At 41.3% G+C, this 144179-nt stretch overlaps 1 protein-coding gene across 3 annotated transcripts; it reads left to right on the top strand.

Moving 5' to 3' along the window:
• The first annotated feature begins 53022 nt into the window (after positions 1-53022).
• Positions 53023-122784, top strand: LOC148031722 (uncharacterized). 3 transcript variants are annotated; one of them, XM_087685299.1, is made up of 10 exons: positions 53320-53451; positions 53559-53829; positions 53989-54151; positions 54330-54569; positions 119867-120112; positions 120733-120883; positions 120981-121058; positions 121171-121339; positions 121514-122134; positions 122277-122784. In XM_087685299.1, the coding sequence occupies exons 1-9, from the start codon at positions 53407-53409 to the stop codon at positions 121894-121896; spliced, it is 1746 nt and encodes a 581-aa protein (XP_087541425.1). In that variant the 5' UTR covers positions 53320-53406; the 3' UTR covers positions 121897-122134; positions 122277-122784. The 3 variants fall into 3 exon arrangements, with proteins under 3 accessions (XP_087541423.1, XP_087541424.1, XP_087541425.1); XM_087685297.1 differs by having other exon boundaries at positions 53023-53829; XM_087685298.1 differs by having other exon boundaries at positions 53024-53829; positions 54333-54569.
• Positions 122785-144179: the final 21395 nt, after the last annotated feature.

The following is a 144179-nucleotide window of genomic DNA, read 5'->3' as shown; positions in this document are numbered from 1 at the left end:
AAGATGCTAATCTATGTAGAAAATGGGGATTATCAACTGAGGATATTCACTCTATTCAAGCTACCTTCAAAGTTAAGGACATTGGCTTCATGAATGTTCTTTTTAAGCTCTTGGAGAAGTATACTAGAGAAAGCTAGATGGAGCAAGGTGGATGGGAAACTATGTTCTCATGAGAATGTGTTTTGGTCATGGCATCACTCACCTCCCTTAATTTTTGTTATGGGAAGGAGGGGGATACTCCTACCTAAAATGGTCCTCGGTAATTTCAAAGACTACCTCACTCCTAAGTTGAACTTCGAGGCATTTCAACAAGTCAAATAGGAAACAAATCTTCCCTTGTCTTACAAATCATTCTAGGATACTATTGCTAAGAGGCTAACTTGCTCAGGCTCAGGTATTAGTTCATGGCTCCAAACATAAGCAATCTAAATCTTGGTGGCAAGAAGATTGTAGCAACATTGAACACTAAATTTACCTTTAATCTTCTAATGAAGGTGTATCATATGGCAATGTGAACAATAATCCATGGGGCATTAGTCTTTCAAAAGAAGAATTCAAACAACTTGGTCACTAGGGTTTCCCAAAGTATTCCTTTGAAAATTTATGGTGGGTGAAACATTCACATGCAAAAATTTGAAGAAAAGAGGCATCATCATTGATCATAACTGTGATTGTGGTAATCTAGAATCATTGCAACATTTGTCATGGGATGGAATGTCAAGCAAGCTTCACTTGGTCTCACAAATTTGAACACGTGAGAATGGAAGAAATAAAAAATTTTAAACTTGACATCTTTGGCATTATTAGAATAAATATTTTGGTCAAGTGCTTAGCATTACATTTGGTCATACTATTTTCTCTACATACCATATGTGAAGCTTTTAACCTAGTTTTTGAAGGAAGGAGATCTTTGACAATGTGGACTAATATTATTCACAAAGCTTCTTAGTTTTGGAAAATTTCTTATAAGCTTGGGAAAATGAGTAAGAATGGGGTGGCTAAGATCAAAAGGGCGCTTAATTAGCCTAGATCAATCCTTTTTTTATTATGGGAATCTCTCTAATATTTGGCTATTCCATTATTATTTAATACAAACAATATATCTCTTCACCTATAAACTTATCATTTTTCTATTTTTATTAAAATTGAGGCTCTACATGTGCAGCTTAAGGATTTTTTTAAATAATGTGGTTATGTACTAATAATATGAATATTTACATTAGCCTATTCAATGATACAACATAGCATGGCTATAATTTCTTTAGGGCTTTACATACATCCTTGAAAAGTGAGTATTTTCTACCTAATCCTTTGAAGCCTAAAAGCACTTCTTCCTTACATTTCTCAAAACTCATTGAAATAAACCTTCAGCAACTACCAAAAACTAGTGAGTTTCTATGCTTCCACAACGATTTGATCATGATTGCACTACTGACATTACATATTTTCAAGGAACCCTTGGTGAGGTATGGATCAGATCCAAATAGCATGCTCTTGTCATTGAATTTGGTGTGGAAGCTCGAGGTCTCAATCCATTACTCCATATTCTTCCATATATTTTTACTTCTCTACACTCCCAATTTGTGTGAGCAAACGCTTCCTCTTCTCTCAAGATTAATGTTGAGCAAATGTTAAAAGGCAATAACTATTTTAACAATTGATCCATCGCCTTTTTGGGCTAATGTACATACCTTTACATTAATATTAACTTTGCATTATTTAAAAAAATATTTACTCTTCTCTCTAACAAATGTGACAGAAAGGGGATAGTTCTAGACTCTTATGTAACCTCTCCTTAGTCGAGTACTGTTTAGTTAGGACTTTATCCTTGTTTTTAGGCATTTCTTCTAATAGTCCATTGTTGTGATTAAAATTCTTCCTTAGTAGCTTTGAAAGTCACTCCTCCTCCTAGAAAAAGCATCTTCCCCATCTCTAATTGCAGGCATTTAGAAGGGGAACTTCTTTCATGACGTGTGCTATCAGCCCTGGTGCGCAGATCAAATGTTGCCTGCGTGCGTAGTGAATGCCGAAAGGTTCCCAATACCAAAGAACCTACAAATCTTCATAATTTCAAGTACAAAGCAAAAGAAAATTTTCCCAACATGAGACAAAAGAGACCAATTGCCCGTGCCTTTTGTGAGCACTTCACAAGGCATGTATTTATAGATTTATTTAACTTCAAGCTCAAAAATAGCCCACTTTACCAATAGTATGCTTTTGCTTTTTGGCATTTGCATTTTGCCCAAATATAAAGTAAAGCATTTGGGCGTCCAAAATTCGGGCTGTGCCCAAATACAAATATCAAATAATGAAATATTTAACCAAACGCCTATGTGCACACAAGATAATAAATGTTTTGTCAATTGCTTTAATGAATAAGCATGCTTAAATAAATATTGGCACCATGCCTTTAGTGATAAGATGCACACCCATCAAAAATAGTAATTCTTCTAGGCATTTGGATTCACGCTATCGCTCGGTGCTACCCAATGCCACTACCACCTACTCTACACATCAATTCAAGCATTCATAATTGTTAGAAAATAATTAAATAAAACCCAACAAAAGTGAATACCTAGCAGTCTTTAGCTACAAAATAATTAAATAGGTTGAAACTTTGTCCTAACCTTAATTTAATTCAAGTGTGCACTTTAAAATCATAAACATCCATTAATTCAATATGTATTTTACGAAATCACCCGCTATGGAATCACCCACGTGCATATAAAATTAATTTGGCACCCAAAAGGATAGGCATCTCTGTAAACTTCTCACACAAGGAATCCTCCTTGTGTACGAGGCCCAGTAAATAAATAGTTTTACAGAATCCATCATGAAATATGCCTCCAAGCATCCTTTCAAGTGTAGATTAATTTAATGTGCACATGGGTGATTCCATAGCGAGTGATTCTATAAAATACATATTAAATTAATGGACTTTTTTAGTTTAGAGTGCGCACTCAAATTAAATTAAGATTAGGATGACAGAGTTCCAACCTATTTAATTATTTTGTAACTGAAGATTGCTAGGTATTCACTTTTGTTGCATTTTATTTAATTATTTTCTAATAATTATGAATGCTTCAATTGATGTTAGAGTGGCGGTGGTGGCATTGGGTAGCACAGGCAATAGTGTGAATCCAAATGCTTAGAAGAATTACTATTTTTGATGGGTGCATGCCTTATCACTAAAGGCGTGGTGCCAATATTTATTTAAGTATGCTTATTTATTAAAGCGTTTGACAAAAAATTTATTATCTTATATGCACATATACGCTCGATTAAATATTTCATTATTTGATATTTGTATTTGGGCATAGCCTAACTTTTGGACACCCAAAAGCTAACTTTATATTTGGAAAAAACTCAATGCCAAAAAGCAAAAGCATGCTATTTGTAAAATGGGCTATTTTTTAGCTTGAAGACAAATAAATCTATAAATACATGCCTTGTGAAGTGCTCACAAAAGGCATGGGGGGAGATTGCACCCAATTGGTCTCTTTTGTCTCATGTCGGGCAAATTTTCTTTTGCTTTGTACTTCAAATCATGAAGATTTGTAGAGTTCTTTGTTCTTGGGGACCTTCCGACATTCACTATGCACGCATCCAACATCCAATCTGCGCACCAAGCCCAGAGGTCATTTTTCTTCTCTAATAGGGTAAGAAATTTGTTCGTGCACTACATGTGTAAAGACTCACAAGGTGCTCTGCACCTAGGACCCTTGCAAGTGCCATCTTATGGGTGCATGTCGAGCGCCAGCATGGAACCCCCTCTCTACACTTGACCCCCCTCCCCCTTCCAAAAAAGAAAACATATTTCCTGCTAGGTATGATCTAGACCCTAAACCTATTTACTACAATCTAAAAAGAACATAGCACCCTCTCTTTTTTTTTAAATAGCAACAATACAATGCATGTGTGCAATAGGACTTTGAAAATAAAAAAAATCTTTTTTGATTGTCTACACATGAAGGCAACATTCTACAAATGTCTAGAGATTCAAGCTTATAACTTGCTTTTTGTAAGATTGTATAGCACATCATGCTAGTATCACTTAAGCAACATGTAAAGGCGTTTGCAGAGCAATGATGTACACACACACACACACTCTCTCTCTCTCTCTCTCTCTCTCTCTCTCTCTCTCTCTCTCTCTCTCTCTCTCTCTCTCTCTCTCTCTCTCTCTCTCTCTCTCTCTCTCTCTCTCTCTCTCTCTCTCTCTCTCTCTCTCTCATCACATGGACATAAAAGCACATATACACTATTTTAGTCTTGTTAACTAGTGCATTATCTATGTTCAAAGCCCTTAGAAAGGTCAGCCCAATCCTCAAGATTGCTTACAAACACCTTTGTAGGGCACAAGTTGTAGGGCACAAGTAGGTGTGGCATCCTCTCAATGCTATTCTTGAATGAATGGATGTTAGTAATGAAAAAGAATAGAATTTATAATAAAAAGAATGATAATTTATATCAAAAACTATGCCAAGCCTTATCGAGTTCTTTGTTACTACACATAGTCTCCTAAGAAGATTGTAGTCAAAAGATCTTACCGAGTACTTTGTTACTACACATAGTCTCTTGATCAGATTGTAGTCAAAAGATCTTGATAAAGCATGATGATCTCACATTTCATTCTAGTCTTGATAGGCTTTATAAGAGAGATGATGACCCCCTAGACTTCCTCTAGTATCATGGGAGTCTTAACAAATTATCACAACTTAGTTAACACACGAAGTAAATCATTCCCAACACAACAATCACCTCCTCTTCTACTTTTTTATAGAATTATACACTTAGAAAACACACACACACATGCACATAGAGGGGGAGAGAGAGAGAGAGAGAGAGAGAGAGAGAGAGAGAGAGAGAGAGAGCACATGTGCACTCATAATTATACATGGATTAATGCACAATGTAGAAGCTAAATCAAATCTTTGCAAAGGCTAAGAGCATGAGCCTACACTTGCATACACAAACATACCATTTATTGCATTGTTTGTCCAACCTCTCTATCTTGCCCATCTTACACTAGGTGTGAGATGTAGACTACTTGATGCCTTCCGTGAAGTTGCGAGCAATATTTCTTCCACAGTCCACATTTTAAATTTTGTTGAGCCAGTTCGAGATGGCATCCTTGAGGTTGAACACATTGTCCTCCATGATCATGTTGGACACAAAAAATGAATGGATACTACCATGGACACTTGCTCAAGCTCACGACACCTACTCCAATGCTTGGCTATCACCTCAATCTTAGTTGTCTTTAAGTAGATCCAATTCTACAATATAGTGGGGCTTAGGAGTGCGGCTCAAGGAAGGTCTAAAGGAAAGACGTGTGTAGGCCGCATGGGTCTCCAAGGTAGATTCCCTCATTGGCTCAACAATGCCTTAATCGATACCGTGTGCATTGAGCATTAATTGATAATATGTGGGAAGAGAAAGAGAGAGATGTGTGAGACTGGCAAAGAAAGCTTTTTAACTAGGCTACCACATGCATCCATTTATTCCCAATCAAGGGTCCTTGGATGTGGATGTTCTACTATTATGACATATTTTTGGATCATTAGATTCTAAATTATGTTAAAAGTGAACACATCATTCATAGTAGATTTTATCAAGTTAAGTTTGGTGGATGCATGAGCAAGTAGTGCATCATTCCAAGACACCAAAGGGTGGTCAAGAATCAATTGTTGATCAATGTTTTGTTTGCAATTGTTCTTATTGTTTTGGAGATTGAGATCGACACATTGATGATACTCATAAGTTATTGTTGTAATGGTTAAGCATGTAAAGAATCCTTTTTATGTGGACTGGCAAAATAAGATTGTTCCAATCTTTGTTTGCATGACATGGTCCATATTTTGTTATTATGATGTCAACCCTATGTTGTTGTCTTAATTTATATGCGTTAAAAAATCACAAAATAAAGTATACATTACATAAACAATGCTAACAAGTTTTTGGAGATAATCAGATTTGGTTAAAAACTATTCGTACAACTTGACATGTTCTATTGATGAAAAGAACCTTGCAAAACATAAAATAAAAAACTAGAAATTTGATCGACCAATGTCTAAGATTTGGTGGTTTTTAAGTTTCACCTATTTAGGAAAACATTCAACATATCAAAGAGCTAGCACAAGTCTCTTTATTGTTTTATAATTATCATGGGGGAATGTACCATTCCCTCGTCTTTTGAGAAGGTGTGGACTTCTCTTTGTGTTTCTTTACTTTTCTTTACTGTTGATGGTAACAAAGGACAAAATGTAGAATCTAACATTATCAAAGATTGTACATATGAAGATTGTAGTTGCCTTTGCTATACTGAATGAAGCCTACAATGATTAAATAGAAGATTGTAGTTGCCCTTGCTATACTGAAGCCTACAATGATTAAATAGAAGTAAATGAGAAAACTACATTAGTTCCAAGTAAAAAATTTACTAGTTTCATGTTGGGAAATAACAACAATATAACTACTAAAACTACTAGTAAATATACCTTATTAGTTCCAAGTAAAACAATTACTAGTTTCATGTTGGGAAATAACAACAATATACTACTAAAACTACTAATAAATATTAGCTTAGTGTTTAAATTCATTTTTAGTTTTAGTTTAAAAGTAATTACTACTTCAAATCCCTTATGCCTCAACCCTCCTCCTTGCCAATGCCCTTATAACTGAAGTCGTTCAATTAAAGCTAACATTAGCTATCTTAGCCACTAACTACGCCTCTTCTCTTTTAAAAAAGTAAAACTAACTGCATATACATTGACTGCAATAACACCTAACTAACTCCCTTATTTAAAACTAACATTATTGTTTCAAAATTATTTTTATTTTGAATTGACACCTACCATATTACTAAATACCCATCAATGTGAATTTCAAAATTAAATTAACCACTTAAAACTAACACCTAACAAATCCCCATATAACCAAATTAGTTTAATTAAAAGTAACCCTTAGAGTCGCAAGTATATTAAGATTAATGAATTACTTAGGGAATCAAACTATTCATAAGGAATTAAACTAGCCAACTAATAATTAATAATAAATTAAACTAACTAATTGAGCATTAATCTAAATTAATCAATGAATTAGCTAGCAATAAGGAATTAAACTAATTAACTAATTAAGTATTAAACAAGGTTAGTTAATGAATTACTTAGTAATAAGGATTGAATTAGTTAGTTTCATATAACAATTTACCAAACTATACCTAGGCATTAAACTAAGTTAAATAATAAATTAATTAGTTAATGAATTAATTAGTTTATACTAATAAGCTAATGAATTGGTTACGTTAAAATAACATAGTTAGACTAAGTTAGTGAATTAGTTAGTTTACCCGAATGAAATTACAAGTTAGTTAGTTTAAACTAAGTTAATGAATTAGTTAGTATACTAATTATTTAGTTGATGAAAACTAACGAATTAGTTAATGTAAACTAACTTGGTTAATTAAAATTTTATTTATTTTATTACTTATTAAATTATTAAATTAATTCATATGAATTAGTTAGTTTACTAATTACTTGGTTATACTATCAAAATACTAGAACATAGTTAGTAGTTTACTATATCTTAGTTAAGTAACAAAGAATGAGAATAGTTACTTACCTAACCACGGATTGCCAACATCGACAACATGGACCAGATTAGATGGTGACCACATAGCCGGGACCATCCTAGCACCATGCATCAAATACCACACATGCAGCCTCACCGAACACCAAATGCCCACATGCAACCAACCACAGCACCACATGGTGACTAGGCTGACTGGCAAGGTGGCACAATGGCTCATGACTGGCATGGCATGCTCTGCACATGGCACTTATGGTCAAACTACTTTTTTTAGATTAGAGTCAAACTTTGCTTTCTATGAGGACATTTGCTATTGTTGTGCATGATAGGGTAAAAGCACCAATAAGCGGGCAAGGGCCAAAAAAGAGTTATTTTCAAAGGTCACAAGTAGTCTTTTTAAAAAAAGCATGTGAGTGTCAAACACAACTATGGACCATAAGAGGACTAGAAAAGAGATGGGTCTATCTCTACTGCAACCACTTTAGCCAAGCTCTATCTTTATCCATCATTGTTAACCCCAAGTCAAGAAGGCGGAAAAATGAATGAAAAAGCGAAAAAGGATGGAAAAAGAGCAAAGACACGCAAGCGGCCTCTAAAGCTAAGCTGGGGCCAAAAGCGTAATTTTAAATGAAAGGCGTCTCAAAAAACTCCAAAAGCTCATGTAAAAGAGCGCCAGGCTCCCTCCTGTGCCAATTGTAAAGTATTAGACGGGTGTAGGCTAGAGGCATAAGGCTAGAAGAGGGAAATAGAGAAAGGACCTTGCCACAATGGCCAATCATGTAAAAAAAGGAATGGGTGCCCATGGGATTTTAGGGCTTGTATATAAAGTTCAAAAAGTGAATGAAAGCTCATTCTTTGGTGTGTGGCTAATAAGAGATGTTCTTCTCTTATTAGCCACACACCAAAGAATGAGCTTTCATTCACTTTTTGAACTTTATAGACCCTAAAAAGCCATGGGCACCCATTCCCTTTTTTACATGATTCATGTGGCAAGGTCCTTTCTCTATTTCCCTCTCTTAGCCTTATGCTCTAGCCTACACCCGTCTAATACTTTACAATTGGCAGCAAATTTAAAATTACAAGGATGCTTGAGCTAGCATCTAGGATCGTGGAGCTACCAGTGTGTGTGAGAGAGAAGGCAACTCATATGGGCATCAAGGTAAGCTCACTACACTCATAGGATCGACGACGCATCGGCTATGTGAGAGGTAGCCATTAGTGCTCGGCTTGGAACGCTTGAAACAATAAGCGGTCCGTAGGTCTTGGTGGCGGTTGAGCGTGAGCTCCCACATTTTTATGTGCACGTGACCAAATGAAAAGTATGTCGTCAAAGCTCCACCTCCACTATCTATCTAACTAATCATTGTATCATCACAAATCCAATCAAACGGTGTCCTCTACCAATCCCTTAATGTTATGCTCCCTATGCCTATGCCCTACTTCTGTTAACACCATTTGCTAATCCTGTTTGCCTTGCCCCAACCAGCCAATCAAAGGCCTTGGATAGGAGATCAAGGATGATGATCCTTTTGCCTTGGAGCTAGAAGGCCTAAATCAACCAATGCTTACTTTCTCCACATGTAAATCTTCTCTCTCTCTCTCTCTCTCTCTCTCTCTCTCTCTCTCTCTCTCTCTCTCTCTCTCTCTCTCTCTCTCTCTCTCTCTCTCTCTCTCTCTCTCTCTCTCTCTCTCTCTCTCTCTCTCTCTCTCTCTCTCTAGCCCCTTCAAGTCAAGCGGCTCAACCTCTTGCTATTTCCTACCTTCTCCCCCCTTAAGTTGCCCATGCAACCTACCGTTGCCTCAACCTATTACCATGTCCACACACCCCACTTCATATTGTGATTGTGTAGGTTGCTTGCTATTACAACATCCCCAACTAAACATCTTGTGCACTTATTTGCTATTAGACAAGTGTGAGTACATAGTGTGCAAAGGTGCAAGCATGCATGTGAAGCCTACCAACCTCTGCACCCTCAAGCCAACTACTTTCTTAACTAGGCACCCCTCAAGTGTTACGACAATCAATATGCAAAAGTGAAGGATGTTGTATCCCCTTTCCAATACACCTAGTTGTCCCTCCCCTTACAGCCAAATGATGAGTAGCCTTAAACCAAGGTACTGAAGTTCTTAGTCAAGAATTATGAGAACCTATTGAAGGAGTTTTGAGTCTTCAATCATTGGTCAAAGCTCTAAGGTGAGTTGCTATAACTGTATATAATAATAGTCTATGTTCTCTTTCAGTTGTGACCATTAACATTGCCAAATTGGCTTCCCTATAGTTTAAGGTTGTGCATAGTTTGTCCTTGTGATTTCGACATCCCCCCCTACACTATTCAGTTGTGTTTTTTGAAAAAAGTTTTCATTTCTAATTGTGTTTCTAAACACTAATTTCATATTCCCAACTATGTACCTTTGAATAACAAAGATATCTAAGAGAGGTGCCCAAAGGTCCAACTCAGCAATGCATTGTGCCAAGCCCATCATCGTTGCAAGCTGCATGATCAAGGATCAAGTTGTCTGAGGCAATAAGCATTGTGGTCACAACTGAGGTTTTGGAAGAGGCGCAAGCTCCTTCATAGCACTCCGTGAGGCCATGAAGACTCTTTCTCAATTTGCACACTAGGTGCTCCCTTCCAGGTTCTACAAAGCCCTTAGACTGCTCTATGTAAAGCTCATCATGCAAGTCCCCATGAAGAAAAGTCGTATTGACATCCATCTGATAAAGATCCAAGTCAAGCTAAGCAACCAAAGCCAATACCAAACATAGGGTAGTCATATTCACAACATGAGAAAAGACTTCATAAAATTCCACACCATACTCCTACTTGAAACCCTTAGCAACCAATCTGGCCTTGTAGCCAACTTGGGTTTCCAAGGGTACTTTTCAACTTATACACCCACTTGCATGGCAAAGCATACTCTTCACTAGGTAAAGGAATAAAATACTACATATTATTTTTTTGTAGTGAGTCGTCATACTGACTGCATGGCCCTCTCTTAAGAGTGACTATCACCTCTATTGCATGGCCTCATCATAGGTAAGAGGCTCACCAGCATATGTCACCATAACATAATCCATAGAGGGCTTACCCGCACACATTGTCATCTATCTCTGGTAGATTGCCTCAAAACAACCTAGGGGACTTGGACATCCTATGGATCATCAGGGACCTAGGCCATTGAGGCATCAATTGCTGCAGTAGGCTATTTAGTTGGTGGTACAGTAGTGGGAGACTCCTCCTAAAATATCACATGTATACCTCAATGACATGCTCATGCCGCTTATGCATTCTCTCCTCATGGAAAACACCATCATGCCTATGGATAACCTTTCAAGTATGCTAATTCCATAGGCAATAGCCCATCTCACCTACATCTCCATAACTAAGAAAGATGCGTTTTCTAGATTTAGGATCTACCTTATTGCACTTGTCCTTGGGTACATGGTAGAAAGCCTCACAACACAGACATGCAAATGAGCATATGAGGGAGGTTTTCTAGACCATACCTCCTCTGTAACCTGATACTCAAGAGCAGTACATGGAGACCAATTTATCAAGTGTACGGCAATAGTAACTGCCTCAGCCCAAAAATGCAGTGGTGAGGCTTCCTGGCTAAGCACATTGTGAACTCGCTCTTGAATTGTCCTATTCATATGCTCAACCATACCATTTTGGGGTGGGGTATATGGGGTGGTCAACTAATGCTTAATACCCCTCTTGTCACAAAACTACTCAAAGGATTTAGACATACTCACCCCAATTATTTGATCTTAGGCATTTCAGCCTATACCTAGACTGGTTCTTAACACTAAAATGTAGCGAAGACTTCCAAATTTTACTTAATAGGATATGCCCAGACCTTATACATATAGTCATCAATGAATGTAATGAAATACTTCGTGCCACTTAATGACTTGCAGGGCATATGACCACATACATCCAAGTGAACGAGAGCAAATGGCTTACCCATGCGTGTCATACCATACTTTTTTATGTGTATTACGTGTCTACCTACCATATAAACAATGATCACAAGACTAAAAGCACTTATAGTCAAGGGTGGCGAAAGATACTGCAAACGAGCAAGCATTTTGATTCCTTTCAAGGACATGAGTCTAAGGTGAGAATGCCAAAGAGATACATGTGGAACTGCATTCACTACCAAAACATGGTTAATTGACCCAGATATAAGCAAGGGGTAGAGAGTACTTGACTTAGCACCACGTGCAATGACAAGATTCCCATGGTAATCTTCCATAAGGAATCACCAAAAGAAACTACATAACCCACATCATCCAAAATACCAACAAAGATAAGGCTCTTTGTGAGAGCCAATACATGATATACATCATGGAGAGTACATTACCCAAACAGACAAATCCAGTCACACTGGGATAGGACTGAAACCACTCTTTATGAGGGGTCACATGGAAGGAAGCCCCTAAATCTATCAACCAACACTAGGTATACCCTAACAAAGCATTAGTCAATTATGAAGTATCAAAAGAAGAAGCTGCAATTATGAAATTATTATCAGAATTAGTCTGTAGGACATTAATCTCTTCAATATGAATACTTGGCTTGCTAGGGACAATACTGGGATCATCATTTTTGTCATGTACTTTACCTTTTCCCTTTCCTTGCACTTGTCCTTGCTAATTTTATGGCAATGTGACCAAATATGTCGTGCTTTCCCACAGTAATGACAAGTCAAGGAGAACTTACAACCATAGGACTTACTATGAGACTGTCTAGGTGATTGAGAATAAGATTGCTAAGATTCTCTCCCACAGTGGTCATTACCGTGCCTACCATTATTGTCTCTAATTGTCAAAGCAAGAGAGATGTAGGAAGCATCGACATTCTTTCTATTAACCTCTTCATTCAAGAGTGTACCCTTGATACCCTGTAAGTCTAGCCCATTAGTAGGCATGTTTACATACATACCAGTAGAAAATGTATCCCATAATTCAAGCTGTGTAACCAAGAGAAACAAAGGGGGAAGATTTCCTTTGAATTCAATTCCCTATGAAGACAAGTGGATGAGAATTGAATGAAACTCATTTACATAGACTTACATGGAAGTGCCCTTCTTCATACGAAGGTACATGAGTTGCTTTAGCTAAAATATTTGAGAAGCGAGGCTCTGCTTGTCATAGACATTGCGAATCTTTTTCCATAAGTCCCATGCAGACTACCCATCAAAGACAATATTATAGAACGCCTGCTTTTAGAGAGGGACAATATGAGGGTGGACTTACATAGCTCATCTAATTCAACCCAATCCTCTACATCAATATGTTCTGACTTGACACCCTCATATTTCAAAGGCTTAACCTGCATTTTTTGCACTGAAACTTGCCAGATTTGGCCTTCCAATAGCTATAGTTGGTGCCATCCCACTTGTCAGTATTAAAAATAGCACTACCATTGGAACCACCAAACCAAATTCTACCATTACATTTTGCTATAAATAAAGTATAGTACTGAGAAAACCAAGCCAAAATTGAGCTATCACTAATACATGACAGGTGAGAACTTCCAAGTGATATCTTGCATCATGCGGGGTATGTAAGAAAATCTAGCAACTAGAATACATAAGACAAGCACCCAAAACTATCAACTACATTCTGTCAATGTGGAATACATCAATTGGCATACCAATCATGCATGTATCAGGTCTTGGTATAAGAGAAGAGGCCAACCAAAGGCACGATTGATTGAGCAAGAGTAAGAGAAGCTCAATAAATTTCCAAGACATGTGTATGCATCATTGACAATGACGTGATTGAGGTCAGTGCAAGTCCAAGACAATATCAAATCAGATCAATCCTCAAGGCATAAGTTGCAGACATATAGCATGTAAAGAGAGCATGTACATGCCAATATCCCACTATGTCAAAAGTCAAGCTGAGCTGCATAACCAAAAGCTCTATGGTAGCATCAAGTGTAAATGAAGCTACTCCCACTTGAAGAAAAGTCAGATGCAAAATGAGCAAGCAAAGCTCTGATACATCAAGTACATAGCATCCGACATCCAAGATCCAATGGCATACATCCAAAGCATCCAAGTCATAGTCGGCAAGGCATCCACTATAGCATCCAAGTAGGTGACTGACAGCCAAAGTCAAGAGTCCAATGCTCAAGAGTAACCCAAGTGCAAGTTACTGACGAAGCCCAATGTCCATTAAGCATATCCAAGACATATAGCATCCATAGCAAACATAAACATCCAAGAGGATTGCCCAAGTATCATTCAATGGTAATATGCATAAACTGTCTCAAAGAATGCTTGTTGTAAGCAAATGACAAACAGTGTCAATCAAAATGAGCTTCAACCACTACTCAAAGGCATTCTAGAACCATGACGTAGCATGTGACATCAAGCATAAGCATCAGTATATTACCTCGAATTGTCGGTGAGAACGCGAGAAGCAATAGGCATGTACTCCATTGACCAAATAAGTTTTAGCCTTACTTATTATAGCAACCAAATCATTATCAAACTAAGCGAGAATAGTGCTTAGATCAGCTCCAAAATGATCTCAAAGCATAGGCATATCATTCCCAAACATAATAGCACCATATATGCATGAATAAGCATCACCAAGCATAACCGTTAGCATTAATTATCTGGGACAAGAAGAATGTGTTGTTATTACAGCTTGTAAACTATATAAGCATAGTCAATAGTTGAAGGATAACACTCCAATGGACTGCTCAAGTAGTAAAGGTCAATGCCACGAGGTATTCCCAAGGTATACAGAACCACCTAAATGTTAGAGGGGCTATCAATGATGAAGGAAGCTATAGATGATGAGAATGATTGCTTTTAGGACCTGTCCATAGCCAACACAGACATGAGATGAAGGGTTGCTCCACGTTTTGCATGATAATGCTAGTTGGGGAGGGGTAGGAAGGCATTAAGGGGTGCTGAAGAAGCCTTCAAGCAAGCTCAAGCAAGATGGGAAGCAAGCCAAGCTTCAATGAGAAGCTATAGGTATGGCTATCTTGTTTTTCAAACTGTCTAATGTGACCGAGCTGAAATGTGGCTCAAGATCAAGCTTAAGAGAGGCTCGTTGAAGCCCTGTAGCATGGCCAAATAAGTGGGGATTAGGGGAGGGTCACAAATCGTACCTCTTCAAGTTGAGTTATGGCTGCCATATGAAAGGAATTGTTGTAGGTGTTTCAAAGAGAGTTGAAGCAATGCCGATTCAGGTCGAGCTTCACAATCGAGATGGCTCTAATACCAATTGAAGGGAGTGAGCCCTAAAGTAGAAGCATAGAGTGAAAGCAAGAGCTCTATGGTGGAGAGAGAGAGAGAGAGAGAGAGAGAGAGAGAGAGAGAGAGAAGATGTGGGAACTTCAACAGTCACAATGTGTGATTAGTCTTCCCTTTATTCAAATGGCAGTGAAAGAATAAAGAATAAAGTGACAATGATGGGCAGCCGTCACCACCTATAGTGTACAAGTGTGTGGGCAACCAATACACGATGTGGGTACTGTCAATGTAAGTAATAATGTGTGGCTAGGCACAGACATCTTTACCTCCAACAAGACGCTTGTCTTTACTTGGCAGAGCTTGGTTCTTTGAGACAATGGGATTCTTGGTTCATATCTATTCTCTCTTATATACTATTGGACGTAGTTATATTTGCTTGTGGGCTGATTTGATTATGTATGCTTTGGACACTTGCACTTACTTCTATCAGTAGTTTATGAGTGATGTATATGCTTATGGGATGTAGGACTTACTGACAACTTGAGTTTGTGACAATCTTTGGTATTGGTGGTCCATGCTTAGTCGCTCTACTAGTTGCATTCTTTGTGATAAGCAAAGTCTTGCTTCACATATTTATTGGTTAAAACAGCTCAAGGACCTTCTCATGAAGGAAGGGACTAGTTTGTCTGCACATTCAAATGAGTTTCACTCGATTTTCAACTAGTTGACTTCTCATGGCATTGAGTTTTAAGGATAATCTTCCTCCCTTGTTCTTGCTTATGACACTTCTTGAGTCATGGAACACTTTTTGTACTGCTATGTGTGCTAATATGCTGAAGGATGGTTTGATACTCTAGGATATTGAGGGTGCCTTACTCACAGAGGAGATAAATGAAAAGAAAGAAAGAAAATGATAAAGTGTAGAATAAGTGTGATGATCACAACATTGTTTTTAGTAAGTCCGACATGAAAATTGAGGAGATAAATGCCTTGGAGGCCTAAGTGTGATAATGATCACATCTTGGTAGCTTCTTCTCTTGATACTAGATACCTCTTCTACTTTTTCTCATAGGTTCTATGAGGCTAGGAAATTATTTGGCATTAATGATGTTAGATTGTAGTTTTACTTCATGTAGCACTTTTGTTTTGCATGATGTACACCATATTCCAACCTTGACCAAAAGCCTACTATCAGTTGGATAGTTGGATGATGTAGAGTATCACATATCTTTTGGTGATTTCGTGTGGAATATTACCAGTGAAAATCTTGTATTTGCTCGAGGTGCCAAAGTTGGCAACCTCTATTTTTTGCTTGTATGTAGGTCTATTGTCCATGTTTTGGCACTAGTTGATCTATTACGTGTATCTTTATGGCATCGTCACCTTGGGCACATGTCCTTAAAAGAACGAAAACACTTTCTCTTTTGCAATATCTTTCGTCCCTTTACTAAAAATGTTTTGATACATACAATCATTATCTTTATGGCATGCAAACACAGTTCTCATAAAAAGTCTTGCATTACATACATAGATGAGGCTCTAGCTCTTATTCATTCTAGTGTATGTGGTCCCATGCCATGTCAATCAGTAGGTGGCATGAAGCACTTTGTGATTTTCATTGATGATTATTTACATAAGGTCTAGGCATATCCCATAAAGTAGAAATTGGATGTATTGGCTACCTTTCAATGTTGTCTTGCTCTTGTTGAGAACTAGTCTAGGTATAGATTGAGATACCTAAGGTCGGATAATGGGGGGATGAATATTTCTCTAAAGTATTTGAGTTTTTTTGTGAAAAGTGGGTATTAAGCATCAATTGACTGCCCCTTACACCCCACCCCAAAATGGTGTTGCAGAGCATATGGATAGGACAATTCAAGAGAAAGTCCATAGTATGCTTAGCAAGATAAGCTTATCACAAATTTTTGGGCTGAGATAGTTACTAATGTTGTACGGATGTGAGGCTTTTTGTCATGTTTCCAAGGACAAATGTAATAAGTTAGATCCTAAACGAGTGAAATGCATCTTTCTTGGTTATGGGGATGTAAGTGAGATGAGCAATGGGATTGGCATGCTAGGAAGATCATCCATAGTCATGATGTTGTTTTCCATGAGGAGAAGATACGTAAGCAGCCTGAGCAGGTAGTTGAGGTATGCAAAGTGATATTTCAAGAGCAGTCTCCTATTATCATACAAATAGCTAGACAGCCTACAATTGATATTTCAGTGGCCTATGATCATGATGTTGGACAGGATGTACATACCCCACAACGTATTTTGCAATGGTCTATCAGATATAAATGTTAGCTTGATTGGTTTGCACCCTCCATAAACTATGTTTTGGTGACAAATGCTAGTGAGCCTCTTACCTATGATGAGGCCATGTGCAAAGGTGATAGTCACTCTCGTGAGAGGACCATGCAGTCATAGTATAACTCATTGTAGACAAATCATACATGGGATTTGGTTACTTTGCCTAGTGAAAAGTGTACTTTGCCATGCTAGTGGGAGTACAAGTTGAAGAGTACCCTTGGACATCCCAAGCTAGCATATAATGCTAGATTGGTTGCAAAGGGTCTTAAGTAGGAGCATGTTGTTGACTTTGATGAGATATTCTCTCCTATGGTCAAGATGACTACCTTACGCTTAGTATTGGCTTTGGTTGCGCAATTGGATTTGGACCTTTATTAGATGGATGTAAAGACAAATTTCTTACATGGGGACCTGCATGATGATGTTTATATACAGCAACCTAAGTGCTTTGAGAGAAAAGGCAGGGAACACCTAGTGTGCAAGTTGAGAAATAGCCTTTATGGCCTTAAGCAAGCACCTAGGGAATGGTACCACAAGTTTGATGCTTTAATGCATTCATAAGGATATACACATAGTAATATGAATCCATGTCTCTACAGGAAGAAGCCTTGTGATGGGAGTGTTATTATTTTGGTACTTTATGTGGATGATATGTTGATTTGCTGGGAGAGCTTATGACGAGCCAGATGCCTTGAAAAGTCAGCTTAAGAAGAGCTTAGAGATGAAGGATATGGGACAAAGGCCTCACATATTCTCTAGGTATATCTTCACTTTTGTTGGGGGTATGATTTCTTAGATGTCTAAGGTGTAGATATGCATGCTTTATCTGCTACTGAGGTAGAGTATGTTGTAGCCCTGCTAAGGCTTCTAAGGAGGCTCTATGGTTAAGGCCATATTGTGATAGACTTTGGTATTACTATTACCTTGGTTAAGGCCATCTTAGATGTCCAAGGTGTAGAAATGCATGCTTTATCTATTACTGAGGTAGATTATGTTGCAGACCCGCTAAGGCTTGTAAGGAGGTTCTATGGTTAAGGCCATCTTGTGATAGACCTTGGTATTACTATTACTCCTACATTGCATTCAAATTTTACAAGTGATATTCAGTTGATAGATCCCGAGTGGAAGCACACAAGCAGAAGCAAGAGCTATAATGAATGGAATAAAAGAGAGAGAGAGAGAGAGAGAGAGAGAGAGAGAGAGAGAGAGAGAGAGAGAGAGAGAGAGAGAGAGATCATATGTGAAAATTCCCATAGTCACAATGTGTGATCGGCCTTCCCTTATTCAATAGTCACTAAAAGAAAAAAGAATAAATTGATAGTGATAGGCACTGGTCACTTTCAATATGCAAATATGCAATCAATGGCCATCGAAAGTAGAGGGCACGATCGAAATTCATAATGTGATGGGCAAGTAATCCCCAATTCACAACGTGATGGATCCGATTCATGTTCTTGCTATTGCATGGATGCAAAGGGATTTCATGTATTGGTTTACGAGTTGCAATCACTGATTGTAGTTGTCATAATCATGCATGGGAAAGATTATTGGAAATGAAGATAAAGCTGCTTTGTTTTACAACAACAAGTAGCAACAAAAACATTTTTGGATCATGCTATTGTCCTTCACAAGGGTTGTAGTTTAACATTAGGGATTAGCACATAGAAGGGGATGCAGTCTTCAATCCAATGGCCTTGTGACACCCATATTCATACTTGGGCTCATTTGAGCCTTGGGCCTTTCATTCTATGCAAATGGACAAAGCTAGAATAGTGAATCCACCCCTCCTCATTTGGAAGATGCATTGACATAGATCAATAGAATTGATCGTGAGAATTTAAATATAGCAGTATAAGAGAAGGAAATGACAATACTACCTAGCATATGGTGTGCCACAATGGAGAAGGAAGGAGAGAATGTCAACAAGAAACAGTCTAGCAATTCAAGAAACATAAGCCATGGAGGAAGCGATTGATGCATGAACTAGAGAACGAATGACAAGAGGGAAAAAAAGTTTATTTTACTTTTCTTCCTCAAAGAAAGAAGTTGAGTGTTGGGCCAAACGCCTCTAAGGTAGGTTGGACAACAATCGAGGCAGAGGAGATGACGATCAAATTAATTGCCATTGGAGCCATGCATGAACCCTAATCAATGTATAGGAAGAGGGGGAGAGGAGCACGAGTGTGCCTTGACATGCATGTACAGGTCCCTAAACCTGACTACTACTATTGAGCCTCTACGTGGAGATCTGGACCTTCCATGACTATTTGTTTTTTAATTATTACCTTTTTGGTTGACCCCCATAGACCAACTTGCCATGTGGTAGAGGGGCCGAGCCCAAATTATTATGGTAAAGACACGTGGAGGAGGTTGGCCATGCACCCACATCATGTCCACGAGCGCTACCCCATGTGGAAATGAGTGGTCATGTTAAGTGACCCCAAAGTGGCACGTCTAGGGTAAGGGGGCAAGTTATTGAATGGCCGCTAGTAATGGCACAAAACCTTGACCCTACTGGGGCCTAGTGATAGCACATTTTTAGCCTACTTAAAAAAGAAAAGCTTATCTTTTTTGACACAATTTGTTACACAATCAAAATGTTCTATTTTCGGTTTCTATTTGTGCCTTTTATAGGCTTCTTCCTACACATTATGTTCGTCTTCTCGAACTCCTTTGTCACTTTATTGCGCCCCACACTAGCCAGGACTACTTCATACTTGCAAAACCCACAAAATCCAATGTGTCAATACTCAACTACCCTATCTTGCAACTAATACTACCTGCATAGCATCATGATAATAGGACATCCACCTATACCTTAAACTATTCAGGTTCTGTTAAATCAAACAATTCAAATTCTACCCAATTGATTTGGCCAATCATAGAACATGTCATGGATTGGCACTAAGCAATGTAACAAAAGTAGATGGTCATGATAGCAACACTTACAACAAACTTCTGTTCTATCTCCTCTTACTCTCCCTTTGTTCCATGCTCCATAGCAAGCATGCTTGCTCTCCCTATGTACTGTTGTTACCTGCATTTTCTTCACTACCTATTCTTGAAGGCTTCTACTGATGAAACCAATGATTAGTATTTCAAATTCTCACAACAAGCCAAGTGTTTAGTATTCAAGATTCTCATAGCAAGCCAGCCACAGTATTCCAAATTCTCACAGCAAGCCAGCCATAGTATTCCAGATTCTCACAGCAAGTCGCTACATATTTTTCCAATTCCCCTCCATAACCAGTGATTCACTACTAGGCTACGTAAATTTGTATTGGCCAATCACATAGTGAGCAATTTAGATTCTACTTGCAATTCTCTTCCAATTCTCTTTGCCAATGTTTGATTAAATCCAATATCTTCTATTGGTCCCCCTTGCAAATGCAAAAAATGTGTTTCTGAAAGAATACCTATCATTGACCAATTCTTATGCACCAATAATCTCTTGGAGAGGAACAATGAGCATGTTTGTTGTTGTGGTGGAATTCACATCAAACTCATTGCATTTTCCAAGATTCCAAAATACCCATCCAAGCTATGTATCCAACCCATTCCCCCTTGTGCACTCTCTTCAGCATTCTCCATACTTGTTGCAAAGCATCTCTCTACCTCTAAGAGGTAGCCTTTGTTTATAGACAACAAGACATAGCCACCCAAGAAGAAATTCTCTATGAAGGATTATTCATCTCTTTTAAAGAATGTGCTATACTTGTCACTCTCTGCCTTACAAGGTACATATTCTAATAAGGTTGGTCTATAGTTATGGATATATTTTCCATGCTAGAATGTAGCAACTCATGTGTCTTGTGTTAGTATATCTCTTGTAGATGACAAAGTCTACTATTCGAAGCAGTAGGTGCCTAAAGGGGAGATTCAATCCCACCCAACGATCCCAAGTCTCTTCTCCACAAGTCCAACACACAAAATCTCACTCCAAAGGAGCTCAATAGAAACCCCTCTCATCAACACTTCCTCAATCAGCCCCATTGAACCAGCAATAGAGGTATGAAGAAAGAAAGTGGTCAAGTAATGGACTATTGAAGACATGGCTCGGGCAATTGTTGTGTAACATCCCGTCCTAACGAATGCCCCCCCTTTTTTATAAAGAAATTAACGATTTTTTAATCGTTTTCCCCCTGCTGCTGACAGGTGGCCGGGGGGGGGGGGGGAGTAGTAGTAGATGTGGCGGGTGGGGAAACGACAAAGAGGAGGATGAAGTCAAAGGGAATCAGCACGACGACGACAAGGGAGGGCAACTCTCGACGTGGAGAAGATGGAGACAACGACGACTGAGGGAGAGGGGATGCAAATGGGGAATTGCAAAAGAAGGCCATGTGGCCTACATTCCTCCCTCCCTTAACTTGTGAGGAGTCTGCCATGAATGCAAACAAGTGGTGGATGGGAGGAAGACACCACCACCACCACTTCACTACACCACCCCCCAAAATAATACCACTCCCCCTCCTATAACCCCCCCCCATCGTCAAGGGAAGGAGAAGGACCTTGCAGGGCTCGATCCTGCGTAGGTAGCGTAGGTAGGGAGATAAGCATGTAAGGAGAGACCACTTCTCCCCCCCCCCCCCCCTTCTGCCATTGAGAGAGGGAGAGAAAGAATGAGGAGAAGAAGAGAAAGGGAGAGAGAGAAAAGAAGAAGAAGAAGAAGAAGAGAGATAGAGAGAGAGAGAAATAAAGAGAGGAGGGGAGAACCTTTTGGAAGGTTCCACCCTCTTCCCCTCCTTAGAGGAGGGTGGCCACACGTGTTTCCTCTTGCTTCTTCCTCGAGTTTTATTACCTTTCCTGCAAACTTAATCCCTATCCTGTGAGTTTTATTTCCCCTCTTCTACTCAAGAGGCTGCTGAAAATTCCTGCATAAATTACACCTAAAGCAAGGAAGATTAGAATTGGCACCTAAGCGAAGAATGTCAATGCGAGTGGCAGTCCCACAAACCGCAACGAAGCCTCAAGCAAGGACATCACTGCCCATCCAATCGCAGTACCGGTCATAAGTAATGTATTTCCCGTTTGATGAATGCTTGCTTTGAGTCCCGCATGAGATACATTAGATCCATCCAAGAATAGAACATTAGGAAGGACAAACTACATCACAAGTATTCGAAAGACTAAATTCCCCAAATGCACGTATCAAGAGAAGACCATTGTATTTAAATGCTATATGATGAATTCATAAATAAATAAGAAGCATTGTCAGCTTCCCATCCTCGCAATAGTAGGTGCATTTAGTCGTCACATCAAAGGTATATGTCACAACTTGCATGTCTAATAGATTACATGGCAAGCAACTGATTCTAGAAGAGAACCATTTTCGAAGCTCCAGACCTCTGCCAAACTCTCGCTAATATCTCATGCCATTAGATTGGGAATCTTGACATTGTGCTTAACTAGTACAAACAATGATCATAAGGATTAGAGGCTAAGTTACCTTGTGATCCACCAATAAACACTATGTTTATCAATCCAAATTTGGGGATTGGGCTAGATATAGACAACTCTGGGTCTCAAAGGCAGATAGAGAGCTCAAGGGGTTAGGGAAACCCGAGGCAAAGGAAAGGCCGATGCTTTCGTAGGGTTAGGTTATTGATCAATATAAGTGCTCAATAGAATTTACATTCTTGCATAGTTGTATAAGACCTTGGCATGTGTCTTAGCCAAAGTATTGGGTAATTTTTTGTGTGGAATCGCTTAGATCCCAAGGGGGAGAGCAGATACACGATGGAAGGTTATCGCGACTATTTCTGCAATATTTGGAAAAAGATACCATTGTTTTGTTGATTGATCAAATAACGTCTTGGATGCTTTTGCATTAAATTAAATGCTAGATGTGATTTGGATGATAGTTTTAAGTGCTTATATTTGATGGGAAATGCATGGCAGGGGTTTTAATGACAAGTTGTCATGGAATAAATGAATGTTATCTTGGAAGATGATAATAGGGCTGATTACCTTGATTATCTTTGATTCTTAATTGGATTAATTAAGGAAAGATATTTTGTGCAGGTGGTTCATCTCCAAGATCGCACCACGAATTACCCCAAGAGGACATTGCTTGATTCATGGGCCAAAGATCGAGTGGTGAAAAGACCAACCACGGAAAGTATGTCTCACTCCTAGGTCGCTTGGGGTCAATGGAGCTCTAGACACCCCTTGTCGAGTCCGGAATGGAGCTGTAGACTATCAACATCTAGGTCATTGGAAGATCCTATTCTAGATAAAGGATGGAAATATTGGTGTCATGTGATTTGGACCGCGGGTACTTCTGTTGGACAAAAGGGATACATAATTTCTCCTGTATGGGCAAGAGACAAAGATTAACTTGAAGATAAGTTAAGAAACTTGTTTGTCAAAAGGCCTCCTTGTTTTATTTTCGTGTCAGTGCTATAAATTACGCAAATGAACCATGTTCCCTAAAAGGCCTAATTAAGGGAGCTGATTTTGAATGTCACACATAAATGTGATAGGACCTAATTAGAAAACTAAAGCTATCAAGGGAAGGGGGTGGGCGAACCCTAACGGGTCTGTCCTACGGTAGGGTGGTCCCAGAGAACTAGGAGGCTTCTCATAATATTTTACCGTTCGATCTTTAGATATTGTTGATTTAGAACCAAATTCATGCCATTTGCCCTATGAGCAGAGAGGTTGAGCGGCTTATCCCTCTCATTTTCCATTCTCTTTGAACCAAGTGCAGTATGGATCCGCTTCGAATTGGGTACCTCTACGTAAAGTAGGATGTCCAAAACTTGATGCTAGAATGCTGTTAGGAGACCTTGACAACTAAGAACCTAGATTCAAGTTGATCCTAGTGGGTTCGACTGCGAACGTTCCGTTGCGAGGGGACTCGACAAACCCTGAAATGTTCCATGAGAGTGTCGGGTGGTGACACTTAGATTCGTTTCTCAATGGACCGCTAAAACGTGCTTGGGCAGCCAATAGGCATGCACATTATAGTTAGTATTAGAGCGAAACTTCGTAATGTTGTGTGACTAATTAATGTATGGTTCGTATACATATCCTAAACAGAATAACCTAAGTAGTATGGCTTGATTGCCAAGCACCTTCTGCACCCACGAATGCTGACATGCAAGAGAAGAAATTCCTTGTCAAGCAAATTAAGGCACCCGAGTTTGATGGAGAAGGGATAGACGTCGCAGCAAAGGCAGAGATATGGATTGATTCGATGGATGATTATTTCTCTGCTTCAAGAATTGCCTCTACCAATCAAGCAATGATAGTCAAACTCAAGTTAGTTGGCCAAGCTCGGATATGGTGGAAGCAACGGTGCAAAGACAAAGGTATTTCTAAAGTCATTGTTACTTGGGCTTAGCTGAAAGATGTTGTACGCGAATGATACCTTCCACCAACCTATGAGACTTTGAGGATGAATGAATTTTTCAAGCTCAAGTAGCTGGAATTAACCTTGGAAGCTTACCACTCAAAGTTTGTAACCCTACAAAAATATGCATCGCCTATGGATTTTGCGCAGCAAGTATCCAAGTTTTGCCATGACCTGAATACTCCTCTAAACCACCATCTTGAAGCAATGCATCCAATGGACTTGCAAGATGCGTTACTTCAAGCAAAGCCAATCATCCAAGAACTTGGACCGGGCAAAGATGTTTCCCGAGATCAGGACAAGAGATACCACACGTGCAAAGAGATACGGCACATCCGTAGGAGATGTCCCAACTGTCAATGTTTCCACTGCAATGAGCTAGGGCACGTCCAAGTAGACTGCCCTGACTTAAGTCCAAAATATATGGAGCCTCCAAGGAAACGAAGCTACACAAGTGTAGTCTATGGATAAATAGAGAAATTAGATGAAGATCGAGATGAAGACCTAGTCTAACCCACTACACCTCTTTAGGATGATTAGAAATCCTAGAAATTTTGTCGACATGAAATACAACTTGTATTGGAATAAAATTTACTCTTGTAACTACAATTAACTTGAGTAATATGAGTTGCATCTATTTCGAGCCTAGAAATTACAAATGATTAGAGATACTCAGCAAGGAATGACAGTTATAACTTGCAATGAATTTCTCTTAAGTCGTTTCTTCTCAACTAATATGGATTGGGTCTTACAAGAATGTCGAAGCTTGGAAGTATTCTTTAGTATTACAAGCAAAGCCGATTGTCCATGAAGATCAGTCCCAAACTAAGAAGAGGACAATCTGGGAACATAGTTTCTGAGATAAAGGACCACTTCGATCTGCTAAAAGGATCCTAGGACAACTTGGTTTAAAGAAGAAACTCATGCCAAGGACAACCAATAACCTTGTGAGCCCAAGTGATAAAGCTCCACGCTATTTCTACTACAAGGAGTTAGGTCATTTCAAAAGGGTATGTCCAAGAGCACCCTAAACACCGATGCTCCAAGTGCCACAACATTGGACATAACTATGTCAAGTATCCCAATAGAACTCAAAGAGAACTTGAACTTACAAAGAATGAAAGTGTATGTGGGAGCTTACACAACCGCCAAGACCTACGAACCGCTTATTGTTTCAAGCATTCCAAGCGAGCTCTAATGGCTACCTCTCACATAGCCGACGCGCCATCGATCCTACGAGTGTAGTGAGCTTACCTTGATGCCGATATAAGTTGCCTTCTCTCTCGCGCACTCCGCTAGCTCCATGATCCTAGATGCTAGCTCAAGCATCCTCAAGCCTCCTCCATCTCCAAGCTCCATCCACCATAGCCGCATGCGCAAGAGAAGAAAAGAGAAGAGAAGAGAAGAGAAGAGAAGAGGAGATGGTAAAGAGCTTCGCCCTCTTGATCCCTCACTCCCACTCACTCACTCCCTCACACTCTCACACTCCCTCTCTCAAGAGCACACACAAGCAAGAAGAGGAGAAGAAGAGAAGAAGAGAAGAGCTCTTGTTGGGCACACACCAAAGAATGAGCTTCCATTCACTTTTTGAACTTTATATATGCAAACCCTAAAACCCCATGGGCACCCATCCCTTTTTACATGACCAGCCATTGTAGAGCAAGGTCCTATTTTCTAATTCCCTCTTTTTACTTCATGCCCTAGGCCTATATTCGACTATTCTTTTACAAATGGCACAGGAGGGAGCATGGCGCTCTTTTACCAGAGTTTTTGGAGTTTTTGAGGCACCTTTTATTTAAAACTACACTTTTGGCCCCGGCTTAGCTTTAGAGGACGCCTGCGTGTCTTTGCTCCTTTTCCATTCTTCTTTCCGTTTTTTCGTTCATCGTTCCATCTTCTCGGCTTGGGGTTAACATTACCCCCCTTCGAGACGGGTGCTAGTCCCATGGCACTCTTATCGACTGTGGGTGTTTAAGAGGCAGTTGGCGAAGCAGTCATGTGAGGGCAGGGCAACATGTAAACTCGGGTGCTCGTGGAAGTGTGGTAGTAATGTTGGTTGGAGAAGTCAAACGGATAGCAAGTGGTTGACGGGGGCCTCCGAAGTCAGTGGTTGGTCGCCTTGGTGATGCTTGGAAGGACAGGGTGCAGTGCTCCACCTAAGGAGGGGGGTGTCTATCTTATTGTGTAGTGCATTGTGCCCGTGCTGGTGGAATGGGGAGTCGGGTCTAACCACAGGGTAGCATGGGTGATATCCCACGCTTAGGGGCCCCATTCGTGCCAGAGATGCAGTGCGAGTAGCTTAGGGTGATAGGTCTAACCATAGGCGAGTGGACCTCTGTAGGTATATCCTGTCCTTGATGGGCCCTAAGCGTGAACTAGGGGAGCAAAAGGGCTAGGGGGTTAGGAGCAAAGCCGGCCGATCGAAGCCACCGGGCACGCCTAACTTGAGAACCCCTAGGTGCAGTGATTGTGCTTTATGTGGTGCTAAGTGCTTGTGTAAGTGAGTTGTTTTGGTTATTCCATCAGTAATGTTTCACTTGCTCTTCCTTCGTTGGTTTTTTTTTTTGTATTACACTAGTAGAACAACAGTCTGTACCTAATCTTCCTTGTCTGATTGAGGCGAAGAAGGGGGTTGGATGGATTTGCTCAAAAATTGATGGCTTTGCATGTACCATTTGAGGTTCATGCAGACGTGGAGGGAGGTGGTGGAGAGGAAGGGATAGTTGTACCTAGTGAACTGGCTGTCGTTCATATCCTCAAGGAGAGCTAGGCAAAAGGAGGGAAGAAGGCTAGCTCTCATCATTAAACGCGCCATGGCATAGCTGTCAATGGTGTTAGGGTCAAAAAAGAGGAGAGGCAAGCCACGCTCTTGTGGGGTAGGGTCCTACTTAAGTAGTAGCTTAAGTAGCCTACGATAATTACAGGTAGTTATAAAGGCTGGATTGGGGCATGAAGAGAAGTCTGCGAGAAAGTGCGTCATGGAATCATTTAGGCTTCCCAAGTCAAAAAGAAGGGCATGCTTGAAGGAGGCGGCATTGGAGTTGTAGATGATGGGAAAATCATGACACCCACGAAGGGTGGCAATAAAATCCACACCTACCCTACGAGGATATGCCATGAATGTGGGGTCGTTCCTCTCATAGGGTAGGGTGTTACAAAACGCCATCCAGGCGAGCATGCTAATATCGCACACTCACCTCCTCCATAGGGGTTGGCAGTTGTAGCCCTGTACAGTATGTGGTATTTCAAACACATTGTCTTGCCAAAACTCTGCTTTCTCCATGCTCCACAGAGTGGGGGTCTTCTCCCTTTCTTCCAACCATTTTTGTCCCAATCAGCCATCAGTCTCACGATCACCTCCTCCGTTACCTTGATCGGTAGGACCCTCCGCAGGCTGTTAGGCATGAGGAAGCTGAAGGTGAAAGGGTCCATTTCGTTTTCTTGCCATTCCCAAATCACCAGCTCCACGTGGAATCCAACAAGGAGGTCATTGGGGCACGGTGGGAGGGCACAATGGCCGCAGGACTAGTTTGGCTCTTAATTGCCTCCTGGTTTCTTCAAGTAATTTTCTCCGTCTCTCCCTCCCTTAGCGCGGTTTGTTTTTCCGAGGGCGGATCAATCTGTTGTTGTTCTTGAACATGCATCGAGGGGGGTTGTGGGATTATCTCTTCACTGGTTCTCCTCGTGACGAATTCAAGGTCAGCCTCCTCCCCTTGCCGATCTTCTAGTTGCTCTCCTTCCTCAAAGCCCCGTGCATCCAACTCCTGGGGGTTAGGCCGTCTAGTAGTAGGTACTTCCATTACTCTTCTAAGCTCAATCTAACCTCCGCAGATTGGGGTGGCATCTATAGCCCTGCATGCAGGGCCCTGCGTGCGATGCTTAGTTTTTTCTGCACCACCTCCAACACTCCTTTCCCTCTAGTCAAGTCGTGTCCAGTAATGTGTTGAGGAAGGCTATCTGGGCGGTGTCTGCTTTACTTTCTGCAATGATTTTTTCTTTCTCCACCAAAGTGAGGCACAGTGCCAGTGTCTTCACCCATTTCTCATTCTGCATGGCCCATTCCTCTACTCATTTGTTCATTCCTTCCATGCTCTCCCCCTGCTTCTATGCTAGGGTTACGAGCTTCTGCTCCTGGGCTTTGAGTTCTCTGCTCATATTCTCATGCTCTTTCCTTCCCAAGTGCAGTTGGTCAGACTTGATCTCCTTTTGCTGCTGCTCCCTCTCTTGCTTTCTCTCCTCCTCTTTGGCATTTAGTTCCTCCATCATTTGCTCAATGTTGGTAGTTTTCGCCTCCAATTCCCCATGTTGCATCAAGAGGAGCTTGTATTCCCACTGCATCTGCACCAGTTCTTGATTTTCATCCTCGAGCTGTTGTTTGTAGCTTTCTTCTATGTCTTCCTTGGCCTTTAATTCCTGCTTGAGGTCAAAGATCTGTCATTGTTGCATGGCTATTGTGTGGGTTTTCTTAAGCTGGAAGGTGGCTACTGACTCCTTTTCTGCCACCAACTCAGCCACAACCATCCTCTTTTCCTCCTTCGCCCTCTCCAATTGGGAGAGCAACTCGGTGATGTACTCATCGTAACTAGCTGGTGGCGTCATTGTTGTGTGGGTTGGGGTGGTCAAGGATTCCACTCTTAGACGCTTTTGGTCCTGTCTCAACTCAACATCTGCGGCTAGTCTCTTTTGCCCCATGGTCATGGTTTCTGTGCTCTTTCCCTGGGCCATTTCTTTACTGATAAAATATTGCATCCAGGCCACGAAGTTGGAAACCTCCATGCTGGTGGGGATGCTAGGGGTGAGGATGGTTGATTCGGTGGAGGGTGCCATGAGGGTGGGGATAGGATGGAGGAGGGCCTTGCCTTTGCCTTCCAGGACAACGGGCAGCGCGACTTCTGGTATATGCATGCTAGAGCTAGGCCCTTCTTCCCTCAGCTGGATCCAAGCTCCCGAATCATCAACCCTGCACTGCTGCTCAATGGACCGGCATGTGGCTTCGGCCAAGTCCTCCTCCTCCTTCCTTCTTAGTTCCTCTTCTTCCTCCACAGCTCTTCTTTGCCTTTCTTTTTCAGCTTTCTTGTACTCTTCTTCCAGTTTCTCCTTTTATTCGTGCTCTTCTCTTTTTCTCTTCTCAACCTCCTATTTTGACGCCTTTTTAGCCCTCTTAACTTGTTTTTTTGTTTCTTCTTCTTCATGTTTCTTCTTCTTCTCCCTCTCCTCTGCCTCCTTGAGGAATTGTCTTTTTGCCTTTTCCAAATCCTCTTTCTTCTTCCTGTGGCCTTCATCCGACTTCTTTTTCTTCTGCGATGTCTTCTTCTTGGTTTCCTTGACCTACTTTTTGCTTGATTGCTCTTCTTGCCCCTGCCCTTCCTTCTTAGTCTCGGTCCTATCGCTGGACCTCTCTTGGTCCTGATGAGGGGGTGACCTGTCGGGCATTTCTCCTTCCCCTTCTTCTACATCCTGCGTCTCTTTCACTACCTCTTGGATGAGTGCAGTCAAAATGCTTCCATAGGCAATGAATGAGGCCTTGGATGAGGTCTTCTTTCTTTTTGTGGCCCTAGAAGTTGGAGACTCTCCTCCTGCAGGTGTGCTTCCTAAAGCCAGTGCTTTATCCGCCTGGTCGATAGTTTCGCACACATAGCCATTCCAGTCGACTTCATGCACGGTGTGAGCCGCTACGTTCTCCAGCACAGGCACACTAATTCTGTGCATCAAGGCGTTGTAGCGCTGTGGCTGGAGAAGAGTGCGTGTACTAGTTTTGCCTGCAATCTGGTTTCTGCATCAGGGATGTCCTGGATGCTGATGCCGTCATTTGTCAGCACGTCCTCCTTTCTCATCTTCAGCATGGCGTACACATCCCTCTTCTACTTCTTCTCTATTTTTGGCTCCAGTCCCAACGCCTTCTCCACCAAGGTAGGGGCTAAGCGAACCTGCACCTGTTTGGCGTTTTATCCCCTTCCTATTATGATGATGCCACACTCATTGTCAGGGTCGTAAGACTTGAGAAACTCCACACACTTTGTGTGGTCAAGTTCTTATGCAAAATTTTCAAGGTACTTGGTGAAGTTACATTTTTCAACGACTCTCCTGGCCGCTTCCTCCTTGGCCACCAAACCTTCTACATTGTGAATGGTTCGGAACTTTAATTGGTTGTAGGCGCGGCTCTCCAGAGTGATGCTGTATTGTGCGCTCTTTCCTCTTCCGTGAACGGAAGTCGGTGGGCACGGTCTTGCTGTGACATCTTTTGTTTCTATCATAAACCCCAGTTTCCATTGATGCTTTCAAATTAACAATTCGCAAGAAAAGTCATAGACTAAAGAGAAAAGACTCTATGTGTTTATTGAATGAAAGCATTAAAATCCTATCCAATGTGGAGTCTTCCCTTTCATCTTAACTTTTTGCCCTTTATTTCAAAGTTCTCTTGACATTTTCCTACCTCGATCATTGTCTACATGCTTATGCATTTTGCTTGATTTTCATTGGTTTTAATTGATCTCTTGATTCACCTCACTCCCCTTCCCTTCCCAGCTTGAGAAGAATTTTTACTAGGATTGAAGGTTTTGGAGGTTGAGGACCTTCGGCAATGGGTCTTAGGAGTTACCGGTGTAGGAACCAAGTGTAAAAATCGGGGTTCTACTCTAACTGAGCTGCGTGATTGAGATCAAAAGGGCGAGTGCCAATGTGTGTTATGTAAGTGAGAACATCTGTTAGGAAGTCACCGGAGGCACCGCGGCTAGCAATGTGTAGCTCCTCCTCAATCAATAGACAATCAAGGTAAGGGTGTCCCTTGATGTGCTCTTCCAAGGGGCGGTCGCAAAGAGTGGTTAACACTCTATACGAGGTTGGCGCAATATAAGTGGGGTCGTACTCCGCTGTTTTGATTGCGCGGCGCTGCTCCGTGTTGGTCATGACTCGGCATCCCTCTACTTCCCATTGCAACCTAAGAGTGTACCAATGCTGCAAGAATGGGGATTCAGTCTCAACAAGTTGGGATAATTCTGCAATTTCTTGGTCGGTGATGGCAGAAGTGGTTCGATAATCGTATGACGTTATGAGGCACTGTTTGAGGGCTTGCTCTTTAGAGACCTCGCTATTGAGCAATACATCAGGGAGTTTGCTACCTTTGCGAAGGCAAGTTCAAACATTTCCCAAGAACAAGGCATCGTGCAAATTTCGGTTGCAAAAGGGTCGGGCAACAAGCCTAAGTCCAAGTAGTCATAGCTCAGAGCTAGCTCTCTGAAGGTGGCATCAAGCCGTCTAATGCAATCAACCATGTCATCCCTTGTATCTTCGGCTAGATCTGAGGCCAGTGTCAAAAATGATTTCTGCTCATAGGAGGGTTTAAGACGTGCTGGTGGTTGGGCTTTGATAGCACTAGAGCCTTTGACAATGGATAGTTGTGGTTGCGGTTGTGCCTTAGGTTGCAGTTGGGCTTTGATAGCACTACAGCCTTTGACAGTGGATAGTTGTGGTTGTGGGTGTGCCTTAGGTTGCGGTTGGTCTTCTTGGCTTATGGCTGGGGAAGCAACATCTATTTCTGATGGACTGTTGCCTTTAGAGTGGATCATTGTAGTCGGATGGACTCTAGTGGGTGATGGGTCATGCGACGATGTCTGTTGTTTGGGCCGGTAGGCTTGTTCGACTCTCTCGAGCGTATGTGTGAATGGGCTTGATGGATGTGGGCCTGGGGAGCGTTGCGGCTTATGGTTTTGAGGTTTGATGGGGTTGGGGGTGATCAAGCTTGGGGGTAGCATACGAGTGGTGGACTTGGCCATGTGAGCTTTAGGGATCCATAACCAGGCATTCCCCTCATAGTAGTCTTGCACGTGCAGGAGGGCTTTAGGGACCCACCTTCGCCTGATCATGCATTGATTTCTGTAACTGCGCCCTAGTGTCCTAGGTTTAGAGCTTTGGGTCTTATGAGGTCGTGTGTAACGACTCCTAGGCGGCAGTTGCAGCTATTTAGGCCTCCATTGGAAACTGGGCTATTGAGCCTTAGCTTTTGTTACCATGAGCAATGGTTCTTGAGAGGTGGTGGGTGGTGGCTGAGCACTACCCTTCTCCTTAGATTCGGATGCTAATAGTTCTATCGGTGGCCATGCAGATTGTTCCATCACACAACCCTTGCTGAAAGGTGTATCAATGGGGATGTTGCCTATGGCGAGGTGAATGCACTGCAACTCATAATTGACGTAGCAACAAGTTTGCTTCTTGAAGGTTCGCCCTAGCAGCGTCTCTGTGCCTACGTCTTTGGTGTTTGGCAGCACGTAGAATATCATTGGTACAGTTTCAGTCTCGATAGAAACGGCGACCCTGCACTTATCGAGGAGTGCATAGAAGCGGCCCCCATATGGATTTAATCAGGCGTTAGTGGGTTGTAGTGGCAGTTTGCCAAGGTGGGTCCAATGATCGTGAGTCAAGGCATTGAAGTCTGCTCCCTCGTCAATTAAGACATTGAAGACGCATGTTCTCTTGGTAGTGACTATGATGTGCAGGTATGTAGGTTCCACGATTTCCTCATCCTCGTCATTGATTTCGGTGATGATGGCTACTCGAACGTTGACTGGTGGTTTTAACATTGGTGGTTCATGCCAAGGATGCATGGGGGGAGAGTATTTCTTGACACAGCTGCCATCATTGAAGAAGCCTATTCCTTCGCCGGCTAGAGTCTCGAGCTTGATGTTTCCCGTTCGGCTGATCACACGGACTCCAGAAGGTCCAAGGCCCCGAAATTTCATTTTTTGCTTGTGCCCCTTAACTAAGTATAGGAGCACTAGGTCGCCTTATTCGAAGTCGCATTGCTCGACATGCTCGTCAAACCAGCTCTTGCGTTGTGCCTTCTCACATATGAGTGCATGAGTGGATAGAAGGCGAGTCTCTGAGAGGCGTTTGAGCTCTACTAGGCATTGCGTCCATGCCTCCTTTCCTTCCCATTGCTCCTAAAGTGCAATTCATAGGCTAGGCACGAAGAATTGTACGGGGAGAATTGCTTCGGTTCCGTAGGTCAACCTAAAGGGGGTCTGTCTGACGACCGTTTTGTAAGCTGTGCGGTAAGCCCACAAGGCCACCATTAGCTTGTTATCCCAGTCGTTGTGTGAGGCCGAGACTACCTTGGTTAGGACGTTGACAAGAATCTTATTTGTGGATTCTGCTTGGCCTTTTGCTTGAGGGTAGTATGGAGAGGATTTTCGATGGATAATCAGGAAGGTGGATAGGAGATGAGTTATCACTTCATTGATGAAGTGTGTCCCTTGGTCACTGACTAGTTCGATGGGGCATCTGAATCATGAGATCACCTGCTCCCACAAGAACTTGGCAGTCATTCGAGCATTGTTCTTTCAGGTTGCTCTTGCCTCTACCCACTTCATTAGGTAGTTTGTGGCCACAATGATGTACTTGGCCTGAGAATACTATGCAGCGGGGCTGATGGGTCCCATGAAGTCAATTCCCCATTTTTCAAAGGGTTGTTGTGCAATGATTGGGGTCAACTCCATTTGATCCTTGCAAATCACAATGCTTAACAAATCGTGCGACATCACAAAACAACGTTGGCCACCATAGTTGAGACTGCAACACCTTGCAGGCCGTTGTGTCTCCGCTAAAGTGTCCACCAGCAATCCCATTGTGTGCCTCTGAGATCACGTCATGCATCTCATGTTTGCACACACATCTGCACATCAATTCATCTTGCCCTAAGCGATATAGCTGGCCTGCTATCAACTGGTAGGGTTGGATTTTGAGAATAAGTCGCCTCAGTCTTGCCTTCTCTATTGGTCATTCAGGCAGTCCATGCTCAAGCAATTGGACTATGTCATCTGCCCAATATGGCGTTAGATCAGCCTTGAATAAATCCCTCCCGCTGGAGAGGTTAAAAAGGTGGGCATCTGGCAATTCATCAGTAATGCCTTCTCCAGTGGATTCTCCTGTGGAGATGCGTGACATATGATCAGCCATGTAGTGTTGTTTTCCCTTCCGTACAACCACGGAGAAGTCAAAATCCAAAAGCAGAAGGAGCCACCGAGCTATGTGTCCTGTAGCGCAAGGTTTGTTCACTAGGTATAGCAAGGCTTGATGGTCTACAAAGAAGGTAAAGGGTGTAGCCAATAGATAATGTCAGAACTTCTTCATAGCAAACACCATGGCCAAGCCCTCTCTTTCCATCGTCGAGTAATTTGTTTTCATCTCCGTGAGTTATCTGCTAGCAAAGCTCACTGGATAATCTAGGTTGAGCTCACCAGGTAGGCACAACACTGCCCCCACAGCAATTTTAAAAGCATTGTTATGCACGTGGAAGGTTATGGTCCAATCCGAGGCTCGTAGAATTGGTGTTGTGGTTAGAGCCCTCTTCAACTCTTCATATGCTCATTGGCATGCTTCAGTCCATTCAAAGACAATCAGCAGCTTGTATAAAGGTCTAGCTATCAATGCGTAATTCAACACAAACCGTCGATAGTATCCCGTATGGCCTAAGAAGCATTGAACTCCCTTGTAGTTGGTTGGGGGTGGAAGGTCGACAATAGCCGTGACCTTTGAGAAGTCAGTGGCAATGCTGTTCTTTGACACCACATGGCCGAGGATGCATCCATGCTTCACCCAAAATTGGCATTTCAAGGGGTTCAAGGAGAGACGATATAGGCGACACCAATCAAAGATTGCTTGGAGTTTGTTCAAGTATTCTATCTAGGTCAAGTGAACGCAGAGGTCATCGACAAAGACTTCTAACTCCTTGTGAAGCATGTCTTTAAATTTGGTGCACATGAGACGTTGAAAGGTGGCAAGGGCATTAGTCAACCCGAAAGACATGACTATGTACGCAAAGACGCCCCACTCGGTGTGGCAAAGGTAGTCTTATACCTGTCGGCAAGATGCACTTGCACCTGATTGTATCCTGAGAAGCCGCCCAGAAAATTGTAGGCCTCCTTTCCTGCCACTCTTTCAAGCATGTGCTCAGTGTATGGCAATGGATAATTATCCCTTTTAGTAGCATCGTTCACCTTCTTGTAATTGACGCACACTCTAATTTTTTCGTTTTTCTTCATCACAATGACTATGGGTGATAGCCAATCTATGTGCTCAATTTTGTAACTGAATCCTGCTTTCATCAGCTTATCAATCTCTTCCTTGACAGCATGAGCATGCTTAGGATTCATTGGGTACGATCGTTGCTTCACCGGCATTGCATCTGGTATCATGGGTATGTTATGAGTCACTACACTCGTATCTACCCCTTTAAGCTCTTCCAAGGACCATGCAAATACGTCTACATACTCTCGCAAGAGAGCGACACGACTCGCTTTCTCTTCCTGAGCCAAGTCATCGGCAATGAAGACTGGTCGGGGTGTCTCCCCTTCCCGAGCTAAGTTTACCTCTTTCACCCTGGCTGGTCCCTCGATTGGTTTGCTTGTTTGCCCTTGCCATTTGGCACCATCAAGATCACTATCCTATCTCCTTTCTTGAATTTCGTAAATCATTTAGGAAGGTCCCCTGGTTTTCATTGTTCGTCTGTTCGGGTGTCGCTGGGTTGGTTCGCCCTTCCTTGCTTCAATCATCTGCGCCTCAGGTGGACAGGTAAGTCCCCGGTTGTGCGTCGGGTCTTGGGTAGCCTAGGTATTTCTGGGTCACTATCCGAGCTCACCACCGACTCAGAGTCAAACTCGTCGTCTTCGCTAGAAGAGGAGGTCTCCCTTGGTGGTCGCAATTTAGATGGTGATTCTGCCCTAAGCACTGGTGTCGCTCCTGGTTGAGCTAGGCCTGCTTGCTCAAGGTCTATGGCTCCTACATGTTCTAACTAGGCGCGATCACAATTTATGTGCATGAGTCCTTGCTCTGTCTTATAGGCACTTCTTTTTTGCGGCTTGGAATCCGCCCATATTTGTTCTATTTCATATCCCTCAGTGTCGTATTCTACCGAATCCATCTCACCCTCACTTCTATCACTGAAGGGTTGGCAGTCTTCGTACTCGTTGTCAGAGTCCTTTGTGCCAGACCATTCATCGTCTCGTAGGGCTTGGTACATCTCTTGTTGTCGATCCGGGACTAAGGTCTAGTTGTACATAAGGTTCAAGTCATGCACCCTGGTCCATTACCACTTGGATTCACCTAAGAGATCCTGGAGTGGTTTGAAGTTTGCTGCAGAATTGTTAGCCAGCTTGTCTGTTAAGTATTCCAAGACCTCCTGGAGTTCTCTTTTGTTGCCTGGCACTTTGAAGGTGACGGACTTAGGTCTCCCAATAAGGGTTCCTTCCATCATGCACATTGGTATAGAGGGCGTACCGTCGATCGTGCCCATCATCTTAATGGCTTGCTCATGTGCCTCTTGATCCGAGAATGGCAGGTCGACTGTAGCAAGGACATGCATCCAATCCCGCTCATCCTCTGGGCATGGGATATACTTGGTCAAGGGCCCATAAGACTTCTTGACCTGACTGTCACCCTTGAGCATCGAGGAGATGGCATCCAAGTTGACTGGTGAGGTCTTCCAAGTGTCCATCTCTACCCTCACAGCTTCCGTCCTATTGCCTAAGAATATCAAGCCGTTACCCCAATCTTCAATAACTCTGGCATTGCGCATCCAGGGCCGGCCTAACAGGACATCGTAGTCCACCCCTTTCATGACTATAAAGTTGACAAAGAACTGGACACCTGCGATTTTCACTAGCCAGTTTTTAAGTACCCCGAATGGCCTCACCCTCATGCTGCTTGCTAATGTGACATTAAACCGAGCGGTCTCAATAGGTGGGTTTCCCCAGGTCTGCAGTACTCCGTGGCTTAGCACACTAACCCTGGCTCCTGTGTCTACGATCCCCTTTCTTATTGTGTATCCTAAGGCTAGGACTGGTAACACTGCATGCATCTCGGTGCCTTCCCAAAAAGCATTAACGTGCAAGGATTTTGGCACAGTGTAGCGTTAGACTTGGTATTTATGTTTCTGTGTCCTAATCCTACAGATTTTCCACATGTTCTCTTGATTCCTCGACCCACTGCTTGAGATCTTGCCATAGGTGGGATGCTGCTTAAGCAGGTCTCCTAGGCTTAACGTCAATGGGGTGGTTACTAGCGTGGTAAGGAGGCTGTCGGCTACTCGTCCCTCTCCTACGCTGAATTGTCCTGGCCAACGGCCATGACTGATTTGTGGGCTTGTAGCATCAAGGCTTGCCCTAAGGGATACTGTCTGCACTGTGATTGCATCTCCTAACTTTAGTCAAGTGGGTGAGACTGCCATGCTCATGCTGATGAGATCCTCGCTCTCGTCCTCTACGATGGGCTCAGTGTCCCTTAAGTGCTATTGGGCCTCTCTTACCCAGTCCTTCACTTTCTCTATGGCCTTGAGTTGGCGCTTCGGATACGGGTACTCCCCTACCTTGGCACTTCCCTTTTCGGCCATCTTGGGGGCTGAAGTTTTTGTCTCTGTGTCCTCGACTTTCTTTCCAACGAGCAGAGTTGTATCACTCTCAGCTTTCAGTGTGATCTTAGCCTCCGGCCTCCTCTTCCTTCGCTTGTGGCTCTTCTTCCCCGTCGAGGCTGCATTGAGGTTGCTGGGCCTCGGTAGTGATATGCCAGCCTGCTTTGTCTGGGCACGGGTCATGACCCGCAACGAGATGGGTGTGGCCTCCCCATCAAGGTTCTCGACACCAAATAGCCCCAATGGGACAGATGGTACTTCGATTGAATTTGCAAAAGGTTTCCGATTTGGGCAATCGATGAAGAGATGGGTGATTCCACACTCAACATACCTTAGGTCAGCTTTGTCTTTGTTCTGCTACTCCCTCTTAGAGCAACATGATGAGACATGGCTTGGGTGACCACAAGTCCAATAGATGATTGGATCTTGCATCTGCCCTCCTAGGCCTCTACCTCGTCCTCTCCCTAACGCCATCACTGGTACTGGTCGATAGTCCATAAGGACGGCGTTGCCTTCGTCGTCATGAGAGACATAAGGATATAAGTAAGTCTCTTCCTCATTTGGCTCTTCCACGTAGTGGATTGCAGCGTCACTCGATGGATGGGTCACATAGGGACCGGGTAGCCTAGGTATACCTGTAGGGTTTATGTCCATCCTGGGGACATCCGGCTTAATGTCATTAGGCGCAAGAAGGGCCAATAGGACTCCCCTTCCGAAAAGTGGCTGATATCTGTTTGCTAGGTAAGGCTGATCGTATGGTTGGGAGTACGGAAGTCTCCTGGGCAATCTGCAGTGCATAATGTCGTGACCAAACTTGCCGCAATTAGCGCAAGGTCTCGACCGAGGGTCTTGACACTCGATCGGTAAATGATTTTCGCCACAGTGCACACATTGGATGTGTGTTCGCATTGGTCGTCTCCACAGGTCTTGCAGCTTAACTATCTCCATCTTGACATCAGCCAAGTCGTGGTTCGTCTCAGTGGCCTTCCCCTTATCTTGGGATGATGGGGCTGGTCACTCACAAGAGGTTGATGCTCTTTCCAAACCTCGCGAGATGGTTTCTTCTGAGTTGGAGCTCCCGGAGCTCCTCTCTTTCAATTGATCGTCAACTCTGATAGCTTCCTCAAAAACCCTAGCTAATATGTCTCGCTGCAAGCTCGAGTTGGCTACCAAAGCCTTATACAGTTCCTCGTTTCGAATTTTGCTGATGAACACAGTTGAAACTTCTCTTTTAGTCGGTTGTTCACTTGTAGGGTTTCTCTTGAAGAGGCTCCTTACGTGGGTTCCATAATCGCGAATATCCTCCTTCTCTCTCTGCTTGACATTCATCAGTCGTACTAGCAGATTGTCGGAGTATCCAGGCTCGGCAAATCTCTTAATGAAGAGATTCTTGAGGTTATTGAAGTTTGCCCACTCTGTGGTGTCTAACCTTGTATACCAAGTCTTGCCCTTGTCACCTAAGCAAAGCCCAAATGCTTGAGAATGCTGAGTTAGGTCGCTGAGGTCGTTGGCTTTGCAGACTTGCTCGAACTAATCTACAAAGCTGTATGGATCGTCATGGGGTTGGTACTTGTCGAGCTGCTTTACAATTATTGGGATTTTAGACTGGCTCTTAGAGCCTTGGGTTGCTCCTAATCCTGTCAGCAATGAGGTTGCCAATATATGCAGCACTTTGCTCTGCTGCGGTGTTGTCTAACAATCGCTTCATAAGAAGTTCACTCATCAACGTTAAGTCTCCTTCTAGGGCTCTCGCATGATTCGTTCAATTTCTACCGGCTAAGTTCAGCACTCACTATACCTCACGCAACTCTATGCTTTGGCTTTGACTCCTGGCCTGCTGGTCTCTATTGTATGCGGCTATGCCTTGCAACGCCTTATGGACTAGCTTCCTCTCTTCTTCTAAGTCTGCCATGATAGCATATGTTGTCCGACCGCAGTGCTCATACTGGGTGTGTGCATCGTAGCTGCTGACCAGTTTGCTGAATAGCCTCTGGAAAGACGTCCAAGTCGAGTTCCTCGTTAGACCTGCAGGCCAAGCTTTCCTCTGTCATAGTCGAGTTCTCGTGCTTCGCTAAGCTATTGATCGAGTTGAGTGGGTTTGTCAAATCCCCTCCGTTTGCGTCGCTTGCTTGATCCTACTTTGCATGTTGATGGTTTGTCTCTGTCTATGGGTTCTCTCCTATTCGTGGGTTTCTTTAGTGGCTTATCTGAGTGAGTTCCTTGACTTATTAAATACAGTCCTCAAGTTATCTCCACTCCGTGCGTGTGTTCTTTCTGGTGCACTTGTGTTCAATCAAGCTTTTAGTTTTTCTTAAGTGCATTTCAAGTGCGGAAATTCAAGGTGAGTGCGGCAAACAGCCTCTAAGCGTCTCATGCACCCTCAGGCCTAATAGGCTTTGTAGATCAGTTCTCTGGCTATCTAGACGGGATTTAGGGCCTTTCGGTTATGTTGCCTTGCATTTTTGGGCTCGATCAGGGTTTTATGGCTCAGCGGGTTGCCTCTAGGTCTCTGGGTTTCTAAGTATCACAACAACCCACTCAAACTGTTAAGCAGCTATGCCTTACAATTTTGTCTACTCGGTATGCCAGAATCAGGCTCTAAACATTAGGAGGGCTTACAACAGGTTGCACTGTTGAGCTCCAGTTGGGTTAGGTCATATTTTTGAGAGACTGAGTTAGACATACACTCGGCCCAACTGGTCCAAATTGTAGGGGCCGAGCAAGTGATTCGAACGGGCCTAATCACACTTGTCCGAGTGCAAAAAGTTTTTCACAGGCCGAGGGTTGAGTGGAGTCACTCGGACGGGCAGAGTCAAATGTTGGGTCGAGGGTCGAGTTGGGTCTTGGGCCGAGTGTCGATTTGGTCAAAGAGCCGAGTGGTGTAACTCGGACGGGGGCCGAGTCGAATGTTGGGCCAAGGGCCAATTACGGTTTTCGGGTCGAAGTCTGAATGGGCAGGTCCGAGGACCGAGTTTGGGACTCGACCTAACAAGGGCCGTTCGGACGGGCCGAACGCGGCACGACGAATGCCGCGCGATGATGATTTCGATGAAATCTCCCGAGTCAGGCAATCATCCCAAGCACAAACTTTCAGATCCTGGCTAAGGCACCAAGGGAAGTGATTGGTATACCTAGGGTGAGCTGTAGGCTCTCCGATGACAAGATTGAATCGAATCTTTGCGGGGGTCTCTCTCTCTCTCTCTCTCTCTCTCTCTCTCTCTCTCTCTCTGTGTGTAACGGTTTTGCAAATGAGCTCTTCCTTGGCCTCCTGGCTCTTAAACCCCTTCCCGGGCAAGGCTTTGACACTCTCAATCACTCACTTGCTGATTAAGCATACCAAGCCAGCTTTTTGCCATTTTTTACATAATTTATGTCATGTTTTGCCTTATTTGCAACAGTAAACCCTACCCTTTCCCGATTCAATTTACTAATCCTATCCTATACTAAATACAATGAGAATCGAAAGCAACAAACTGAAATGATTTCTCCCTGTTTTCCAATCATCAAACAAACTAACTAACCCAAAATACTTACTTGTTTTGAAGATAAAAAAAACCCAACCTTCCTACCTACCTCAAGCTCCGTTTTGGGGGAGAATCCCTTACTTCGATGCTCAATATGGGGTGCACAAGTGCTCAAGCTTGAATCCGTTGGTCCCGGCAAAATAGAACCAAAATGTGGGAGCTCACGCTCAACCACCAAGACCCAAGGACCGCTTATTGTTTCAAGCATTCCAAGCGAGCTCTAATGGCTACCTCTCACATAGTCGACGCGTCATCGATCCTACGAGTGTAGCAAGCTTACCTTGATGCCGATATGAGTTGCCTTCTCTCTCGTGCACTCTGGTAGCTCCACGATCCTAGATACTAGCTCAAGCATCCTCAAGCCTCCTCCATCTCCAAGCTCCATCCACCATAGCCGCGCTCGCAAGAGAAGAAAATAGAAGAGAAGAGGAGAGAAGAGGAGAGGAGATGGTGAAGAGCTTCACCCTCTTGATCCCTCACTCCCACTCACTCACTCCCTCACACTCTCACACTCCCTCTCTCAAGAGCACACACAAGCAAGAAGAGGAGAAGAAGAGAAGAAGAAAAGAGCTCTTGTTGGGCACACACCAAAGAATGAGCTTCCATTCACTTTTTTAACTTTATATATACAAACCCTAAAACCCCATGGGCACCCATCCCTTTTTACATGACCGGCCATTGTAGCAAGGTCCATTTTTATAATTCCCTCTTTTTGCTTCATGCCCTAGGCCTATATTCGACTATTCTTTTACAAGTAGCACAGGAGGGAGCTAGCGCTCTTTTACAAGAGTTTTTGGAGTTTTTGAGGCGCTTTTTACTTAAAACTACGCTTTTGGCCCCAGCTTAGCTTTAGAGGCTGCCTGCATGTCTTTGCTCCTTTTTCATCTTCTTTCCACTTTTTCATTCATCCTTCCGCCTTCTCGGCTTGGAGTTAACAGTGTACAAGTTCCAGTGATCCAGAATATACTAGATACTTAGGAAAACTTAGAAGATATCCATGAGATGTGACTACAATAAACTCTTCTCTTTTAATCCAAACTCGAATATATCAAATACAATAAGTTGTTATTTCAAAAGACCACTGTCATGTAGGAAATTTTGCCCTCCTATTTTGCCTTTATAAATACCTTTATGAATTAGGACATACATGTGTAAAGAAACCTTAATTAGGGTTAGCTAGGGATTAGCAAGGGTTTACCTATAAAATGGCAACCAGCCAAGTGTAGCATTATCTATTGATCATTTGAAGACATCTTGTTCTAGGTAACTTTCTCTCTTGTATTCCATTTTTAAAGCTATGGCAGCTTGCCATGTTAATGAAGGTTAGTCTCTTTCCATTTTCAATTTATCTTGTTGATTTCCTTTTTCTTTATCCATGGTCGGACATGGAGCTAGGCCAGTTTAGGCTAGTTAGGTTAGCTTTTTTACATTGGTATCAGAGCCTTGCTTTGATCCAAGGCAGGCTTTAATTCCATCATTTTCATGATTATGACCTTGCTAGGGAGGTCATTGTCCATGTACAATTTGGCTATAGCATGTACAATTTGATTACAATATGGTTTGGTTTGGTTATAACCATGGATTTTTGTGTCTAGTTGACTGGGGGTGACTTGCATAGTAAACAGTGGTTGGAATTGAAGAAACTATCATTAATCTTGGTCAAGAAGGAGGTTCTTGGCATGATCTTGGTCAAGATGGAGGTTCTTGGCATGATCCAGTGGATAATGGTGGACTCCAGCTGACTTTGTCAAGTCGTGGTCCATTTTGAGGCCTTTTTGGAGGTCTTTTGACAAAAAGAAGGCTACAGACATTTGGAAAAGGGTAAAACCTTCACTACTTTTTGGAACATACACGTTTCTTTCTCTCTCTTCAAGCTTCCATTGAAGCTCTTGTGCAAGAAATCTTCTTCCAGTTCACTACCTTGGCTCTTCGCTTGACTCCAATGGTTTCCATGGTACCTTGCGCTTGAATCTATAGCTTATAAGCTCTCTATGGAGCCCCATTTTAACCATGATTGATCTCATTTTTCTTCAGTAGTAAGGCAAGCTGATTCTGCATTGTTTGCACCTAAAGATCCCTTCTCCCTTCTGTTAGGGTTTCTTCTCAGACAGCAAGAGTATATCTCGGCCATGCTGTCTGCCAAGGCTCACCTCTTTTCCGAGGTTTCTCGTACTAGTGAAAAATGGGTGATGCTGATGATGTGCAACCTCTTGTATGTGATAATGGATCGGGTACGGTTAAGATTGGTTTCGCCGAAGATGATGCACCTCTAGCAGTAATTTCCAAGCATCTGTTTCAATCCAGCTAGTAATCTCTTGCGAGGAGGAAGACAAGCGCTCTGAGCTGCCAAGCAGCCTCGACCGACTCAGTCAAAGCGATAGAAGACTGTGGACAATAACACCGTAAGCAACTGCCTCATCAGGCTTGATGCTCTTGCAGAGCTCTTTCCCATTGAAGAAATCCCGAAGCAGTTGCTGCACTTTGGGAATCTTGAGGAGGTCTTGCACCTTCTAATTCCCCTCACCATTGAGAATTGTAGCCTGGACAGCAGCATCGTAAGCAACTGCCTCATCAGGCTTGATGCTCTTACAGAGCTCTTTCCCATTGAAGAAATCCTGAAGCAGTTGCTGCACTTTGGGAATCCTAGTAGAACCTCCTATCAAAACCATGTCGTGAATGCTGCTCTTGTCCATCTTTGTATCCCTCAAGCACTTCTCCACTGGCTCCATACATTTCCTGAACAAATCCATGTTGAGCTTCTCAAATCTGGCTCGAGTAATGGTGGAATAGAAATCAATACCCTCATATAGAGAGTCAATCTCAATAGTTGTTTGAGAATTAGATGAGAGGGTTCTCTTTGTTCTCTCACATGCAGTTCTTAGCCTGTGTAATGCCCTTGCATTACTATTGATATCTTTCTTGTACTTCCTCTTAAATTGAATATGGTTCTGTTGAAGGCTCCTTAATGCACTCCAGCATCTTCAAAAGGATTGGAGGCTCCAACTTGTTAAGCATTTTTTTCAAGAGCTCTCGAGGATTTGAATGAGCAGAAATCAAGGGTTAACAGGAAGCTCACCGAAGGCATCAACTAGCCAGTATTCCTTTGTAGAGGCTCCCAAAGGCTTCAAAGGGTTGTATGACAGCCATCAGGGGTTGTATCTCTATGTCAATCATGACTTTGAGTCGCTTATGTGACCAGGAAAGTTGCGTGCATGTTCAGATCTATGTGTGAATACTTAGGCTCATGTCTATTGTTCGATGGCGATTGAAGACTTGACTAACCACTATATCGGTTCATGTCTGTGTATGAGCAGAGAGTGCGGCTTCAAGAAAGAACTCATTCGTTCTGTGCGTGATCATAGTGAACACAAGTTTAATATTATCTTCTAGAGCTTGACATATCTAATTCTACATTGATATGAATAGACAGTCAACACAGGCTTAAGCTTCTACATCAGTGGCCCTCAAGAATTTAGCTCAAACGTAATCTGTGCTGCTTTTAAAAAAAAGACCATTAAATCTACATGTTTTGGAGAGCTGATCCTCATCTTTGGAAGACCAGCAAGCTAATCACAAGGACCAGAACCCGGTTCATCATTCAAATGTAGCATAACCAAAGAAGACACAGAGCAAGGGGGATTTCAGAATTTTGACAGTCTCAGTACCTAACTGGCATTGAACCAATGCATCAAATCTTGGCTCAATCTGGTATCAGCTTGCTACAATGGTCTAAGGTAGAAACAGTTCTACCAAATCCGGTGATGAAGCCCTCATATTTGTAAGTTCAAACACTGCAACAAATAGAGCAAAATTATGCTTGCAATATGAGAGGATTCATGAAGGGGAAAAAAAAAAAAAGAGAAGAACCAAAGGAAGAGAGTGATAAAGACATGGGGTTTAGCTTGTTTGATTAGACAATTCTCTTTGATTCTGCGGTCTCTGATTCAGCTTGTTTGATTAGACAATTCTCTTTGGTTCTGCGGTCTCTGATTCAGGTCTTGATCAAGGAGGTAACATGGTGTTAGATCACTGCTTTATATGTTGGATCTTGAATGTGAATCATAAAGAAGTATAGGGTTTTGGGGCAATTCAAGAATTTGGTCACACTCATTGTCTAGAGCAGATCACAACTGGTTGATGAATTTGGAAGAGATCATTTCCCCTGCTTTGGCTACTTGTGCAACTGAAAATGAATAGCATTAAAACACCATTTTTCTATGCATTTGGAGCAGCTATGCAAGAACAAGTGCACTATGCAAACCAATAGCATGCTTATCATGAAGATTATGAAGAGTACGCAAGGTATAGACATCAATCACATGATCAAAAACATTATGAACCACAATCTTCTTGTCATTGATATTATGAACAACAGTATGACTATGATTGGAAGTTGTATTATGACAATGAGTACAACGAGCATTGGTGTGTCCAACAACATGCATATGACAGTGATGAGAACACTATTGAGTTGCAGCATAGAAATAATGATCATAATATTTTTGGACAGCAACAACATGTCAATCATTATGTTTATGATCAGCCCCAAAAGCAAGGACACCCTTGCAATCATTTTGGACACTCTTCCATGAATGAGAATCATGTGGGAAGGCCATAAGGAATTGAGAAAGGTTTCAAATCTTTTGATATGCGTTCAAATAGACAGTTGTACATGAATAGGCAGAAACATGTATATGATCATGATTTTGGTTATGAGCTGCTACAATCAAATGCTCCTACAGAAATTCAGCCTTATGCAATAAACCATGGACAGCAAGCTCGTGGTTATGGTTATCATTTGATAGATGGGGAAAATGTCCGTCAATTTTCTTTCAGTGGTGTACATGGCATCTACTTGTCAAGTCATAGCTTGGACAACATAACTTCCAAGGGCCTATGTTACAAATGCAAGGAGAAGAGCACTCTTGGGCATGACAATGTATGCAAGGCAAAGCATATTAACGTATCGGTTGTTCTTGAGTTCCATACTCCTCATGGCATTGGAAGAAAGCTTATTCCTCATCAACAACTGATGGAAATGCAAAGGCAGCTAATATGCTACAAGAGTAATGAGCATTGGTTACCTCATCATGAGGGTTATTGCAGGAATAAACATTTTGCTATAGCCCTTGACTTGGAAGACCCAATGGAAGATGTATATGTTGGGCAAGGACATAACAGTCATGGGCAGCAAGAAGATGATGCCTATGCTGAAAATCAAGCTAAAGATGTGACTGGGCAGCAAGGGCAAATTGCTCTAAATGCCATACATGTAACACATGTAGTTAATGAGCAATCATGTATAGAAGAACAAGAAGAAGAGAATGTTTTTAGTGACCAAGATGAAGAACCAAGAGATGTAGTTGTAAATGAAGAACAAGAGCATGTAAATGTTAGTGATGATCAAGAGGACTGTGCAGTCAACCAAGATGATGCATATGACAATGAATCTAATGCTGAAGATGAAAGGACTGAAGAAGATTCAATTGACCAAACAAGCATTGAGGATATGAAATCATTACATGATGATTTTCAGTAGCTCATACCTCATGTAGATGATGACTTTTAGCATCCTATTGATTATGATAATGATTCATCAGGCTTTCTTCATCATTATGGAGGTGTTAACGATAATGCTGATGATCTTTCATTCCCATATGATCCATGGATTTACATGAATGCATCTATGGATTATGGACGCGATTTATCACATCCTTTTGATCCTGGAGGTGATAATAACTTTTATGCAGAATACCTTACTTATGAAAGCTTTGATTATGGTTTTTTCATTTTATTCAGACACAGCTTGTTGTATAGAAATTCTATGATGAATTAAATTGCCCTGACGCAATCAATATATGGGTTTGAGGGTATAGGTTGATGCCTTGGGTTACGTATTTTGTATCTACACCTCAAACACTGAATTTGGACACTTCAGTCAGAAGTTATGGGCATTTTACTTCAGCTACCTTATTCAGCCCTGCTCTCTGTTTCATGACAGTTACTCCTATCCTATGAAGACCATTTATTGAAGATCCGCTTTTGGAGTTTATCATGGATTATGCAGCCTCTACTCTACCTTCTTACATGTTTCCATCCTTGTAATCAATGCAATTTCAGCTTTGAGGACAAAGCTTCTTCAGGAGGGGATGGTTTGTCATGTAGGAATTTTTGCCCTTCTATTTTGCCTTTGTAAATACCTTTATGAATTAGGGCATACATGTGTAAAGAAACCTTCATTAGGGTTAGCTAGGAATTAGCTAGGGTTTACCTATAAAATGGCAGCCAGCCAAATGTAGCATTATCTCTTGATCATTTGAAGACATCTTGTCCTAAGTAACTTTCTTTCTTGTATTCCATTGTTTTAGCTATGGCAGCTTGCCATGTTAATGAAGGTTAGTCTCTTTCCATTTTCAGTTTTTCTTGTTGATTTCTCGTTTCTTTATCCATGGTTGGACATGGAGGCTAGGTCAGTTTAGGCTAGTTAGGTTAGCTTTATTACAACCACGTGCTTATGAGTAATCAGAATGTCACAACGAATGTGTGATGGATCCCTACCCCACAGGTTCGAGAAGGAAATCCCCAGTTCTTGCGAGATGAGGACATCTCGAGTTCTCTAAGGGGGAGAAAATGTAACGTGCCGTCCTAACAAATGCCCCCCTCTTTTTTACAATGAAATTAACGATTTTTTTTTGTTTTCCCCCCTATCGTCGCCTGGCAGGTGGCAAGGGGGGGGAATGTAGTAGTTGACGTCGCAAGTGGGGAAATGGTGAAGAGGAGGATGACGTCAAAGGGAATCAGCATGATGACGACGAGGGAGGGCAGCTGGAGTCAACGTGGAGAAGATGGAGACAATGACAACTAAGGGAGAGGGTATGCTGATGGGGAACTACAAAAGAAGGCCACGTGGCCTACATTCCTCCCTCCCCTGACTTGTGACGAGCCTGCCATGCATACAGACAAGTGTTGGATGGGAGGAAGACGCTGCCGCCACCACCACTTCACTACTCCACTCCCCCAAACAATACCACTTCCCCTCCTATAAAGTCCCCCCCCCCCCCACCCCAATTGTCAAGGGAAGGAGGAGGACCTTGGAGAGCTCGATGTTGCGTAGGTACCAAGATAGTACACCACCATCCTTCCTAAATCCCCCCCCTCCCCCCCCCCCCCCCCCCCCCCTTTGCCATTGAGAGAGGGAGAGAAAGAATGAGAAGAAGAGAGAGAGAGAGAGAGATAGATAGAGAGAGAGAGAGAGAGAGAGAGAGAGAGAGAGAGAGAGAGAGAGAGAGAGAGAGAGAGAGAGAGAGAGAGAGGAGGGGAGAACCTTCTAGAAGGTTACTCCCTCTTCCCCTCCTTAGAGGAGGTGGCCACACGTGTTTCCTCTTCCTTCTTCCTCGAGTTTTATTACCTTTCCCGCAAACTTAATCCCTATCGTGTGAGTTTTTTTCCCCCTCTTCTACTCAAGAGGCTGCTTGAAAATTCCTACGGAAATTACACCTAAAGCGAGGAAGTTCGAAAATGGCCCCCAAGGGAAAAATGTCGAGTGCGGGTGGGCAATCCCACAAACTGCAATGAAGCCCTGGGCAAGGACATCACTGCCCATCCAACTGCACTACCAGTCGTAAGTAATGTATCTCCAGTTTGCTGAATACTTGCTTTGAGTCCCACATGAGATGCATTAGGTCCATTCGAGAATAGGACATTAGGAAGGATAAACTACATCGCAAGTATTCGAAATACTAAATTCCCCAAATGCGCGTATCAAGAGAAGACCATTGTATTTAAATGCTATACAATGAATTCATAAATATATAAGACTCAAGCATTGTCAGCTTTCCATCCTAGAAATAGTATGTGCATTTAGTCGTCACATCAAAGGTATATGTCACAACTCTCATGTTTGATAGATTGCATGGCAAGCAACTTATTCTAAAGAGAACCATTTTCGAAGCTTTAGACCTTTGCCAAACTCTCACTAATATCTCATGCCATTAGATTGGGAATCTTGATGTTGTGCTTAACTAGTACAAACAATGATCATAAGGATTAGAGGGTGAGTTGCCTTGTGATCCACCGATAAACACTATGTTTGTCAATCCAAATTTGGGGATTGGGCTAGATATAGACAACTTCGGGCCTCAAAGGCAGGCAGAGAGCTCAAGGGGTTAGGGAAACCCGAGGCAAAGGAAAGGCCGATGCTTCCGTATTTGCTGAGAAGAGGGTTAGGTTATTGATCAATATAAGTGCTCAATAGAATTTACATTCTCGCATAGTTGTATAAGACCTTGGCATGTGTCTTAGCCAAAGTGTTGAGTAATTTTTTGCGTGGAATCGCTTAGATCCCAAGGGGGAGAGCAAACACGCGATGGAAGGTTATCGCGACTATTCTTGCAATATTTGGAAAAATATACCATTGTTTTGTTGATTGATCAAATAACATCTTGAATGCTTTTGCATTAAACTAAATGTTGGATGCGATTTGGATGATAGTTTCAAGTGCTTGTGTTTGATGGTATATGCATGGTAGGGGTTTGTAATGACAAGTTGCCATGGGAATAAATGAATGTTATCTTGGAAGATGATAATAGGATTGATTGCCTTGATTATCCTTGATTCTTAATTGGATTAATTAAGGAAATATATTTTGCATGGGTGGATCATCTCCAAGATCACACCGCGGATTACCCCGAGATGACATTGCTCGATTCATGGGCCGAAGGTCGAGTGGTGAAAAGGCCAACCACGGAAAGTGTAGTTAAAGACTTGGTAGCTGGGGCACATCTTCAACAATCCTATGGGAAGGTACAGAAGGTTTAGATGATCACCCTTTACAACTATATATTGATGGTCCTCACCATCAGATGACATGAAGAGTGCATCTAGAGAAGCTTGAAAACAATGCGCCACCAAAGAGCTAACAATTGATGCAATGTGGCTTCTTAGATAGCAAGTGTAGCATTGCATACAAGTAGCATCCATGAAGCTTCTTCCCTCTTTTTGGATTGACTATCCTATCCTATAGTATACTAGCTGCCAACTCCCCCATTTTGTATCTACTATCCAATCAGTGCTAATACAACACCTCTCTTATGTATCAATAGATCAATTTTGGATCAATTATTAAGTTCAAGTTTGTCTCACCACTTGTATTTGTATATACTTGTTTGCACATCACAACAAGCTATTCCACTGTTCATACACTACAACTCTTTGTTTTTTTTGGAAGCTTCACACAGTAGCCACAGAACGAGGGAAAGGGTATTGGTGAGAAGAGCCTCACCTTCGTCTACCTCTCTGAATTGCTTGATCTCTACACAACTCTACTTCCAATGCTTTCATATCTGCAAACAACAAAAAGAGGATGGCATGAGATGGGTGCTTACTAAAAAGGGATGGGATGGATTGTCCAACTGCCCCATTTGCAAGTAAATCCTACATGCCGATTGAAAATATTTATCTTTCCCAATTAAAGGGCCACATGATAAAGAGGTAGCATGTACCTAACTCAGGTATTGCTTGTTATTCATTTCTTCCACATATTTTTTACACGCAACAGTTGGATGACATGGTCCACCATATGCTTAATTTCTTCATATTTCAATGAATTCACCACATGCAAAAGTATCAAATATGAGCCACTTCAAATGTACAAAACATTTTCACACTTTGTAACACACCAAGTTGTGAAATTACAATGTAGGAATAGATGGGCATGTTTCACACAAAAATCCCCCTTGATTATCACATAATTGCTTTCAATTCCCAACGACCCAATTCATAGTTAAAAAGGCTTGAGCGAAAATCACAACAAAGACACCAAACTGGGTATGGCAAACCAAAATAAATCTATAGATGATCAATTCTAGACGAAGAGCCATGACTATGTGTGACATTTGGCACATATTGAGTCATCTCACATGAACCATTATTGGCAAACAATGCTAATAACACACCCATACAAACCACCTTCACCCCTTCATAGTGGTCAGTTTAGGCTTGCTCCAAAGCATACTTCTTTTTTGGATTGATTAGGACCAATAGATCTTAATAACCACCGAAGAACAAAAAACCAACAACAATACAATAGACTCCAGCATAATGAAAAGAAATACCTAGTCTTTTTGAAAAATTAAAATTTAGATATGGCACATATCAGAACTCATCAAGCCAAAAATCAAGCAAAAAGCTCTCAATTGGCAAGAACTCTCCCTTTGCTTTGTGCAATGTACCTACGAAGAGGAGCTCTACAACACCACACAGATAGAAACCCTACAAAGTTAGCATAAACATCAAGGCATGCATGGCAAAAATTAGAACACACTTGCATATAGGAGAAGCAATCAGTCCAAGTTGAGGGGCATTTTTGAAAGTACTTAAACATGAGGTTTTGTTATGTGTCACCATGCTAAGCAATCTCAAAGCCACTACTTTATATAGTAATTTTTGCTATGAAATATATATTTACATTTATGTCTTCCATATTTGTATACTCATCACCTTTATTTTGAGAAATTTTAATTTTTGAGTTTATTTAATTACCATGTATAGCCATTAACAAGTGTACTTTAACACATGCATCCACGAACAACATCCTTGCATGCTTAGAGTCATGTTGCCAATCCAAGGGGAGCATTCTACAAATTGGGGGAAGCCTCATGCTGCCAATCGAAATGAGCAAATTGTCAATAGGGCGCCATGCCCCGCTACTCAAGGCACAATTCTCCCTATCTCTCCAGGTCAATTCTCACCCGAAATGGTTTCAAACTCAACCCTTGCATGCATGTGACATTGCACGTGTTGTTAGTGTTGAGCCCCATCGCAACACCCTTCACATTACCAAGCCAAGCTTTTCGTAGTGTCACTTGAAGATGGCACCTCAGAGCTCCCCTCTTGATTCCTCGCATGTAAGTCATCCACATCTAAGCAGCTTCTCCTAAAAAATGTACATTGGACATTCCTTTATGCCACCTTCTTCCAACATCGATGCCACTCAAGTGTGAGATAGGGAAGTGTCGGTACATGGAAAGTGGAGGAATCGAGGGGGATTGTATGTGGGGGCTTTCCAATGGTAGTGTAGCACAGAGAGAGAGAGAGAGAGAGAGAGAGAGAGAGAGAGAGAGAGAGAGAGAGAGAGAGAGAGAGAGAGAGAGAGAGAGAGAGAGAGAGAGAGAGAGAGAGAGAGAGAGAGAGAGAGAGAGAGGTTTGCCATGCAGTGTTCCACCAATGGAGCTGTATGGAGCAACATCCATACAGGATTGGCTCCTATCTGGTTGTTGCCCATGCTTGGTTCGGGGCAATTGCGACATGTGGCAAGGGGAGTATTTGCAATCGTGTCCCCCAAAAAATTACACCAAGTATTTAAATTCCTTTTTAAAATTAAAGTTCCTAGTCAATTCCACTTGTCCTATTTTCCCTTAGTAGGAAATTGATGTGGCACACATGCAATAAGGTTGGGACACCCAAATTTTTAGTGTAGAAGGGCCAATGGTGTGTGAAAAGTTAAGTGTTCCCCCGTTGGCCCCTTTACCCTAGCCTAAACCTTAGGAGCGTTGAGCTTTTGCCATGCAAGACTGCGTGCTATTTCTAGGCTAGGTGTGAGGCTTTGGTATCCCTCGATAAGATACAGCCAAATCGAAAGAAAAGGTACTCTGCGAGAGCGAGAGCTGGAGCGTCTGATATGAACGCTCGTTTTTTTACTGGTTAGGTAATCTGCGAGAGCGAGAGCTGGAGCATGTGATATGAACGCGCGTTTTTTTCTTGTTAGGTAGTGCCCCATCTACCTACATTGGGAGTTTGTAAATTCCAGAAGGCAATGGCACCGAGGAGATCCACAGCCAAGCTATGGCCCGAGTTTAGCAAGAAATACGTTGGGCAGTTTGCAACTCTCGCGTGGCTGATTGCCATTATCTTCTGGTTGGCCTTCACCTCCTCAGGTTACTCCCTATGGCAGTCTTTCTTTACACAGGACACATTGCGGCTTTCTTCAGGGCCCGGGAAACAGTCCTATGCTGATCATCACATTTGGAGCAATGGATCAATGGAGAAAGAAGGTGAATTTCCTTCGGATGAGTATTTGAGACAAGTTGATCCATCGAGTGAAACTGAAGAGCAACATGTATTCGAAGCTTTGAAGCATTCTGAAAATGCCTCTTTGCAGATGATTACTGCTGCTAGTTTTCCTACGGATTCTAATGAGGACAGCAGTATTTTCCTAGCGGAGATTAGTGAGCGGGCACGTCAAGCTCAAGGTTTTAGAGAGATCTCAAGTCAGATAAAACAAACTGAGCTTATTAGCCCTCAGCTGCAGGATAGAGAACCACTCCGAAATTGTGCTTCTGTAGAAGAGATGGGACTTGCTGCGGTGGGAGACCCTACATTAGCCAGTTTGGAATTCAGAAGACTGATCAAAGATTACTTTCTACAGCACGGTAATACTTGCCTGAGGAATACTTGAAAAATACTTGCCTCAGGTTTTGTCTTTTCCTAGGACAGTGTTTATTCCGAACAAAAAGTGTCACTACTCTATATTAATGGCATGGTAAAATCAACTCCACTGGATTCTTGGGTTAACATTGTTTTATGCACAGGTGCAAGCCATGTTAGATCTCTGCCAGCAGAAGAATTTTGCTGTAGGGGTTTTGTCTATGGAAGGGCCACAGAGGACGGTCTTGGAAATGACATTTACAAGATCCTTACAGCTGCTGGCCTGAGTATTATGTTGAATCGTTCTCTTATTATCGGTGAGCATGGGTACATTGCTATCTTCTACTGTCCATATGCTGAAATCTGCATGAGCAACTCAACATTCTTAATACACTTGTTTTAATTTCTACAATTGAGCAGTTTACTTTATCTTTGTTCATTGGAGGAATAGATGCTCCTTTGAAGTTGCTTATGTTCTTGAATGACATGGTTTCATTTCTGTCAGCAGCTCAACGAACCCTTCGTACCTTGGACTATCGGGTCGCGTGCATCTACCTTTTGGAGACTATCTGAGTTATTCAAACCAGACTTTCACTATACGTGAGGTGAAGCAGCTCTGGGTAAAGCATGATTGTGCTGGAACATTCCAAAGGCGTCTCACTATGAGAATAGATGATTTCCAAAGGCCAACCCGCACCAAGGTCTTTTGTGAGGACTGGAGTAAGTGGCAGCATCCAATCATATGGTAGGATGGCTTACATTTCCCAATCCGTCTAGCTTGTTTATCTTTTTAGAGATGATAGATTGTCTCATGTCTTCCTTAATCATTCTTTTCCTTCATTGATATATGGCTTCTTTCAAAATGCTTATTTTTATTGCATGCTAGGTCCAAGGGGATGATTTGCTTGCCACCTTCTTCAGTTTTTCATCTCTGATTTAAATTAAAAAAACAAATTACATCTCTCAACAATATGGAGGGGAAGAGTAATGACTATCTTCTCTATTTAGGTTAGTGTAAGTGATTGTCTATGATGCTTCTTGTTTGGATCTAGGCACCCAAGTGAGAAGCCTGAGATGCAGCATCTGCACTCCATCTTCAACAAGGTCCTCTTGTTGTTTCTTGCAGTGTATGTTAGCATTCAATCAAATATGGTGATTCATCTCTAAAACTGCTGGATTTGGCTCTATTGGTACCTATTAGTAATGCAATTGGTATGCAAAACCAATGGCAAATAGATCTTCCAGTGATCCCGTGGCTGTGGCATTAGTTCGTTAATGGTTTCCCTTCGGTAGACCAATGATTGAGTTTGTGACAATATCCTCTCAATTGTTGTGAGAATGGATTGGAGATGACGAAACTTATAGCCTTTTGTGTGCCTTGCTTAGACCACAATTATTAGGTTGTGCATATGTGAATGCATTGTCTGAAGAGAACTCTTTGCTTAGATTTACAAGAATGGATTGTATTTTGTGCTAGTGGCACGTGGGTCACAATGACATTATTGCAAAGTAGAAAGCGCTACATCACTACAATTAGTGGCTAGTTTTGACATATTATGTAACATTGGAGTTGTGTGAGCCTTGACTAGGTTTGTTTATTGCCAATGAGCTATCAAATATTTAGTCTATGAGCGCACTCCACTTTGAAGGTGGGGACTGAAGTCTTACTACTTATTACACTAGTTTTTGAGCGAAGCTTAGTCTAGAAGAAGAGTTTTTAGTTGTATGGAGATGGGTCCTGCACTAAAAATTAGTGTGCATTGGGCCTTGGCATATGATTTGTATGTTCCAGAGATTTTCATTCTCAAATAGATGAGCAAGCAAGTATTTCAGTAGGACTAAGTAGATGCTGTTTGAGGTAGTACATGGGTGCTTAATTAGCACACCTTTAACAATGCATTGGAGGTTGCTAGGTATAGAAACTGCAGGTTGGATCGCCTTGACCTTTTGGTGGTTCCTTATGTGGCCCTTATCTATTCTTGATAGACCGTGGAACAACACAGCCATGGATTTTATCTTTGATCTTCCTAGGACACCTACTGGGAATGATGGCATATGGACCATTAATTGTAGGTCTAGCAAATAGGCTCATTTTATTGCGGTGAGGAAAAAGATAACTGTGAATCACATGGCAAGATTGTTCATGCAAAATATCTTTAAATATCATGGCATGCTATCGTTTATTGTGAGTAGTAGAGATCCTTGCATGATGAGTCTCTTTTGGAGAGGCATTTTGAGAATATGGGTACTACCCTAAAGTTCTCATCTTCTTTTTATCCATAGATAGATGGGCAGTTGAAGAAGCAAATGCTATTGTTTTAGATATTTTGAAATGCTATGTGTCTGAGCATAAAACAAAATGGAAATAGTTTTTGCCTCTTGTGGAATATGCTTATAACACATTGCACAATTCCACTGGGAAGACATTGTTTGAGATTGTGGAAGGGGGGAAGAAAGTCCCACCCGTTTTGCATACAAAAGATAAGATCTTTGAGACTGACAAGTAGGTTGAGAGTTTGGATGAAGCTTATGCTAAGTAAAGATAGCTCTCCAAAAGACTCAAGCAAAACAAAAGAAAATAGTTGATTTTCCTAAACTTAGCATGAGGTATTATGGGTGAAACTAGCCTTCCTTCCTTGGATGGGTGGTGGACAATGGATACTGTGTTGGTCTCAAAATTGGCGGCTCTTAGTATTCCTTTAACTTAATTGAAGAAGAAGTTGATGTACACTGGGATTTTTCCAATCTCTTTTGATATTTCAACTTCCCTTGTTGTCCCAAATGAACAAGTCTTTAATTTGATTTGCCCCTTGATTCAGGCATCAAATGGCCTTTACCCACTTTTATGGAGATGGAAAATCCCCCAAATTCATTGATCCGCTGGTCCCTCCAACATGAATTTGACTGAAAATAGCTTATATTCTATTGAATCCAAGTCTTGGAGCTTTCAATTTTTGGCACGCTTCTCGAGGTTGCTGCTAAACCCTAATTTCTATTGCAAATTAGGGTTTACAATAGGAAAATCTGAAATTTCTCAACCTCTGGTGATCTCAATGCAGTTATTTTTGGAGCAAGTCTGTAGAAAGGCTGGGAGATGAGAGAAAATGCCGAGGAGGGAGTAAATTTAGACTTTTTTCGCAAAGAACTGAAGAAAATCAATCATTTACTGTTGCTACTTAATCTCTACAGCTTGTAGATGCTATTGCTTGCTGCAGATTGGTCTTCTTGTGCCCTTGGTTGCCTCAGAAGGTCTTCCAATGGTTGCAGATCAGACCAGCAACATCTCCTCTTTCTCTCTTGTAGGCTAAATGCACTAAGATGTCTCTCTCCAACCTCCAAAGTTGTTTTCCAGACTTGCATGGGCATTTTTGACAAGTGGTAGCCTTTTCAAATAGTTTTCCTAGCATTATCTATAATTATATATTAATTTTTAGTCTTTAAATACTAAAAATTAATGTAGTAATTATTTTGGTTTTCAAAGAAATAATTTGACTTATCTATAATTAAATTGGCTAGGCAACTTCCATTTCCAAGTATCTTTGCGTCATCTTGACTATTAAATTGGTGTTAGGTACCATTAAACACTACTTCTCTAGTGTTACCAATTGACACTTATGGCTAAATAAATGACCTAGGCCAACAATTGATACTAGATATCACCAAGTGTTTGTGCAACATAACTTATAGTAACTTTTGCCTTTGATATCCCACTATTTTCTCGGGTCCTAGGCTCGTAAATTTACTCTAACCCTAGCTACATCTCACACTGTAACAATTACTTAACCACGTGATTAAAAATTAATCCATATGTTAATTGAGGTTTCAAAAATACATGTCTTCATGACAATGAGTCTTTCTAAGTGTTGCAAAGTATCAATGAGGTGGCTTACAGATCAAACCTATCTGATCACTGGAAGATTTACAATGTTTTTTATGTGAGTCTTTTTAGGCTTCTTCTTGGTGATAGGCTTGACGGTATCAATGATGAGATGTAGCCAAAGGTTGAGAAACTTGATGAAATCTTGGTTCCTGAGGAGATATTGACACATAAGGAAAGGAAGGTCAAGGGTAAAGTCTCACTTTGCTATTTGGTGAAGTTTCAGAATTATGCACCTCTTGATGCAAAATGGATAGAGGAGGATGATTTCATAGAATCATCTCATTTGTTACAATGTTATCTTGATACTTTTTAGTAGGAGCCGGCTCCGGTTTGGGTCAATTAGCTGGGTTCAGTTAGGCCCAACAGAGTGTAGATTTGGAGCATTGTATGATGCTCAAGAGAGAAGTGGTGCTTCTACCTTTTTAGTACATATATGCTCTAGTATCTAGAGGTTGTTTGAAGATCTTTCAGATTTCATACATGTATTTCTATGATTAGTCTACTAGATACTTGTGTTTTTATAGTTATGTTTAGTTATTTACCAGTGAAGTGAATACTATTTTCATAGTTGTGATTGATGGTATACTAGTGTAGTAACTATCGTCTTTTAAAAAAAATATACATTGCCAGAATATAGTGTAGTATCAACATGCTTAGTTACATTGAAATATGTATGGATAATTGTATATGGCTGTATATGCAATAACAATAGTGTGCTTGGTCACTTGAAAACATGTATAAACAACTATACGTTGACAATGTATGTAGTAATGGTAGTATGCTTGGTTGTTGGAAAACATGTATTGGTTATTTAGTACACTCTGTTGGATCTTAACTGTTTGTAATCGAGGTCACTTGCGATTTTTCAAGTGGGGGGTATATCACCAAAATGAGAAATGAACTTAATAATTTAAAACTACTTTACAAAGATTTTTAATTGAAATAAACTTTAATTCTGGTATCCCTAGCTCGACATGATGACCATTGCACTGTCTATGAAGGATTTGACTCTGGGGCTGGCGGTGGACAAGTGTATGGGCCATGTGGTACATGGCTAGGACTAAAGGAATAATATGCAATGTGAAACATTCATTAAATTAAAAATTTGCACCTTAGAATCGAGTTACATTGAAAGTTTCGCCCAATAAGTAGCTCACTTAGGGCACTTAAGTTATTAAGCAGACCTTAACTAAAGTTTCACCTAGTGAGCAACTCACTTATGATTAATGACTAAGTCATTAATTAGCCCTTAATAAAAAATGTGATATGATTAAGGAGCAGTTGGTTACTTATTTAAAAAGCTCATCTTGGCTATTTGGGGTTGCTTGTCTCTCATTTGGAGTAATCCAAGTTTGGAGATACTCCATCTTCTCTCTCATTTGGAGCAATCCAGCTTTGGAGATACCCTCTCTTCTCTTTCTTGCTGCAGAAAATTGCAGATTTCAGCTATGGAATGAGCTTACAGCATAGATAGATTGCAGATAACAATCAATTTTTCTTTTCTTGGAATGGGGATTCTATTGGGTAGTCTCATAACTCCATATACAATAAGACATGCTACTATTTTTGAGCTAAATATCAGATAAACAGATTATGACCGCACTATGGGCTGAGATCCTCTCTTCTTCTTTGAGATCTCAAGCCTAGTGCACTTTCAGGGTAATTTTGTCATGAAGAAAGTGACATTCTCACAGTTTCATTGTGAGAAATCCCCCCTGTTTGGGAGAAGAATAGTGTGGAACTGCATGGGGACTATGCAAGAGAGTTATCTTAGCAAATGCTCTGCGAAATTAGGCTCAAATGTTTGTTGTCATTTTTAGGGTTTGGCAGGTTGAAGTGTTTATTCACATGGGGACTCTATTGGGCAGCCTCATAACTCCATATACAACAAGGCATGCTCCTATTTTTGAGCTAAACTTAAAAAAAAAAGTTATGATGGCACTATGGGTTGATATCCTCTTTTCTTCTTTGAGATCTCAAGCCTAGTGCACTTCCTAGGCAAATTTCTCATGAAGAAAGCAAAATTCTCAAAGGTTCATCGCGAGAAAACCCTTGTTTGTGAGAGAAACAGTGTGGGATTGTATGGGGACTGTGCAAGAGAGTTATCTTAGCAAATGCTCTGCGAAATTGGGTTTAAATGCTTGCCGTAATTTTTAGGGTTTGGCAGGCTGAAGTGTTCATTCGCAATTTTGAACGCTCTACAGTTGGTTGAAGACCAGCAGTGAAGGTGTCAAGGCCATTGTGCACTCGTGGATCAGTTATGTTGCGAGAAATTGCTGAAATACAACCATTTGCAACCAATTTTGAGCATATTTCAGTAATCTATAAAAATATCGGAAGGGGGGCTAAGCTTTGGGGCCAATAAGTGTCAATGTGTGGTGTAGCACTCTAGCTCTAAAGGGTATTTTACTACCTTTGGTGGCGGATCTTGGAAGGTCCACAAAGGCTCTATGCGCATTGATAAAGGTAGCAAAAAGAAAATTTTGTATTATTTGCATTGTAAAGTATTACCTGGAAAGTTCTTGATTGTGGTTGAAGTTCATTCATAGATGGAACTTTGGCACAAAAGACTTAGCCATATGAGCCAAAAGGGTCTTTAGATTCTCTCATCTTTAGAGAGATTTGATGTAAAAGGCTCTGGTCTTGAATTTTGTAATGATTGCAATTATCGAAAACATGTGAAGTCTCCTTATTACTGTGGTGTTGTTAAGAAGTCCAATGCTCTCGATTTATTACACTTTGATGTGTGCACTATGCTTGCTATTTTATATGGGGGTGCACGGTACTTTGTTACTTTTATTGATGATTTTAGTAGAAAGTCATGGGTATATATGATAAAGAGCAAAAAGAAAGTGTTGGATACTTTTAAAAGGTTTCATGCTTTTGCTACCACACAGAAATGACTCAAGTTAAAAGCTATAAGAACGGATAATGGGGGTGAGTATGTTTCTAATGAGTTCAAAAAGTTTTGTGAGATACATGGTATTAAGAGGGAGTTGACAGCCCCTTATAATCTTGCTTTAAATGGCGTGGCTGAAAGATATAATCGCACACTTTGTGAGAGAGTCAGATGCATGTTGTCCACAGCTAATCTCCCGTAGTGGTTTTGGGGAGAGGCTCTTAAAATTGCAGTTTATGCTTGCAATTGCTCTCCAAATCATACATTGAAAAATGGTATTCTTGAAGAGGTTTGGTTTGGCAAACTTGCTTCATGTGACCATTTGCATGTCTTTGGTTGTGATGCCTTTGTGCATGTACCTGTAGATCAGAGGGCCAAACTAGACTTGAAATCTATCCAAGGCATCTTCATGGAATATGGAGATAAGGGAGAGATGAGTTATAGAGTTTGGCTTTCTCAGGGCAGGAAGATAGTACGTAGATGAGATGTAGTATTTAATGAGGCAAAGTTGTTGAAACATGGCACACAAGGTGACCTTGACAAAAAGAAAGTCGAATTTCAGCATGAACAGCTAGCCATTCAGCAGCCGTTAGTTGAAGATTTTGTCCCTTTTGATGCTGAAAATGAGTAGCAACCCATTGTACTACAGCTAGAAGATAATGGACAGCAAATAGATGGATAGAATGGAATAGGACATCAAGAAGAACATGCTGAATATAGGTTACAGCAGCATGAAAATGCTGAATATCAGCAACCTGGTGATGATGTGCACGTCCGTGAGGATGTAGGCCCATTGCTCGACAATACAAATCATCGGGTAAGAAGGTCTACACGTGTCAGAAGCAGCCACAGAGGTTTCAGCCATCTTTGGATTGCATTTTGTTGATTGATGAGGGTGAGCCTTTGACATTTAGAGAGGCACAGTCATGTGAAAACAAGAGAAAGTGGGAGCTTGCTATGCAAAAAGAGATGAAGTCTTTGTATGCAAATAACACTTGGGAGCTTGCTATGCAGAAAGAGATGAAGTCTCTGTATGCGAATAACACTTGGGAGCTTGTATCTTTGCCCAAGGATAGGAAAGCTATCCCTAATAAATGGGTTTACAAAGTGAAATGTATTGATGGGAAACCCAAGTACAAGGCACGGTTGGTTGCTAAGGGCTATACGTCTTTTCACCAGTGGTGAACATGATTGCTCCGTGTTTCGTTTGCTCTCATTGCATCCTTGGATTTAGGGTTGGATCAGATGGATGTGAAGACTACTTTGCTTCATTGTGTCCTGTAAGAAGAGCTGCACATGAAACAACGAAAAGGTTTTGCCATTCTATGGAAAGAGCATTTGGTTTGTAAGCTGAAACACAGCTTATATGGGCTGAAACAAGCCCCTAGGCAATGGTGCAAAAAGTTTGATATCTTCATGCTCAGCCATGGATTTAAATGCAGTCATGCAGATCACTGCTTATACATTAAAGGGCTGATGATGGAAGTCTTATTGTGCTGGTCTTATATGTGGATGACATGTTGATTGCAGGAAAGCATAAGAGTACTTTGAATGCTCTTAAAAGGCAGCGAAGTTGAGCCTTCTCTATGAAAGTTTTGGGGGCAGTTGGAACAGATTTTAGGCATGCACATTAAAAGAGATAAGAGGGTAGTACTTCTTGTTTCTCTTACAAGACAAGTACATTAGTAAAGTACTTAATAGGTTTAGTATGACTGATGCTAAGCCCCTTGGTGTGCCTTTACTGCCACATACAAAGCTTAGCAAAGTTGATTGCCCAAAGGATGTAGTTGCTAGTGCTATGAAGGACATACCTTATGTATTAGCTTGTGGATCTTTAATGTATGCTATGGTCGCGATGTGCCTTGATATTGCTCATGTAGTGGGAATTGTTAGTCAATTCATGTCTAACCTTGGTAAGCCACATTGGAAAGCAGTGAAATGTATTTTCGGATACTTAAAAGGTACACAAGAGAACTGTATATGCTATAGAAAGGGTACACTAGAGTTGCGAGGATTTTGCGATTCGGACATGGCAAGAGATCTTTGACACTAGAAAATCTACTAGTGGGTATGTCTTTACTTTGGTTGGTTCTGCTATCTCTTGGTGTTCAAGGTTGTAGAAAATTATGACACTAAGTACTATAGAGAGGGTGAATATACTTTAGCCACATAAGCTTTTGAGAAAGCTATTTGGCTTGGCTGTTTCGTCAAGGATTTTGGTCTTTCTTCATGTACTCTAGAGCTTGGATGTGATAGCTAGAGTGGAAGATGAAGATCTGCTGTATAAGGTGTGCTGTATACAAAGATATGCAGATATATACACAGGCACAGTGCGCGGGACTGTGTGTCTCCACCTCGACGATGCAACTTGCTGTCCACCTCGAAGTATGCTGCAGTCTGCACGAATCTCCAGCCTGAAATCTGCAAACACAAGTGGGAACAATGTACAGATTGCCGGCTATAAATAGCCAAGAATAATGCGATCAAATATGGCCGGTCGGCTGCATTAAATGCAGCCAACTGATACGGATCTGTTCGACTGTACCAGATTGCCACGTGGCAGCTGACGTGGCACGTGACGTAGCTGCCTGCTCTGCCAGGGGATGACTGACAATCGCTAACACCCCTCTTAGAGCCTGGATGGGGCAAAAGCCTGAGGGATTTGGCATGTCTTCGAAGTAGAGCCTGGGGAAGCGCCTTCGTAAACAAATTTGCAAGATTGTCCTCCGTCTTGCAGTACTCCAGGGCTATGGTCTCATCCAGAAGCTTCTCCCTGATGAAGTGGTACTGGATCTCTATGTGCTTCGTCCGGGCATGGAAAACAGGATTCTGTGCCAAGGCAATGCAACTCTCATTGTCGCATCGCAGAAAAGTAGGACGAGTCTGGGGGCATCCAAGCTCCTCCAATAATCTCTGAAGCCACATAGCCTCACATGTGGTGGAAGACGCGGCCCGATACTCCACCTCAGTAGACGAAAGGGCTACCGTGGGCTGCTTCTTGCTACTCCATGAGATAACACCTGCACCCAAGGTAAAACAGTAGCCTGTAGTAGACCGCCTGTGGTCCACATCGCCAGCCCAATCCGAGTTGCTCCAACTTGCAAGTACAAGATCTGAACCACCTGTGCCTGCTGGATAATGAATCCCTAAGTCAGAGGTTCCCCTCAAATACTGAAGTATCCACTGGGCAGCCTGCCAATGCACCGTCGGAGGTTCACTCATGAACCCTGCCAAGAGACCAACAGTAAAACAAAGATCAACACGAGTGTTGAGGAGCCAAATCAATGATCCAATCAACTGACAGTAGCAGGAAGCATCCGCCAAGGGAGAATTTGAATGTGAAGTGGCCTTCCAGTTCGGATCCATAGGAGTAGAAATGGTCCGACAATCCTCCATCGCAAAAGAAACCAAGAGCTCTTATACATATCTTTGCTGAGAGATGAAAATCCCCCTCTGAGACTGATAAATCTCATGGCCCAAGAAGAAGTGGAGTAGACCCAAGTCCGTCATCTCGAATGCCTGATGTAAAGCTGCCTTCGTCTCTTTGACCTTCTGTGCATGATCACCTGTGATAATCAAATCGTCAACATACAACACAAAAAGCACACAACCAGCCTCAAAAGTGTGTACATAAAGTTGCGGATCGGCCTTGGAGCGCCGATATCCCAACTGTGACTGAAGGAACGAGCCAATCTTCTTGTTCCATGCACACGGAGCCTGCTTGAGGCCATACAAGGCCTTCTTTAACCTGTAGACTTGCCCATCTGAAGATCCAAAGCCAGGAGGGTGCTCGACATAGATCTCCTCCTTCAAATCGCCATTGAGGAAGGCCGACTTCACATCCAACTGGTAGACCGCCCATCTCCTATGGCCAGCCAAAGCAAGAACAGCTCGAATAGTCGCCATACGAGCAGTGGGGGCAAAAGTATCATGACAATCAATCCCGAGGCGCTGTGCAAAACCTTTAGCAACAAGGCGAGCCTTGTGCTTGTCCAAAGAACCATCGCTAAGGTACTTGGTCTTGAAGACCCATTTGACGCCAATCACCTTCTTATGCGAGGGGCGAGGCACGAGAGACCAAGTGCCATTCCTCTCAATAACCTCCAACTCGGCTTCCATAGCTTTCTTCCATGGTGCGGACTGTAAAGCCTCCTTTACAGAGGTGGGCTCTCGATCCTGCATAACACGGGTCATCAAACAATAGTTAGAGCAAACAAGCTCCGTAGAATGTGCATGGTGCCTCCGTGACTGTCACGGACCATCCTGCGGTCCCCACTCCTCAGGGACCCCCTCGATCCCTGAATCTCGGAGTGTGTCACGGGCCCAACAAGGAGGAGGTCGGACCTCTTCTCGTCGCTCTCCATCAGCTGAAGACTTTGGGATATCCACCGGTGGTAACTCCTCGGGGGTGACCGGTGGAACAGTAGACTCTGTATCGGAAACAGAATCGGAATCAAAAGGCGCTGGCTCCAAAGGAACTGTCTCGGGAGCCCAACTCCCCCCTGGATCTCCAAGAACGGAATGCTCCTCACCCGTTGCTATGGTCGGAACCTCCACGAACCGCACATCTCGACTGGTGTACACATCTCACTTTATGGGATTATACAAAGTATAGCCTTGGGACTGAGAGCTGTAGCCAGCGAACACCTGTCTTCGGGAAGCCGCTTCAAATTTATCACGATGAGTCTTGGGAATGGGAACATAGGCATCACACCCAAAAACCCTAAAATAAGAAACATCGGGCTTAGTCCCAAAGTAAGCCTCAAAAGGTGTCATCCCATCAACAGCCGAAATGGGGGATCGGTTGAGGATGTGAACTGCAGTAGCCACAGCCTCGGCCCACAGAAACTGAGGTGTCTGTCGGTGCTCCATCATGGTGGACGCCATCTCGATCACACTTTGGTTCTTCCGTTCAAGAATGCCATTTTCTTGAGGAGTGTTGGTGTTAGCAAACTCTTGGTGAATGCCTTTATCTGCACAAAAATGAGCAAACTCATTAGAAACAAATTCACCACCCTTGTCGGAGCACAAGGTCTTCAATAGCCGGCCCGATCGGTTCTCCTCAAAGAGAAGCCAATCCTTGAAGTGGGAGAAAGCCTCCGACTTCAACGCCAAGAAATAGGCCCAAGTCATCCTGTTGTAGTCATCTACGACCAACATGAAGTACGAGCTCCCTTTCAAGGACTCGTTCCGCATAGGGCCACAAAGATCCGTAGATACAAGCTCCGTCGGGGAAGTAGACCGCCGCAAAGCTTTGTTGGGAATCGCATCCCTATGTTGCTTCTCACAAATGCAGGAGACGCATGGTTGCTGGCTCACCACTATGTCCGGCAACCCTCGAACAAGCTGTCCACGAGACGCCCTCCGAAGATAATCATAGTTTAGGTGACCAAACTGAGCATGCCATAGCTCGGACTGTGTCTGAGAGGTAAGAAGAAGAGTAGGGAGAGCGGTAGAAGACGTAAATTTGTAGATGCCGTTCTCCTCATATCCTGATGAGAGAACTTGCCGGGATCCACGATCAAGGACTGGTACCAAATCACTGTCAAACTCCACCGAAAGTGTGAACAAATCTTATGAACCAAAAGTAGATGATACCCTAAACCTAGCACATGCAACACCTCTGAGGTATGGGTACCACCACGTCCATCTGGAATAAGCTGCATCTCACCCCGGCCTGCAATAGACATCGAAGAGCTATCTCCGATGAGAATCTGCCCACGCGAAGGTCGCAACTGGGCAATACCAACTTATGAAGGAGTCATGTGCCGGGAGGCACCACTATCTACGATCCACTCTCGAGCCTGGGGGGCTGTCATCGCAGCATCAGAAGCCTTCGGTGTAGAGTCCTCAATGACTACTAGATGAAGAAATGCAGTTGCTGAGGGTGCAGCCACCGCTCCAGAATCCTTCGAGTTCTTCTTGTTGGTGTCCTTTTTGTCTTTGTCGGGGCAATCCTTCTTCCAATGGCCGGTCTTACCACAAATATGGCATGTGGATTCTTTTTCCTTGTCCTTCTTTGACTTGTTGTCCTCCTTCTTCTTCTTTTGGTCCTTCCCCTTCTTTTGAGAGGCTTGACCTGTCAAAGCTTCCGACTTGGAAGCATGCTGTCCCTTTAGTTGTTCCTCTTGGTCCAAGACTATAGGAACCAGCTCTTCCCACGGAAGAGTAGACTCACACCCTGAAGCAATAAGAGCGGAGTAAAAAGCACTGAATCCTGGCGGCAACTGGGACAAGAGTGTGATCGCCATGTCTTCGGAGGAAATTGGCTTCCCCGCATTCTGAACCTGCATCTGAAGCTGTCTAAGCTTGTTGATGTGCTCCCGCAATGAAGAAGACTTGTTCACGGACAAGGTCCGCATTTGCACCTCCAAAGAAACCCTCTTCATAAGGGTCATCCGGTTATACATCTGGTCAAGCTCCAGCCATATCTCTCGAGCCACCGTCAAGTGCTCAATGTGGGTTATGACGGCTGTAGTACAAGACAGAAAAAGAAAGGAACGAATCTGGGCATTCAGTTTGTCACAGTGAGACTGCGCCTTGGCCAACTCTGCACGAGCATTGGAAGAGAGTTTGGACTCATCTCTCACCGAGGGCCGGTCGATCTCCTCCTATACAAGCTCTACCAAATCGTAAGACTCAAGGATGGCCAACATCATCACGCGCCAGATGCAGTAATTGTTGCCATCGAGCTTTTGATCTGAGGGAAGAGCCGGTAAGATAGGCACTTTCTGATCCATGATCGTCTGGAACTCCAAGTCAATCTTTGTAGACTTCTTCACCTGTAATGCCTGTACAAACGCAAAAGCAGCCTCCTCTGACTGTGAAAATGCAGCCTGCTAGGGCTCTTTCTTCTGCGTCCCGAACCTTCTTCACCCGCCGGAGGCGATGAAAAAGTAAAACCTGCACTTGAAAGCTGAAAACACAGCCTTCCTCTTCTTCAAACAGCAGCGAACATCAGCAAATTTACCAACTGGACTCCTTTTCCGTGCGCCCACGCTCGCTTCAGCCTTGTTCCGATGTGCAGCCCTCCCGCTCGCCCTCGAATGCTGGAAACGCAGTCTTGTGTCGCGATGGAATCTCCTCTTCAGGCAGGTTCTTCACTCAGTCAGCCCTTCTTCACTGCTCTGATACCATGTCAGTGCAGTGATACAGAAGCGTGGGACCAAGACTGAGAGAGAGAGTGAACACAGAGAGGAGAGAGAGAGAGACAGTGGAAGATGAAGATCTGCTGTATAAGGTGTGCTGTATACAAAGATATGCAGATATATACACAGGCGCAGTGTGCGGGACAACGTGTCTCCACCTCGACGATGCAACCTGCTGTCCACCTCGAAGTATGCTGCAGTCTGCACGAATCTCGAGCTTGAAATCTGCAAACACAAGTGGGAACAATGTGTAGACTGCCGGCTATAAATAGCCAAGAATAATGCGATCAAATATGGCATTTAATGCAGCCGACTGGTACAGATCTGTCCTACTGTACCGGACTGCCACGTGGCAGTTAATGTGGCACGTGACGTGGCTGCCTGCTCCGCCAGGGGATGACTGACAATCGCTAACACCATGTACGTACCAAACACATAGATATTCGGTACCACTTTATTCAGTAGGTCTTGAATGATGGTCTTGTCACACTGACTAAGATCAAAACCCAAGATAACCCTTCAGATATTCTCACTAAGAGTCTTGCAAAGGCTCAAGATGAGCATTGCGTCCGATTAGTGGGAGTTGATTAGCTTAAAGGTATCACTTCGGAACTTTAAGTGGGAGGTTGTTGGGTGTAAAGTCCCTTCGTCTTCGTGTAAAGTCATAGGGGTATGAACACACCCTTATTTGTACCCTAAGATATAAATATATTCTTTATTCTTTGTGTACCATCACAATTTGGTACACTCATCTTTGCGTTCACTCTCTCTTATTCTCAACACTGTTGCTTCACTTCTGACTCGCACTCCCATTGCGTACTCTTCCCTTAAGGGTGATTGGTGGCAGTGTACGTCTGGCCTTGCCACTGACCCTAATTTTGATTGCCATCACCTTGCCTTCCTTGTTGGGGTTACCCAATCGAGGGGCTGGGGTTTGAGTCTTTGTTTTGATTGTGTGCTTCTTGCCTTTGATGGACACTCCTCATCAAAATGGCCAGCCTTTTGACAGTGTTGGCAATATCATTTTTCTTTGGTACATTTTGCCAGTCAGGTCTTAAGGATGATTGGGAGTCTCCTTGTGTCTCACTAGGTTGGTCTTGGTTTTGAGGTTTGACTTTGATTTTGTCTTTGGTTTTGATTTTGAGTTTTACAACTTAATTATAGCATTAAGTATTTATTGCAAAATTGAAAATATGAATTTACCTATTAATCTTTGGACAATGGATACCCCGGTTGGCCCCAAAACTGGCACCCCTTTTGGTATTTCTTTAGGTTTATTGAAGTAGAAGCTGATCTATAATTGGATTCTCCCAATCCCCTTTGCAATCCAAAGTCCCCTTGTTGTCCAAAGTGACCGACAAGTCTTCAATTTGATTTGCTCCTTGATTCGGGCAATCATATGGCCTTCATCCACATCAAGAAGGGCGGAAATGCCCCAAATTTGATGGCTGGTTGGTCCACCACCTCATTTCAATTGAGAATCATCTTCAATCTTGAATATTTTAGGTCTTGGAGTCTTCAATGTCTAGAAGCCTTCATTAGGCAGCTTGCTAAACCCTAATTTCTGCCGTAATTTAGGGTTTACAGTAGAGAAAACAGAAATTTCTTAGTATCCAAGGGTCCAAATGTTGAGATCTTCGAAGAAAGTTGTGAAATGGTTGGGGAATGAGAGAGAATGCTTAAGAGAGAGAAAATTTAGAGTTTTGTCGCGAGAATTTAGTGAAATTGAATTGTTGACCTAGTTTTTCAGCTCTCTTTAGTCCCAATTCAGCTTTCCCAAACTTGTATGGGCAAGTTTTGCCAAGTGACAGTCTTCTAAATTGAATTTTTAGCATTTTTTACATTATCATATTAATTTTTAGACTGAAAATTAATATAATAATTATTTCAGTGCTCAAAAAAATAGTTTGACTAGCCAATAATTAAATTGGCCAGACCACTTCATCTTCGGAGTGTTCTTGTGTCATTTTTGACCATTAGATTGGCATTAAGTACTATTGAACACCACATCTCTAGTATCACCAACTGACACTTATGGCCAAATAAATGACTTAGGCCAATAATTGGTACTAAATACCACTTAGTATTTATGCAACATAACTAATTGCAACTTTTGCCTTTGACATCCATTGATTCCTTCAAACTCATTAATTTACATTAACCTTAGTTACACCTCACATGTGCAACATTTACTTAAACACGTGATTAAAAATTAATCCACATGTTAAGTGAGGCTTGCAAAAATACATATCCTCATGACATTTGTCTTGTCCATGTTGCCCCTTTTGAGAAGAGACAACAGGAGCCCCTTTGTAGAGGAAGCACTATGAAATTGATCGAACAATCGAGTGTAACACAATAGCTGACACTCAAATTTATGGAATATAGGCATGTGGGCTGTGAGATTATCTCATGCACGAAATGGAAGTATTTTCTAGGTAGCTTATTTAGAAACAATGTGATGTAATCAATAGGGGACTTAAGAGCCCTTGTAGTGGAGAATTTGGTAAGAAGTTGTCAATACTCAGCCAACTTAACCTTAAGGTCATCTGTGTTAGCGATTTTGAAGTTTTGAAGCTTATAGTCGAGATTTATATGATGGCTCCTATCCCGGGCCATATACAGTTAGTCAAGTATTCCTATTGCTTTGATGCTAGATCAAAATGTTGTAGCTATGAGTGGAATTCAAGTAAGAGACCTTGCATTAGCTTGACGATAGTAGAGGCATTTTTGGTTTTCCATGAGCAAACAACCTCTAGTGGAACAAGGTGTAGGTGTGGTTGGGGTTCCAATCCATAGACAAGGTTCCACAAGTTCTGCGAGTCAAGAACATGCCTCATCAGATTTAACTTGGTGATATAATTAGACCCATTAAAGCGAGTGTTGACAATGAATGCATGCTTAGTTGATGAGGACAAAGAACTATGAGGTGTTGGACTATATGGAGGATATGATAGTAAGGATAAGAGGTGGGGAATAGAGTGGATAGGTAGAAAATGTCAGAGAGGGATCCACAAGTACTTGTGGAGCATGCATAGGGACTCATCAAACTTTGCGCAACTGTTTGCTGAGGTTGAGTAGCATAACCAAATAGCCCACTGAGAATTGCCATGGAGATAGTGTGGTATCAATTGGTTGGTACTTGGGTAAGCAGGGGTAGGGATCCCATGTTGGGAGTAGCCCAAAGATGCGTAAGGGGGAGGTTGAGCCTCCCCAAAGGTGCATGAATACCACTCCGAATTAAAGGTAGAGAGGTCCTAAAGGTTGTGCCTATGTTTGAAGAACCCCTTGGTATGGTTGTGCAATGATAGGTCGTGTTTGACATGGAAAGGTGAATGGTGTGAACAGTAAAGGTGATGCAGTGGAAGATGTGGGTGGGGTGGGTGGGTTTTGAAACTTGGTGTGAATAATGACGAAGATTCATTAAACTGATTTTGATTGGAAGATGAAAATTGAAATGATAATGATAGTGTAGAATGTATAGAAAAAGAAATACCATACTCATTTTGACTTTGAGAAGCAAAATTCAAAGGAAAAAGAAAGCAGAAGAGTTACCAATCTTTTTCTTATAGCCCTTCTTGTATTAATATACAAAAATGAATCTTCAATGGGATTGTTTTAATGATCAACATATGTCACTCTAGCTTTATCTTGATCTTTACCATAATGGTGCAAAGGCGGTAAACTTCTATGTGACAATGAGAGTTGTATAGACTTGGCTAGGAATCTTGTATTTCATGCGAGGATGAAGCGTATCCAGATACTATATCACTTCATTTGTGACAAGATCTTGGATGGGACCATTTAATGTGAAGTATTGTAAGACAAAGGATAATCTAGCAAATTTGTTTACCAAGGCACTTTCTCAGGCTATTTTTCATCAGCGTTTTGAGATCCTTGAGTCTTATGCTGTGCCCAGGATGTGAGAGGGGGTGTTAGAGATCTGGTCACCTCTAGTATAGGGCAGTAGACTTGGACAGGATAGTTTAGGCACCATCACTATGCATATGAGCGAGTTGGATAAGCAAGCTAGGATTTCAATCTGCCAGACTTCATCAATACGTATGGAAAGTTGCAATCTGGTGCATTGCATATAGATGAGGCATTTGTGCATAATATGGATGAGGTTCGGATGCCACAACTCCATCCTCTCACACTCCCCCTTGGCATTGGACAGTCATGAGGGATGCCGCCACCACTAGGGCTAGAAGGTAGAAAAGACTTGTGCAGCCTTAGTGAAACATCCACTTAGAATCCAACATGGACACGAGATACAATATAAGATATATCCACATATATAAAGGGATCAGGGTTGTGACCTTTGATAGTGTTCGATTAGTACTATCCGATACTAGTACGGTACTAATAAATCTTGGACCTACATCTGATGATACACTCGATTTTTTAAAACATATAATTCAAAGTCTATATTTGGAATTAAAACATAAATTTAGAGACTTTACTCAAAGGTAGGTGCAAAAGAGAGTTGAAATAAGACTTAAGACTCCAAAGTACAAGATGAAAACTCTATTATGATCCAAGTCGGCAATCTCACACAAAAAAGGTATACAAAAATGGATCATGTGACAAAGATGATCAATCTCATATGACATATGGAACCGGAAACTTTATTATGATCCAAGTTAGCAATCTCATACAAAAAAGGTATACAAGAATGGATCATGTGACAAAGATGATCAATCTCATATGACATAGGCTCTAGAGTCTAAGTATTCATATCCCTCTTAGCATTAGAGCTAGAAGCATCCTTGTTGGCACTAGAGTAGTCATCACCCTTCTCAACAAAATCACACTCACTAAGTACATTGCTCTTCTTATCATACTTGAGCTCTCTTAGCTTTACATAAGAGGTAGTGAAATTGGACTTCCTCCTCAGATAGGGTGGTAATAACTTGATTAAACACTAATTATAGCAAGCATAAAATTCAAGTAAATTAAAAATGCACACTTTACCACTTTAATCTTGGACATTGGACACTTACTTGGGTCCAAAATTGGCGCCCATATTTTTTTTAAAATTGTCACGTGCTAGGTAAATTTTGATGTTATATAGGAATAGAGGACCATTTCCTCTCACATGCACTCGACAAGTAATCCCAAAGATATATTTGGAAAGAAAATAGGTTTAAACTTGAAAAATCAGTTTAAAAGGATTAAGAGATTAGAGATTTTGTTACAAACTTGCGCAAGAATGCATAAAGCCAGTTTTTGAATGTGGGGCAATTGGTAGCCAAATGACTTCTACTAAAAAAGAGGCTTCATTAATAAATCCCTCTTCCAATAAATTGTGGAAGTGAAAGTGGTGTCACTTTGATCACTATAGTTTATGAGCTCTTGGAGGAAGGTACCATGGTGCTCTTCTGTCCTAAGGCCTTCGGAAGAAAGACATTATGATTGACAAGAATATTGACATCCATAAAGAAAGAGGGCTTCTTGAATATGGGATGCAAAAGTGCTGTGAACCCATGAATTGATAGCTTCATCCACCTTATCATTTCTTTGTAAAAAAGAGAATATCATCTCTCTTTGATATGGTGCCCAAGATGCTACTAGAAAGATATAAGAGAGAAATTTATAGGGGGGGATAGGGGGTAGATCATTCTTGGATGGTGGAAAGGGAGAAAGTGAGACAATGTGTGTCACGGGGATGTGAAAAATTTTAGATGCTTTAATCTTGCTACTAACATTGGATTAATTTAATAATCAAATGTGCAAGGTTGTAAAACACATGTGATGCACATGGTTGATTGCCAAGGACCTCGAGGAGTCGGTGGATGTCAAAGGCAAAAGTTGTGACAAGTTATGCTAGTTGGGCTTTGACTGTTAATTGGTGTTAATTTTGACCTTGAGACACTTGTTTAGTCATTAATTGTCAGTGGTGACACTAGGGATTTGACATTAATTAATTAATTAATGCTAGTCTAAGGGTCAACAGAGGTTGGAGACCACTCTAGGTTGCAAATATCCTAGCGAATTTATTTATGGATAGTCACATTTAATTTTGGGCAAGGCTAGAAGGGTTGAAATTAATGTTGAAAGTGGGTTTATAAGGTTGCCACTTGGCACAAATACCCATGTAATTGAGAAAAACGTTTTTTTGGGACAGGTGGAGGGGCATCCAAGGGGTATTCAGCTTGGGGGAGAGGGAGAAGGAGCTGTTGGTCACTTCTTGAGCAAAAGACAGAAATTTGCTGTAGATGGAGAGAGGAGACTGTTAGAGAGCAAGGGGAGAGCAAGGAGAGGCTGTTGATGTGATTTGCAGCCATGAGGGATCAGTCCTACAATATGTGATAGCAGTTTGGATCCCTCTTGGAGCAGATGACAGTAGCCCAAGATCATTTTGGTTCAAATGACAATATACAAGATGAGGTGGTATTTTTTTTTGGTGGTCCTAAGTTGTAGGTGATGGCTTCCATGGTTGTTCGAGCAGGGCAGCAACAGTTTTTTAGTGTTTTTTGCAATGAAACTCTAAAATTTCTCTCTACAGTGTTCTCTCTCATCTCTGAGTCTTTCTATAGCCTTGCTTCAAAGATTAAAACATTGAGATCACTAGAGGCTGAGAAATTTCAAATCTTTGCTGTAAACCCTAATTCGTAGCAGAAACTAGGGTTTAGCAGTAGCCTTAGGAAGTGTGCCAAAAATTGGAAGCTCCAAGCCTTGGATTCGATAGGGTTGAAGTTGTTTTCAGTCAAATTCAAGTGGAGGGACCAGCAAATCAATGAATTTGGGGCTTTTTCCATCTCCATCAAAGAGGGTAAAGGCCAATTGATTGCCCAAATCAAGGGGCAAATCAGGTTGAAGACTTGTGGGTCATTTTAGACAACAATGGGAGTTGGAATATTGAAAGGGATTGGGAAAATCCCATTGTACATCAACTTCTTCTTCAATTAAATTAAAGAAATATTGAAAGGGACGCCAGTTTTGGGGCCAACATTGTGTCCATTGTCTAAGATTGTGAGTTAATTTGCATTTCTCGGTTTTGTAATAAATATTGGTGTTGTATCTAAGTTGTAATTAGGGAATTACCACCTATCCAGGGAAGGAAGGCTAGTTTCAATCAACCAAGGAGATTGTGGAATCTTAGCTTTTACTCAATCCATTAGCAATTAAAGTTAAAGAAATATTAGAAGGGACACTACTTTGGGCCCAACAGGGTGTCTATTGTCCAAGATTATTACGGTAAAGTGTGCATTCCAGTTTATGCTTATTTATTGATTGCTGTAATTAAGTGCTTAATTAAGTATCACCGCCCTATTCGAGAAGAAAGGTTGTTTTTGTGGTTCCATTTTCGGGATACCACCCAATCGTTTGATTTGGTGAGTTTGAGGCACTTGATTTCAAGCCAAAGATTTGTGCTAGTGCTGATTTTTACACTTAGCTAAGTAATTACAGCAAGATGTCTTCATATAGTGAGATGAAATTAAGTAGTGATAATGCCTCTCAGTATGGACATTCTCATGGGGAAGAAGGAAATGCATTGGTTGATCTTTGACAAGGCTTAAATGATGAATAGTAAGCTGAAAATGTTGTTGTTGTGCAAGATGCAAGGCCTTCAAGGCAAAATGAGGCTGATGACCAGGAAGAGGTAGAGGAATTTGATGACCAACAAGATGCAGGGCCTTCAAGGCAAAATGAGGCTAATGACCAGGACAAGAGGAAGAGGAATTTGATGACTAGTTCAAGAATCGGATGAGGACAACAACAAATTTCTTTGTTGCATTGGCAAAGGATCCTCAGTTTGTTCAAGTTTTGAATGTTTCAAAGAATGATAGCAAGGGAAAGTAGAAGAAGCCATCTTCTATACCTTTGGGGTAGCAAGGTGCTTCGAAGGTAGTGCCAAAGCCTTTACTTAAAGCTCCCAAAGAAGCCAATGAAGAGAAACAATTGGTACCTCTACGGGGCTAAGGGCAAGGTGCGCAAATGCAAGGCCATCATGGAAGTGCCAATCCAATGGATTTTGGACAGCCAGGCATGCATGTAATGATGTGGTAGTTGTGATACTTTGGTGATAGCATTTTTTTCATGCGCTGGTTAGACAAGGACCGCATACAGGAATGTATAGCAGAACTCACTATGGTATGCAACAGCCAATGCATAGTGTACAATGCCCAATGTATTCGGGTATGGTTGGAATTGTGCATAATCCTATTTATGGCAGCATTGGTTTGATGCTTGAGGCACAAAGTGGTAGGTTTGGTAATGCAACTTCACCCCTGAATGCTTATGGGGCTCAAGGATGTTGAGCTAAAAATGCATTAGCTTTACTTAAACAGCCCTAAAACATGCTTAATTAATGAAGAAACCTAGTTTATTTAAAAGAAACGTGATCCTAGAGAGTATATGTGTCTCATAAGCACAAACCCACTTGGGAGAGCCCAAACTTTCTATAAATACGTATGCTGCCCTCTTGTCAGCCCTTAATCCGTTTTTACCGATTTCAAGTATTTCAGCTTGCTACCCATACCGCGTCCGCAAAGGACATCTCAGCCAAAGCTGTCCATTGCTGTCTACATCAGTTGGGTGCTTGATTTCAAGCCCTCTTCTTGCAGTTTAGAGCTGATCCCAGCTAGGCGGCTGTTGTTCTTGCAAAAACTTGTTGTTGTACTTCCTGTCACATCATCTCCAGCCTATGTTTGACAGTTTTCTCTCTCCAGCTGTCGCCCAGCTTTTGCAAGTCGTCCCAAGGTTGTCCAGGCTGCGTTTGGCAATTTTTCTCTCCTGTAGGCTGTCATCCCTGCATTTTTAGTATTTCTCTGTCTTGTAGCTTGCGTTTTGTCTTTCTCTCTCCTCACTACTGTCTACATCAGATCTAGCTTCTGATTGTTACGTTTGCTGGTGTTTGACATCCAGAGGTTACCTTGTTGCGATTCAAGATTCGTTCAGAGAATGACATACTCTCTAGCTCATTATCCTTGTCCCGATCCTTGAGATACAGGAGTTTGACGTTCAGTATTCATTCATGTATAGTGTGTTTATTGCATGAGCATTGTATATTCAACAATTATATCACTTCAACTATTTTTTGTGTTCATTGTCTCTGAGTTATCCTAACCCTAATCGTGTTCTTTTATCAGTTTGTGCTTTCTTGTACGGTTTCTGTTTATATTTTTGTGTTAGGGTATTTCTTTACACGGTAACAGAACTTGGTACTCTCTAAGAAACCCAGGCCTTTGATCTGAAAGCTCTACGTAAGAAGCAAGAACAATAGTAGGTTCAAATGACTTTGAACACAACAACATTGATTCAGTCTCTTGAATCAACTATGCGTTGAATCGAGCGAGAGTAGACCGATTAGCTTGCTCCACAAAGTTTCGACATGGTGGAAGATACTTTTGATTACATGGAAGAAAAGCTAGGCATGCTGACCTCTAAAGAAAACAAATTGATTATATCTTATAGACGAAAGAAGATTGAGGAGCTTGATCGAAGGATTGCTCTTCAAGAAAAGCTTCTAAATGAAGGTATGCATGAATTTCTCTCTTTAGATGTTGCACGTAAATCAGAATGAATTTGGTGTTCTTTTTTTTATTGCATGATGCATCATCATCTTCACATTTTCATTTTCAATTATTAAATGATAAAAATAAACAAAATGCATTTGCACCTCACATACCAAATTTTCAAAATCCACCCATGCCACCATATTCTTCCGTTGCTTCTCCACTTCCATTCACGCCATTTACATTTTCATTTCAGATACCTCATTTTGCATCGCACATCACACTGAGGGGTTATGGAAACATAGGCATATCCTTTAAGACCTCATCCTTCCCTCAGTCGGATGGGGTTCCACCTACTTCACACACATTTTCGGGATCATTGTAGCTTGGGTATCCCCCCCAATCTCTCCTGAGTGTGGATCAATTGACTCCACAGTTTGTCTCCATGGGTTTACCTAGTGGACCTTTTGGTCATACTGCTGTGCCCCAGCCTCACTTTGGATAGGGCTTCCATGTCCCAGTGTCTCCATCTATACCGGCACCCTATGGAAACATTAATGTTTCAGTGCCTCTGCCTCAATTGGCACTCATTGGATACTCACAGCCTACTTCTACCTACCCACCTCTACCCCCTCCTTCTACCTATAAAAAATATCCATCTCCGTCATCGTACCCTTCACCATCTTATCCTCCACATCCATCTTACCCCACCTACCCGACAGCTCATGGTTCTAGCTCATCTTCTGCCAAGCATGTATTTAATGATAAGACTTGTTTTAATGAGTCAAACTTTACCGCTTGGTCGAACTTGATGAGGCATGTCCTTGATTCCTAGAACCTATGGGATCTTGTGTAGGGGTTGGAACCCCAACCCGATCCCTACTTGTCCCATATGAGGTTGTTTGCTCATGAAGGCTAGGAATGCCTCCGCTATTGTCGAGTTGATGCAGGGCTTATTGCCTAAGTTTCATTCTCAGCTTCAACGTTTTGACTTAGCGTCAGAGTAATGGGTACACTTGATTGATCGTTGTGGCTCAGGATAGGACCCGTTGTATCAATCTTGACCATGAGCTCTAGCTTTTCAAAATCACTGATCAGGATGACTTGAAAGTCAAGTTGGTTGAGTATCGGCGTCTTCTCGTTGAATTCTCTACTACGGGGACTTCCAAGTCCTCTGACGATTAGGTCATATTATTTCTAAATGAACTCTCCAGTAAATACTTTAATTTTGTGGAAGGTATAGTTTCAAAGCCTACCATGCCTACATTCTATGAATTTGAGTGTCAGTTATTGCGTTACCATGATTGCTTGATCAATTTTCATATGAATTTCTTTTCAAAGAGGGCTCTTGTTACTCATTCTCAGAAAGGGCAACAAGGAAAGAAAACAAAACCAAACCTCTACTCAAAATCAAAATCAAAAGCAAAATTAATCGGAGGAATCACAAGGAACATCCTAAACTCTCAAATCTGGGTGGCAAAATGTATCTAAAAGGAATAGGTATTGTTAACATTGTCAAAAGGTTGGCCATTTTGATGACGAGTGTCGATAACAGGCAAGAGGCACAACACCAAAACCTAAATCACAGGCCTCCGCCCTTAGTGAGTGAGCAACCCCTAGCAAGGGAGGTAGGGTGATGACAAGGGGCAATTTAAAGGTCAGACTCATACTGCCACTGCTCAGCCATCTCAGTCGACAATGTTCTTAACTCTAGAGGGCTTGTTTGATTGGTCTGCAAAGGCCCACATCGTCTCCATAGAGACATCGGATGTGAGTCTTGTTCACATCTGAGTGGCCTAACGACGAGGTTACTACAGAGGCCCACTCATCATAGCCGAGCACTTCAGCTCCTGTTTGGATTGTGGAAAGTAGAGCTACATATTATATGACTCTTATAGTGGACATTTTTCGTTCTCGAGCCTCTGTAGTTGGACGGGTCTGCGTAGGAAACAACTCTTTGGTCAAGATTTAGGCTCAAGTTGGCATTAGTTTTGCCACTGACAAGGGTCCAGATCTAGCTTTGTTGGATAATGTATACCATATCCCTCAGCTTGGGGTGAACTTGTTATCTGTTCAGTAGCTTTGCCGGTTGGGGTGAGCAATCTTCTTTACAACAACCACAGTCGAGGTCCTTGACTCTCAGACTAGTTTAGTGATCACTGGCGGTGAGGCACAGCCTAATGGCCTATACCACATGACATATTTTCTGACCGAGTCGACAGTTGAGGGCTCCATGTTCCATAGCTTCCAAGCCTTAGCCACATCTCTGGAACCTACGAACAATGAGCGCCTTTGGCATTTTTGCTTAGGGCATCTTGGTTATGTCTCTCTTTATGAGTTGTCATGCCGCGAGTTGGTTGAGGGCCTTCCACGCCTGAAGCTAGCTCGAGATATCTATAAAGCATGTTAGCTCGGAAAGCAGCACTGTATTCCATTCCCTCAGCAAACCTCACATCGTGCCGAGGCGCCTCTTAGATTGATTCATGTTGATCTTTGTGGGCCGACATCCACTACAGCCTTGAACGGCGTGCTGTAGTTCTTTTTGATAGTGGATGATAATTCTAGATAAGTCAGATGCTTTCACATATTTCACTGCTTGGGTGTTGCTAGTTTGTAACCAGATTGGTCGTCGTGTCAGTTGCATGAGGAGTGATAGCGGTGGTGAGTTCATCTCCCACAAGTTTTTCGAGTTTCAATAGAAGCATGGCATCTCACGCCAGCTCACCTCTACCAACTCTCCTTCTCAGAATGGAGTCTTCGGGTGTCGTGCATACATACACACGTGCCTGATGACAAGATAGGAAAGCTCACTCCCCGAGCTGATCTCCTTATTTTATTTAAAAGAAACGCGATCCTACAGAGTTTCTGTGTTCCATAAGCACAAACCCACTTGGGAGGGCCCAAACTTTCTATAAATACGTATGGGGCGCCCTCCATTCAGCCCTTAATCTCGTTTTTGCAAATTTCAAGTGTTTCAGCTTGCTGTCCACACCCTGTTCGTAGAGCACATCTCAATCAAAGTTGTCCATTGCTGTCTACATCAATTGACGCTTGATTTCTAGGTCTCTTCTCGCAGTTTGGAGCTGATTCCAACCAAGCGACTACTGTTCCTGCACAGACTTGCTGCCGTACTGCTTGCCACGTCATTTGCAGTCTGTGTTTGGCAGTTTTCTCTCTCCTCTAGCTTTCGCTCACCATTTGTAAGCTGTTGCCAGGTTGTCCAGCGTGCGTTTGGCAGTTTTTCTCTTGTAGGCTGTCCTGCCTACGTTTTTAGTCTTTCTCTCTCCTGCAGGCTATCTTGCCTGCGTTTTTAGTCATTCTCACTTGCTTTTTGCTTTTTTAGTCTTTCTCTTTCCTCACTACTATTTGTATCAGATCTAGCTTCTCACTGTTGCATTTGTTGGTGTTCGATATTCGGAGCCTGCCTTGCTGCGATTCGGGATCCGTTCAGAGCGCGACATACTCTCCAGCTCATTACCCCTGCCCTAATCCTTGAGATACAGGAGTTCGAGGTTCAATATTCATTCACTGCATAGTGTGTTTGCTGCATGATCATTGTATATTCAGTAGTTATATCACTTTAGTTATTTTCTATATTCATTGTCTTTGAGTTACCCTAGGCTTAATTGTGTTCTTTTATCAGTCTGCACTTTGTCGTCTGGTTTCTGTATGTGTTTCTGTGTTAGGGTATTTCTTTACAAAGGAATGAGTGGTGGTCATGCAAATACTTTGTTTGGGCTTGATCATGATGCAAATATAACAAATGCAATCTTTTTACAGCAGCCGGTGCATGACAACTTGACACCAAAGGGGTAGCAAAGGACTATGATGAGGGTGGGAAATGAGTAAAATTTGGGTCCTTCAGTGGTGTACAAGATAGACTGAAAGCTTTGACTCTCATTCAGTAGTTTGATACAGCCTTTTCAGGGGGAAACTTCATCGAATCCTCTAAGATTTGGAAGGTAGCCACTTTCTTGAAGGGAAATGCATTGCAGTAGTGATTCACACTCTTGATGCAAGGTAGAGCATTGTCAACATGGTACACTTCAAGCACATTGTGGTCCACACTCTTGATGCAAGGTAGAGCACCATCAATGGCCTTTGCTTCTACTTCACTCGATGTGGACTCTCTTTCAAGCAACTCTTTGAACTTGTTGGACATGATTGTCTTTTGGAGCTTGTTGTGAATGTTGTAGAGATACTTGAGGAGAAGCCACATGGCTGCAAAGCGTGTCTTCAAAGGCTTTTTCAACTCCAAGTCCAAGTACGACTGATTAATCGCAAGAACTGGAACTATGGCATTGATGAAACTGGCATTGATGAAACCAATTGTGTAAGCATCATCCATAATCCTTTTCACCCTCTTCAACTTGCTTATAACTTCCATAAGAAGATCTAGGCAATGTGTAGTACATGTTGTTTATAATATGGATGGAAACTCAGCCTCAAGTTTTTGTTCCATGGAGGCATAATTAGAGGCATTATCCATGACAACTTGCACAACGTTTTGCGAAGCAACCTACACCGTTACACATAATGAAATTAGAGTCAGTAAATTTGGGAATTTGCAAGTGAACGAATTAATAAATTTGGGAAGTTGCAACATACAAGTAAACAAATCAATTAGCTCAATGATGGCTTGTTATATGTGCCGATATATAAAGGATCCCATGGTCCTCCTTTCCCTTGTGCTGGCTTCCATCGCTCATAGAAAGTATGTACCAAGCGAGCAAGAGAGGAGGATGTTGATAATCCCCCCTTTTTTTTAGTAGGTGTTGTATTTGTCGAATAGGATAGAGCACTTGCACTTCATCCAAGCGGTACGCACAGGCTCAAGTGACTTATTAATCCTCTCTCTCTTTCTCTCTCTCTCTCTCTCCTCATGAAGTTTCTTTGTACACATGTCATGGTATGTGACACCATACCATCCCTCGCATAGATCAATGATGGCAATGGCTTCCACCATCTGCTTCCATTAATCCACTTTAAGGATGTGAAAAGAGAGACTGCACTCATTTATGGTGTGTGCAATCTGTATTTTGGCTTCCCTTTGCTTCTCTTTGAGAAAAGAGAGAGAATTGGATACTTGGCCTATTTCTTGGGCAAGTGTAGCTTGCCTTTTCAGCATAGGTGTCCCACTTGAATGTCTTTTCATCAATGGGATAGAGGAGGCCCCTCCAATAGAGGAAATAGAGACAATTGGAGAGGGATCTTCTTCCACATTCGAGGCCTCATGATTAGGAGACACCACCTCCTCGCTTGCCCCTGAAACACCTTTACGTTGTTTCAATGGCAAGTATTTCTGATGACATTCTTGGTAGACATTGTTGGGAATGTTGGGGCATGGTGTGGCCTTCCCTCCCAATTTGCATATATGAATGAGCACGTGGGTGATGGATAAGGTTTGGACCTTGGGACAATACTTGCATTGCCACTTGCAAGTGTTGGATTTGTCCTTCACTCACTTGAAGTAAGCAAGCACAATGCAAGCGAAAGGCCTCACGAAAAGGGGATGCCATTGATGATTGGGTGTATGGAGAGAGAGAGAGAGAGAGAGAGAGAGAGAGAGAGAGAGAGTTAAGAAGGTGGAGGGTGGAGTGATTAAGGGAGAGAAAAGGTAGAGAGGTTGAGGGAGTAGAATTTGCTTAGGGATAGAGATGTTGAGAGAGTTGAGAGAGTTGAGAGAGCTTGAGGGAGTAGGAAAGGTAGAGGTTAAGGAAATAGAGATAGCTTGAGGGAGTAGAGAGCTTGAGATGACAAAAGTACTTGAGAGAGTAGAGTGTGCGTGAAGGATGAATGAGATGAGGGGGAGGGAGAGATTTTTATAGAGACAAAGAGTGTTTTAGGGTTTATAGTTGGTAAGAGAGAGAGAGAGAGAGAGAGAGAGAGAGAGAGAGAGAGAGAGAGAGAGAACGAGTGTATGGGCAATAGGTATGACCCATCATCCATGGGCAAGTTTGTGCATTTGGAGGGGGGGAGAGAGTGTGTGTGAATGAGAAAGAGAATGAGATGGGGGAGAGTGTTTTAGGGTTTAGAGTCAGTAAGGAAGGAAAGGAGGGAAGGAAAGAATGAGAGAGAGTGAATGAGGGAGTAGAGAGTGCTTGAAGGATGAATGAGATGGGAGACAAGGAGACATTTTTATAGAGACGGAGAGTGTTTTAGGGTTTAGAGTTGGTGAAGAAGGAAAAGGGGAAAGGAGAGAATGAGAGAGATTGAATGAAAGAGAGAGAATGAATATATGGGCAATATGTCAGAGTGCGGCAATGCGGAAGCGTAGAATAAAGATAGAGAGAGAGTGAACATGGGGAGAGAGAGAGGAGAATGTAAATGCAGAAAAACTGCAGTGTAGTATGCTGTATAAGAGTGCAGAAAAATACACGAGGGCAGAGGAAATATCTGTCTCTCTCTCTGACTTGATGACCTTGATCTCCGTCAGCCCGAGCACAATCTATCTCAGCCAACAGATCTCAAGATCAGAACCTGAATGAATGATATCGGAGTGTCCCATACACTGGCTATAAATAGCCAATAAATAATAAACAACAGCACCAGGTCGGCTGCATTAAATGCAGCCGACTGCAGAAAACTGGCCGACTGTGCAGAAAACTGCTGTTCGATTGGACAAAATTGCTGTCCAACTGTACCAGCGCCATGTGGCATCCTGCCATACTGCTGACATGGCATCCTGCCCTATCCGTACACTGCTGACGTGTCCTCTGCACTCTGTCGTACTGCTGTTCACAGAGAAACCCTAAACCAGTCTGTCCAAGGGTTGACTCTACCTCTAACACCCCCTCTCTGATCTTGGACGAGGCATAAGACTAAGGGATCTGAAATGCTGATGAAGTAAAGCCCGGGGAAGCGCCTTCGTAAACAAATCTGCAAGATTATCCTCCATCTTGCAGTACTCCATATCAATGGTCCCATCCAGAAGCTTCTCCCGAATGAAGTGATACTGGATCTCAATGTGCTTCGTCTGGGCATGGAATACAGGATTTCGTACCAAGGCAATGCAACTCTCATTGTCGCATTGCAGAAGAGTAGGACGAGTCTGGGAGTAGCCAAGCTTCTCCAACAATCTCCGAAGCCACACAAACTCACATGTGGTGGAAGACGCAGTCGACACTCCACCTCAGTAGAAGAAAGGGCTACTGTGGGCTGCTTCTTGCTACTCCAGGGGATAACACTTGTACCTAAGATAAAATAGTAGCGTGTAGTAGACCGCCGGTGGTCCATATCGCCAGCCCAATCTGAGTCACTCCAATCTGCAAGAACCAGATCTAAAGCATCTCAACCTGCAGGATAAGAAATCCCTAAGTCAGAGGTCCCCCTCAAATACCAAAGAATCTGCAGGTCACCCTACCAATGCACCTGTTTGGGTTCACTCATGAACCCGGCCAAAAGACCCACAACAAAACAAAGATCAACACGAGTGTTGAGAAGTCAAATCAAGGATCCAATCAATTGATGGTAGTGGGAAGCATCCATCAAGGGAGAATCTGAGTGTGACATGGCCTTCCAGTTTGGATCCATAGGAGTAGAAATGGTCCGACAAGTCTCCATCTCAAAAGTCACCAAGAGCTTCTGTATGTATCTCTACTGAGAGATGAAAATCCCCCTTTGAGACTGATAAATCTCGTGACCTAAGAAGAAATGAAGAAGCCCCAAATCCGTCATCTCAAACGTTTGATGTAAAGCTGTCTTGGTCTCTCGGACCTTCTGTGCATGATCCCCTGTCAGAATCAAATCATCAACATACACACAAACAATACATGATCAACCTCGGAAGTGTGCACATAAAGCTGCGGATCGGCCTTGGAGCGTTGATATCCCAACTTCGACTGAAGAAACGAGTTAATCTTCTCGTTCCATGTACACAGAGCCTGCTTGAGGCTATACAAGGCCTTTCTTCAACTTGTAGACTTTCCCATCCGAGGACCCAAAGCCAAGAGGTTGCTCAACATAGATCTCCTCTTGCAAGTCACCATTGAGAAAGGCCGACTTCACATCCAACTGATAGATAGGCCATCTCCTATGGCCAGCCAAGGCAAGAACAATGCGAATAGTCGCCATATGAGCAGTGGGGACAAAAGTATCATGGAAATCAATGCCTGGGCATTGAGCAAAATCTTTAGCAAGAAGGCGAGTCTTGTGCTTGTCCAAAGAACCATCGCTAAGGTACTTGGTCTTGAAGATCCACTTGACGCCTCTCACCTTCTTGTGAGAGGGACGAGGCACAAGAGACCAAGTGCCATTCCTCTCAATAGCCTTCAACTCGGCTTCCATAGCCTTCCGCCAATGGTCAGACTGCAAAGCCTGCTTCACTGAAGTGGGCTCACGATCCTGCATAACACGGGTCATCAAACAATAGTTAGAGCAAACAAGCTCTGTAGAATGTGTCTGATTTCTCCTTGATCTCTGCGGTCCATCTTGCAGTTCCTACTCCTGAGGGACCCCCTCGATCCCTGAATCTCGGAGTGTGTCACAGGCCCAACGAGGAGGAGGATGAACCTCTCCCCGTTGCTCTCCATCTGTTGAAGACTCGGGTACATCCACCGGCAAAAGCTCCTCGGGGGTGGCTGGTGGAAGGGATGACTCTGAATCAGAAGAAGAATCTCCATCAAGAGGCTCTTGCTCCAAAGGAACAGTCTCGGGAGCCCAACTCTTCCCTGGATCTCCAAGGATGAGGTGCTTCTCACCCCCCTCAATGGTCGGAACTTCCACGAACTGCACATCTGGACTCGTGTAGACATCCCGCTTAGACGGGATCAAATAGATAATAACCTTGGGACTGGGAGCTGTAGCCAACAAAAACCTGTCGTTGGGAAGCCGCCTCGAACTTGTCACGCTGTGTCTTTGGGATGTGCACATAGGCATCACACCCAAAGATCTTGAAATAAGAGACATCAGGCTTAGTCCCAAAGTAAGTCTCAAAAGATGTCATCTTGTCAACGGTCAAAGTGGGAGATCGATTTAGGATGTGAATTGCGTTAGCCATTGCCTCGGCCCACAGAAACTGAGGTGTTTGTTAGTACTCCATCATGGTTCGCGCCATCTCGATCACACTTCGGTTATTCCGCTCCAAAATGCCATTCTCTTGAGGAGTGTTGGTATTAGCAAACTCCTGGTGAATGCCCCTATCTGCACAAAAACGAGTAAACTCATTAGACATAAATTCACCGCCCTTGTTTGAACGCAAGGTCTTTAGTCGCCGGCCAGATTGGTTCTCCTAAAAGAGAATCCAATCCCTGAAGTGAGAGAAAGCCTTCAACTTCAAAGTAAAAAAATAGGCCCATGTCATCGTGCCGTAGTCATCTACGATCAACATGAAGTACAAGCTCCCCTTCAGGGACTCAATCCTCATCGGGCCACACAGATCTGTAGATACTAGCTCCAAAGGTGAAGTAGACCTCCGAGAAGCTTTGTTGGGAATCGCATCCCGATGCAATTTCCCACGAATGTAGAAGACACATGGCTGATGGCTCACCACTATGTCCGAAAACCCTCAAAGAAAAGACCCTTGCGACACCTTCTGAAGGTACTCAATAGTTCAGGTGACCAAACCAAGCATGCCATAGCTCGAACTGTGTCTGAGAAGTAAGAAGAAGAGAAGTAAGAGCTGTAGAAGACTTCAATTTGTAGATGCCATTCGCCTCATGCCTTGCAGAGAGAATCTTCCTCGATCCACGATCAAGGACTCGAACAATATCATTGTCAAAGTCCACCAAGAGACCAAGAGAACAAATCTTATGGATCGAAAGTAAATGATATCCCAAGCTTGGCACATGCAACACCTCGAAAGTGTGGGTACCACCACGTCCATGTGGAATAAGTTGTATCTCACCCCACACAGCAATAGACACAGAAGAGCAATCTCTAATGAGAATCTACCCACGCGACGGTTGCAAATGGGCAACACCAACGGAAGGAGTCATGTGCCGTGAAGCAACATTGTCCATAATCCACTCTCGAGCGTGGGGAGCTGTCATCGCAGCATCAGAAGTCGTCGATGTAGGGTCCTCAATGACTGTTAAATGTAGAAAAGCAGTTGATGAGGGTGCAAGTACCGCTCCAGAATCCTTCGTATCCTTCTTCTTGGTGTCTATTTTGTCTTTGTCGGGGCAATCCTTCTTCCAATGACCGGTCTTACCACAAATATGGCGGGGCGATTCCTTCTCCTTATCCTTCTTGGTTTTGCTGTTCTCCTTCTTTTGGTCCTTCCCCTTCGTCTGAGAGGCTTGACCAACCAATGCCTTCGATTTGGAAGCGTTTTGTCCCTTTAACTGTTCCTCTTGGTCCAAGACCATAGGAACCAACTCTTTCCACCGAAGAGTCGACTCCCGCTTTGATGCAATAAGAGTGGAGTAAAAGGTACCGAATCGTGGCGGCATCTGGGACAATAAAGTGATCGCCATGTCTTCGGAGGAAATAGGCTTCCCCGCATTTTGAACCTGCATCTGAAGCTGCCGAAGCTTGTTGATGTGTTTCTGAAGTGAAGAAGACTTTTTCACGGATAAGGTCCGTATCTGCACCTCCAAAGAAACCCTCTTCATCAGGGTCATCCGGTTGTACATTTGATTGAGCTCTAGCCATATCTCTTGAGCCACTGTCAAGTGCTCAATGTGAGCTATAACGGCTGTAGACAAGATATAAATAGAAAAGATAGAATCCTGGCATTCAGTTTGTCCCAATGAGACTGGGCCTTGGTCAACTCCGCACGAGCATTGGAAGAGAGTTTGGACTCATCTCTTACCGAGGGCCTGTTAATCTCCTCCATTACCAGTTCCGCTAAATCATAAGACTCCAAAATGGCCAACATCATGACCCGCCAGATGCGGTAATTGTCACCATCAAGCTTCTGATCCGATGGAAGAGTTAGTAGGACAATCACCTTCCTGTGGATCATCACTTAGAACTCCGAATCAGTCTTTGTAGACATGTTCACATGCATTGCCTGCATAAACGCAAAATCAGCAAGCATTGTGTATGAGAGAGAGAGAGAGAGAGAGAGAGAGAGAGAGAGAGAGAGAGAGAGAGAGAGAGAGAGAGAGTGTGTGTGTGAGTGTGATTGTATAATGCATTGTCGCATTGTGTGTGGAGAGTAGTTATCGTAAAAAAATAGGCCGGAAATGTAGAGACAATAATCACCAAAGTTGACCGAATGGTTAGTTTGATTGGGTGAAAACGCAATTTGGACACAATGAACCCATTGGACAGCTCCAGACAAGATCAAATGGATCATATTGGGGGGCTACAAATAAGATGGGTCGACCCATTTGTCAGATTTTTACAACCTTGAAAGGGATAGATCATCAATCTCACCTCCCAGCCATAGAGCCAAATGGATTCACCCTCGACCCTGGGAGATAGTAGTACTCAAGGTCACAACCACGTCCCAAGAAGGGGCATCCAAGAGTGGTGATTACACAATAATGTACACAATGGGGCCTTGAGCCCTATAAATAGGACTCGGCGTGTCTAACCTTGAAGTGCTCGTAGTGCATTCACACTAACTCATTTCATGGCCACCAATGCTACTAACACCCATTTAGATATCCAAGGATGGAACCCTTCTGCTCTTATGAATGATTGCAATCCTTAGCAATATCCTCAAGAACGAAGTGGGAAAAATGGCTCTTCAATGAATGTACTAGTACCCAAGTAGCCTCCACCTCTGCCATGTTCTTGCACTTGATTGAGTACTTGGGTTCAAGTGGAATATATCTAGCAGTGTCCTTGAGCTGTGGGACTTTCTCTATTGAAACAATTAGTTTACCTTGACCTAGTTATTCTTTGAAACGACTCACATGAAACATAGGTTGAACTCAGATCTCCAAAGGTAAATTGAGCTTGTAGGATATGCTGCTTATCTTCTTGGTAATCTAGAAAGAACCACAATATCTTAAAAATAACTTATAACACTTGCCAATAGTGATTGCATCAAGGTCCTCTTAGAGCTCTTGAGGGGTACGATGGTTAGTATAAAACGTGGCACGATCCTAGACCTTCTTAATGTTTTCTTTTGCAATCGTCAACATTTCCTGCATATTGTGTAGAAAGTCGGCTACGGATTGCACTTTCACTTCCTTGAGCTTCACAGCAACGGGTGGTTTTGGCTCATAATTACACATAAGTATAAACGGATTATAACCAATAACCGAATGCTTACTGTCATCATAAGCAAACTCAATGTGAGGAAGCTAACACTCCCAATTAGACTGTCTACGGGAGATACACGTACACAACATATCCTCCATAGTTTGATTTGTCTTCTTGATATGTCCATTCGTCTCAAGATGCTTGGAGGACAACATGTATAATCCAATTTTCAATTTTTGAAAACCTGTCTGCTAGAAATGGTCAGTAGTTGGTTTACGCTAATTTTTGAATTCACGCTAATTCTCGTGTCTACTAATTCTCGTTTTTCATTCTCCTTAAACCAAGTGCAGCGTGAATCCGCTTCGGACTTGGCGTTTCTGCGTAAAGTAGTTCGCTTGGATCCGACGCTAGTTGCCGTTAGGAAATGACCAATAAGGAAAACCCTAATTCAGGTCGATCCTAAGTGGGAACGGCCGGAATACTTCCGCTACGTGGCAGACGTGGAATGTCCTAGATCGCAAACCTCGTAACATTCCATGGGAGTGCCGGGCGGAGCTTTCTAGACACCCTTTCCGATGGACTGCTAAGACATGTCTTGAAGATACAAGTGGACACATTACAGTCGGTATCAGAGCCAACCAACAACGGAATTGTTTTATGAAATCTTAATAAGAAGAAGTAAAGCAAATGTTGATGTTTCAAACATTTCCTTATCTTCAATGCTGTCTTGCAGAATTACGAAGCGTGAAACTTGTTACCCAACAAGTAGTGTCTCCAAAGCTTTAGAGCATGGATGACAGCTAGCAATTCCAGATCATGCGTAGCATAATTCTTTTCATGACTCTTTAATTTCCTTGAAGAGTATGCTATTGGATGACCTTCCTGCATAAGTACACATCCCAAGGCAAGTATGTTAGTATCAGTTACTACCTCGAACTCTTTATTGAGGTATGGAAGTTTTAGGATAGGTGCTGATACCAAACTTTGCTTCAATCTGTCGAAGCTATTTTGTTCGGGAGTTGACCATGCAATGGAAGTTTGCTTCTTCAATAAGTCCGTCAGAGGTGCTGCAATCAAAGTATAGTTTTTGATGAAGACCCTATATACCATCCTGTCAATTCTAGAAAGCTGCGTATTTCTTTGACAGATGTTGGTATTGGCCATTCAAGCACATCTCTGACCTTGGCTGGGTCTACTGAGATTCCTTCCGCAGATACTATGAATCCCAGGTATTCAATCTGATGCTTGAAGAATGCACACTTCTTCATCTTAGCATATAGCTTATGTGACCTCATTGTCTCAAGGACAATCCGAAGTTGGGGTTCATGATCTTCTTCCTGTTTAGAATAGACTAAAGTGTCGTTGAAGAATACAAGCACGAAATCATCAAGATATGGCCTAAAGATATCCTGCATTGACCTGTTGAAGGTGGCAGGTGCATTCGTAAGTTCGAATGATATAATTAGGAACTTAAAGTGCCCATATCTTGTATTGAAGGCCGTCTTGGGGATATCTTTTTCCTTGATCCTTATCTGATAATAACCCGACCTGAGATCAATCTTGGAGAAGATCTTTGCACCCTGAAGACGATCAAGAAGCTCATCTATTCTAGGAATAGGGTACTTGTTCCTGACCGTTGATTGATTCAATCCTCGGTAATCAATACATAGTCGAAGTGTCCCATCTTTCTTTTTCTGGAATAGTACTGGAGCTCCCCATGGTGAACTGCTAGGCCGGATGTAGCCTTGATCTAGTAGTTGCTTGAGTTGTTCCTTCAATTCAATTGCTTTTGGTATGGACATTCTATAAGGTCTCTTTGCAATTGGCGCAGCTCCTGGTACTAACTTAATCTCATGATCCACTTCTCTTTGAGGCGGGAGTTCTGTCAACTCTTCAGGGAATACGTCCGCGTATTCCTTTAGCCAAGAAGGTCCTTCATTAGACTCTTGCTTCTGATCTAACTTGTTGAGTTTGATCAAGTAGACATGTAATCCTTTTCTGACTCCTTTTATGATACAAGATACTTTGGCCAATTGGATTCTTGGCACTCTAGCCTCACCTTGGGTTGTGACTAATTCCCTTTCAGAGTTTCGAAAGGAAACTTGACCCTTTCTACAATGAATATGGGCGTCATTAGGTCTAAGCCAATCCATTCCGAGTAGACACTTATGGATACCTAAATTTATGACTCTAAATTTGACTGAAGTCTTCTTTCCTCCCAGAAAGAATTCCATCTTAGCAGTTTGCTTGCTACACGTAACCTCACGACCATTTGCCAATTCCACAAGCAAGATAGGTGCTTCTACTGTGGCTATTCCTAATCTTTTTGCACAAGATGGTGAGATAAAGGAATATGTATTGCCGCAATCAATCAAGGTCTTGAAACTTTTACCTTGATAGTCCGACGGTGTTTGAATCACCGAGAATTGGCGATTTGGGTCTTTCTTGTGTAGAGCGGCATGGATTGGTGCCCTTTCAAACTCTGCTTCCATGGTCGGATCTTTTTCTTCTTCTTCTTCTTCTTTACACATTTGCCTATTGGCAACATAGGCAGTTCTTCCTCTACCTCGGGTAGTGGCTCCTTGACCACGACCTGTTCCTTGGAAAGGTGCTTGGCGATGTCCTCCACCAAGTTTGGGACATTGTCTCTTGAAGTGGCCAGGCCCATTGCAGTGGAAACAACGGAGGTTTCGGCCATTACTTTGAGTAGGAACAAAGTTGTTGACATTATTAGTCCTTGCTTTTTTTCTTTGTCCCTGACTATGACCTTGAACTCTCTTCATCTGAGGTCTGAATGCTCCTCTGTTCGGGTCATTATAAGACCAAGTTTTGTTACCCCTTGGTCTAGACTGCACCTCCTGAATTATAGGCGCCGCTCGAATGAGTGCGTCCTGAAGATCTGATGGACGTATAGATTCGAGACGGGTATTTACTGGTGGATTTAAACCAGCACAGAATTTGGACACCTGCTGTGTCATGTCCATCTCTGGCGCATACTTTAAAAGTGAGACGAATTTAGAGTAGTATGCGTCAAGAGTGAGCCCCAACTATTTTAGTTCGTAGAACTCATTCATTTTCTGTGCGCGATATGCAGGTGACAAGTATCTTCCCTGCACGGCTTTCTTCAGCTTCTCCCAGGTAACTGATCCCTCCGCGATTCCTTGATCCCTGCACCATTGCTTCCACCAAAGCCTGGCTTCGCCGGCAAGCTTTAGCTTGGCGAGCATAGCCTGATTGGCGGGTGCAATACTGGCTGCTTCGAAGTAATCCTCCATGGATTCAATCCAAATTTCAGTATCGGCTTGGACGAATCAGCCTCTCTCGTCAAACTCGGGTGGCTTAATCTGTTTGAGAAGGAACTTCTTCTCCTGGATTACAGCAGTACTTGACGTAGGAGGCGAACTAGGAACCTGTATCTGGGGTTGTGCCTGGATAAATGTTTCTTAACGTTATTATACGATAATTGTTATTGATTTATATTACATTTTCAATTCTGCTATCATGTAAGCAATGTAGCTACTTAACTTTTTATCAATTCTCATGCACAATCAGACATTGATAAAAAGAAGTCTTATTTGTATTTATATAGGCATAGCCCTTTCGGAATACAACATTTCTTGTGATGATAAGCCAACTGTTACATTTAGTTTGGGAAGAACAACGTTGTATTACATTTATCTACAGGAACTGTATAATAGTATAGTTTCGGGTCATGGATCTTCAGGAATCGGTAATTCATTGGAAGTTCAGGGTATCTTTTCCTTTGGAACCCACTTTTCTCATGGCGGCCCAACACTTTAATCCTGTCGGTGGGGATTACACGGGTTACTTTCTCATATATATATGAGTTCATTTCAACCCTCCGACCTCTAATATGTAAAGTTGAGTTTACGTGAGCTTCTATAAAAATGAACAGCTTCACGACTTTCAGGTCCTCCAACCACTTGATCCTTTTTAGGTTGGTTTGTAGGTAAGCAAACCGGTGGGCAGCTATATAGTAGATTCCTGATGCACCCGTCCATCTTCGTTCCATGTATAAAGGTGATGGATTATAGATTTGCTCTAGGATGTTCATCATCTCAAACCTTTGTCTATAATGCGGAGAATGCATTGCAGTCATAAACATGATTCGAAATACCAAGAACTTGTTCCACGCTTCGTAATTCTGCAAGACAGCATTGAAGGTAAGGAAATGTTTGGAACGTCAATATTTGCTTTACTTCTTCTTATTAAGATTTCATAAAATAATTCCGTTGTTGGTTGGCTTTGACACCAACTGTAACGTGTCCACTTGTATCTTCAGGACACGTCTTAGCAGTCCATCAGAAAGGGTGTCTAGAAAGCTCCGCCCGGCACTCCCATGGAATGTTACGAGATTTGCGATCTAGGGCTTTCCGCGTCTGCCACGTAGCGGAGATATTCTGGCCATTCCCACTTAGGATCGACTTGAATTAGGGTTTTTCTTATTGGTCATTTCCTAACGGCAACTAGCGTCGGACCCAAGCGTACTACTTTACGCAGAAACGCTAGGTCCGAAGTGGATTCGCGCTGCACTTGGTTCAAGGAGAATGGGAAACGAGAGGGATGCAAAGCTCAACCTCTCTGCCATAAGGCATAGTCCCATTCCGTTTCCCTAAAACAGCGTAAATCGGATTCACTCTTAACTCTAGGTCGACGCCTTTGTTGTTCGTGTTCTTTGACGATCTTCTTGCTGTTCATCGTGATTTTGAGAAAAGTTCGCGGCCAACCGGGACCACCCATCCGTAGGACAGACCCATGGCCCATACTCTGCACTTTCCTCGGGTTGTTTTAGTTATTTAATTATCTAACACATTAGTTGGACAAGTAACAACTAGCTTCTTTAATTAACCCGTTAGGCACTGGTTCCTTTATGTAATCTTATCACTTGACATAGAAAAACAATATTAGACAAGTTTCTTATTAACATGTTATTATATTTATCTTTGAAATATAAAGATTCTAGCCCGTAGGCTTATCCACAATCCGCCGAAGGCTATCCAGCAATCCACAAGGATCACTAAACCAAGTTTCTGCCCGTAGACTAGTATGCAGACCTCGAGATCCAATCTCGAGTCACGTTAGCCTCTTGTGCAGGGCCCGGAAGGCGAGGGATTTACAGCCAGAGCCCCCCTGGCACCCAAGCGTTCTCTTGCTCCAAGTAGCGCTCAACAGAGAGACCTCTCACGGCGGGTTCAGTCCACATGCCCGGCGCGGTTAACAACCTCCTTGGTTAGGATTAGGTAGGCAGTGGGGGGTAACTGAAGCTGCCTCTCCCTTCAGGCCTTCAACCTGAAGTATAGATATCCTTTTTTATTTTAATTCATTGATTAAACAAAGCCAAATAGTGCTCTAAAATCTGTAGCAAGCACAAACATTTCCATTGATCGTTTTTATTGGCAAACTGCTAAGGAATGAATCCTTCCTTTCGAATGCGTCCAGTACTTGATTCGGGATGACTTGCAACTTGGCAAGATCCCCTATATCCTGGGTTAGGGCGTACCCTATTAACCCAACTTGGTCAAACCTTAAGTTCATTGGTTACTTTAGTTTATCAGCTGGTCTTTAGTTTCCAATCAATCTTCTTTACTCAAGAAAGACCACTAAATTAAGATGATTATTCATCCTCTTACAAGATAACTTGCGTAAGGACTTGCCATTCTCGTTGCGAGAATTTGGCCATTCCCTTATGATCCAATCACAAGGTCATATGACTCCACACTTGTTGCACAAGTGTCGCATTGAATGGAGTCACGAAACAATCTGTTTCGGGTTTTTTAGGCTGACGACGTTAGACCTAGGGTTTCCAAGTTTCATCTTGTAAGATTCTTAGGGATAAACCCTAGCTCACTTTCCAATTACATTTTCACTGTCCCTACATTGAGTGAATGTGGGCAAGTATTTAAGGTATAGGAATATCAGTTTTAACAATACGTACGATTAGGTCACGTATTAAATTTCCTAGTAAATTCTTTGGAATTCAACTTTTTCTAAACGAGTACTCCGCGGTTTAGGTGTTTTAGGTTTATGCCAATTTGGTTAACTCTAGAAGATAATTTCGAGATTACTTCCACATGATTCGTTGTCTATGCGTAAATTGATTTTTCAACCCTAACTTATCGATTTGAGGTCAGGCATAGGTTAGGTTAATTTCAACTAATCTTCCCTTTACTTTGCGAACAAAATTCATGCTAAATAAGCAACCTTTTACTTGATAATTTATGCAGTTGACAAATGATAATTTCATAGAGTTTATGCATCGTAAGAATCATTTCATGCTTTGCACTTTCCATGATGATTCATTGCGAAGAGGATATGGGTTAATAGTGCGAGATGCAGTTTCTACTTCTAGGCTTAACCGAAGTATACTATTTTAATGGTTAATAATCTAGCTTATAATTCATTTCAATGCATAAAGCTATTTGCTAGAAATGCATTTATGCTTTCTTTATTTTGCATGTTTCATTAAAAGTATTAATGACTAAGTTCCTTCGTCGTGAACAACTAGGACAAAAATATATCCTATTTCTAACAATTAACCTTGCATGATTGAATTACAACAATATCAAATAAAAATTAGGAAGGAAAACCTGGGCTTGGGGTGAAATGTCCACGTGGATGCTGGGAGATGACCCTTCCGCGGCTGTGCCTTGGACTTTCTTAGGAGGCATCGCAATTGTAGTCTTTCGGACGTGGAAGCAGCTTTACAACTCCTCTTTGGAATTCCACCGTCACTCCCTTGCACCATCCGTCGAAAGTAGTTTTAGAAGGCTCCCTTCTTGAAGTAGGGATTTCGAAAGAAGGGGTGTTTCAAAATCTTTTGCGGATAAGACCCATTAAAGCCATGGAAGGGGCTTAATGGCCTTATAATGACTCGCACAAACAGGGAATAAATAAAGTGTGGAATCCCTTACGAGGCTTTTGAGTGGAAAGGGAAGGTGTTAAATGATCCTCAACATTCTTCTTTCTTTTACGTGTGGGAAAAGAAACAAGGTGTGGGAGAGTTCCAAGGGGTATTCTTGTATGGGCCAAGGAAAGGCTAAGGTAAAATTTCATTGGGAGAAAATGGGCCCTATAGAATCTTAAGGGAGAACTTTCAAGAAAAAAAAAGTAGCCTTAAAAGGCTATACCTTTCGGAATGAGGGGAAGGGTCTAAGGGCCTTTAAAGACAACTCGGAAGGAGGAGGGGGGGGGGGGGGTGTGGGTAAATCTAAAACCCATAGGAAGGGGGCTAAGGGAAATTAAACACGGGGGGGGGGGGGGGGGGAGTTTCAATATGCCACAAGGGAAGGGAGATAAGGGAATTTACAGGGGGGCGGGTTCCAAAATGGCACAAGGGAAGGGGGATAAGGGAATTTATACACGAGGGGGTAATAAGACCTTTAAGCCTTAGTTCTTTCTGGGGGGAAAGGGGGCTTATAAAGCCCAAGAAAAAGGGGCTAATGAGTTTAACAGGGGAGGAAAAGGGTGGGTTTGAAGCCAAGGGAAAGGGGGCTGATAAGCCCCCCCCCCCCCCCCCCCCCCCCTTTGGAAGCTTCTAAGCTTCCAGAAGCTTGCTGGGGGGGGGGGGTAAATAAGGTGATTGTCGACGGCGGATGAAGGCGGCCCCTACCGGTGAAGTGGCAGCCCGTGTTAGCGCCAAGCGGCAGAATCAGGTGGCAGTGGCGGTTCGGCAGAATTAGGCGGTAGCGTGCTCCCTGAAGTCCTCTCTCTCTCTCACGTCGACTGCATCAGAGTGGCGGCAACACTCCCTTCCTCCTCCTCCAAGCGTCACGGCAGCCCTCTCTCTCAGCCTCTATAGCAATGGCCTCACAGTCGTGATGGCAACCCATCCATCCCCCTTTAGCCTGCGCTCCTTGCCTTAAATAGGATCCTCTCTCCCTCCCACGCGTCAAGGTGCATGAATCCCCCTTGCTTCAAGCTCCAGCAAGGAGCTTAGTGTCCCATGCTTCCCTCCCTCTCCCCCAGCTCGACAGTCGGCTGGGGGAAGGAGGGATAATAAAAAAATTTGCCTTTATCTAATTAAAATGAATTATCCCAAAGCCCTATTCACGCATGATAGAATTAGATTGTTACAGACTCATGTGTCCTAGTCGGCCATGCCACAAAGAAACGCTTGGCTGCTCGGTCACAGCAACAACATGGTTACGCACACTAGATACATGAAGTGGATACAAAGTATCACTCTTGCAACCTCTGGCAATAACCCTAGATCCCTTATAGATCTTCCATTTTCCATCACCAAAGGTGGTATGAAAACCATCATCATCTAGCTGCCCTGTGCTAATCAAGCTCTTCTTGAGCTGAGGTACATGCTGTACGTGCTGAAGTGTGAAGATAGAGAGCCATGCTGAATTTGTAATTGCACACTGCCAATACCTGCAATCTCACATGCATAGTTGTTCCCAAGATGGACAACACCATGTCGACCCCCTGTATAGGCGGAAAACCACTCACGATGAGGGGTGACATGAAAGGAAGCACCTGAATCAAGAATCTAGGTATGCATGTCATCATCTGTATTTGCAAGTAAAGCATGTGCATCAAAGTGTGAAGAGACAAAGAGTGCATCACTCCCACTGTCACTGTCATGAGTGACTACATTCACCTCTTCAATTTTTACACTGCTCTTCTTAGGCTAACTGTCTTTCTTCTCTTTCTTGCTATCATCTGTCTTCTTGTCTTTTCCTTTCTCTTTCTTCCATTTGTAGCAGTCATGTTTAAAGTGACTCTTCTTGCCACAATGATGGCATTCAACATCTTTGCTACGTGATTTACTGTGTCCCTTGCCATCATATTTGCCCTTTTGTTGTGATCTGCCCCTAGTATGCAAAGCACTGGAAGACTTACTGGATGCATTGTTCTGCCGATTCATCTCTTCCATAAGTAGAGCACTCTCTACATCAGCATACAAAAGGATCACATTAGAATTGCTCATAGCAGTCTTGAATGTGTCCCAACTCTTTGGTAGAGTGCAAAGTAAGAAAGTAGCCTTAAATTCCTCATCAATCATGAACTTCAAGGCAACCAGCTGGCTGAAAATGGAGTTATACTCACTCAAGTGAGTAGACATTGCTGTACCCTCTTTCATACGCAAATCCATAAGCTTTTTCAGCCAATATACTTTGCTTGCAGCACTCTTTTGTGCATACAGTTCTTCCAGTCTAGTCCGCATAGCATATGCAGAATCCAAACCTTCAATGTTGAAGAGCAAGGCATCAGAAATCGATAGCTCTATGGTTGAGCATGCAAGCTCATTCAACTCATCCCAATCATCTTGATCCATGTCCGCGGGCTTTGCCCCTTTGGTTTTGATTGGCTTTGCCTGCTTCTTTTGTAATAGGATATTGTAGCAGTGCTTTTGCCAAACTGCAAAATTGTGTACGCCTTCAAGCTTCTTTATGTGCATCAGATTAGTGTTGTCATTGCTGTCAACCATGATTTTCAGCCCAAATGTGAAAAAAAACCCAGCAAATGCAGGCCCAAACTGTCACCCAAGTGACCAAGATACAAATGAGTACCAATCAGCAATAAATGACCACAGAGAAGTATGAAGTGAGTGATGCGCTGCGGAGATGCAATGTTCGGCGATGAAATGTCAGGTAAAGAGCAAACACGTGAGCAACAGCAGCGAGTGAGAGCGAGAGATGCAAGATGTTCTTGGGTACAATTAGAGTGTGTACCACTTTAGGTTTTTAGATAGATATATATGAAAGTACAAGTGTGCTAAGGGTGCGTTCACACCCGTGCACATATAAAAGGCACGATGGCCCTTTATTCCCAACAACCTCCCACCTAAAGGCAATGTGCCTTAAGAGGGGAAAAGAATCAGCTAAGTCTAAGTATGTACAAAGCTGAAATACATATATCTATCCAACTCCCATCATCTGTCGGCAATGAGCAAACCGCTCTGCTGGAAGACCCTTCGTGAGAAGATCTGCAGGATTATCATCTATATGCACTTTGACAAGCTCAATGCTCTTGCTGTCAAGTACATCTCTGATGAAGTGATACTTCACCTGTATGTGCTTCGTCTTTGCATGAAAGATGGGATTCCGTGCTAGCATGATAGTACTCTGACTATCACAATGAAGAACGGGTAACTCTGTAATGCCAAGATCTTCCACCAGACGTGAAAGCCATAAAGCCTCATTGCATGCCTCAGTAGCAGACACATACTCTGCCTCTGTAGTAGACAATGCAACACACTTCTGTAGCTTGGAGGTCCAAGAGACTGCTCCTTCTGTGAAGGTAAACACATACCCAGAAGTGGACTTTCTACAGTCCGCATAACCAGCATAGTCTGCATCCGTAAAGCCAACGACAGATGCCTTCTGCTTTCCAAAGCAGATGCACAAATCACTTGTGCCTTTGAGGTATCTCATAATACCTTTCACTGCTTTCCAATGCTTTTTGCTAGGGTTTGCCATATATCTGCTAACCACTCCCACTGCAAAGGCAATGTCAGGACGTGTAGCAACCATAGCATACATCAAGCTGCCAACAGCTGAAGCATATGGAATCTTGGCCATTTCAGCCTTCTCATCATCAGATGTAGGGCTGTCCTCTGCACTGAGTTTCACATATGGAGGCAATGGAACACCAATTGGTTTCCCCCCCTCCATATTGAAACGCTGCAAAACCTTAGAGACATACTCCTGTTGAGATAGAAAGAGTAATCCTTTGGACCTATCTCTGAGTATTCGCATGCCAAGAATGTGATTTGCATCACCAAGATCCTTCATGTCAAAGCTGCCATGAAGACTTTGCTTCAGCGAATCCAAGGCATGAGTATCCTTGCCAGCAATCAGCATGTCATCAACATACAGAACCAAGATAATTAGGCTGCCATCTGCGGCCTTCTTGGTGTACAAGCAGTGATCCACTTGACTTCTTTGAAAACCTTGAGACTGCATAAATGTATCAAACTTATGATACCATTCTCTTGGTGCTTGCTTTAGCCCATACAAACTCCGTTTGAGCTTACATACCATCTTCTCTTTGCCTTTAGCCACAAACCCTTCAGGTTGCTGCATATATATGTCTTCATGCAGATCACCATGTAAAAATGCAGTCTTTACATCCATCTGTATGAGCTCCATATCTTCAGTTGCAACCAAGCCCAAAATGGTTCTCAATGTAGTCATTTTGACTACAGGAGAGAAGATCTCATCAAAATCAACTCCATGTTCCTGCTTGTACCCCTTAGCAATCAATCTGGCTTTGTACTTTGGCGAGGAATCAGAAGTGACCTTCATCTTATAAACCCATTTGCATGGAAGCGTTTTCTGCCCTTTAGGCAACTGCACCAAGTCCCAAGTGCCGTTTTTCTCAAGAGATTCCATCTCTGACAGCATGGCTTTATACCATTTCTTGCTGTCCTGTCTGTCCATTGCTTCCTTGAAGCATGACAGCTCACCACAGTCAGTGATCATGACATAATCAGCCACATTATTTGCACCAGGAACGAATCTGTCGGGCTGTCTAGTAGCCCTAGACGATCTCCTAACCCAATGATCATTGTTTGCTGGCTGTTCAGCCTACATATTATCATTTACAGCTTGCTGTCCTGGCATTTCAGCCTGCAAATCAACATTAACAGCTTGCTGTCCTGGCTGTTCCTGCACATTTAGTGGCTCATTATTATGGGCAATGGCTGGCTGATCATTTCCAGCATCATTTTCTGCATTCGCAGGTTCATTTACAGCAGGTATTTGCTGCTGTACAGCGGGCACATTTTGCTGTCCAAAAGGTACTTCTTCCCGGAATACAACCCTACGAACCTCCTCAGTCTTTTCGGGCTGTTTATGCATGCGACCTTCCCGGAAGATAACATCATTGCTGCGCACTGTTTTCCTTTTCACGGGATCCCACAATCTATACCCCATTTCACCCTTGTCACCATATCCTAGGAATATGCATTTATAGGACTTTGGCTCAAGTTTGCTGCGGTCTTCCTTACGAATGTGCACACAAAAGCCTCGCAGCCAAACACTCGTAAATGAGCATAAGAAGGTGGCTTGCCCGACCACGCTTCCTGAGGGACTCCCCCCCCCCCCCCCCCCCCCCCCCCCCCCAAAGACCTGTTTGGTGACCGATTGATCAAGTGAACGGCTGTCATAACAGCCTCTGCCCAAAAACCATGGGGTAATGCAGCATGAGACAGCATAGTACGGACTTTATCCTGTATAGTCCTGTTCATACACTCTGCAACTCCATTCTGGGGTGGATTATGAGGGGCAGTGAGCTCCCTTTTTATCCCTTTGCTGTCACAAAATGCCTGAAAGGCCTTGGACACATATTCCCCACCATTGTCAGAGCGAAGACACTTAAGTGTCTTATCAGTCAGATTTTCAACCAATGCCAAGAAGTTTTTAAACTTGTCAAGTACTTTATCCTTGCTACGAATGGGGTAAACCCATACCTTCCGTGTAGCATCATCGACAAAGGTGACAAAGTACTTCTTTCCCCCCCAAAGACAATCCTGGCATCTGACATACATCTGAATGTACTAACTCTAGAGGTGAAGATTTCAAAGAAAGAGATTTCTTATGAGATGTCTGCGCATGCTTACCATAGACACAATGATCACAATGCTCAAAATCAGCATAACGGAGACAAGGCAAGTAACCCAAACGAGAAAGAACTTTCATTCCTGTTTGACTCGTGTCATAACCGGCCATGCCAGAAAGAAACACTTGGCTGCTCGGTTACTGCGACAACATGGTCACGCACACTAGATACATGAAGAGGATACAGAGTATCACTCTTCGAACCCCTGGCAATGACTCTAGATCCTGTACTGATCTTCCATTTTCCATCGCCAAATGTGGTATGATAACCATCATCATCTAGCTGCCCAGTACTGATTAAGCTCTTTTTGAGCTCAGGTACATGACGAACATTCTGAAGAGTAAAGACAGAACCATGCTGAAACTGAAGCTGCACACTACCAATGCCTGCAATATCACATGCTGAGTTGTCCCCGAGATGGACAACACCATGTCGACCGCCTGTATAATCGGAAAACCAATCTTTGTAAGGGGTGACATGAAAGGAGGCACCCGAATCTAAAATCCAGGTATGCATGTCATCAGCCGAATCGGCAACCAATGCATGGGCATCAAAACATGAAGACACGAAGAGTACATCGTTCCCACTGTCACTGTCCTGAGTGACTACATTCACCCCTTCGATCTTGACGCTGCTCTTCTTGGGCTGGCTCTCTTTCTTCTCTTCCTTGCTGTCCTCTGTCTTCTTGCCTTTCCCTTTCTCTTTCTTCCACTTGTAACAGTCACGTTTGAAGTGACCCTTCTTGCTACAGTGGTGGCATTCCACATTCTTGCCGCGAGACATGCTGCGACCCTTGCCATCAGATTTTCCCTTCTGCTGTGATCTGCCCCTGGTATGCAAGGCACTAGACGACTTACTTGATGCATTATTTTGCCCATTCATCTCTTCCATAAGCAAAGAGCTTTCCACGTCAGAATACATAAGCATAGCATTCAGTTACTCAAGGCAGTCCTGAATGTATCCCAACTCTCTGGTAGAGTGCAAAGTAGAAAGGTAGCTTTAAACTCGTCATCAATGACAAACTTCAAAGCAACCAGCTGGCTGAAAATTGAGTTGAATTCACTCAGATGATTTGATATAGCAGTTCCTTCTTTCATCCGCAAATCCATAAGCTTTTTTAGCCAATACACCTTACTAGCTGCACTCTTCTGAGCATACAATTCCTCCAGTCTAGTCCAAATGGCATAGGCAGTGTCCAAACCCTCTATGTTAAACAGCAGAGCATCAGAGACAGATAGCTCAATGGTCGAGCTTGCAAGCTTGTTCAACTCATCCCAGTCATCTTGTTCCACATCTGCGGGCTTTACCCCTTTGGCCTTGATCGGCTTAGCCTGCTTCTTCTGCAACAGGATATTGTAGCATTGCTTTTGCCACACTGCAAAATTTTGTGCACCCTCAGGTTTCTTGATGTGCATAAGATGGTTGCTATCGCTGCTGCCAGCCATGATTTTCAGTCCAAAATATGACCACAAATTCAGCAAATGCAGGCCCAAACTGTCAAACAAGTGACCAAGGTACAAACAAGTACCAACCAGCAATAAGTACCAGTTAAAAGCAGAAATTTCAGATCTGCAAATCAATTTTCAGAAGCACCAAATGTTGTGCTACAGCACTCCACAACTGATGACAGCTGTTCCAAGGACAAATACATCACATTACATGAGAAGTCCCAAATTTTAGCTGCAATTTCTGCTGTACATGCACCCACGGGCATAAAATTTGACCCGCACGGTCAAAAGCCCCAAAGTTTTGTGCTCAAAACATCAACCATACATCTGCACTGTCTCTGACATGCATAGAATAGACGAATTTTGCCAAAATGAAGCAATTTCAGCAAAACCCCCAAATTTTTCAAGTGTCGGGCGTCCAAATTGCATGAAATTAAACCCGCATGTACATAAAATGACCAATTTGCGCACAAATTTTGCTCAAACAGCAGAAGCCCCAAATTGCACGGGGTCCAATGTGCATCAATGTCAAGAAATTGGGTCAATTTCAGCCCAATTTTAACATGTACATGAAAAGCCCCAAATTTCGGAGGCAAAATGTCACAAATTCCTGCAATTTCTGAGACAGAATCTCACTGTGTGTCTTGCTCGTGTCAAATCCGGACAAATCCCCAAATTTGTGGCTCAAATCTGCCCAAAACACAGAACTGTGCTTACACGCGCGAACTCCCGTCAGTGGGCAAAGGGGGCAGCTTGCAGTAAACCTTTGAAAATTAAAAATTTTTTCAAGAGAAATTTGACGAAAACTGTCCTGTAACGTGACGACTGCTGTGTTTTGACCTGCCGCCAGCTGCACGTGGCCTGGAAAGTCACGAACTGACCTGGTGTGACCTGCGTGACCAGCGCCTGTGCAAAACACGTCACTTCTGACCTGCGCCTGACCTGCACGCTGCCTGGAACTGCACGCCTGACTGCACACAGTCCAAGAACAGTGACGAGCTGACCAGAAAATGACTGACTGACCTGCGCGCAACCTGGGAAATGTCGCCTGGCTGAAAAACGTGACCTGTGGACTGCGAGAAGCACGAACACCTTAACCGAAGCTCTGCACGGACTGCGAGAAGCGTGAACACCTCAGCCGAAGCTCTGATACCAGTTTGAAGTGAGTGATGCGCTGCGGAGATGCAATGTCCGGCGATGAAATGTCAAGTAAAGAGCAAACACGTGAGCAACAGCAGCGAGTGAGAGCGAGAGATGCAAGATGTTCTTGGGTACAATTAGAGTGTGTACCACTTTAGGTTTTTAGATAGATATATATGAAAGTACAAGTGTGCTAAGGGTGCGTTCACACCCGTGCATATATAAAAGGCACGATGGCCCTTTATTCCCAACAAAGTACAGATTTCAAATGTGTAATTAAATTTTCAGAAGCACCAAACCATGTGCTACAGCATTATCCAACTGATTACAGCTGTTCCAAGGGCATGTGCATCACATTACATGAGAAATCCCAAAATTTCAGCTGCAATTTCTGTTGTACATGTACCCATGGGCATAAAATTTGACACGAACGGTCAAAAGCCCCAAAATTTTTTGCTCAAAGCGTCAAACACACATCTGCATTTCCTCTGTCATGTATAGGACACTCCAATTTTGCCAAAATAAAGCAATTTCAGCAAAACCCCCAAATTTTATTAAGTGTTGATGTCCAAATTGTGCGGAATTCAACCTGCATGTACATAAAATGACCAAATGCCGCACAAATTTTACCCAAACTGCAAAAGCCCCAAGTTGCACGGGGTCCAATGTGCATCAATGTTGAGAAATTGGGTAAATTTCAGCCCAATTTGCACATGTACATTAAAAGCCCCAAATGTTGAGGACAAAATGTCACAAATTCCTGCAATTTCTGAGACGGATATCATTGTTGCATCTTGCTCGCACCAAATTTGGACAAATTTTCAAATTTTCCAAGTCCTATGTGCACTAATTTCAGTTAAATTGAAAGAATTTACTAAAATGTAAAAAGCCCCAAAAAATTCCCGGGAAAATGTGCACCGACTTCGCAATTTCTGAGTCAGATTGTCCAAATTTGTGTTAAGATTCCCAAACTCGAGAAAAGCCCCAAGTTTCTGGGCCACAGTTGCACGAAATTCGGAAGTTGTGCCTCCACGCGTGAACACTCGCTAGTGGGCACAAGGAATCTCAAAGAAAAAAAATTTGATTTTGTCAGAGATTATGACGGGTCTGTTGACCCGCCAGGCTTCGCTGTGAGCCGCGGCCCCCTCTAACGGTTCCGTCCGTCGTGCGCCTGCCAATGGGCGTCGTCAGCACCCATTGGTCAACACCCCGCCGACTATTGCCAGCCGCGACCAGTCTCGCTGACTTTATGCACCAGTCGATTGCTGTTGTCGCCTGGTTGTCAAGACAGAAAATGACGCCGCCTGATGCCATGCCTACAGCTTCCGCTAGCTAGTTGCTGCTGTTGCCTGGTTGTCAAGAGAGGAAACGACCTGTCACTTGCCTACCAGGTCAAAAACGACCTGTCGCTTGTGCAGACTTTGGGTTACCAGACTGTCAATTGACAGTGCAGCACACACACGTACCTGAAATCAGTAGCGACTTGAAGATTTCGTGCGAGCGAGACACTAGAGATGTCAAGCATAGATTCTGAGGAGCGCAAATACCTTAGCCGAAGCTCTGATACCAGTTTGTCGGGACTGATTAGGCATAGAGATCAAGGCAGACAATCGTTATGTGTAGTGAGAGACAAAGAGTGCGAGAGCGGAGTAGAGAGTGAGCACGTTTTTAGGTACAAATGATGAGTGTGTACCTTTAGATTTTTAGATAGATATATATGTGCAAGTACAAGTGCTAAGGGTGCGTTCACACCCGAGCACATTTAAAGGCACGAGGCCGTTATTCCCAACATTAGGCACTTTCAAAAGGACCAATTCCCCTTCTTGGAATTCCAAATGCATTCATTTCTCATTAGCATAGAGTTTCATTTGTATTTGGGCCTTTTGAAGGTTCATTTTACATTGTTGAAGTTAAGCTTGCATGTGATCCAACTCAGCCTGACTTTGAGGATTGATCTTATCATTAAATAAGATTGTGGGGAGGGGAACCTTATACCCATATAAAGCCTCAAAAGGGAAAACTCCAATGCTAGAGTGAGTGGAGTTATTATATGTAAACTTAGCTAAGTGGAACCACGTATCCCAATTGTGCTTCACATCATGGCAAAAGTGTCTCAAATATGTCTCAAGCCATTTGTTCACTCTTTCAGTCTAGCCATCGGTCTGAGGGTGGTATGCAATGGATGGAGCAAGCTTGGTTTCCATGGAGGTGAAAACTGTCTGCCAGATTTTACTCATAAACTTTGCATCTCGATCATGTACTATGACTTGTGGCAAGCCATGCAACTTGAAGACATTTTCCATAAACTGAGTGGCCATTTGAGAGGTAGTATATTGGGTCTTAGTGGGGATAAAGTGGCCAGCTTTGGTGAGGCGATCAACTACCATATAGATACTATTCATAATTCCACCCTTTCTTGGTTGCGGGAAGGCCAGTGATAAAGTCCATTGTGATGTGAGTCTATTTTCCTTTAGGGTCACAAAGTCCTTGACATCCCTCCATGAGCCTTTCCAATGAAAACTCTTGGCAATCTTGTCATATGTTTTGAAAACACCCAAGTGACCAGCAAGGGCAAGAATGCATCTCTTCCATGATATTTTGCGTGAAGGGGGGAGGTGTGAGGGAGGACAATCTTGCCATGGGACCAAATAAGGCCATGCTTGAGCTGATATTGGGAGTTTTCAGCCATGAACCCATGCTGTAATTTTTGAAATATGTGGTTGAAGTGATCATCTAACAAGTAAGCCTCTTGAAGCTCTTCAACCCAATCACTGTGCAATTCAGAAATAAAGGATACTTTACATGCCCACATTTGAGAAAGTGAATCAGCCACAATATTATCCTTGCCCCAAGTGTGCGAAATGTCAAAGTCATAGTTTTGTAAGGTTGCCACCCATCACCTTTGCTTAGGAGTCAAAGTGGACTGAGTCAAGAAGTATTGAAGGACTCGGTGGTCTCTTTTCACTTGGAAGTAGCTGCCATACAAATAGTGGTGCTATTTCTTGATGGCATGGAGGATGGCCAATATCTCTTGGTCATACACATTTATTTGCATCTCCTTCTCATCAAGTTTGCGGCTCTCAAATGCAATCACACTATGCTCTTGCAATAATACTGCACCAATATCCCGGCCACTGGCATCACAATGAATGGTAAACAACTTAGGGAAGTCAGGGTAAACAGGATGGGGGCTGAAGTGAGCGCGTCCTTTAACTGTTCGAAGCTATGATCCGCAGTGGCATCCCAAAAGAATGATTCCTTTTTTAAGTGATCAGTCAAAGGTGCTGCAATGGTGGCATAATGCTTAATGAAGCATCTGTAGAATGAAGAGAGACCAAGGAAGCTACGCAAGGAAGTGGTAGTGGAAGGAGTGGGCCAGTCTCTAATACATTGCACCTTCTTCGGGTCAGTATGTATGCCATTTTTGCTCACAATGTGTTCCAAGTACTCCATAGATGTTTGCATGAAGGTGCAGTTGCTCTCCTTAGCAAAGTGTCGATGCTCTCTTAATATGTCAAACACCCTTCTGACATGTGTCAAGTGCTCCTTGTACGACTTGCTATAAATGAGGATGTCATCAAAGGAAACAAGCATAAATTTGAACATAAAGGGTTGTAGGACTTTGTTAATGAGGCTTTGAAATGTGGCGGAGGTGTTAGTCAACCCAAAAGGTATCACTAGAAAATGATAAAGTCCACAATTAGTCCTAAAGGCCATTTTGATCTCATCTTCCTCCCTCATACGAATCTGATGGTAGCCAGAGCGCAAGTCAATCTTAGTGAAAAAGTACGCCCCTTTCAACTCACCGAGCAAGTCGTCAATCCGTGGGATGGGGTAGCGGTTTTTCATCGTGATTTTGTTCAAGTCTTTGTAGTCAATGCACATGCAAAAGGAGCCATCTTTCTTCTTGATTAACAGGACAGGGGATGTATAGGGGAAAGAACTCTGTTCAATGAAACCCATCTCTAATAACTCCTTGACTTGCTTTGCAACCTCTTCACATTCACACTTGGAGAGTTTGTAAGGGGGCTTGTTTACTGTCTTGGAATGGGGCTCTAAGTCAAGTGGGTGGTCCACCTGTCTCTTAGGAGGGAGGGTTGTAGGCATGTGAAATAGATTATTGTATTCCTCAAGTAAGGCTTGCAAGGCTGAATCATTAGTTATTGCAGAGGGCTGATTGGGATTGTTCTTATTGAATTGTAAGACAAAGATTTGTGACCATTTCTTAAACTCCCTTTTGAGTTGCTTTGCTGTGATGAGCTGAAAATCAGCATGATCTTGAACTCCCTCTAGGTGGATAGGCTGTCCATGCATCATAAACTCCATGTAGAGCTGAGAGAAGTCCATAGCAATTTTCCCCAATTGTTTCAGCCAATCACAGCCCAAGTCAACATCAATGGGGCCCATATCTAGGGCAATCAGATCAACTAGTGCAACATAATTTTCAGCCAAGCATAAGGGAATTGTAGGACATACATGTGTGCTGATTTCTTCGTTTCCATTTGCTACTTGGACCTTCAAGGGGTGGTGTAGTGCCATAAGGGCACATTTCAACCGATCAATGGCTGATTTATTGATAAAACTGTGAGTACTACCACTATCCACAAGGATGAAGACATGCTTTTCATTGACACTGCCTTGAATGTGAAGGGTGCTGGGGCCTCGGAAACCCGTCCAAGCATCCAAAGAGATTGAGCAAAGGGAAGTGGTAGGTGGGTGGGATGTCAAATCAAGTATCCGTGATGGATCATCACCAGGATCGAAGGGAAACCCATCCTCTGGGTCATAGAACTACTCGTGATCAACATCCTCCATAGGCTCAACCTGGTCAGTAGACAGGTCATCCTCATCATTGTGCCAATCTTCGATGACATACATGCTATGAACTTTGACCTTGGCTGTCTTGTACGGGCATTTGGAAGCATGATCCGCATTGTACTTATCTCCACACTTAAAGCATAGGCCCTTTTCCTTCCATTCCTTCATAACATTTGGGGAAATGAACCGTTGACTACTGGATCCATGGGAAGGTGATGCAGTGGATTGTTTATTTTCAGTATACTTATTCTCAGAATTAGAGCTCGATGCTGTCCCAGAAGTGCCCATTTTTCTTTCAGCATGGAAGGTGGGGCAAGTGGGTACTTTGGGGTTATTATTGGGCATAGAAGTGTCTCGAAAATCACCTTCGTATGGGGCTGATCATGAAGGAATGCGGGGCTGTCCAACACCTTACTGAAAATGTTCATTCTTGTGGTACTTTCTTGCATATCTCTTAGCTAGTTCAATTGCATCAAACTGTGTGGTAGGTTTTCGGGCCATGACATTTGCCGATATGCTCGGTTCCAACCCATAGATATGTTTGTGCAATTTAACGTCACCACTAATGCTCTCCACATACATGGTCAAGTTCATGAACTGATTTGTGTATTCACGTACAACGAGGTTACGTTGGTCAAGAGTATACCATCGTCTTGCCAATCACTCTTTTTCCATAGGGGTACACAAAAACTTGGACTATATGTATTTTAAAATCTTCCCAGTCAATGAACTGCTGATTCTCTTGATTGATATAGTGTCACCATGTGTGGGCAAATCTTTCCAAGTGGAGAGAAGCAAAAAGGATTTTTTGATCATCTGTGCGAGGGAAGATATTAAAGTAGGACTCCAACTTGGATGTCCATTCCTCTAAGTCAAATGGTGGGGGGATTGTCTATTGTACTTTGTGAGGATGATCTTGTGTGACATTAATGTGACATTAAAGTGATATTTAATGTGACATTAAGGTCACAAATATTGAATGTGGCATTAAAGTGACATTTAATGTGACATTAAGGTAAATCAAGGGGAACACGCACAAGGATGACCGTCCGGGCTCTTGGGCGCCCGAACGGGGTTAAGGGGAGCCTAGAAATAAAGAGAGTCCAAGAATAGTAGGACTCACCAAGGTTTGACGGCTGGCAATTGGATCACGATGGTCTGGCCAGCAATATACTAGGCAAGGCTGGGAGGAAAAAAGGATCACTCGTGCTCACCCATCCCGACTGTTTCTTTTGGCTTCATCGTCTTCTTCTGGGTCATCTGTCATTGGTATCAGAGCTGACAGGTTTAGTCGTGTGGATTTGTGGAGTTCTTCAACGACGGGTCTCGCGGTTCGTTTCAGTCGACAGGTCGCGGTTTGTTTCAGTCGACGAGTTTCAGTCGCCCGCTATTCGTTTCAGTCGACAGGTCTTGCCTCGTCGACCCGTGAAGCCACTGGTCTAAAGTTCTTGGACACGTCACGTAAAATGTGACGTGACGATTATCTACGTCACGAGTTTTATGGCGGGGAGGATATCTTTTATATGAAATGCCGTATACTGGATAGTGCGCTGTCGAATCATGGCGTGAGCCTGTCTGAAAACGCACCAACGGACCACACGTTTTTTTTTTTCCCCTTTTCGCAGGCTGAAACTGAAGCTATTTCCTGATGTATGTCTGATCGGTCGACTGCACGTTTGGAATTTTTCTTACCAGCCTCAACTGCACTTCCATCACAAGTACAAGCTCAGCACAGAGTAAGTTCAGGAAAGGGGCATTGATGGCCTACGTGATTATTAAAGAAGGGGGCTGAATACTAGTCGTTTCTGCACAGAAGCTCCATTTCCTGCGTGACCAACTTTGTTCGGCGGGCGATAAAATTTGTTCCTTACTCTTCGGGTTTATTTACAAACCAGCAGCAGCTGCCCTGCCATTAAAACCAGGGAAGTACTTTACTGTGTATGTAAATTTCTTATCTTTGCTTTCCAATTCCAGTGTATTAATGGCAGAAAAAGGGAAAGAGAGAGTAATGGAAGGTTCTAGTTCTGGGGACCACCACCCTATGGTAGATCCCCATGAACCAGAGATGCAAGAAGAACAATGGGAAGAATTTTTTGCTACACGAGAGCAATTTGATGATCTTACTGCTCGTATGCAAGCTTAGGGGGTTCAAATGGAATTTTTAACCCAAACACTCACTGAAATAAAATCTCAATTAACTTTATTGTTAGAAAGAGATAAAAATAAGATAGAAACCTCGGATGTCCCATCTGCATCGAAAGATTTAGATGTGACTATGCGAGATCCTAAGGAACCCCACCATAAATTGAGGGATAATCCAGTTCTAAAGGATATGAAACCCCCTCAGTTTCACGGGGAGGAAAAAGATAGAAATAAAGATACAATGTTTAATTTCCTCCAAAAATGGAAAGATTTACATAAACTAAAAAATACCCCACCACATCTCCAAGCATTGGAGGCTAGTTTAACTTTGGGGCCCAAAGCATATAAGTGGTGGCGAACTTTAAAGGAGGCAAATAAAATACCTGAAACTTGGGCTCAATTTGAATCCGTCCTTTTGAAAGAATTCATTCTTGAAAATGAAATGGAAAGAAATTGGGAAGATTGGGATTATGTCAGACAAAAGGGAAGACCCCTGCTGACATATCTGGAGGAATATCGTGAGATAATCCTCAAATTGGAAGGAATAGATGAATTTCAAAAAACAAGAGGATTCATTAGGGGACTAGACAAAGCTTGTAAAAAGGAGTTCACCTAAGACGCTGGAAGAGGCAATTAAATTTGCACTAATTAATGAAGATAATGTGCGTCCAGGTACACTCACTAGTCTCACTGATACGGAGCCCAAGTCTAAGGAATTGGAAACCTCAAAATTTGTGGGCAAATTTAAAAGGAAAATGCCATTCTTTAAGGGTAAAAAACAACCTTTTGAAAAGAAACCTTATGTGAGGCCAAAGTTAAGTCCTGATGACTTTGATAAGGCCAAAAAAGAAAAGTTGTGTTTCAATTGCCTATCCCCTAACCATGCTGCTTGGAATTGCCCTCAAAAGAAAAAGGGGGAAGACAAAGGAAAGGATAAGGACAAGGGCAAGGGAAAAGAAAAACAAATCCATGTAGTGCAGACCTTAGAATTAAAGGGGCATGAAAAGTACAAATCTTTAGAGGTCTTGCACATGGATGTACAACACAAGTGTTATATGTCAACTTCTATGTGGCAGCCTACTTTTGGGCCACATGATTTACTTAGAGTACATGGATTGATAGCTGGAAAGAGGGTTAGAGTCATGATTGATGACTCTGCCACACATAATTTTATAAATTATGCACTTGTCAAAAAATTGAAACTTCCCCAACAAAAGAGTGGGTATCAATATGTTGTTCGTATGATGCAAGGCCAAGACAATAAAATATGGGATACAATGGTATCCAATTTGGAAATTGAGACTCAAGGATATAAAGATAAACTTGATTTTCAAATTATGAACATGGAAAGAGCTGATATTGCTCTAGGGAGGGAGTGGCTATGGGGATTGGAACCATCCTTAAAACGTAATTACCATCATAATACACTGGAATTTGAAAGGGATGGTAAGATTTTTGTCATTCAAGGTGAACATGAAGTATCTGATAATCCTTTGCTATGTTCTATTGAAGTTTAGAAGCTGATAAAGAAGAAAGTTTGTGAGGTATATATGTTATGGTCTCTTCCTGTACAGAACACTTTTACTTTCTGTAATATAAAGCAACAATTTTCTTATGTTTGTGAGTTGAATGTTAATAATGAATTAAGTAGTTTGTTAGATGATTTTAAAGATGTGTTTCCTTCTGATTTACCAAGTGGCCTTCCACCAGATAGGGGTGATATAAATCACCCAATTGACATAAATAAGGATACACACCCTATTTCTAAACCACCGTATAGGTTAAGTGAAACATAGCACCAAGAAGTTGAAAGACAAATTAAGGATTACATGGATAAAGGGTTTATTCAACCCAGTAATTCACCTTGGGCTTCACATATTTTATTGGTAAAGAAAAAATATGGTTCTATGCGACTTTGTGTTGACTATAGAGCACTTAATAAAATAACGGTGAAGAATAAATTTCCTATGCCCAGAATGGAAGATCTTTTTGATCAATTGCAAGGGGAAAAATTCTTCACAAAGATAGATTTAAGATCAGGTTATCACCAAGTAAGAATTAAGGCACAAGATGTTCCCAAGTCAGTATTTCGTACTAGATACGAGCATTATGATTTTTTGGTGATGCCTTTTGGCCTCACTAATGCACCAGCTACCTTTATGAAGCTGATGAATAGTGTTTTACGGCCCTATCTAGAACATTTTGTAGTTGTCTTCTTGGATGATATCTTGATCTTTAGTAAATCTAGAGAACAACATTTGGAACACTTACAATTAGTATTTCAACTGTTAAGAACACATTCCCTTTATGCGAAGAAAACTAAATGTGAATTCTTTGCACAAGAGGTCAAATATTTGGGGCATATTATCTCGAAAGAGGGAATCAACATGGATCCAGAAAAAGTAAGGGCAATTATTGAATGGCCATCTCCAAGGAACCTGGAAGAGCTGCAGATCTTCCTAGGTTTATTTGGATTTTATCGTAGATTTATTCGAGATTATGCCAAAATAGCTGTTCTAATGACAGACCAACTTAAAGGGAAATGAAAAAGTTTTAATTGGGAAACAGACCAAAATGAAAGTTTTTAAAAACTTAAGGTAGCTATTGCTACAGCTCCGATATTATTAATTGTGGATCCCAATAAACCGTTTGTGGTTGAAGCTGATGCTAGTGATAAGGTGATAGGCGCGGTCTTATTACAAGAAGGTCGACCAGTTGCTTTTGAAAGCAAGTAATTAGACCGTGCAAAACAGAATTATTCTGTTTATGAGAGGGAGTTGTATGCAATAGTACATGCAATGAAGAAATGGAGGCACTATCTGTACGGTGCCAAACTTTTGATTTTATCGGATCATGAAAGCATTAAGTGGCTTAATGATCAACCGGATTTACATGGGCGTAAAGCCAGATGGGCTGAACTCCTTCAAGAGTTCGACTATGAGATAAGATATAGAAAAGGAAAGTATAATATAGTAGCTGATGCACTCAGCAGAATGCCCATCATTAATGAATTGAGTTTTACTCAATTCACTTCCAACTTGCTTGAATCTTTAAAAGGGAAATGCCAGGTTGATCCGGCATATTCCAACATATGGGAAGCAATAAAAAATGGGGATCCAAATGAAAGTGCTTCTACTGAGGAAGGAATATCTGAGAATGTTCAACAAGGAAATGGAGCATCAGGGGTTGCTCAAACAGGATTCAAGTGGAAGAATTTTACCATTGATAATGGCTATTTACTCTACAAGGGTAGGGTATGTGTCCCGAAAGATACATAAATAAGGCGCCAGATACTCTTTGAGTGTCATGATACCCCTAGTGCGGGACATCCAGGAGTTAATAAGATTTGTAGTCTTATTAAAAGGCAGTTCTATTGGCCTGGAATGAATAAGGACGTCCTTGACTATGTGGTCAAATGTAATAAATGCCAGGTTAATAAAGTAGAAAGATTAAAAATGGGAGGACTTCTCCATCCACTAGAAATTCCTTCGGGGAAATGGGAGAGTATCTCCATGGACTTTATTGTTGCTTTACCCAAAACACAGAGGGGGCAGGACTCTGTGTGGGTGATTGTGGATAGGTTAACCAAAATGGCTAGGTTCATTCCAACTTCAACTGATGTTAAAACACCAGAATTGGCTAGATTGTTCGCAGAGAACATATACCGATTGTATGGCCTTCTGGCAAATATAGTTTCTGATCGGGATAGAAAAATTGATAGCCAATTTTGGCAGGCGGTATTTAGGAAATTGGATACTAAACTTAGCATGAGTATGGCAGATCATCCGCAAACAGATGGGCAAACTAAAAGGGTTAACCAAATTCTTGAGGATATGCTTAGGGCATATGTAAATAAAAGGCAAACTAATTGGGAAGAGTATCTATCGATAGCAGAGTTTGCATATAACAGTGCCAAGCACTCTTCCACTGGATATAGTCCATTTATGTTAATGTATGGGTTTCAGCCCAGAGCTCCTTTTCTCCTTTTGCAGTAGGACTGCATAAGGAAAAGGTCCAGGCAGCTAAAGACTTTTTGGAGGATATGAATAGTATGTTAAAATTTGCTTAAGAAAATATTAAAAAGGCTCAAGACCGAACTAGAGCATATGGAGATCCTCACCGAAGAGACATCTCCTTTGAAGAAGGAGAATTGGTCTATCTTAAGGTGCCTGAACAAACTAAAACTATGAAAAAGGGACAATGTCCAAAGCTTTCACCAAGGTATTGTGGTCCTTTCATAATACTTAAAAAGGTGGGAGAATTGGCTTACAAGCTCCAACTACGTGCTGGTAGTAAAATACATCCAGTTTTTCATGTATGTAAATTAAGAAAGAAGCTGGGTGATTTGGATAATCTAATCTTAAATGATGACATTGAGGAGCTATTCAATGACCAATCTAATCCACATGAACCAGAAAGAATATTAAATGTTCGTATAGACGAACGAGGAATACTATTTATCAAGAATGTTTGGTTAAGTGGAAAGATTGTTCAGAAGAAAGCTCAACATGGGAGCGAGTAAGTACTTTAAAGAAAAGGTTTCCCGATTTACAGTTAGACCTTCCAAGTATCGTTTTCGAGGACGAAACCGATTCTTAAGGGAAAGGAAATGTGACATTAATGTGACATTAAAGTGATATTTAATGTGACATTAATGTCACAAATATTGAATGTGGCATTAAAGTGACATTTAATGTGATATTAAGGTAAATCAAGGGGAACACGCGCGAGGATGACCGTCCGGGCTCTTGGGCGCCCGAACGGGGTTAAGGGGAGCCTAGAAATAAAGAGAGTCCAAGAATAGTAGGACTCACCAAGGTTTGACGGCTGGCAATCGGATCACGATGGTCTGGCCAGCAATATACTAGGCAAGGCTGGGAGGAAAAAAGGATCACTCGTGCTCACCCATCCCGATTGTTTCTTCTGGCTTCATCGTCTTCTTCTGGGTCATCTGTCATCTTGTCATGCAATTCATTAAGGCCATGCTGTCCATGAAACCCTTGCTGTCCATACATCTCGTGGTGGCTATACATGCCTTGTTGTCCATACATTCCATGTGGTGCATTAAGCCCATGTTGTCCATTATAACCATACTGTCCATGATTGCCATGCTGGCCATTTGTACCAATTGTCATTGATGGGGCTAATTCATATGGGGTGCATGGGGGCTCCTAGGGAGAGCGAGGAAACCAAGGGTGGGAGAAGGCCTCAAATGGATGTTGGCTGCATGGTGGATGGGGGAATTCAACAAGGGCTCCTCATGCGTATGAGAGGGTTTACCAATCTCGTAGGTGGAAGGGGAGATTCCCTTAGCACCAAGTATACCTTGTGGACCATGCAACAGTTCCTGATGTGGAGGACGTCTAGACTCATATCTAGAGTCATTGGCCTTCTCTTGGGATGATGCAGTCGCTAATTGAGCAACGAGGGTAGTGAGCTGCTCCAAGGTTTGTTGAGTCTTCGAGTTTGAGAGAGCCATGTGCTCAATCGCTTCATTAAACTTGGACATCATTTGGCGGTGGCTGGTGACCATGTCATTATGCCGTTTCATATGACGAAGCTCATGCTGACAGAGGGTGTGATTGAGAAGGGTGTATGGGTCTATTTCAGGCATTTTCTCCTGTATGTCACCATGGTAATCTTGTGCCGAGCTTGGTTCCTCATTCATGGAGGTTTGGGAGTCTTTCATCTCCCTCTGTAGTTCCTTTTGGGCCTTGCTTTTGCCTTTCTGGCCAGCCATTTGGATGCAGTCCATAGGACCTGTTATCAGTCAAACGGGCATAACTCTTTGTCAGAAACTCTGATTGATGAGGTTTTTGACTCAAGTCGGAGGGGACAAAGTTCTCTTCGAGATGAGCTATTAACCTTTGTGACGGAAAATGATCAGAATTTTCTATAATGGATCTACTGTGCCTGTCCTGGAGTGGTTTGCACCCTATCCATAGTGACCCTAATGCACAAAAATGGGCATAACTTTCAAACCGTAGCTCCGATTGGGGGAGGTTTTTGGTTCAAACCATAGGGGACAAAGCTCTCTTTGAGGTGAGCTATAGGGTTCATTTCCAGGTTCAAAACATAATTTTCTGCAATAGGATCTTTGTGATTGTCCTTGTAGGACTATGACAAAAAACACTGCTTGTCCCTTATTGCAGAAGCCTTACATGGATAGAGCCTAGTCCGAGAGGCCTGATCAGCAACATCAATAGCCTTGTTGTGCATCCCTTTAGGGTCTTAACTGGTAAGGGAGGGTCACCTCTCTTTTGTCTTACCACCTCGCCTGGCATCGGCCTTTTTCCTCTGTCGGAGTATACATGGCAGACATTTTTATTAGGCAATCAGTATGAGATGCATTGGAAAAGAGACATTGGGCCTTTTCATGAGATGCAAGGAATGACAAAGGTTGGGGTAGGGGTTACCTTGGCAGTCCAGTGACTCACTGGTTGCTACTTACCCAATTTACAATGGCTATTATTCATTTTGGGGCTCATCCAAGATCACAAGACAAAATGGGAGTTAATGTCAGCTAATACAATGAATTTCAGGAAGAGCTATGATGCATGCATACGAAGAGGATTGAACTATTAAACCTATGCAATCTTGAATCTCTCCAACAAGGGATTAAGCTCAGTAAGTGGCTAAAATCGAGAGATTAAGATCAGATTGGCATACCTCTTTAATGCTTGGGGAGACCGTTGAGCATAACTCCTCATGATACCCGATTGGTCCATCGATCAAGTCCGGTTGGTTGGGGCATTCATGGAAGAAGATTTCAGCAGTCGAATGCTTCTACTGATAAGGAAGGCTTCCGTGCTTGTTCCCGAGCTTGAGCTTCAAAGAGGGGAAGCTTCAAGTGAAGCTTTCATGGCTGCCCACAAAGCTCCCATGTAAGCTGAGCTCCATGCCTTCAATTCGAGTAGGAGAGGCCAAAAGGGGATTGAGAGATCTCTTGATGGCTCAGCTCCAAGGGTTATAGGCTGGATCAAGAGCTTGGACTGAGTAGTAATGGCTACCCACAAGGGTGTTCAGCAGGAGGTTCAATCCGGATGTCAATGTCGGAGGAAGGGGGGTTAGATCTTGTTGAGGGGGTTTAGTCCTTGCCCTCAAGAGGCCAAGAGTGCCAAGGGGCAGACTAGGAGCAAGAGCAAGAGGCAGGAGATAGCCAGGAGCAGCAACGCAATTTGCGCCGCAAATTGCAGGCTGCTGCCTGCTGCTTGGGGCATGGTTTCCTTGGTCACCGAGGTGCTCTAAATGAAGCTGGAGATGATAGGGATCAAGTGCAAGTGGTGGCTGGAGCAAGTTTGTGGAGGTTATGTGGGCTTGCAGCCATGGCAGCTTGCAAGAAGGAGAGAGGAGGAGGGTTGAGGCAAAAAAGTAATTGAGATTTTGCCCTCTTCCAACTCATGGGACTCTAAACTTGGCTTGGAAGCCTTAAAATTTGCATGAAAAGAAGTAATGACCTGTTATTTTAACCGTTTTATCTCCAGATATGTCTGAGTTTCCAGCCATAGCTCTTGCTTGCTTCAAAAAGCTGAAGTTAACTACAGTCTTTCTTGCTGTACCTGTATCTGTAAGCTGAGTAACTAGGGTTTTTAGGATTTGAAAAGAAAGAAAGGGAAAAGGAGAAAAGGACCAAAGCTTGAAGCTTTGATACCACTTGTAATGAAAGAAGCTGAGAGGAGAGAGGAGAAGAGCTGAAGAGAGAGAAAGAGAGCAAGAAGAAGAAGGAAGAAGACTAGAAGAGGAGAGAGAAAGGGAGAAAAGAGGAGAGAAGGAAGGAGGAATCCATGGAAGCAGGAGATGAAGGTGAAGTCTATGATCTTGATAATAATTGGTTGCCCTAATCCGGGGCTCTTACACCTTATATACCCCGGTCAGTGTGATTGGGTGTCTAAACCCTAGTCGATGTGTATCCCGCTTGTTACATCATCTCACAAACGGAACCACCAGTGCTGCCTCTCCCAGGATGAATGCCTTGATGAGGTGCACAGTCAGGTGCAAAAATCCTGTGGCCTTTCTTCTCTCCTGCCCCTGCGGTACTTCACTCTGCACATTGCTTCCTCTCCTTCAGAGACCTAAACAATCGCCATTATTCTCTGTCACAACAGAGATCCTCTCTCTCTCTTCCCACACCTCTCCTCTACTTGATTCTCTCTCTCTCCCCCCCGCCCCCCCCCCCCCCCCCCCCCCGTTTTCTCCTGTTTACAGATGTGGATCCCCCCAAAATTAGGGTTTGGCTTATGGCGTACAGACATTCTCTAGGAGATTTGGTAAATCAATGAAAAATTTCGTAATTGCATGGTTCACGTCCATTTTAAAGAGCTAATTGAATGTTTTAAGTTTGAAATGCATGTTTTAAGCTCAACAGTAAGCAGGCTGTCTGGCATCCTAATGTCCGTGTTCTTGTTTTCCTATATAGGTTCAAGGGTACTACAGACAGTAATGCTCTCCAGTTCTTCTTGAAGAATAGACATCCAGCGATGCGATTACCTGCATTCTTATTAATGGGAAAGCCTTCAGACCCCAGTTCTCGTCCCAATGTTTTTGGAGAATTATTCCAAGCGTTTATTAATCCAGCACCAATTGTAGAGGAGGCTGTGCAATGGGTTCTTCGAGATGTTCCGGATCCAGATTTATCCATACACATGCGAATGCTAAATAGCAGGTAACCAGTTTACAACACCAATGCAAGTGAACCAGTAAGCATACATAGGTTCTGCAACAGCGTACAGTGGTTTAGGAATGTGAAATGGCACTTGAATTTGGATATCAGCCTGTTTATGTGTGAAAGAGAGCAAACTGCTTTACAACCCAATTCACAAGCCAGTTTGGAAGGTTGAAGTGAAGCAGTAAGCATCCATAAAGCTTTGCAACAGCATATGGTGGTTTAGGAATGCGAAATGGCCCATGATTTAGGAACACCATATTTATCTGGTAAAGTACACGAACACAGAACAACCCCCCTGCGCCCCCCCTTCCTCACAGCCCAATTTATGCAATAAAGAGGCCTGCCGTGTTTCCAATCATTTACTACCAACTGAAATGCTTGAAACTTTTATAATTTATGTGATTATTTTTGTTCTATGCTAGTAATTTTTTAATGGGTACAGTGACGCTTTTATCAGCTCAACAGCACATAACATTCATGCGTGTTTATATGCACACACACTTGGTCAGAAAACATGCACTTTCCAGATACATACAGTGCCCATTGAGGTGATGAACTTGTGCTCCAGTGTGAGTTCTCACATTTGTTGACATGAACTAATTGCTTATAGTTTCCAGGTCAAGGGCAGCTGTCTATGCAGTTTGTAACTGCCTCAAGACTCTGGTGCAAAGTGTTTTAGGCAACAAAATAATGCCGAGCATTGTGATTGTTTCTGATACACCTTCCACCATCAGACATATCAAGCAACAGTTGGAAGGTTATGCCCAGGTATATCAGAAGTGTGCAGAGCATGCTAAATTTTTTTACTTCTTTTCTGATCAAATTGACAGTTGGCTGGTTATGAACATCCCTTAATTTAATTCAGGTATTATATTTCGACCACCAGCTCTTTGTCAGATCATACCAAAATCTTAGCAAGGTCATGGGGGCAAGTTATTTTCAGGTGCATTTTTAACAATTCAAAGCTTTAAATTGATGAGTACAGAAGCAGTGAGTTGGTTTGAAATGGATCACAGCATCTGTCAGTTCATCCAGCTTTGCAATGTTCTGTACAGCCACCGGAGAAAAGAATTAGGGATTGGGGTTCCATGCCAAGGTGGGTAGCTATTGTCGACTTATTTTTGGCATCCAGGGCCAGGAATGCTGTAATATCAGGTGCTAACAGACGCGTGGGCACGACGTATGCACAGCTTGTTGCTTCCTTGGCTGCTGCTATAAGATTGGGTATGCTTTTGTGATGTTATGGTGCTCAACTTAGATTGTTTGGTATCCTCTCCAGCAGCTTTCCTTTAGATGTCCTTTCACTCAGCTTATTGTCTTAAATAAGATTCATACCTTTTCTCCTGTTTGAGAAATATGCTAACAATTAGCCCTTACCCCTAACTTTCATGACTTTAGATGGACATGGAAACAGAGCTTCTAGATTTGGTTTCTACAGCAGTTTCCAATCCTCACTTGTGGCTGAAGGCTTAGCAGGACAACGAGGGTGGGGCCACACATGGCGCCGGTTTGCAGGTCGACTGAGTTGTAAAAACCAGAGAAATCAGTGTGCTAAAACTCCTCTTCTGCCTTATGCATGGTGGGATGGACCGTGGCAATCTCCTGTTCCTCGTGATTTGCAGAGGATGATGGCATATGGTATTAAGGTAGCAGAAACAGGAGCTGTGGAAGAGGAAAGTCTAGAGAAATTCTGCCAGCAAAGGAAAACCCCTGTTGAAACCTTAAATTTAGAACTTCCCTCCTGCAAGAAATTGAATTTGTGCAAGGAAAAAGTGCTATGAGTGAAGGATGAAAAGATGACGATTAACATTTTCTTTGGAAATTGATCTGGCAGTCTTTGTAGCCCCCCGAAGTTCCCAAGACTCATTCCAAGATTTTATTAATTTCAAGTCAATGGAGTAATTCAATATTTTTAGTAGATGAAGCACTGGAGCGCATGGGGAAAATCATGTATTGCCTGATATCTTTGAAGAGAAAGACACCCTTTATGTTATTACTACATAACTTGAACTGAGTGAGGTATGTTGTAATTTTATTAAAGATTGTCTTTCTATGTTTATACAGTAATTTCAATGCCATTACTGAGGATTTCCAGTTCCAATAATTTCAAGTTAAAACTTTCAACAATCAAAGCTGTTAATCAATTTGAAGTGTCGTGCAGGAGCTCAAAATGGCAATGGCTAATGGTTATGAAGATCTTTGGCTCGGTGTCCAATTTACTTGCTTGATGCCCGAGGTTCCTGATTGACCCCAAGTCCATACCTGCAATAGGAGCAAGCACGCCGTGCTACAGAACCACCGCTTGTAAATCTAGCTGAATCTGCATATCCGATATTTCTTGTTTATACGATCAATCCACAAACAGATAGAAAAGGTGCATTAAAACCTTGAACAGGGAAACTTTATCAAAGTGAGAAGGCAAAAATGGTGCTGCTTGGGGCAACGTTGACTTGGGAGGAGCAGCATGTTGTATCGATGTTGTTCAGAACTTGCTGTGTGTTTTTCCCAGTGATTTAAACTGTACATAAGAGAGATCCACTTGGAACGGTTTGTAATCAGTGATTCTTAAAAATTGCATCGTCGTAACTGGGAGAGCCATGAGGCATCGACTGCGGCTGCGGAATTTGTATTCGTGTTTCCAACTCTTTCTGTTTTCTATTGGCACAAGTATTTCGTTATCTTTCTTTATATTTGTCATTTTAAGAGTTAATTACCTTCATATTATTATTATTATTATAATTATTGTCATTATTTGGGAAGGCCAAAAAAGAAGAAGAAGAAGAAGCGATGGAGTAACAGGTGGTAAGAGTCATCAGACGTGAAAATATAGGATATTAGTAGCTTGCATACAAACGTTTGGGATCATGGCTAAGCTAACCAACTTATAATCTTAATCATGTGCCTTTTTTTAAAACTTTCCCACGCTTACATGCTCATCCTCATTGATCTCAATCCCGATCCCTTCAAAAACAAGCTTTAGCCTTGCCTCGCAAATGGCCCGTGCTTCCCTCGATCATCTCCTTGCAGATAAATTAAAGCCTAGCGAGAATACCTCTGCACAGGTTTGCAGTTACAGCGCCATCCCAAAACAAGCGCTTGAGAGCTTCTTCCTCCCCACAACTTCATTTTCCATTTGCCATTTCTCTCCCTTCGAGTTTCTCTCCAATGTAGATGACACCCACGATGGTTTTCCATAGAAGGATTCTTTATCCTTGAGCGGGAGCTCTAGCGACCAGTTAGTTCTTTTCCAAGGCTTCCGTCAATTAAATTGTCTTTCCGTGATACCAACTCCAAGTCGCCATGACTTGCAAGCAAACTCCCGTCCTTAAATGTGTTTATATCTTCCGTTTTACTTGACCCATTGGCGGTGTAATGGCTCAAGCTCAATACAGTTGAGTTTCCTGACATTCGTGTCCCATTGCGCCGTATCCACTTGAAAGAATCGATGATGCGGCATATTATACACCTTGTGCTTTGACTACCTTAACAGCTTGCGATGACATCGGCCCTTCACTTGAGAGATCCCATGCTTTAGAAAGCTTTTCATTACTAACATCTGAGACCAAGGGCCCTCTTGGATCCAGCATATCCGCAAAAGCTTGGCTCCTACAGTCTCGTAAGTTGCAATTCATGAATGCCCTCATCCTTCTTAATATACTTCATGGCAATGGCTGTAGAATGCCTTGCTTTGTTGGACTTCCCGCCCGCACAAGAACATCGAAACTCCCTTTCCACGTTGGCATTCCAACAAAGTGAAGATAAAATATGATGATAGCAGGAGAAATGAAGTGCCCATCCCAGAAATTTTCAGTTTGACATGTGGAGTAAGACGCTTAGCTTTAGATCAGTTAAGTCCACTTCAGGAGATACGACTAAGGGAAGCGAGCAGCCCCACCTTGTCACGCTAGGCCCATCAACCAGAATGCCTCAGCGAGCTGAATGCTGTAACTGGGGTGTTTCCTTTATATCCATGAGGCCTAGCTTTGAGCATATGCATATTCCCATGCCTCACTGCTCACCTTGCAACCAAGTAGACGAGGAGGATGCACCATATTGAAGTCAAAAGTTACACTACCCTAAATGATAAGAGACGACACGTTAAGCAACCTTCAATCTTTGAACTTGATACTAGCCAACTACCATAATATCGAACGTGTTAATAATGTATTAATAATTAATAATGAAGGTTTATAACATTTTACGATTAACAACAATAATAGCTATTAATATTGATAGCAAATAAATATTCACACGAGTGCGTGCGCGCACGCGTGCACACACACACACACACACACACACACACACACGTATGTAGTAGCTATAAACTAATATGTCCCATTATTATATAAATGATCCTGCACGCCTGTGTATAGGAGTTATATAATAATATGTTCTATCTATCTATATATATATATATATATATATATATATATATATATATATATATCTTTATATGTATAATACCTTAATTACAGTACTAACATGTATCAATTATGTAGAATATTAATATAATAATACATATTGATGTTATAACTTGTGAATATGTCATATATATATATATAATTATCGACATACATATACATATTAATATGATCTATTATTTTATTGATAAATATGTTTTATTATATTTAGTAATGCATTGATTATTGACTGTTTGTAAAAGCGACATAGCAACATAAAAGCAAAAGCAACGTAGGTTGTATGCTAATAAAGCTTCACTTCGCCTGCCGCCTCCTCTCCTCATTCGTGGTACATCGTACGTACGTCCATTAATGCGTGTTATGTCACATCCTTCCATAATTGTAAGTAAGCATTAGTTGAATCATACCAACCGACTGAACACACAAATGTAGTTGTAGTTGTAGTTGATCCGTTGGAGGCATATCGACCATATAAGCACTCGTACCTAGCTAGCTATAGCTGACTGGTTGGTTAGTTGGCTATTGTTGACCCATTGGAGGCATTGCACGTCGTCACAGCATCCCACTAGCGTAGTGTGTTGGAGTTGCCGTTGTGCTAGATGTATGTGCATTGACTTAGGCTCCACATCATTTTGGATTAGTAATAGTTAAGTTAGTGCCTAGGTCATTGGCTATGTTAAGTTAGATTATTAGCTAAGTGCTTCGTTCAGATTATTAGTTAAGTAGTATTACTTAGTAGTGTCTAGATTATTAGTTAGTAGTGTTACTTATTAGATCATTAGTTAATTAGTGTTACTTAGTTATTTAGTCACGTAGTGGTACTTAGTTTGGTACTTCATTTTGGATTACTAGTAGTTAGGTTGCTTAGTTAGTTTAGTTAGGTGTATACTGAAATATAGCATCTTTTATGTTATTTAAAAAAAAAACAAAAGTTTTATTTGATAGAATTACACATGAAATATATTTATAGCTAATGATCGTATTCAATAGTTACATTTGATACATGATATAGTTAAATAGTTAGTGATAGCTAGTGTATATTAGATACCAAAAAAGTGTATATATTCTCGAAAGATGGGAGATTGAAAACTTCTCCTACAATTATAAAACAATGAAGAGACTTGTACTAGCTGTGTGACATACTACTTGTATAACATATTTGGATGTTCTTTTGTATTATCACTTTGCTCTTACATAAGTCTTAAGTTAAGCCTTATACAAAAAAAAGTGAAATGCAAAAGCCACCACATCTCATACTTTGACCAAACAACTTTTTGGTTTTGGTTGTTATATTTTGTAAGGTACTCTTCATCAACGTGATATCTAAGCCTATATGGCAAGTTTCTAGCCAAATCTAGTTAGCTTCAACAAAAACTTTTGAGTGGTGTTCATCTAATTTCATTTTTCTTAGATATGGTAAAATATACATCCAATTTAGCACAATAAATATCATACATAAATAAACACACATCATAGTTAAAGTTTCTAGAATAAGCTATTCCATGTATTGATAATGTAGTTAAAGGATATAATACTTAGTTTCCAATATAGAAACATAAATTAAATTGGATCAAAATATTCTAAAAAATCATGTAGTTTTCTCAGAGATTGAGATTATGTTCAGAGATTGAGATTACGTCCACTGCCTCCATGCCCTCCCATGGCCTTCGTGCCAACATGTTTTTCCACTACCTCCATGCCTGCCCACCACCTTTGCTCCCACCCACCCTTGCTGCTACTACTTCCAATTCATCCACCCATGTTTGTTGTGTTTGCTTGTTGTGTTTGGGCCCAACTAGCACACGTCTAACCATAACTCAATGCACGTAGATAAACTCACCATACCTCAACACACGTAGATAGACTCATAGATAAAAACACACAGAGAGAGAGAGAGAGAGAGAGAGAGAGAGAGAGAGAGAGAGAGAGAGAGAGAGAGAGAGAGAGAGAGAGAGAGAGAGAGAGAGAGATTATATGCAATAATAGGGGACCTAGTTGAATGCAACACAGAAAGCTAGAAAGTGGTAATAATTAAAAGTACAAGAGTTTGAAAAATAAATATTCAAGTAATTCTTAAGTGGATGCCAGGTGGCAAATCCTATGCAGTAATCAGATGGCTAGTCCCCCAAAGACTTTTAATAATAAAATAGTGCTCTCTGCTCTAGGACCTGCACTTGTGGGTCAATAAAGTGCTCGTAAAATGATGGTGTTTACTGCCACACACACACACACACACACACACACACACACAGCTCTTTCCCCTCTATTCTCTCTCTACACTCCTTGTTAACCATACTCAAAACCCTAGATGTACTTTACAATATATAAATAACACAATATGCTTTCTTATTATTTTTTCACAATATTGTCATTATTACTTCTCTCTCTTTGTGTAATATTTTTCTTTTTTATGTATTTTCATAGTATTTATCTAAGAGGGTTCTCATGTGAAGATACATATGAGTGAAACCTAATAAAATAGTGCCCACTCTATCTTTCTTCCATTTGTGAGACCCTTTTTCTTACAATATACTCTCCATCACTCTTGCACACTATGCATGCATGTGCATACATACCAACACACATGGTTGATCGCTTACAAAATTTAAGCTAAATTAATGCATATTATAGTGGACTCCTAAGATTGTTGATATGTAGGTATGAACTTAGTTTGATTTCATATTAATGTTCCTAACTCATGTTATTGGGTCTCAAAAGACTTTTGAGCATATATCAAAATCAACATGGCTTTATTTCAGCCCATGGATTTATTTGAAATATCCACTATTATATTTGAACCCTAGTCCTAGCTCCCCTCTTGGTAGTTATTTGGTAGCACCACACATTTGACTCATTGATAGCTTCTAGAGCCTAGTCTAGTTTGATGTTGAATAACACATGCTGATATGTCCTATACATTTTTACATCTTCTTTTAAATTATCTAAAATGGATTTGATGAGTAGTGGGGGCCACAATCAATAGCTTCTTGGTTACTCATCATGTCAAGTGTTTCTTGACTTATGGCTTAGTTGACCTCCTATCTTGCACAATTGCATTTTTATGTGGATATTTCAGAACTTTGAAATGTGATTTTGTGTTTGTGCTAATACTATTGTTTGTATGTGTATGAGAGTGGTGCTTTGTGGTATTTGTTTACATTAGTGCTTTGTGGCTTAGTTAAAGCGTCTTCCCTCAAGTTATAGGTGGCCCATTACCATGAGATCAATATTTCATAAGACAAGATGACAAACCATAGCTTTTGTCATGGGGAGGTATGGCCCTATTGTGCATTTTCTTTTGTTCTTTCTAAATTAGTTAATGTATGCAAAATATTTTATTTTTAATAAAGTTATGTGTATCTAAGATTTGAGATGCTAGATTTGCTATGTGGTCCACTTTATAACAGTGGTATCAAAGCCATAACTATGCTCCAATGTATCATTCCGATTCGAGGTATTTATAAAAAAAGAAAATGATCTAAATACTACAAGTATCATTGCAAAGCATCTTTTAGTTCGATTTATACAATTCAAGCATTGATTTATTCTCATCATGAACCTCTATCTTGAGAATGACAATCCATAACCCAATAGTTTCTTACCATTTCCTTTCAAATTGTGTTGTAACCTATTTATGTTGGTTAATTCTATTTTAAATTTTAACTTAAGTTGTACTATGGATATGCTAAGTTATGATCTCTTCAAATATTTCCCTTGTATGTTTATAACCATATGAAATAAATGTTAGGGATCAACTTACCTGGTGGGATCATACAATAGATATTATAGAAATTTCTATGAAAATAAAATGATTTTATATTTATTTATTTATAGATTTACATTATGTATTTACCAATAATCATGACTTGTTACATGTAAGCACTGTATGTGATGCTAATCGTAATTGTGGTTGGTAGATAGATGGTAGAAAATTAATGTGTTTTGTGTTGAGATAAGTAGATCATTAGGTAAAATTTAGGGAATTAATATTTTTGAAGAATGAAGAGTATAAAAAATATTTAGTTGAACCTATATAAGAAGCATAATGTATAATACTATATATTTATATGATGTTATTACATACACATACACATACACACGTGTGTATATACATACACATGATATTGTGTATTATTAAAAATATTTTTATTTGTGAATTATAAGTATAAGCTTATTTATTAGTAATTTTGAATAAATCATTAATTTTTAACATTTTTAATTTATTTGATTTGATCTCTTTAATATAAATAATACTAGAGTATTAGATTTAAGACATGATTTTATCAAAATAAACTTTTTAAATGGAATGCTATGCTATTTTCTTTATGTGGTCTATTTTTAGAAAGCTTCCTAACTTTCCTTATAAAAGCAACTAGATTACATGCAAAATAAGAGGGAAGGTGGAGCAAGGGAGGGGAGGGGAGGTAAAAACTTAGTTTTGTTATTTCTTTCTCATCTAGACTTAGAATTCAAAGATTTCAAAGTTGTTTTGAGAGTTCTAGTATGTTCCAAATACGATGACCATCATGACTTGGCACATTGAACTTTATGTAGCAAATTTGCGAGAAACCTCTTGACATACAAAACTTTGTATTTTAATTGATATTTATATTTTATTTATAATTATATATATAAAATGAATGTAAATAGCTATGTAAATCATAAATAGCTATGTAAATCAATATTTTATAATGAAGAATGGCAAACCATGGCTTCTGTTATGGGGGATGTTGGGCCCTATTATGTAGTTTCTCTTGTTTTTTCTAGATTTATTAACTTATCTAGAAAAAATACTAGAATTCAGACATTAGAGTTGTCTGTGTGTAAAATTTGAGATACTAGATTCATCATGTGGTATACTTTGCAACAATGGTATAGAAGCCATGGCTCTAATATACTATTCCCATTCAAGGTATCTCCCCCCCAAAAAAAACATGAGTTAGATACTCATAAGTAGTATTGAAGAGCATCCTTTAGTTCAATTTCTACAACTCAACCATTGATTCATCATCATCATAAATCTCTACTTTAAATGCCAACTAATAACCCAATAGCTTCTTATTGTTTTCTTACAAATTGTGTTGCAATCTATTGGATGACTCTATTGTAACTTTTAACTTAAGTTACACTATGGACATATTGATTTATGATATCTTCAAGTATCTTGCCTATCTATTGGTATCCCTAGTGTAGCTTCATTGCATGAGGTAGATTTATCGCATGAGACAACATCACTAGCTCGTGATGTAGATTTGTCACATGAGCTAGTATTAATATATTTCTTTGTGCAAATTCGCTGAATGAGATATCATTTATATATGGCTGATCACCCACACTAGTTATGGAGTTTGAAAGTGTAGAGTCTTCATGTGAGGCAATACTAATATTTTGGGAGCTAAATTTTAACGAGCGTGATTACCAAGGGTATTCCAATTTATTAGAATATTATGCATATTCCATATTCTAGTTGTATAGAACTCTAGAATGTGTGGTATATAGATAACGAAGTACTTGTATTGTTTAGTCTTTCCATAACCATATTAAATTTATAGAACTTTTTATTTGAGCATTGATGCTACTTTTTTCTTCTTTCAAGTATACAGAACTAAGGATTACACAGTGGATCATACAATAGATGTTATGAAAATTGCAATGAAAATAAGATGAATTTATACTTATTTATTTGTGGATTTTGATTGTCTATTTGCCACATAATTGTGACTTGTTACATGTAAGCATTGTGTATGACATTGGTTGCAATTGTGTTTGGTAGATAGATGCCAATGAACTTATGCATTTTGTGTTGTGTTGTGAGAATTAATATTTTTGAAGAAGTTCCAAGTATAAATAATCTTTAGGTAAACTTATATAGTAAGGATAATATATAATAATATATAGTTATATGACATTATATTATTTTAAAATTATTATTTACTTATGGATTATAAATTTAAGCTTATTTATTGGCAATTTTGACTAAATCATTTATCTTTAATACTAATAATTTATTTGGTGTAATTTCTTTCATACAAATAATTCTAAAGTATTAGATTTAAGATATGATTTTATCAAAATAAGATTTTTAATGGAATTCTTTGCCATTTTCTTTATATGATTGATTTGTAAAAAGCTTTTCTAGCATTCTTTATAAAAGCAACAAGATCATGTGCAAAATAGGAGAAGATGGTGAAAACTTAGTTTTATTATTTCTATCTCATCTAGAGTCAGAATTCAAAGCTTTCGAAGTTATTATTAGGGTTTTGGCATGTTTTGAATCAATGCAAATGTCAAATTATTATGATTTGATACACAACTTTGTATTTTAATCTATATTTTTATTTTTAAATAATGAGATATATGATATGATAGTAAAATGACTATGTATATTAATATTCTATAATGGTGGATAGCAAACCATGGCTTTTATCATGGGAGAGGTTGTGCCGTATTGTGGATTTTCTCTTGTTCTTTCTAAATTTGTTAACTTATGTAAATTCTTTTATGTTTAATACAATTCTTTTTATCTAAAATTTGAGATATTAGATTCACTAGGTGATTAGCTTTGTAGCATTGTTATCAGAGCTATGACTATGTTTCAATGTACTATTCCAATTCAAGATATTTGAAAAAAAAAAAGATCTAGATACTCACAAATAGCATTGAAGAGCACCCTCCAATTCAATTTATCTAACTCAACCATTGATTCATTCATCATCATGAACCTCTACCTTGAATGACAATCCATAATCTAATAGTTTCTTATTGTTTTCTTCTAGATTGTGTTATAAATAATTTATGTTGGGTAATGCTATTTTATTTTAAGTATTTCCCTTGATTGTTGTAGTAATCCTAGTGCAAATTCATTGCATGAGGTAGCACTACTAACTTGTGATGTAGATTTATTGCATAAGGCAACATCGCTTGCTCTTGATGTAGATTTGTTGCATGAGGCAACATTGGTATATAGCTAATTATCTACACTAGTTGTGGAGTTTGAAAGTGTAGATTCATTGCATGAGGCAACACTAATTGTTAAGAAGGAGACTTGAGAGGAGAGAGAAGAATGGATAAGAGAGAGAAAGAGGAGAGAGAAATACTAGAAATAGAGATAGAAAGAGAGAGAAGCAATGAAAGTTGCAAGAGAAGGTGAGATGAAAGAGACTATCATTATTATTAATGAATGATGGAAAAAATGAAAGTCTCTTACATCTTATACCTAGGCAATGTGGCTAGTATTTTAATTTTTAAATTACTAATGTATTCCTAGTCCTTTATATCCCATTCCTAACCAAATGTTTCTACCCTAAAAAACAAAATAGGCGACTTATTACAAGGAGTGGAATGATAGGTGACACAGAGTAGTACTTTGTTTTCAATATTACAAATATACAAAAACTATGAAAAATTTAAGAAGTTTGGCTAAAATAAGACAGAAGAACGAGCCACTTTTATGTATAACATCTAGATGTCTTCAAAATGAATTCTTGGCCACTAAATGTACTTGAAAAGATGCCTACAACCAATAGACAACTTGTTGTCTAGTATGGACTCTCCTAAACTAAATGCTTTTGTTTAGGAGAGTCCATACTAGACAACAAGGCTTTTGTTTAGGAGAGTCCATACTAGACAACTTGTTGTCTAGTATGGACTCTCCTAAACAAAAGCGGAAATAACTTTTCATAGGCTAGTCCAAGTGAGGCATGATACACAGTAAAAAATATATATTTTGAATTACTTTTAAGCTATGTAGATTATAGTTTGATCTCATTACGATAAAGTAAAATATGTGAAAAAATAGAATGATATTTGGGGGTTGTCTATAGCAAAACAGATAATAACCATTGATGTGCTAAATGTAAATATATGGACCCATCTAACCAAGCCATGCGAGGATCATAATGACCATCAATGTGCAAAATGTAGACATGCAGATCCATCATCAATGTTCGAACATGTTGAGCTTGCCATCTCAACACTCCCCCTCAAGCTCAATTATATCTTTGCAACTCCAAGTAAGCTTTGAAATTTTCGAAGCTTCTCTACAAAATGTTAGTTATTTAATTTAGTGTGCTAACATATACCAAGTTAATCTCTCTTGCAAGTACCTTCTCTCTCACAAAGTGATAGTGCACCTCAATGTGTTTTGTCCTAGTATGGAACTATGGGTTCCTAACTAGCTATATGATACTCATGTTGTCACAGTGAATGACAGCTTGACCATCTCCCTGCATGTCCAATTACCCAATAGCTTTTACAATCATACCATTTGACATGGTGCTATAGTAGTACCTTTGTACCTAGCCTCTATATTTGATAAAGTAACTATAGGTTGCTTTTTGTTGCTCCACGTAATCGCTGCACTACTAAGGGAAGACGTGAATCTAGTGGTAGATCTTCTATTAGACATGCTACCGGCCCAATTCACATCCGTGTATCCAAACACATATATATTCTTAAATACCTCATAAAAAGGTCCATAATGCATTGTATACTTCACATACCTCAATATGCATCTAACTGCATCCAAATGAGGCTTTCTAGGCATTTGCATAAATTGACTATCAAGGACAACAACATAGCTCAAGTTTGGCCTTGTGATAGTCATGTAAATCACACTTTCTACTATTATCTTGAACGTAGTAGGGTTTTCTATCTCATCCCCAATATCAGCACTCAACTTCATATTTTTCTCCAATGGCACTGAAAGAGGCCTACACACCGTCATACCATACTTCGACAACATATCCAAGCCATACTATCTTTGGGACAACCATATACAATCATCACATTTGATCACCTCAATACCAAGAAAGTATCTTAGCTCACCCAAATCCTTCATGCCAAACTTCTTCAAAAGGTCCTTGACTTCAACAATCCCATTGTCATTGTCACCTATAATAACCGTCATCCACATAGGTGACTATGATGACCAAATCAGTATCTCACTTTCTCACATGAAGTGAAATCACCATCAGAAACATAAAGGCTAACATTGACAAGATACTTTCCTATATTGTTAGTTTATGCTCTAGATACTTGCTTCAACCCATAGAGCGCCTTCTTTAACTTGCACATGCAATATATGGGATGCTCTGAATCCTCATAACTTTCTAGTTGCTCCATATATATCTCTTCTTGCAATTCACCATACAATAATGTATTCTTTACATCCATTTGTTGCAAACTCCAACCTTTGGCGATTGCCAAAGCAATCACACATTTAACAGTTTCCATCCTAGCAACCTGAATAAATATCCCTTCATAATCTATGCCATATGTTTGAGCATAGCATTTTGCACCTAGCCTAGCCTTATACATGCTAACAGAACCATCTGCATTATGCTTAATTTTGTAGACTCACTTACAGCTAATAGCATTCTTATCCCTAGGCAATGGTACTAGATCTCAAGTCTTATTGGCCTCTGATGTAGCCATCTCCTCATCCATTGCTGCATCCCAATAAGCGTGACCAATAGCATCCTCAAAATAAGTGGGCTCAACATCCTCTACCACATTTAACATATAAGCATAATGGTGAGCTACATAACCTAAAAACTAAGTATTTTAATAGGGTATTTGGCCTTGCTAGACCTCCATACCACTTGATCACTTAGTGGAGCCTTTACATTACCATGCACTCTTTATATACTTAGTGTACGGAGACTGAAGAAATACTAAACTCATAATCCAAACTCTCTCAACCACAACCCTAAATGACTAGGAGATGCATCATTACCATTTGAAACTTTCTTCTTTCCTTTATCTTTACCTGCAACACTAGTAGATTGAGTTGAAGATGTGGGACTGCTTCTTAGTCTCCCAGACCAAGGGCTAATTGTAGATGTAGTACCAGATAATATTTCTGGTCCACTAAGGCTTCATGATTCTTGCTTTTCTTTTTGTACATAACTATCATGATCATGATCATCAACCAATGCATTACCATTAGATGCATACCAACTACTCATCTCATAAAAAATAACATGCTTGGTCACTCTGAACTCACCTATGACAGGGTTATAATGGTGATATCCTTTCTACTCTAAAGAGTATCCAATGAAAATACAAATTTTGTCCTTTGGATCAAGCTTCCTTCACAACTCATTGAGCACATGAACATATATAATACAACAAAACACTTTCAAGTGTGATACATTAGGCTTCTTGTCTGTAAAGCATTCTTTGAGGATCATTCCATGAATTGTAGCCATGGATATTCTGTTCATAATATAAATGATAGTATGGACATATTCAAACCAAATATAATTTGGCAAATTTTTTTTAGCCACATCAATATCCATGTAACTTTTAAAATATGCATATTTTTTCTTTTTGCAATTTTATTTTGTTGTGGGATATACATGCAAGTAAATTATCTCTTTATCCCATGAGACCTCAAGAAGTCATTAAACCCATTAGAGAGGTACTCTCCCCCTCCATCTGATCTCAAGCACTTAACTTTCAAACCAAATTTTGTTTCAACAACAGCTTTGAAAGTTTTGAAGTATTCAAATACATCACTCTTTTTCTTCATGAAATACACCCATAATTTTCTTGAACAATCATTAATAAACACAACAAAATATTTGCTACTACCAAGAGATATGTTTTGTATATTCCTACCCATATCTTCATCATGCGGAAAACATTGTCTCACCTGCTTATCAAATTAACTTGCTTCACAGAATTTATGAAATTTTGTAACTCTAAAAGTAGACTATCATGTAACCAACCCTTTGGATTACATTAGCCTTCACACATTTGCAAGTCCAATATGTTTGTGCTATATTTCAATGTCTACAACCACTCATTTGTCTTTAGCATATATAGCAATATTCATAACAAAAAATTTAACATCTAAAGTGAACATGCGACCAACCCTAATTCCTTTTGTGACTAACCTATACTTGTCATTAAAGTCTTCCATAAAATAACATTTTTGCATTAAATTGAACATGCAGCCTTGCTCTACCATCTAGCCAACCGATAGTAAATTCTTTGTGATGGATGACACATGCAATGCATCTAACAGACTCTTTGTCTGACCATCATGCAAGGATAATAGAACTTTTTTAATTTATAAAATTAGGTGACATGAATCATCATCCATCTGTACATAACGTGGACTTTGTAAATCCTACATATCTTTAAACCATTTAGCATGGTTGATCCTATAATTAGATACATCTAAGTCAACATATTGCACATCATCATGTGTTCCCTTTCCTGTAATAGTATTCATCATATGTTGCATAGCAAATAGATACTCATTTTTGACTTCATTCTATTCTAAAGATAATGTGTAATTTCCTTGTTGCAATTCATCATTATGAATATAATCATTGTTAGCATAACATTGGGTTGCAATATGACATGTTTTGCTACAATAATAATAAACAATACCAAAATTGCTAGAATCTCTGTTCTGACATTCACCTCTTCCTTTAGAGCTCATCCTATGTCTAAAGTTACCAAAGCCTCCTAAAACTTGTATTTTACCAAACTATTGATTTAACATATTTTGCTAGTTATCATTAGCACGTCCCATACCACAGTCTCTTGAAGAGGATCTACCATGTCTCCTTCTATGAGAGAGAAACAAAACTTATAAAAAATTGAAAACGATTTTTATACATACATAGAAGTATCAAACAATTTTCAAACCTTCTCATCATCAAGGCCACCCAAAGTAGATGCAATTAAATCATCATCAAGCATTGGATCAATAGCTACTAAGATATCTATAATGCTTCTCACCTTCAAAACATACTCATTTATAGACGTCTTTCCTTTCTTCAAGTTATTCAAATCTTGCTTGAGTTGAATCTTTTGTACCTTTTCGTTTACTCTATTGAAAACATATTCTCAAAGATTGTCCAAGCTACATGTGAAGTTTCTAGATTTTTAATATGCCCTAACATAGTGTTATTAATGTTTGCAATTAGCCAATACATTATCTTTTTGTCTTGTGTATTCCATTTTTTCCACATCTTTAATTCTTATGTAGTCACAAGATTACTTAGCTTTGACTCCTTTCTTCACCTAAAATAAACTCACAAAGGCATTTTTCAATAAGGAAATTTATCACACGAAACTTTCATAATGGGAAGTTGTTCTTGCCCAACTTCTCAATGATGGGGTTTCAATTATTCTCTCCCATTATCACAAAATTATTACAAAATAGTAAGCAAGTCTTCTACAACCTTTTATAACAAGTACATGATAATACACAAAGTAGCCTTTCACTAACTGTTCAATAGTACATGTAAATCTACAATTTGTTAGTAGATAAAACTCGTGTTTGCTTCTAGGAAAATACCTAAAAATTTATAATTTGAAATCTGTAACTTGTGCACCTACTTTTAATTGACACAATTAAAATCGTAGTGCACCTTGGAACTGCTATACGTAACCTTGCGGGTCTAAAATAGGGCTTGAAATGGTCTTAGATGACCAAAAAAATAGTTGTAAATCTTAAAGGAATTATTTATAGAATATATAGTTCTCTGCTTGCATACAAAATCTCACAACAATCTAAGTTTTTTGCTTTGCCTTACTTTCGATGCCTCCATAGGTACTATCCAAGAGAAATAGTGAAAAAATGGGAGAGTCTCTTACCCGTTGCCAGTTATAAGTAGATGAAACAAACTAAATAGAATAAGTGATAAGTTAGTGGCTATGTGAGGATCATAATGACCATCGATAAGCTAAATGTAGATGTGTGGATCCATCTAACCAAGTGATCCATTACTAATGTTTGCATGTGTTGAGCTTCCCATCTCAACATTATACTCTCATGGGGGAATTTATAGTTACGCACTAAACCTTCCCCAAGGTTAATGGAAAGAGCCCTTCACCATGCTGGAGATCAAAACCAACCCTAGATGGAAGAGGTCTCTTCGTAGTGAGAATGTTAGATTAGGAGGTGACAACGATGTCAGGGGGCTCTACTGGCATAAATCCTTTGCATATGTCGAGAATTATCCTAACCCCTACAAGCCAAGGAATGGACTTCCTAGAAGGCCTTGATGTTAGACAAGGAGAGATGAGTGGAATGTGTACTTGAAATTGGACACAAGCCCTAGATTAAGTGACAAAGTGCTAGGGTGGCATTCCACCTTGGAGAAAACGCAATATAAATATATTATTTTGTAACTACTTTCAAAGGACTTTTTGACATTGTCTTTGTGTCTATGACCATAAATTATGTGAAGGAATTAGTGTCTAGTGGTAAATTAAGGAAGTTGTCTTTGTATGTTAGACATAAATGTGCTAGGATAATTAGCAACTAAATACACCCCCGAGGAAAGTGAGGGCGAGAACATCGACGAATTCGTTCTATGAATGGGTGGTCTCGATGAGATTTAAAGTTTTCCTTCAAGGTGATTTAATTAGAAAAGGGAAAAATACTTGACTACCTTTAGCATATAATCTTAGATTTTAATCAATGTCATTTTAGGTGACCAAAGTCAAGACTATAACCTACGGGTGGAGGGGTCAATGTGCATTGATCCCCCTCATTTTCCAGTATTTTTGAACCAAGTATGGTATTGATCTGCTTTGGTTTGAATTGACTTGTAAATGCAATGGCTCAAGAATCGACTCTAGTTAAGTTGTTAGGTGACCTTATTACCAAATTAAGAACCCAGATTCAGGTGGATCCTTATGCAACAAGCCCAATGTTATTTTAAGGAGTACTATGTGCTGTTGCTTAGGAAAAGTATCTCAAGCTCCTTAGCATGCATGTCATGCCCTTGGGGGGTCCTCAATTGGGCACATTTACATGCAGTATCAAAGCAAAAATGAATGAGTTAGTGATAATAAGCTATACACGTGTTGCATTAACATTTTTACTTGTAAGTTCAAGAGCAAAAGAGTTTAAGTTATCCTAAACACAATAGCCTCAATGACAATGGTCTGAATCGCTAGGCACACTTTGTTGAGATGGACATTGAGCTCCAAAAAGAGAAGTTCTTCTTGCAACAAGTTAAGTCACTTGAGTTTATGAGAAAAGTATCCAATGTTGAGACTAATACTGAAGTCTAGATCAAAACTCTTGACGATTATTTTGATGCAACCAAAATAAGCATGACTAACAAGGGTATGATTGTCAAGTTGACGCTGGTAGAGATGAAGCATGCTTATGGTGGAAGTAGTGGTGCCGAGACAATGATATCAAGAATGCCCTGAGATAGAGACACTTGCAGCCTTCCTAGCACACCATCAAGATGAACTTCCTTGTGCCACCTAGGATTAAGCCTAAAGGCTTAATATTCTCAGTTTTTAATACTTCAAAAATATGTAATGCCTATGGATATTACCCAATTGGTGGCCAAATTCTACCATGGATTGAATAAATCATTAGACACTCATCTAGAATGCCTAAGGCTGACTAACTTGCAAGATGCACTTATACAAGTCGAACCTAATAGAGATCAACTTCTTGAAGATAATTACTTCCTAGTAGATACTGAAGAAGATTATGATGACTCAAGGGACCAAGAAAAGAAATGCCATGAATGCAATGAGATATGGCACATTCAATAGAGATTCCCTAATCATCAATGCTTCCTTTGCAAATGAGTTAGGGAATATCCAAGCTAATTGCCCTAAGTTGGATCAAGAAGAGGAGGAATCACTAGCAAAGCAAAGCCACACAAGTTGTGCATTTGACTTTCCTCAATTATTAGATATTGATGAAGATTTAGAGCCCATTGAAATCTTTAAGGATGATTAGACATCCTAGGAAGCTCTTCATAAGATGTAATAAGCCTTATACTTGTAATGATCCCCTATTATTGCAATAACCATTGAGTCAAAATCCATTGAACTAAATTTGTTTTTGATATCATTATCTTGAAGTTTGAGCACTTATGCATCATCAAAGTCACATAGGGGAAGCATGGTGGGTCCTAATCAACAATACTCTAATCCAACTTACTCTCTAAAATTCGAGATGAGGATATCTCAATTTCTTTGTGGGGGAGAGGATTGATGTCCTTGAATAAGTCCATGTGAGAATAAGGGCTTGAGAAGGGGAAAGTTAAAAAATAAACATTTGAAAAAGAAATATTTTAAAGGGAAAACAAGATGATGAATCAGTTGTTGATGACAGATTGATCAACCGCCACCACCTTGAAATCATTAGGGATGTCTCTCCCATCAAAATGATCACCAACTTCCATTCTGTTGCATGCACACCATCAATTGGATCACCCCTAGAAAGTATCACCCCAATATGCAATATCAAGGAGGGACATAGACATTGAACACTTGAATGAGACATTCATAACAAGAATGAGAGTGACACAATTGTTGCGAGAGAGAGAGAGAGAGAGAGAGAGAGAGAGAGAGAGAGAGAGAGAGAGAGAGAGAGAGAGAGAGAGAGAGAGAGAGAGAGAGAGAGAGAGAGAGAGAGAGAGAGAGAGAGAGAGAGAGAGAGAGAGAGAGAGAGAGAGAGAGAGAGAGAGAGAGAGAGAGAGAGAGAGAGAGAGAGAGAGGGCAACAACTAGGATTCTCTAAGTATCAGGATTGTCTTAGGCTCTGACTGGGCTTTTTGTATAGATCTAGTTCTGCTTCCTCATGTGGGTGCTAGAGTTCTAGCCATATTTTGGTGAAGGTAATATTGACTTCATTGTTGGTTTTCCCTATGACCTAGATTTGTGTCTAGGTATGGCTCTCTTTCTTTACACAGGCATTAAAGGTTTTATATTAGTCTATGAAACTAGTTATGTGAATGTTTAAGTAATTATACCCTTTTTTTTTTCGTAGTACCTTTGAGCACATATGAGAGTTTTGGGGGACCTATTGTTACTTTGTGTTAACTCTCCATTGGTATTTTTGATTGTATTCTTTGGGTTGCCTCTTATATTTTGGTGAAGCTTTTTGGCATTGATTGTGATGAACCCAGAGGTGGTTATCATGCTCATAATGATGTTTGTTGTCTTTTCTGCAATTGAATGAGTAACAAAAGTGGTTTTTGCTTCTCTTCCTATTCTTTGAGCAACCTTTGAACGACTAGGTTCACATCAAGGTCCTTAGAGGGTATCACCATCTAGAATCACAATTCCTATTCCACAAATAATAGGAATGAGTGAAACCAAAGATTGAGCAAGTGCATGGGCAAATAGATCAAAGAATTTACCCAACAAAGAACACTCCTTCCAACTATTTAGTCTTGGATAGAATTTAACAAAATTACAATTTGTCTCTAGTTAGAAAGAATATGAAGACAAAGCCTCAAATGTAGTTTCATGTTTTTCTCCATTACATAGTTATAGAGGAAAGTAGCTTGCCCATTCACACCCTTCCATCTTTTCAAAAGGACATTCCAAAAATCATTGCTCATATAAATGTCTACTAATTGACACATAAATAAACAAAAGATAAATTGTGCTTGTAGTATTTTTAGGAATTAAAAGATCAAAGAAAAAACATATATTAAGTTATAGGAGCCAAGGATCTAATCTTGGATAGAATCTTTAAAAAATCACAATACCTCTACAATGAGAAATAGTTTATCATTTAAGAAAAATTTCATGAGGACAAAAGCTAGAATATAATAGCATGATTTTGATTTTGCTTCATCACATAACTCCTAATAATAGTTCTAGTATAGAGAAAAAATAGCTTACACTTGCACACCCTTTGGTCGACAAAAACACCACATTCCAAGACAAGATTATTCCTATATATGGTCACTCATCAATGCTAAAAAGTCAAAAAGAAATCAACAATGAGATCAGTAATCTTGCTACTAGCGTGTGTCAAAGCATTACAAACCCTCATGGCATTGCCAAGTTTACATAATAGCATTGGTCTGATAATGATTGGAATAACTCCACCTTTTCAAACCTTGCTAGTACATAAACTCATGGAAAAACTCATCAAGGTTTAAAACTAGTAAGAAAATGTAGTACATGTGTTTGTGAGGGAGATATGTTACATGTTTTGCTTGTGTCTTTTGAAAATGTGGACAAGAGCAACTCAAAAAAAAAAAAAAAGTCACTAAATAATGCACTACTACTACTCAATATCACTTTTTACTCACATGAAACATGTAAGACCCATTGCAAAATGACAATTTCCTACCTCACAAATAAAGGTAATAATAGAGTGACCTTCCTTTATATTGTCTCCAAATGGTTAACTTTTACAATACCAACAAACAACTTTTCTAGTTCAATACTTAGGCTTGAAGATATTATTCCTCTTTGAGAAGAACATGCCCCCATAAATAATGTGAATTACACAGGTTCCCTCATGTAATTTAAGGTCACATACACAAAGACAATGTCAAACAATCCTTTGAAAGCAGTTACAAAACAATGTATGTATCTTGTGCCTTCTCCAAGGTGCAATGCCACCCTCAAATTACATCCCTTAATGTGGGAATTGTGTCCAATCTAAGGCACAAGTTCCACTAATCCACCCTTATCTAGCATCATTGCCTTTCAGGAAGTCTATCATGGGCTTGTAGGGGTTAGGGTGGTTGACCCAAGGGATTTAGGACCAAAGCCCCTGTGGCACCCTTGTTTCTTCCTAGCCTAATGTCTTCTCTATGGAGAGACATCTTGCATCTAGGGTCGTTTCTAACCCCTAGTGTGGTCAAACAACCCCTTGGTGAAGGGCTGCTGCCACTAACCTTGGGGGAGGTTTAGTGCATAACTATAAATCTGGTCATGAGGGCAATGCAAATACACAATCAAGCAATCAACCTATCATCATTAGCTAGGAAAACATTCATTTCTATAACACTGACCCAAACAATCCCTTTGAATACTCCATAAAAATTAGCTAACTTATCTTGCCTAGAAAGACCATCTCTTTTTTGAAACAATAAACCATTTCTTAAAGACAAATTCAACAAAAAAAGCAATGTCCTTTACATACTTTGCAAAAGAAAACACAATCCCAATTATCCTTCCTTAGAATGCAATTGCATAAGGATTCTTATTCGAGTAAATCATGTTATTCAAGCAGTTTGTGCTACTAGTCTAATCTTTCCTTTTACCAATTCCTAGCTTATCTTCAACTATTAGATCACTTATCCTATAAGGAAGTCCAACTTTATAAAATGCACTTGGAAAGCTTGTGATGCAGATGGAATAGCCATCATAGTCATGATTGAGTGGTTTGTATTTGCTCTTTCTTGAGCCTCAACAATACTTGTGCTTATCTTCCACTTCAAGGTTTGAGGCCTTGCTTCTTCTTGTATACTTTGAGTCTCAACAACCCATTGCCACCTCACCAATCACATCCATAGCTTTAAGGAAGCCATCCTCACAAGAGGAAGAGTTGAAACTATTGAATGTTAGTAATGTTGCTTAGTCCAACCCAAAGAGATCAACCAAGGAGATGGCAAAATAATTAAATGGTTACAAGTAGTAGCCAATGGGAGTTGCTAGTCTAATTGAAGGCCCCAAGTCTCCTAGGATCAAACCTTTGTCACCTAAAGAAGACAGAGGAAACACAACAATGGCAACCTTGTGGTGCTATCAAGGCCACTAAGATGGATCGTGAAGGGAAAAATAAAGAGACAATGGATGTCTTGTACCAAGAGGAAGCCAAAAGTAACATCGTAGGTGCTCTCACAATAACCAAGCCCCACAATACTTCTAAACAATCACATGTTCCCCTTAATAGTTACTTGGATATTTTCTATGCAACCAAATTTGTTGAACTTGTAGCTATTAGTTCCCAATACATAGTGGATCATGGGGACTATAGCAAAAATAGCTTAGGAAGGAGATCAAACATCAGTTCAATTCTCTCAAGAATTGAATGCTATGATAATGTCACTTGCTCGAGTTTACATCTAGGTCAATGTGAGTATTCTATTGGAGAGGCATAAGTCATTCCTAGCATTCCTAGTAATGTGAAAAATACATGAACACATCTACATAGAATATCCAATAATCATGAATAAACATTTGCAGATCATCCCTAACTATGTAGTCAAGCATATGTTTTAAATGCCATTCTTCCATACCAAGCTTTGTTAGAAGAGTTTCCATGAGGTAGAAGAGATGAAAAGAAAATCCAATGGACAAAACATATTCAAATGTGTACTCCATCAATTCTTCCATTGCCAAATTGGCTATAAAAAAATGTCCATTGTACATCAGTGAGGTTTTAAGGGTTCAAGCATTATTAGAAGAATTTCCATGACATACAAGCACCAAAAGGAAAAATGAATGGACAAAGGGTATTCCTATGAGAATGTACTCTATAATGGCATACCATTGTAGAGCAAGGAAGAGCCATTAAAACCTTTGCATGTGACCCAACATATGTAAGTCCCACTTCCCTCAAGGTGTCCCTCAAGGTGTTGGCAATTGTATAAGGTGTCAAACTAATAGAACCAATCCAACAACACTTCCTATTGAGACTTCAAGCTCGTGTGTGTGATGACTGACAAAGTCTTAGTTGTGTCCAGCTGTATCAGGAAGTATGGGACATTAAATAAGTCGATGGATTAAGGCTATGTGTGAATGGTCTTACAGACCTTAGAGTGTTGTATTCACTTTTGGATATATGGATTATGGAATAAGAAAAAAAGTGAGTAGTGAGCATACGACTCCTCTTAGTTGCTCCAACCCTTCTCTCTACCTCTCTCCCTTCAAACATGGTATCGAAGCCAT

Source organism: Lygodium microphyllum, chromosome 9 (assembly GCF_053477565.2).
Source record: "Lygodium microphyllum isolate KBCC chromosome 9, Lygodium_microphyllum_v1.1.10, whole genome shotgun sequence".
Taxonomy (NCBI): domain Eukaryota; kingdom Viridiplantae; phylum Streptophyta; class Polypodiopsida; order Schizaeales; family Lygodiaceae; genus Lygodium; species Lygodium microphyllum.
This window is presented reverse-complemented; position numbering and strand designations above follow the sequence as displayed.

Bases quoted from the DNA above. Each gene is read 5' to 3' on its own strand.
- LOC148031722 (XM_087685297.1), top strand. From the start codon at position 53,214: ATGGCACCGAGGAGATCCACAGCCAAGCTATGGCCCGAGTTTAGCAAG. The intron at 53,830-53,988 runs GTAATACTTGCC...TTTTATGCACAG, and splicing joins AGATTACTTTCTACAGCACG to GTGCAAGCCATGTTAGATCT. The intron at 120,884-120,980 runs GTATATCAGAAG...AATTTAATTCAG, and splicing joins AGTTGGAAGGTTATGCCCAG to GTATTATATTTCGACCACCA.